This window comes from Tamandua tetradactyla, chromosome 11 (genome assembly GCF_023851605.1).
Source record: "Tamandua tetradactyla isolate mTamTet1 chromosome 11, mTamTet1.pri, whole genome shotgun sequence".
In the NCBI taxonomy this organism is placed as follows: domain Eukaryota; kingdom Metazoa; phylum Chordata; class Mammalia; order Pilosa; family Myrmecophagidae; genus Tamandua; species Tamandua tetradactyla.
Window position 1 is genome coordinate 75,917,840 of NC_135337.1, and position 103,973 is coordinate 76,021,812.

General features: G+C 42.5%; 1 protein-coding gene and 1 non-coding gene across 5 annotated transcripts; both read right to left on the reverse strand.

Annotated features, from left to right (window-relative positions):
- Window positions 1-1,007: 1,007 nt before the first annotated feature.
- On the reverse strand, window positions 1,008-69,071 carry LOC143650329 (long-chain-fatty-acid--CoA ligase ACSBG2-like). Of its 4 annotated transcripts, none has more exons than XM_077120974.1 (16): window positions 68,939-69,071; window positions 56,346-56,478; window positions 40,821-40,921; window positions 31,327-31,556; window positions 28,581-28,669; window positions 25,795-25,915; window positions 24,053-24,136; window positions 14,500-14,649; window positions 11,994-12,170; window positions 8,928-9,109; window positions 8,587-8,820; window positions 5,043-5,260; window positions 4,590-4,729; window positions 4,153-4,399; window positions 3,052-3,160; window positions 1,008-1,403 (listed from the first exon to the last, which is right to left on the reverse strand). In XM_077120974.1, the coding sequence occupies exons 2-15, from the start codon at window positions 56,471-56,473 to the stop codon at window positions 3,087-3,089; spliced, it is 2,175 nt and encodes a 724-aa protein (XP_076977089.1). In that variant the 5' UTR covers window positions 56,474-56,478; window positions 68,939-69,071; the 3' UTR covers window positions 1,008-1,403; window positions 3,052-3,086. The 4 variants fall into 4 exon arrangements, with proteins under 4 accessions (XP_076977089.1, XP_076977092.1, XP_076977091.1 ...); XM_077120977.1 differs by lacking the exon at window positions 68,939-69,071 and adding an exon at window positions 67,182-67,255; XM_077120976.1 differs by lacking the exon at window positions 56,346-56,478.
- A 14,618-nt stretch (window positions 69,072-83,689) lies between these two features.
- LOC143651077 (U6 spliceosomal RNA) lies at window positions 83,690-83,793 on the reverse strand. The gene has a single exon (XR_013159820.1). It is a non-coding gene; the product is annotated as a U6 spliceosomal RNA (small nuclear RNA).
- Between the last annotated feature and the right edge of the window lie 20,180 nt (window positions 83,794-103,973).

Here is a 103,973-nt window from a genome sequence, read left to right on the forward strand (position 1 = left end):
ATGTATATGTATGTATATATTATATACATAAATATGTGTGTATGTAAATACTTGTATGTTTTAAAAAACTAAAAAAAACACCAAATAAATGCAGAGAGCCATCAAAAATGACTTCAGCCTTATCTGCATTGCATTGATTTTAAGACTTACTTTACTTTTTTTTTTTTCTGCATAGCCAGGCACCAAGAATTGACCTTGGATCTCAGGCATAGCAGGGGAGAATTCTGCCACTGAGCCACCATCGCACTGCCCAAGACTTACTTTATAAATTTATAATCAAAATATATCATTTATATTGTTATAATTTTTATATTATAATCTATAGTAAATCTTATAAATACATTTTTATGGAAAATGTTCAAATTTATAAAGTACATTTTGATTAAATTTCAATTTGCAAAATAAGTTATGATTGAAAATTTTAAATTTATAGAGCAAAATTGTAGAAAAATTTAAATTGATGAAATAAATTAAATGGAAAATTTTTAATTAAAAATGGAAAAACCTTAGATTTATAAAATACATTTTCTATTATAAAGTAATACAATTAATTTATAATTTAAATTTGTAATTTATATATTTAAGAGCCCCAAAGATTGAGGCAGGCCAGAACAAGAAAGCCAGACTCTGGAAGAAAGTATGGCCTTACCGATGCTTTGATTTGAACTTCTAGTCCCCACCTGTGAGCCAACAAATGCTTATTGTTGAAGCCAACTCATTGTGTGGTATTTGTCATAGCAGCTCAGGCAAACTAAGACAGGCTGCTTCAACAATAACTGCTAACCTGAACCAAGAGCTTTTGGGGGTCAGACACTGTATGTCTTGTATATCATCTCAATGATTCTTAAAGCCCCTTTATACAGCTTAAAAACCTCTGACACTCTTCAGAAAGTTGAAGTCACAAACAGAAAGTCAAAATTTGAACTCAGAACTGCTCTCCAAGTCTGAGCACGATCACACCTGACAAAGAGCAAAATGCTCTCGCTCAGCCAAAAATCAGGACACGGGACAGTGGAGTTCTTTATTATCAGAACTTATTGGAAGGGTTTCCAGGTTGCTTCCAGGCAGGTGGGTGGGAAGGCTTTCCTTTTAACTCACTCAGTTTTCTGGGGAGGAGAAAAAAATCCAGTTGGAACCCACAGAGGTTAGATCTTGCTTCCAAAATTGGCAGCTCATCCCAGATTTTCCAGTAAACTTCCCTGGAATCAATGACTTGATAGTTTATACAAATCGAAAGAGCTACGATGAGCCTGTGGTTTCAAAACTCAAGGCAGAAACTTCTAGGAACATTTTTCAACAGGCAGGTGATCAATAGACAGACTCACTGCCAACATGAATTCTCAAACAGGAGGAGCCTCTGGTAGAAGCAATTACGGGTCGTGATGGGATCTTCCTATTTGAGGCTGGAGAGAGAGAGAGAGGACAAACACATGTTGTCATGTGGGAATCCTCGCAATATGTGGATTCACCTTCCAAGACCCCACAGACAACTCAGGTTGAAAATATTCACTTAAAATGACCTGATTATTTATAACTGGGTCCTCACTCAAATGAACCCCTCCCCAGTGAACTTTAGAGCCGCGCTGGCCCACAGAAATAGCATTTTGGTCCTTCTAGGTAGTTTAAAATTTTCTAGGAGTCACATTAAAAAAAAGTGAAAAGGATTCATTGGAATTAATTTTAACCATATATTTTATTTAACTCAGTGGTCAAAAGATGATCATCTCAATGTGTAATCCAGGTAATAAATATTAATGAGATATTTCATAGGCTCTTTTTTGCACATAAGCCTTTTGAAACCCAGTGTGTGTTGCACATCTCAAGTCCGAAGAGCTACATGTCAAGGGCCCAAGAGCCACAGTGGATGGTGGCCAGCATATTGGACAATGGAGGTATGTGGGGTCCACCAGTGCTCCCCCACATCTGTTATCCCCCATGTCAATGTCAAGTGGCCTCCCACCCCACAGCAGAGGGAAATAGCAAGTCTTGCAAAAGAGGCAGAGTTTCTTGCGGTTGACTGAGGGGACGTGTTGAAGTATTGGGCTCATGCGCCAGTCACCAGCAAATGGAGGTATGGAAGGTTTAAACCAGTTAACAATGAGGGAAAGAAACGGAATGGGAGGGATTGGCTGCAGCATCAGAAGAGAAGATTGGGTGCAGCATCAGAAGAGAAGGATCAAGCTGTTGTTTGGAACAACTGAAGATGCTTTCCAATCCTGCCTGTGCCATGCGTCTACCTGGTGTCTTGGAAACCCCTGTGCACATGGCTTGGGAGAGGAGGAGAGAGGGAGGGGAAGGTGAATCCAAGACTTCAGCCCTTACCATCTCCTCCATGATGGTCTAGACTCATTCACTGCCCTTGGGTCCTGGCAAGTAGAACCACCCCCCCATGACCAAAGACCTTCTCCAAATAAGCTACAATGAAGCATTTGGGTGTTGACCAAAAGCTGTATTTCTGGATGGGTAGATTGCATCCCTACTGCTTTGAGACTGGTTGAAAAGGCAGGAAGGGCAGGTAACAAACAACACTGGGCAATCCATGAACAAGACTGCTCGCCACAGGAGGACCTTGGTGGTAGGAGGCAAGATGCTGCCCAGAACCCACTGCAGCTGAATGAGCATGTGTGTGTGAGTGTGAGTGTGCATACACATGCATATGTGTCTATACGTGTGCACGTGTGTCTATGTGTGTTTGTGTGTTGTGTATGTAGGTGTGTCCTTATGTCTGTACATGCATATATGTGCACATGTGTGCATGCCTGTGTGTATGTGTGCAAATGCAGGTGTGCATGCACATGTGTATTTGTGTCTGTTGTGTCTGTGTGGTGTGCATCAGTGCATCATTGTCTGTGTTCATATGTGTACATGTCTGTAATGCGTGTCCACACACAAGTTCACATCTGTGAGCACGTGCATATATATGTGAGTGTGCATATGTGCATGTGTGTGAGTATGTGCATATGCATGTGGCCTCCAAAGTCCCCCTCGCAGACCCGCCTGCCCCAGGAGGAGCCTCTGCAGAACTCCTTGTCCTCAGCATACGAATCTCACCGTCAGGACCGCCGAGAGCAGCTCCTTCACAGACGTCAGTTGTAGAACGCATCGATCTGTGTTTTGTATTTTTGGGTTACGAAATTTCTCTTAAGTTTCGTCGTTGGACCTATCAAGAAAGGGGAACCCAGTTCAGTTGCGGAGATGTGAAACAACTCCACACTCTCCGTGTGCCGCGGGCTTCCAGCACTGTGATCTCTGCCCCAATATGGACAGTATGTCCAACAGAGGAAGGACCTCAGCGCTTTCCCCACCCCCCATCTGACAAGCGAGGAAACAGGGTCTCAGAGGCGGCCAGCCATACTGGGATCACCCAGCAAGTGCAAGGCGGGCTCCAGCCTCGAACTTAGAAGCTGCATCATTCCACGAAGCAGGAATGTCCTCAGCTGCCACGAGGGCCGTGTTTTCATCTTATCAATGAAGAGCCTGAGGGTCAGAGTGACCTGTCAGTTCCCAAGGACAGGATTTGAACCCAGGATGCTCAAACTGGCTGGCTCCCCTCGCTGCCTTCAAATCCATGCAGCCAATTAACAAGAGCAAGCTGCAAAAGGGACAGCAATAGAATTCGAGGTGGGTGGAGGACTTCAAGGCCCCCTGGCTTGATAGAAAAAAAAAATAAACTAATACAGAGCATGATTTTAATTTATGATGGGCTAAGAGGAGAGAGGTCAGGGTACTACAATAGGGTGATGGTGAGCTATCTTAGCTGGATGGTCAGAGAAGTTGGCTCTGTGGGTCTGGCCTTTAGGGTGAGACACTGAGAAGAAGCCCATTCAGGGAAGGCTGTTTCAGGCAGAGGGAACAGCATGTGCAAAGGCCCTGAGGCTGTTCCGTGCCTGAAATGTTGGAGGAACCTCAAGATGCCCAATGTGGTTGGGGCAGAGGAGATAAAAAGGAGAAATGAGGAGGAGGGAGAGCAGTCAAAGCCGCTGTGAGGAATTTGGAGGGAAATTTATTCTGAGGGTGGGGAACATGTGCGCATGGTGGGGGGCGGGACCTGGGGACCTTCTCTGACCAGTCCCACAGACCCTCTGTCCCACAGAGAAGGGCCCAATGTTCGGGGGTCAAGTGCCCAGGTCACCAGCTCCCTGGGGCTCTCACCGAGCTCTCCACCAGCAATGGAAAAGTCCTTCTCCAAAATGACCCACTTCTGAATCTTCTGGGCATTGGAAATGGCTTCCTGGTTCACCGCATCGATGCCTTTCTGAATGGCTGCGAACACCAAGGGGTCCTGCGGCCGCACAATCTCTGTGACGGTGGTCGCCTGGCTGCCCAGCTTCTGGCAGAAGGCGGCGGCCTCCGGGGTCAGTTTGTCCAGGGGCTCTCCACTTGTCGGGTCCGTCAGGCACTGCCCAAGGAGGACTTCTGTCACCACACCCATGCCAACAGGCGTCCACCCATCTAACCCTCCAGGCCCCGATGCAAAGAGGGGACCTCGGACCCATGGGTGCACCCTCCCTGGATTGGGAAGTGGGGGAGCGAATGAGGCTTGGGGTCTCCAGGGAGAGCCCCCCGAGGTCCCTGCAGAACCCCGTTACCTTCAGCGTCAGCAGCATGCCCAGGAACTTCGCCCTGTCTCCCACCAACACAGCGTAACTAACGATGGGCAGCTTCTCTTTGACCGAGTCTTCGATGGGCACCGGGGGAACGTTCTCTCCACCACCAGTGATGAGAATTTCTGGAACAAAGCTCGGCTCAGCTGGGGGCTCAACCCATGAGGTATGGAACTAACCTATGCAACCCCAAGAAGCAAAGGCGGTGGAGGGGAGGCACCATCTCCTGCCAGTGTCTGTAAGCACACCACCCCACCCCACGCACATCTCCAGATCAAGGACTCAATTCTCACTTTGCCCCTTGCCCCAGCTTCTTCCAGTTCCCATCGGGTGGCTGAGCAGGATGAGGACAGAACTAACTTGGACGTGCAGACTGGGGTGTGCAGGCCCCACAGATTGCAGAATGTCCCCTCCGCCCTTGGAGCCCAGCCCTGGTACCTTTGATGCGGCCGCAGATGTAGAGAAAACCCTGGCTGTCCATACGGCCGAGGTCCCCCGAGTGCAGCCAGCCGTCTTCGTCGATGGCTTCCCTGGTTGCATCCTCTCTATCCAAGTAGCCCATGAAGACGTGTCTGCCCCAGAAGCAGATCTCCCCAGTGCCTTCCTTGTTCTGCTTGTACAGCATGTTCTTGCAGCCAGTTACTACCTTGCCACAGCTGCCGGGAGGAGAGGGGGCCAGGGAGGAGGAGGAGGCATGGAAGGGGTGAAACTGAGGCTCAGACACACAAAACACCCCCCACTCAGGTCTGCCTGGATCTGTAGCCTGGGCTCCTGACTCGCTGCTTGGTTGGATGGGGCTGGGTCTGCCTCAGGCCCCCTCCCCAGGGCCCAAGGAGGACCCTTGCAGGTGGAGCGGGGTCAGGTTCCCAAACGCTTTGTGAACGAGCAAACCCAGTAGGTTGTTTTTACCTCACGTACGTGGGAAAAGTGAAAAGCACTTCCGGCTTAAGAAAAGCGTGCTGGTTTGCGCTATTGTGTACCCCAGAGAAACCATGTCTTTTAATCTTCATTCAGTCTTGCTGCGTGGAATCTTTTCCATTGTGTCCATGGAGATAGGATCCACCCAATTTGGTAACTTTTGATTAGATGATTTTTGTGGAGATGTTGTCTCCACCCATTCAAGGTAGGGTTACTTACTGGAGCGCTTTAAGAGGGAACTATTTTGGAAAAAGCTTTAGAGCTGAAAGAGCCGACACAGACAGAGACCTTCGGAGGTGCAGAAGGAAAACATCCCGGGGGGAGACTTATGAAATGAGAAGAGAAAGCTAGCAGACGTCGCCATGCGACTTTCCAAATGAGAGAGAAACCCCAAACATCATCGGCTCTCTTGAACTAAAGTATCTTTACCTGGATGCCTTAATCTGGTCATTTTTATAGCCTTGACTTAATGTGGACATTTTCAAGGCCTTAGAACTGTAAACTTGAAACTTAATAAATTCCCCTTTAAAAAAACCATTCCAGAATGATTTCTAAATGTTGTGTTAGTTAATTTTTTTTTTAATAAAAAAAAAAAGCCCCCCCCCCCCCAAAAAAACCATTCCAGGTCTGACATATCGCCTTCCGGCAGCTTTCAAACTAGAACAAAAAGCAACAAAAACCCTCACCTTTTAGATGTAGACTTATACATAACCACCAGGACAGCAAACAGAATCTCTCTGGAGGTTAAAGTCACTTTCCTAAGGCAGATTCACGCTATCTAAAATCCTAGTTCTTATTATATGCCATCTTTCTAGAAATAACATTTGCAAAGGCAGTTGTGGGATGTAGGAAATTGTTTTCCCTTAGGCTGCTGAGATTCCTTTCTTTTTGATGTTTTAGAGGTCAGTGTAGGGATTCCTTTAGTTAGCAAGAGAAAAAAAAGAAGGCAAGCCGAAGATGCACAAAACTTACAAAGAAGCTCCTTACAACTTCCTCAGTGAAAGCCTTCCTAGGAATGTGGAAAAACCCAGGCATCACACCAAAAAAAATTGGTAAATTCAACCACATAAATATGAAAACTGTCTGCACAGCAAAAAACCACCTTAACTAAAATAAAAAATCAAATGACAAACCAGAGAGTGAAATGTTTGCAATTCATATGAAAGACAAAGGGCTGATTTTCATAATATGTAAAGAGTACCTACAAGCCAATAAGAAAGAGACTGATCAACTAACAGAAAAATGGGCAAAGGATATGGAAAGGTAATTTAGAGAAAAGGATATGGAAAGGTAATTTAGAGAAAAGGAAAGACAAGTGGCTTTTAAATGTATGAAAAGACTTTTTTCAACTTGACTCATAATAAAAGGAATGTAAATTAGAATTGCATTGTGAAACCACTTTTCAGAGATCAGTCTGGCAAAACATACCTGCTATATACAAAGGAGAGCTGAGCCTGGCAGAAGCCAGAACAGGCTTGGGTCAATGATTGAAACAGAGCATTAGAGTGACAAAAGGTGCTTTAGTACTGTTTGTGTAACAACTGATGGAGGGACACATATCCACCAATAAGGAGACCAGTTATATAAACTACAGAACATCTCTATTCAGTGGAATATTACGCAGCTGTTAAAAATGAGCAACTGGGCGGGCCACGGTGGCTCAGCGGGTAAGAATGCTTGCCTGCCATGCCCGAGAACCCGGGTTCGATTCCTGGTGCCTGCCCATGTTAAAAAAAAAAAGAGCAAGTGTTTGAGCACTGGTATGGAACAATCTCCCTCACTATATGAATTTGTTTGATTCCAGAGCTTGGGATGGCACCAGAGAAGAGTGAGTAGAAGTTTGGATTTAGAGTCCAGAGAGCAAGCTTGCCACATTACCGATTTCATTCCTGCTATCCAGGTAACAAGTAATAGGAATCGAGAGAGAGTTTTACATCTATTTTTACATGGAAAATGCTTCCATTTGGAATAAAAGGATAGTTTTATCCCAATAAATAATAAATCCCAATAAATAATAAATCCCAATAAATAATATCCCAATAAATAATAAATAAATAACATCAATGGATAGTTTTTGTCAGGATAACTGGAAAGAACATGATGATGGCTTTTTTGTTAATGGCCGTTTTGAATGAGGGGTTTGGAGTGGGAAGGAGTGAGCTTCTCACTACATCATTTTCATACTTTTTGATTTTTTGTGACACATGCCTGCATTACTCATTGAAAAAAAATATGTATATAAAGACAGAGGCTGGAATGTGCACCCTTCCTCCAGGCATGGCACAATGTCACTTATTTTTTAGGGAAAGACATTTTTGTTTTAGAATAACTCCAGTGGGCATTTGGGTTCTGCAGATAAAAGGCTCAGGTGAGATTCTGGAGTGGGGAGGACAGCTGATGAGGTGCCAAGCTGCCCTGCAAGATAAAGCAAAAGACAAGAGGCAGTCTTGCCAGATTAAGAAGCTCAAACTTTTTTTGCTTCCTTAGTTAGGACCCTCTTCCTGTCCCCCACACACAAACTCTCTCCACCTTGCCCCAGAACCTTGCACAATCACCTTCACTTTTATCATTAGAGTAGTAGTGATAATCAAGAACCGACAGCAATCAAACAAAAGGGGACAGCATGTGCAAAGGCCCTGTGGCTGGAACAGGCCTGGAATGTGAGGGGAACCTCAAGATATCTAGTGTGGTTTCAGTATGATTGGGTTCAGCCTCGCAGTCTGGGGAGAGCTGAGCCTGGGGGAAGCCAGAAAGGGATTGGCTCAATGATTGAAACGGAGCATTGGAGGGGAAAAAAGTCTCAAGGTCACAGGAAGTGGGATGGGCCGGCTGGAGGGAGACCCGCCAGTGACAGGGTGAAACTGTGGGATATTCCGAGGGCCAGTCCCCTTGTCCCGGGGCTTTCTGACAAAGCAGGGTTTCCCACACTCATGAAGACAGGGAGTGTGGAGACCAGAGAAAAGGAGTCATTCTGGAGACCCCAAGTCAGGGTTCACATCCCAGCTACCCCCCATCTCCACACCCTCAATCCTGGGGGACCATGGGACGGCTGGGAGGCCCGTACCTTAGAATCTTGTAGTTCTCGTTGTTGCATACTGTGTGGGGTCCAGAACTCTCGCTCATCCCATACATCTCACCTACAGGAATGTCCAAGCTTAGAAAGAACTCAGAGGTGTCCTGGGAGAGTGGCGCGGCCCCGCTGATAAAAATGTGGCAGCGGTCAAAGCCCAGGGCACTGCGGACTTTGCTGAACACCAAGGCCTTGGCCATCCGGTAGCTCATGGGGTTCTCATGTGACCTGTGGATAAGGAGGCAGAGGAGAGCTCCACCACCACTGAGCCAACAGGTCCAGTTAGAGAAGGCCCTGCTGCTCTCCAGTCCTGCCCAGTGGGACTGCCCACCTACCCCAGCATCTTCTTCGTGTTGACCTTTAAGCCAATTATCTTCGCCCATGACACCACTCTCTTCCTCAAGTTTGAAGACTTGCTACCAGATTCCTTTATCTTCTCCTGCATCTTCTCCCAGATTCGGGGCACCCCCAGGAAGGCGGTAGGTTTTACCTCCCGTAGAGTATTCACCAAGCTTCCCTGCATGGGACAGAGCTGGGTCAGTCATGCCAAAAGGGCCAACTCTTCCCATCCCTCTTTGCTGGGGAGCTCTAAAAAGGTGGTTCTCCTGACTCAAGGAGCCAATTCACTGGCTGACCCCATGGCCAGTCAGATTTTTACCCCCCTCTCCATCCAAGGACTCACTGGGGATCATAAAGCAGGAGAACATTTTTGGAGGGCAGCTTGACAGTACTATCCACATTTTAAAGCGACCCAGCAACTTGACTTCTATTGGTGAAAGAATTTAGCCAAGGGAAAGACTTAGATAGACTGAGACACTCACACAGAATGTTCTGGCAGCATCTTTTTGCAATAGCCTGGGAAAAGTCTACGTGCCCAACTATAGGGGATTGGTTAAAGAAACTGTGGTCCGAGCATACAGTGGAACATTAAAAAACAAAAACAAAAACAAATTGAACTTCATCAAAGTTAAAACATTTTTGCTCTTCAAAAGGCACAGTTGAGAAAATGAAAAGAGAAGCAACAGATCTGGGAGAAACTATTTGCAAATTAAACATCTGATAAAGGATCTGCAACCTCTCCTCCAGAGAACTGCTGCTCCCAGATGTGCAAGGGAAGTTAAGCCTGCCCCATTGGTGCAGGAACCTGCAGCCAATGACAAACTGGTTTGAGGGTACAAAAGCCCAGCTATCTTCTTCTTTTTTTTTAATACCAATAAAACACCAAATAAATGCAAACATTCCTATTTTGATCATTCCGTTCTACATATATAATCAATAATTCACAATATCATCACATAGTTGCATGTTCATTATCATGATCATTTCTTAGAACCATTTGCATCAATTCAGAAAAAGAAATAAAAAGAAAACAGAAAAAAAATTCACACATACCATACCCCTTACCCTTCCCTTTCATTGATCACTAGCCTTTCAAACTAAATTTATTTTAACATTTGTTTCCCCGATTATTTATTTTTATTTCATATGTTCTACTCGTCTGTTGACAAGGTAGACAAAAGGAGCATCAGACACAAGGTTTTCACAATCACACAGTCACATTGTGACAGCTGTATCATTATTCAATCATCCTCAAGGAACATGGCTACTGGGAACACTGCTCTACATTTTCAGGCAGTTCCCTCCAGCCTCTCCATTACATCTTGAATAACAAGATGAAATCTACTTGATGCATAAGAATAACTCCAGGATAACCTCTCAACTCTGTTCAGAATCTCTCAGCCATTGACACTTTGTCTCATTTCACTCTTCCCCCTTTTGATCGAGAAGGTTTTCTCAATCCCTTGATGCTGAGTCTCAGCTCATTCTAGGATTTCTGTCCCATGTTGCCAGGAAGGTCCACACCCCTGGGAGTCATGTCCCATGAAGACAGGGGGAGGGTGGTGAGTTTGCTTGTTGTGTTGGCTGGAGAGAGAGGCCACATCTGAGCAACAAAAGAGGTTCTCTTAGGGGTGACTCTTAGGCCTAATTTTAAGTAGAAAGGCCAGCTATCTTGACCCAAAGTGGGACAACTCTGTGGTGTCATTCATACACTCAAGAGCTTCCTGTAGGGTCAGTCTGAAGGTACACTCCAGCTGAACTTACATCCTTTCATGGCTTCTTCACCTGCCCTGTCCTGCTTCCCTCTCTCCCATACAGCTTCCACCAATAATAATTTTTAAAAATCCAATAAATCGCCAAAAAAAAAAAAAAAAACATGACATATTCTACTTCTACGGAATCCAACATAACACAACAATTAATTCAGTTTAACCAGGAAAAGGATGCAATGGCTATTTGAACATTTGGAAAATACTTAAATTATGTGACAGATCAGATGAAGGAACTGGCATGCAAAACCGAACTAAACTGGAAAAGAAAGGCAACTATTAACTCTGGGAGAAACAAAAAGTTATACCAGAAGGGAAATGTAATCTTATAGTAAACAACTGTTAATTAATTACAGTTAATTAATTAAGAATTAACTAATTCTAGGTTAATTAAGAATTGTTTACATTGAGAAGATGGGAAGGGGTAGTGAATGGAAGTGGGCCTATAAAGTGCCTAATACTTATCTACCACAATAGAAAGATAATATCTAATATTTAGAAATGGATAAAACTAGAAAGATGGTATCTCATATTTAAAACACTGGAGGTAAAAGTCAGAAGAAATCTCTTAGAAATCTGAAAGAGGTGGCCTATGAGGGATAAGCCATGGCTGTTTTCTGAAACAGGTCAAAGTTCCTTATCACAAACCCTTAGGCCCAGGAATATTTTGGAATTTATAATACTCTGGACTTCAGGAAGGTAAAATTATGCATATCCCATACACCTTACCAACATGTTAATAGTTCTGCAGTGAAACGTATGCATATTCCCAATAAGTGGAATAAAATTAAGACTACAAATAGCTTCGCATTAGTTCAGGTCAGATTTTACTGCCAAAATCTTGGTTTTTTTAGAGTATTTTGGATTTGGAAATACTGATATAAATACACACATATATAGGATGGGCCATGGTGGCTCAGCAGGCAGAGTTCTCGCCTGCCATGCCAGAGACCCGGTTTGATTCTCGATGCCTGCCCACGCAGGAAACAAAGAATACACACATTTATGCTTTACTTTTAGTGCCATTCACATCTAAGGCTTGGGTTGTTCAGTGTAACTACTTACGCAACCATATAGGGATGCCCTCATCTGGATAACAATAAAAGCTTTATAAAAAAAAGAAAGCAGTCAACTGTTTCAAATGCTGCTCAATGGGAGGCTAAGAGGACAGAGAAGGAACTCCTAGATCTAAAGCTTAAAGGAAATCTTTCATATGAAGGAAACACCATCCACTTGCCCTGGGGCTGTGCTGGAAGATGTGTGGGGACCCTAGGCCCTCTCTCTCTTACTTACCTTGAAAGCATCTGGTTGAGCAAAGAAGATGAGAGCCCCAACCTTAATGGAGACCCAGATGTCCATTATTTGAGCTGCGATGTGGCTGAGGGGCAGGTAGCTGACCACGACCTCCTGCCTTTCTGGGGGGGAAGTCAGGTTGCAGTCCCTCGACAGTGCACCAGCCAACCACGTGATCTAGAACACAAGTAGAGCTTAGGATCCACGTGCCTCATTCTTGCAGGAGGTCCCACTTTAAACACGTGGACTCAGCTAACACCCACAAAGCACCTCCTGTGCGCCAGGTACTGCTCTCAAGTTGTAGAAGTCCTAAACTCATTCAAGTCTCATTCTTAACACTCGGGGCTTATAAAATGATTCTCCCCATTTTACAGATGGGTAAACTGAGGCCCAGAACGGTTTACTGACTTGCCCATGGTCGGGCAGAGCTGAAAATGCAGTTTGCAGACCTCCCTGGGTTAAGCAAACAGATCTTAGATTCAAAAGATCAGAGTAGGAACTAAAAAATCTGAAAGATTCAGAAAGCACGGTTTCCAAGGCCAAATCTTAGCTTCAATACCACTAGGTGAGTAACCCTGGACAATCTGCTTAAAAACCTTTACATCCTCTAGTTCCTCTTCTGTTAAACTGGGAACAGAAGCTTCTCAACTCCAATATACAACTATGGAGATAATATAAATATATGTTGTAAAGCAAACAAAAAAGGCCATCCAAAATCTTATCATATAAACAACCCAACAATTAGCATATTAATATTTTTCTTTCTCACGCACATACCTTGCTACATATCTTTAGTGTATCTATAATTTTGCCATCTAAGTCTCTGGCAATTGGTCATCTTGTCACTGCAGCCATGTTTGTCTCCTGGCTGCTCCTCCAACACATCAGGGACAGTCCTGCCCCAGGACCCTTGCACGGGCTGTGCCCTCTGCTTGGAAGGCTGTCCCAGCGCCCCCATTCCACTCCACCCCACATCTTTCCCCATGGCTGGCTCCTTCTCAGACATGAGATGTCAGCTCAGATGTCACCTCCTCAGATTCACCACGAGCTGAAATGGTTTGATTTGTTCATTTCCTGTTCAATTCCCTGAAAGTCAGGTCTGCCTGCATTTTCTACAGTTTGGTATAAAATGGAAGCATGCTCCATGCATTGCCCATATTCTTTTATAACACTAACCTTTTTTATTATTATTATTGACACATCTTCACACACACACATTCCATACATGGTGTATAATCAGTGGGTCACAATATCATCACATAGTTGTATATTCATCATCTGAAAAAATTGTGTTTTCATTACCGTGGTCATTTTTTAGAACATTTGCATCACTCCAGAAAAAGAAATAAAAAGAAAAAAACTCATATGGCCCATACCCCTCACCAGTCCCTCTCATTGACCACTAGTATTTCCATCTACCCAATTTATTTTACCCCTTATCTCCCTATTATTTATTCATATATATATATTTTGTTTTTTTGCATGGGCAGGCATCGGGAATCGAACCCGGGTCTCAGATATGGCAGGCGAGAACTCTACCTGCTGAGCCACCGTGGCCCGCCCTATTCATATATTTTTATCCATATATATATTTTTTTACTCATCTGTCCATACCCTGGATAAAAGGAAACTCAGATACAAGGTTTTCATAATCACACGGTCACACTGTAAAAGTTATACTTTTATACAATCATCTTCAAGAATCAAGGTTACTGGAGCACAGCTCAAGATACAACACTAATCTTAGCCCTTTTGAATTCCACCTAAATATAAGTATTAGTTTCTCCCAAACAGGCAGCCTGCCTTAGGCACTCAAAAGTCAACTTCTTATGGACTGTTAAGCGTGTGAAGATTTCTCAATAAAAGTATATTTAAAAGAAAAAGTTGGGGGCGGGGACATGCGAGGGTAATTCAGTGGTAGAATTCTTGCCTGCCATGTGGGAGACCCAGGTTCGAGTCCCCGCCCATGCACTTCCCAAAAAGCAAACAAACAAAGGAAACCAACAAAAATAAACAAACAAACAAAAAATCCAACAAATGGTGTGCAATAATGGATACTCTCCTGGAAAAATAATGAAATGTGACCCCGCCATACAGCATACAAAAAAAGAAGTCAACTTCTGCTTTCTCCTCAAAACACTAAATAGAAGCAATGCCCTTTTGCTTATTTATTTTAGCATCAGACCTGGTTCTAAGCATTCGACAAACATTAATTGATTTGGTCTTCAAAACAACCAATAAAGTGGGGGACGATAATGTCACTCCCATTGTATAGATGTGAAAACTGAGGCTCAGGGATCTCCTTTCCAAGATCCCAGGGCTGTGCCAACGTCTTTGATGTCACCCCCTGTGCTATGAAGTGCCCCCACCCCCAGAGATGTACTAGCCCCAGAAACGTCGCTCTGACTGGAGGTCAAGAGTAAACAGGCCCGAAGGTCACCGCTCCCGAGTGATGAGACTCAGGACACCGCAAATCTCCCCCTCGTCAGGCAGAGAGACCACTTACGTTGTCGTGGCTAAGCATGACCCCTTTGGGGTGGCCTGTGGTGCCCGAGGTGTAGACGAGAAGTGCGCACTGATTGGCCTTCTGGCTGGCCATAATCTCGTCCAGCTGACTGTCAGGAATGCTGTCACCAAGTTCCATGAAATTATCCCACTATGGAAGGAAAAGACAAGCAGAGGACGCATGGACGTGACTCCCTACCCTCCAGGAATTCCCCTTCCGCATGAGAGCTTGTCCTAAAACACGAACCCCCGCAAGCGGAAGGGCTTATGATGTGCCAGCCCCAAGGCCTCTTACAAAAACCTGGAGATGTAGGATGTCAGGGACATTTGCTTCTGGCGCCACCACTGCCCAAGCCATGGAAACGCCCTAAACCTCAGTTTCCCCATTTGTAAAATGGGGATAATATTAGGACCCACCTTCTTTGATTGCTATAAGCAGTAACTGAATTAGTATATATAAAGCCTTTAGAAAAGTGGCATTATTCATTAGCTTCCTTCCCAGACTCCACTCCCCACTCCCAAAATTCTTAGTTATCAGTTTGAATGGGGCTGACTCCACCCCTAGAACAGAAGCCAACCCTGATTGGTTGCAGTCAGAGTATTCTATCTCCTTGGGCCACAGTGATTGGTTTGGGTCTGGGCATGTGACCTCAAGGTGGTCCAATCCCAGTGTACATCAGGACTTAGGTTGGGAATGCTGGGACACGCTTATCTGGACATGAAAGAGGCAAGATGTAGCCCCAGGAGCTGCAGGACCATCTCAGGGAGAGATTGCAAGGCTGGAGTGGGGCCAAGAAATCGAGAGGGCAAAATGGGGCCTGGGAACATTATTTGAGCCCCTGGATCCAGCCGTGCCTGAAACCCACAGCCTGGACTGTAGTTACACAAACTAATAAATTATTATTATTGTTTTTTGCATAAGCCATTTTGGGTCGGGCTTTTGTCACCTGCAACCAAAGGCATCTTTATTGATAACAGATACATTTTCCTCCTTTAGCTGCTGAGGAAGCTGCAGGGCACATGTGGTAAGTTATTTGTCCAAGTAAATAGAGGAACTGGCATTCAAACCCGAGACAGTCTGACTCCAGAATCTCTACTTTTAATTCCTGTAAAATTTGGCTAGTCGGAATAAACTGTAGGATTCTATGAACTGAGCATCATACGGGACCTGAGAAACTCTATTAACCAATCTCCAGCAGGGCTGGTTGACAATGTGTGATGGTAGGTTCTGGTGTCAACTGGGCCGAGTGGTGGTGCCCAGTTGTCTGGTCAGGCAGGTACTGGCCTGACCATTGCTGCAAGGATATTTCGTGGCTAGTTGATAAACCGGAAGGCTGGTGTATTAAATCACCAGTCATTGATTGCAGCTGCGGCTGATTACATCTGCAATCACCTAAGTGCTTCCCCCCAGCGAGATAATTCAAGCAGCTGAAGACTTTTAAAGAAGATGAGAGGCTCTTTGCTTCTGCAGCCAGCAAGCCTCTCCTGTGGAGTTCGTCCAGACCCTTTACCGGAGCTGCCAGCTTCACAGCCTGCCCTACGGATTTTGGACTCTTCCATTCCCATGGTTGTGTGAGACACCTTTATACATCTCATACTTAACGGATCTCTCCTGTTGGTCTTGTTTCTCTAGGGAACCCTGACTAATACAGAGTGCTACACTGCCTTAAGGTTCTCTGAAAATGCTGAATATTTCCTGCAACCTGCCCAGGTGGTACTGATTCCACCCAGAATGGTTCTCTGCCTGTGTCTCTGTCCTTTCTCTGACAGGTGCCCCAAGCCCTCCCCCAAATGGCACAAGAACCCACCCACCCCCGGCCACAGATTAGGGGCTCAGGATAAATACTCAGGCCCAAGCTGGTCCAGTTTGGCCCTCCCTCCTGGAAATCCAACATCTGGTCCTCTGGGCATCGGGCTCGAAGATTCTGCACCTCACAACCTGCCCGGTTCACTGTCTCATTTTGTCGGTTTCCTTTGCAAATTGAGTTTCTTGGGCTCTTTGTTTCGCTCTCGGTTGCAACTCACACATTTCCTAAATTGAACCTTAAAGCTGTAAGTTCTCCTCTGCTATGCATAGAAGTCGATGCTCATCCAGGCCACTGAACAATTCCTTATGTTCTCAGCCAGGAGTGATTTTGCCCCCACTCACCCCCCCCCTCCCCCCCGCTCCCCAGGGACACTCAGCAATTGGCAATGTCTGGGGGTGGTTTTGGTTGTTACAGTTGCAATTGGGGGGGCTGCTCCTGCATCCAATGGGTGGAGGCAGGATGCTGCACCACACTCAATGCACAGGATGCCTCCCTCTGAAAACAGAATGATCTACCTCCAAACGTCAATGGTATCAGGGCGGGAAACCCTGCTGTAAATACTATTTCGAGCTAAGGCATCTTTTTAGTCATCCAGACGTCAGACTTTGTGGCAACATCCTGTGGCAGTCATTTTCTTTCTTTGTTTTTTTGTTTTGTTTTTTTTTGTATAATCTGTTTTCAGTCAAACTTTAGCGATCATTGCTTTCGCTTTGCAAGTTTTCACAACTCATACGTTTAATCCATCAGCCTGGAATTTTTGCAGCGATTTCCACCAGCTTCTGGTTCTGTGATTTTATTACCCACTCATATCTCCTTTTTGGAAATGTTGTCACCTGGCACATCTCCCTTTGTCATGAGCTATCAAAGATTATTCATCAGGATTCTGTGATAACATCCGCATGCTCTTTTCTTTTCTTTTCTTTTTTTTTTTTTCATCCTGGAGTTGTGTATTTTTCACCATGATCATTTTTTGGAACATTTGCATCACTCCAGAAAAAGAAATAAAAAGAAAAAAGGAACTCATACATCCATACCCCTTACCCCTCCCACTCATTGACCACTAGTTTTTTACCCTCTATCTCCCTTTATTATTTATTTTTTAGCCTTATTTCTTTATTCATCTGTCTGTACTCTGGATAAAAGGAGTATCAGGCACAAGGTTTTCACAATCACACAGTCACATTGTGAAAGCTATATAGTTATACCGTCATCTTCAAGAATCAAGGTTACTGAAACACAGCTCAACAGTTTGATGTGCTTCCCTCTAGCCACACCAATATGACATAAAACTAAAAAGGGATATCTATATAATGCATAAGAATAACCTCCAGGATAACCTCTCAACTGTTGAAGTTTCTCAGCCACTGAAAATCTACTTTGTTTCATTTTTCTTCCCCCTTTTGGTCAAGAAGGTGTTCTCAGTTCCATGATGCCAGGTCCTGGCTCATCCCTGAGAGTCCTGTCCCACGTTGCCAGGGAGATTTACACCCCTGGGAGTCATGTCCCACGTAGGGGGGGGGGGGGAGTGAGTTCACCTGCCACGTTTGCTTAGAGAGAGAGAGGCTGTGGCAGTCACTTTTAACGTTTGAAGCATCTATAATTCTGATTGGTCATCTTGCCTAATTTGTCATTGTCTTGGAATGAACATTTAAAGGGACGCTTCTGTTTTCTGAAAGGTGTAGAAACCAGAGAATGTAGAACCAGAAAAGATACTTGGCATCTTCTCTTTCTGCCATTTGCACTGTGGCCAAAACAAATTAACTCCATCCAGGACTTCTGATTGGAACAATGGGTTTGAGAGTCTAATCTTATGCTGGTCCTTCGCAAGCTGCCTTCAAAAAAAAAAATCTGAAGTTATTTTGCATATCAATAGTTTATCCTGGTAACAAATTGATATGAAGAGTTATCAAAAATTGTCGGGAGCTTTCCAAGGAAAATGTTTCTTTCTGGAAGTGTACCCCAGTGTATGTAGCACCATATGCATAACTGTCTTTATCATTTTCAAACCCAAGTGTGGTAACATCACGTTTTCAAAGAATAGAGTCTCTCTGTAATTCATGAGTTAGATAGTTTGAGTTTGTAAAGGTTTCAGATGTCATTTCACTTCCTGCAAGCTACCAAGTCTGACGTTATAGAACTAACAGCTCAGAAATCACCTGAAACGGTCGCCTACTTTATAAGGAATCCACTGATCATGGTCAAAGATTATAAAGCTAACAAGAAATTAACCACAAACAGATTCTCAGAAAGGATCCAGAATGCCTGTTGGCTCAATAAGGCACATGTATCTCACAGAATCCTAGCATCTAAAATGACCCTGGTTTTACTTTCTGTTTCACATTGGATTGTACCGTGATGGTTCTTTGGTAGTTCCCAAACCTATTTAGTGATTCGGTGCCTTGGAAACAAAATCAATCCCTGCTATTGCACTGATCACTGATTGCCAGTGCTGTTTAGGTTTCTGTTCTCCTGGGAGGTTTCAGCTTGGGCGACTTTTCTTCCAGTTCTCTTGTGCTTATAATAGACCAAGGTGTTGATCTATTTTGTTTGAAATTCAGTATGAGCAGAGGGAGCTTAACGTGGGCTCGATATCTACAAAACCATCAACATCTGAGTGTGGGGCAGTTCATTCCAAGCAGAGTTATCACTCCCTGCTGTGTTCATTTGCACAGTCACTGGGTGTGAGATGAGCTTTTCAGAACAGTTGCAGATTCCTTCGGGGTGAGGGGTGGGGTTGGGAGGGTCACTTAGTCCTTAGAGCATGAGATTTCTCAGCACTTCAAGAATATACCATGTAACGCTTCATATGATACGCGGTGGTGATTTATTGTGTCTCAGCTTTGCTGCAGGCAGGCAAAAAGGCTACATGCTTGTTTTAGTTGAAATCCCCAGTGTGTGCAGCACCTGCATCAATCAGTATTAGAATGTTCCAATCCTACAAGCCATTTTCCTCTCTAACTGCAGGAGCAGTTTCCCAAACCACCTGCCATCATTCATTCATTTTTTTTCTTTTTTCAGTTTTCTGAGTGATTCTATTTTTGTGCCTCTTCTCAGCCCTGCAGCAAAGGAAAACTTAACGGGCAATTGTTTTGGCTTGCTAAAGCTGAGGAAATGCAATCTACCAGTAGTGGGTTGGCTTTTGCAATGAGGACTTAAGTTATATGTTTACAATTCTGAGGCTGTGAAAATGTCCAAATAGGTATCTGTTGGCCCTTCTCTCCTGGGTTCTGTTGCTTTCAGCTTCTGGCTACTCTGCCTATAGCTTTGTTTCTGAGCTTTTGTGGGTTTTTTCCTCTCTGTGCTTCTCCAGGGCTTTTTTTTTTTTTTTTTTTTTTTTTTCCTGTGTCTGCTTTCTTTTATCCTCTTGTAAAGGTTTCTAGTAAGAGGATTAAGACCCACCCTAAATTAAGTGGTGGTCTTAACAGCTTCACTTAAGATCCTACTTACAAGGGGTCCATACCCCATACGCGTGGATTAAATTTAAGAACATCATCTCTTTTTGGATACATGCAGCTTCAAACCATCACACCTATCTTTATATATTTATTTTTCTCCAGGGCAACAGTCTCTATTAGAGTGCACGTCTGCTTTGGCTGCAGGGTAGAGCACATTAGATGTGCCACTGCAGGCACGTTTATTTATTCAGAATACACCTCCAATTTCCAAGCTCACCTTTAGCCAAAAGAAGCCGCTGTAGAGGCATCACCTTTTAGGAGTTGTGGCATGATGTTATAAGCAAACTGAAGCATTGCCTCCAAGTCATAAAGACTAGGCAGGAACCTCCCTAGGGAGGACAATTTCCTTAGCCTTGTCTAAAAATAAGCAAATTAAACCCAAGTATAGAAATCTTCTTTGTTCTGATCTGGCAAGCTCATCCAAGCATCTCATTTATTGAGTGGCCACGCTTGGGCTGATTCCTTTGCTGCTGGTCTTTGCTTCTTCTGATTTTCAAGGAACACATAGAACATTAAAAGGCAAGTTGATATTCTTTGACCATTTCGCTTTTTAAAAACTTTCCTTTCATATTCATTAACTTTTAGCTCTGGGGGAATTATCCTCGCTGTATTTTCTCTTTAATATTAACAGAAAATGAACATTCTAACATTGACAAGAAGGAGGAGACACTAATTTTCCGAAGTTTAGAATAGCAAAGTTGATGTCAAATTTCAAAGGAAGAGCTAATTTTAATCATCTTAATCACCAAATTAAAAAAAAAGTACAATCCCTTTTTTTCCAAGGAATGCTGATGACTTTGAGCTAGAGGATTCTGTTATCAGATACTGAAATAATTAGGTTTTAGATATAAAAATAATGAAACTGAAGGGGGAGAAGTACTGATTTGAAATTATCTCTTAAAAATACTTGGATAAGAATGGCCATTATCAACAAAACAGAAAATGACAAGTGCTGGAGAGGATGTGGAGAAAGAGGCACACTTATCCACTGTTGGTGGGAATGTCAAATTGTGCAACCACTGTGGAAGGCAGTTTGGCGGTTCCTCAAAAAGCTGAATATAGAATTGCCATACGACCCAGCAATACCATTGCTAGGTATCTACTCAAAGGACTTAAGGGCAAAGACACAAACGGACATTTGCACACCAATGTTTATAGCAGCATTATTTACAATTGCAAAGAGATGGAAACAGGCAAAATGTCCATCAACAGACGAGTGGCTAAACAAACTGTGGTATATACATACGATGGAATATTATGCAGCTTTAAGACAAGATAAACTTATGAACCATGTAATAACATGGATGGACCTAGAGAACATTATGCTGAGTGAGTCTAGCCAAAAACTAAAGGACAAATACTGTATGGTCCCACTGATGTGAACCGACATTCGAGAATAAACTTGGAATATGTCATTGGTAACAGAGTCCAGCAGGAGTTAGAAACAGGGTAAGATAATGGGTAATTTGGGCTGAAGGGATACAGACTGTGCAACAGGACTAGATACAGAAACTCAAAAATGGACAGCACAATAATACCTAATTGTAAAGTAATCATGTTAAAACACTGAATGAAGCTGCATCTGAGCTATAGGGTTTTTCGTCTGTCTGTTTGTTTGTCTTTTTTTCTTTTTCCTTTTCTTTTTTTTACTATTATTATTTTTTTTATTTTTTTCTCTATATTAACATTCTATATCTTTTTCTGTTGTTTTGCCAGTTCTTTTCCTAAATCGATGCAAATGTACTAAGAAATGATGATCATGCATCTATGTGATGATGTTAAGAATTACTGATTGCATATGTAGAATGGAATGATTTCTAAATGTTGTGTTAATTTCTTTTTTTCTTTAATTAATAAAAAAGAAAGTAAAGTAAAAAAACAAAATACTTGGATGAAAAATTAAGAACACTTGCAATCCAAAGTTTCATGCATGAAATTCAGGGATGTCATGACCTGGATTACTTCTTTCATTGAAGGTCAACTGGGCAGTTGGAAAGAATCCACACCCTATAACAGAACAACAAATCACCCCCCCCCCCCCAAAAATGTGTCCTTGTGAAGAGGTCTGCAACTTTTGCATTTGATTTTTCCCATCCTGGCTCGTTCTCAGCTATTTGAGATTTGGACTCTTGAAGCCTTTCTCACCATTTATCTAATTCTTGGTCGGTGGCAAGTGCTGGGATTGCTTCTTCACATACAAACCGATCTTGGTCATAAATTGCTTTAATAATGAGAGAGCAGCTAGGACGCGTTGCCACGTCTTCTTCATTCTCCAAAGCTCCCTTGGGGAAGGGGAAGTTATCCTCACCTGGACAGGGGTAGAAATCTGTCCCCGAGTTCCCAATCTGCACCTTTTCGTGAGCTGCTGCCCTTGTCACTGGGGTCAGAAAAAGAGCTGTCCTCCTGCTGTCCAGCATCAGCTCCCCTGGACCTAACGTGGTGGCACTGGCCCAGGCTTCTGCCCCAATTTCCCTGAGATAACCCCACACTGTGCTGGTTTGAAAGGATGGATGGACCCTAGAAAAGCCATGCTTTAATCCTAATCCCATTTTGTAAAGGCAGCCGTTTCTTCTAATCCCTATTCAGTACTGTATGTTGGAGATTTTCTATTAGCTCATCTCCATGGAGATGGGACTCCATCAAGTGTGGGTATTAAACTTGATTAGGTGGAGACGTGTCTCCACCCATTCCAGGTAGGTCTTGATTAGTTTACTGGAATCCTTTAAAAGAGGAAGCATTTTGGAGAAACCTTCAGCACGACATAGCCACGAAAAGCAGAACGTCCACCAGCCAGTGACCTTTGGAGATGAAGAAGGAAAACGCCTCCCGGGGAGCTTCATGAAACAAGAGGCCTGGAGAGGAAGCCAGCAGATGCTGCCATGTTCACCATGTGCCTTACCAGATGAGAGAGCGAAACCCTGAACTTCATCAGCCTTCTTGAATCGAGGTATCTTTCCCTAGATGCCTTAGATTGGACATTTCTATAGATTCATTTTAATTGGGACATTTTCATGGCCTTAGAACTTTAAACTTGTACCTTATTAAATTCCCCTTTTTAAAAGCCGTTCCATTTCTGGAATAGTGCTTTCCACCAGCTAGCAAACCAGAACACCCACATATCCCCCCAGCACCATGGCCAAAACCCCTCCTTCCGTCTAAGCAGGTCTCTGCTACTTACCACCAAGATTTCCTGATTCTAGAAGACACTGGGCTAGAATGTATTTTCCAAAAATGACTGTAACAACACTTAATGGTCTCACCCGCTCTTAAAGAGCTTTGTTCCTCCCCCATTATATAAAGGTGGCACCTGTATTCCCTCCCCATGTTCCCGAGCAGAGCTTGTGACTGCTTTGATGGCACACGTGATGTTATGTGATTTCCCAGGCTAGGTCATAATAAAAGGTGAGACAACTTACAGAGGCTGGCGCTCTCTCTTTCTCTTTCTTTGACACTTTCTACGGCAACCTGAGTCATTATATAAGAAGTCCAGCTGTCCTATAGCTGCCATGCTAGAGATTAACTCATGGTGAGACCACAGAGAGAGAAAGAGAGAGAGAGATGCCAGGGGACTTCCAAGGCTGGGGCTGGGATGAGGGTGAGGGAAGTGAGGCAAGGGTGCAAAGTTTAAGGAGTCTCCAAAAATCCCTTAGAAACCAAGATAAATCATATTTTAAAAGTCGCAATTAAAGCAAAAACAAAACAAAACTCCACAATGAACAAAATATCAAAATTGTTAAAGGGACAGGATCAGCAAGGCCACGGGGTGTTAGTGCAGACTGCAGCAAAAGAAAAACATGGGAGGCCCTATATACATTTTCCAACATATTTTTAATGGCTAGTGATTTTAATAAAAATATTATTGATGGCTTTGAATCTATTGGAATCGGCAAGTAAAAGTATAATGATGCAGGTTTGGATAAAAATAAAATGTTTAAAGTTAAAATAATATGCATTTTAACACACCTACTTTTTAATTTTTCAGTACTTTTACTGAAAATGCTGAAAAAAATCTTAATGTTTGAACAACAGCTGCCATTTTAGGTGGGGTGATTTAACCAGAAGAGACCCTTCCCCTAAATATTGTCTGGGGATCAACCCGTTTACGCAAGGAAAAAAATTTCCAAAGGCCCACTTACTTCTATTGAAAGGCCCCACCCACTCCCTTTAACATGCCCGGCCCTACCTCCTTTGCAGGGCCTTGCCCCTCCTCCAAAGCCCCACCCACTCCCCCCACAAGCCCCACCCACTCTCTCTGAAAGGCCCCGCCCCTTCCCTCTGCTCACTCACTCACCGAGTACAGGTTGGTACCGCTCTCCTTCACTGGACCCTTGTACTGGATGATGGATTTTAAGGTCCCCATCCTGGCTTTTGGTATCTGAAAGAAAGTTCTGTGTGGGCCTCATGGCAATGCAGCCTTGGGGAAGACCGAGCCCAAATGGGAGCCTTGAGTTCCTGAGATAAGTTCTTCCTAGTGGGAGTTCCAGTCTCTTCCCCATCCCCTGCCCACACTATAATACATTGCTGTCTGTCCTCCACTGACGGAAAATCAGCCTGACTGTTCTCAGCTACTGGGTTCTTTGTAGTGGTATCAGGTGCATCCAAAAGTTGAAGGCAGAGCTTCCTTCCAGGTGGAATTTACAAGGAAATCCTATCTTCCCAGATGTGTTTCTGCCAAGCAGAATCATATTTGAATCTCACCCTGGACCAGCAACATTGCACTGGCAGCCACATTTTAGCTGCAGGATTCAGTGGACCTTTGAGTTGGGACTCAGGCAGCAAAAATCCTCCCTACAAGTAGCTGGAGCCTGGAAAGATTCAGAGCCCTCCACTTATGCAAGCAGGCCTGTAGGATTCCTATACTCAGTCCACGCAGGAGAGGGAAAGTGTCTCTAGGATATTTCTAGACAATACAATGAAAGAGTCACTTCTACCACCCATGAGGCTCGCCTTAATGGAGCCTATGGCTTAGACTGGAGAGAAAGAGGACAGAAGGGCTTGCAGCAGATGGACGAGAACTTTCCAGAGAGAGGGAATAGACACTCAAAGAAGGCTAGGGCAGGCAATCTGGGACATTGGGAGGGGGACTGAAAAACATAGGGGATGAGGTGAGTAAGGATGATGAGGGACAACTGGTCAGCCCAGCTTGGAAGAAAATAGTGAGGAATTTGGAGTTTATTGTAAGGGAGACAAACCCTTGGAGGGTTGGAAGGTTGTAAGCAGGGATGCGGGAGTTGATTGAAGTCCCAAATCAAATCTCTTCAAGTAGGGCTGGCTGCGGTGAGGATGGGGGAAGAGAGAAGGGGAGTGTGCATGCTTGAGAAACAAGCCAATTCACGAAACCACACTCATTCAAACACAAGTGAGTCATCAAAAAAACTTCTACAATATCCGTACAAAGATGTAACAACAACAAAAACAGCAAGATAACAGAAAATTTTCGCTGTACATGGAGAAAACTCGCCTGAAAAATGTACCGCAAAGGAAAATACTGTAACTTGACATTCCAACATAAAACTAATAATGTAACAAAGCAAATGCGGTTTTGAAGGAAGAGCACAAAGCAAACATACAAGCTACTCAAGGAAGTGTGAACTGATGTCAGGAAGAGGTGAAACAGGAAGTTGTAGAACTTGGAAAAGAACTAGAAGAAAAAAGACAAATTCATTTCAGAATTGAAGACACTTGAAAAAATGAAGAAAAGTACAAGCGTACAAGCCTAGATTTAATTAAGCTTCTAAATGAAAAATGATCAACAGTGGTGTATCTATAAAATAGTATACAGATACATATTTTAAAATAGAGGCTGAATAGAAAATTAAATGGATATGAATTGGAAATTAAACTCCACCATCCTACCCTACTCCCCCCAAAGCAGCTTGGCCAAGAGATTATGGAAGGTTTTACTGAGCCTGTGCTTTGGACAAGCACCACACCCCCTGCCTTTTGGGATTAGGATTTACTTAAGAACAATCAGACCCTTGAACCTGAGGTTTCCTGTGTGCCTTTAATGGGCAGTGTTGGGTAGGGGTTTACCGAAAGGATTTTCTGTAGCTGTTGGTCATTTTCAACCAGTAAGATGTTCACCTCCGCATGAGTGATGATATATTGACAAGCCTCGGCAGAGTTTGTGGCATAAATGCCAACACAAAGACCCCTGGGGAAAGAAAGAAAACATAATACAAACACACACACACTTTAAGGTGAGAATGGCCTGGGAAGCAGGAGGGAGTCAGGTGTGTAGGCAAGCCCTGAGTTCAGAGCCTCAGTGCCAGCTTCCCTCTTTCCACCACTTTTAGCAATGATGAAAACAACCAAAATGATAAAATCAATGAAAGTGGCAGCTCCTATGATGTCATTAATGACACCAGGTCATGAGACTCTAACAGCACCTTGAAAGGTTTTATCCATTTTTAAAATGATATTTTTGGGTCTGCTTATTTTGTTTGTTTTTGGTCTTTTTGTTACCAGTTATAGATGTTCTTTATATATTCTATTTACTAATCCTTGGTCAGATTCCAGTTTTATGAACATTTTCTCCAAGCATGTGAATTGCCTGTTCATTCTCTTGTTGGTCTTCCCATAAGCAGAAATTTTTAATGTTAATGAAGTCCAATTTATCAACTTTTTTCTTTTGTGGTATTTGCTTTCTGTGTCCTATAAAAAAAAATCTTTGGCTATGAAGATGTTCTTCTATGTTCTTCTTTTCCTAGTAGCTTTATAGTTTAACTTTTATGGTTAGGTCTGTAATTTATCTTGATTTAACTTTTGTGTATGGTGTGAGGTAGGGATCAAAGGTCTTTTTTCCCCTCCACATGCCTTTTTTGAAATCAGTGACCATGTATTTCTATTCCTGGGCTCTCTATTCCATTGGCCTACTTGTTGTGCTTTTGAGTATGGTGGCAAATTAGGCATGCTATAATTCAGTGAAATAATTACCCCTATTATTGTTTATTTAGCACTGTGCAAAGGACTTAATAAACATCTCACTGAATCTTTGTAACAGCCCTGTGAGGCTTGGGTGTATGTTGCTATCATACTCAATTTTATAGGTGAGGAAAAGCAAAAGACAAGAGATTTGAACTCAGGTCTGACCTGATGCCAGAGCCAAATGACAGTCCTGGGGGGTGAAACTAACCTCCTTCTTTAAAAAAAAAAATTATTCTGAAATAATTTAAAACTTAACAGAACAATTGCAAAAATAATACAAAACCCATATAAAGAACTCCAACACACACACACTCCTCACCCCCAGCCAGACACCCAGATTCAAATAACTTTTAGTATTTTGCCTCATTTGCTGTATTGCTCTACCTTTCCATGTATCTGTTTATCCATCCATCCATCTGTCCATTTATCCATCTATTGTCTAAACACTTGTGTACAGGTTGAATTCATCTTGCTCCTTGAACACTTAATATTACCATATACATTTCCTAAGAATAAGGCCATTCACTTATGTCACCGTCTTAAATGCAGTTATCAAGTTCAAGAAATTTAACATTGATAAAAGCTTATAGTCTACACTCAATTTTTTCATATGTCCCAATAAGGTCCTTTTGGGTATTTTATCCCCCATTATTGGGTCCAGTGCAGGATCATGTATTGCATTTAATTGTTATTGTCTCCTTAGTCACTCTTTTTAAAAAGTGGAAATAGAGATACAACTTACACTTTCCCATCTCAGTCACTCCCAAGCACACCATTCACAGTCACAACGTTACACTACACCCACCACTATCCATTGTCCATTATCAGAATTTTCCCATTACCCCAAACGGAAGCCCTATACCCATTATGCATTAACTCCCCATTTCCCTGATTCACTTACCTGCCTTAATAACCTGCACTCTACTTTCTATCTCTACAGTTTTGCATACTCTATCTGTTTCATATAAGTGCACTCATACAATATCCATTCCTTTGAGTGTGATTCATTTCCCTCAACATGATGTCTTCAAGGTTTATTCATGCAGAAATAAATCCTTCATTATGGTTTATTCCAGTTTACCATAAGGTAGGGACAATATATACAGAACAATTAGGAAGTTGAAAATGATAAAATATTAGCATGTCCTTAGTCTCAGTGCTCAGATATAACCAGCGTTAATATTTCTAGTTGTTCCCCCTCAACTCCTCATGATTGTTTTTTTTTGCTGTTATTATTATTTTGAGTCAGACAACCCGAGATAGGGTCTTAGGCTCTTCCACTCAACTGCCGAGTGATTCTGGGAAGCCAGTTACCCTTTTCAGGCCTCCCACTATTAACACCGTCATTATTATCTGGGATAATAATAGTATGTGCTGTTTAGACCTACTGTAAGGATTCAATGAAATGATATGGGTAAGGAACTAGTAAGTAATATTTGGTATTTGTCATCACTATCTTTAATAAGCCCAGCTGTAAACTTACAGCTATAAATATTTTGACACCTGCTATTTACACACCAGCCCCTACCCAATTCCCAGTGACAGCCAGAAGGATTTCTCCCCTTTGATCTGTTTCTTATGGGATCACACTTACACACAAACAGGGATCCCAATGCTTGGCACATAATCAGAAATCTCTAGACATTATCTTGGTCATTGTTTTTCTGAAAAAATTCTACAGCTGAAGCAAAAAGAAGTCTAAAGCTCTAGTCTAAGGGATGTTGCTACAAATGACCCATGATCAGAATGATTTGTTCAGTGTCTATCTTGCCTGCTGACCTGGGGTTTCATCCGAAATTCCTGTCTCCATCTCAGTCCGAACCAGCTCAGGGCTGCCAGGCCCAGAGTACCGGCTTGTCAACATTCACAATGAACCATGCCAGTGGTCTTACCCTGCAAAGATGGCACCAAGTGCAGCAATCAACCACTCAGCTGAGTTAAACCCCAGGATGCCAACTCCTCGGAAACGCTCCAAGCCCAGCTGGGAAGGAAAAAATAAACAGAAAACAAAGACGTGGCATGATTTTTCTTCTGGCTGTGGTCGGATCATTGAGTTGTGTCAAAGCAAATGCAAAAAAACTGCACATAATTACATGGAAGGAAGCTGGTGTTGAGCCTAAAATCTTGGGTGTGATGATTTTATGAATATGGGAGGCTAGTCTCTCTCCATCTATGGAGCACCCCAGTTATTTAACTTTGCTTTTCATTAAAAGCCATTCAAAGCGTGATATTATGCTGTGGCAATAGATTGCACCCTTGAAGGTGCAGCTTTGTCTGAAAATGGTTGATGAAGAATCAAGAAGTTTGGACACGAAAATGACACTCATTTGGGGGAGTGAACACACCCAGGGGAAGCCCCTATTTTTTCTGGCTCTTTTAGCCTTCCGAGGTTGGAAATGACCTGCTGTTCTGTGGGGAAAACATAAGCATTTGGAAGGCATCTGCCTGCTGGTGCTTCATGCTGAGATGCCAAGTGTTTTTCTTTTTCTCTTTTTAGAGCAGTTGTAAGTTTGCAGAAAAATCATGAATAAAAGACAGAATACCCATCTATCTCCCCTATTATTAACACTTTGCATTAGTGTAGCACCTCTGTTATCACTGATGAGAGAATATTACCATAATTGTGCTATTAACTATAGCCCATGGTTTATGTTAGAGTTCACTGTTTGTGGTGTACAACCCAGTGGTTGGTCTTCTTTTATTTTTATTCTAGTAACACATATACAGTCTAAATAGTGTTTCTCCTTACTGACAAAAAGGGTGTCTTCATTGTAGACAGGGAATGTCTTTATCAATGTGTAAATAAGCAACTTATTTCTGATTGGATTCCTGAGATTTGGGAGAAGGGACTAAGGACACGGGTAAAGGGGATATCTGTCAGGAGAGACAAACCCACCACAGCGTGGGTATCAGGGCAGAGCAGCCAAGAAGAAAACCAGCCCAAGCGGATGGCCATAACTGTGACCTTGCATTGCCTGTCAATGAAGACCAGAGGAGGGAAGAGACGAATTCAGGTCTAAGTCAAAACGTGATCAGATTTCCCATAAATTAACCACTTTTTACAATAGGAGTTGCCTATTGTATTAGTCACCCATCATTGCATTACATGTAACACAAACTTAAGTGACTTAAAATAATGCACATTTATTAACTTAGTTTCTGTGGGTCAGGAGTTGGGACAGTTTAACTGGACTCTCTGCTCAGGGACTTACACGTTTGCAGTCATGATGTTGGCTGGCTGTGGTTTCACTGGGGGCTTGGAATCCTCTTCCATGCTCATGGGGTGGTTGGTAGAATTTAGTTCTTTATGGTTGTATGACTGAGGCCCCATGGTCTTGCTTGCTGTCAGCTGGGGATTGCACTCAACTCCCAGCAGCCACCCACCATTCCTGTCCACATGGCCCTCTCCACAAGACTGCAGTTGGCTTCTTCCAGACCAGCCAGAGAATCTTTTAGTGGTTTGCCTGATTAGGTCAGGCCCACCCAGAACGCAAAGTCAACTGATTAAAAACTTTAGCAACATCTACAAAGGATCATACAGGATGAGCACACCCTGAGGTTGTGAATTATGAGACCCATCTTAGAATTCTGCCTATCACACCTATCAAACTGGCCAAGATTAATTGGCAAGGATAGAGGTAAACAGGTCTTTTTTTTATACATTAAGTGCTTAGATGGTGACAACACCTTTGTAGGAATTCATTCTACAAAGGAGGTACACTGGAGCATCATTTGTGGCAACAAAGGCTGCAAACAACTTACATCAATTTTGTTACATCCATATTTGCAGCCATTGAAAATAATGTGGATTTTTTTAAAAAAATGCCACTCTTGAAAAATCTACCAAAATGGGCCCCATTGAGTCTCACTTCCGTATATTTGTGCTCTTGTATAATCTTCACCCTTGTTGCATCAGGGTTGGTCTCTGTGACCAACAGGACATGCCAGACATGGCAGAGATTAAGTTCTAGAAGATACCATGTTTCCCATCTTGGTCACACTTTCTCTTTTGGATCACTTATTCTGGAAGAAACCAACCCCCATGTTGCAAGGACACCCAAGCCGCCCCATGAAAAGCCCATACGGTGAGGAGCTGAGGCCTCCTGCCAAAAGCCAATCACCTGAATGAGCTTTTGGGAGCACATCTTTCTGTCTCTGCCAAGCCTTTAGAGATGCAACTCTGGTGGACAGCTTTACCTGCAACCTTATGAGAGCCCCTGAGCCAGAAACACCCTGCTAAGCCCTGGATTCCTGACCCACAGAAACTGTGAGATAAACTTAAAGGTTTTGGGGGCAATTTGTTAAGCAGCAATAGCTGAATAACACATAGAGATATTCTGTTAAGGGAACAGAGCAAGCTGCAGATAACAGGTATGGTATGCTACTATGTCTTTAAAAATTGCATATATAAAAATATATGATCTATACCCATAATTTATTCCCAAAGGACACACACACAAAACTGACAATAGAGGCTTCTTTTATGGAGGAGAACTGGGTGGCTGAGGGTCAAGGATTGGAGAGAAAAATACAAGGTTATCTTTTGTATCCTTTGTTGCCTTGTGGATTTTTGCCATATGTACATAGGTAGGTTTTATCTATTCTGAATAAATGATGAATGAATGAACGATCATTTACCTTGATCATGGCTTTTGCAGCCTTCCGACAAGCCTCATAGTACTGGTTGAAATTCAGAAAATCCCATTCTTCATTGTTCTTTGATGCAAGGGCTGGATACATCCCGAATCGGCTGACTGACTCCCGAAAAAATTCAGGAATGGTCATCGGGGTCTCATGGCCGGGCCCATGCTTCGATAACCTCAGAAGAACTTCTCCATCACGATGTGTTGTCCACAGCTGGGAAGCAGCTGCCAACAGTCACCACGGTTATTTAATGCCTTTTTTAAAGTGCAATTTTATTGAGATATACTCACACAGAATACAATCCATCCAAAGTACACAATCCAAGGCTCACAGTATCGTCACACAGTTCACCACCACATTCAGTTATTTTAATCATCACATAGCTGTACATTCATCACCATGCTCATTTTTAGAACACTTTCATCACTCCAAAATAGAAATTAAAAGAAAAATCCCATATATCCTAATCCCTTACCCCCACCCCCATCTCACCGACCACCGGTATTGCAATCTACCCAATTATTTTTACCCCTCCCCCTCCCCCCCATTATTTAGTTATTTTTGTCCTTTTTTTTACTCATCTGTCCATACCCTGGATAAAGGGAGCATCAGCCACAAGGTTTTCACAATCACATGAATACCTTTTTTTTAAATAGTAGTTTTTAACATTTTAAAATTAAGATGTACATTATAGAAAACTGACAAACACAAGAAGCCAAGGACACAAAGATCATCATCCATGATCTCAAACAATTTACAGCGTGACATGTCCTTCTAGGTCCTCTGTGCATATATATATAGCTAAACATACATTTTTATGTGTTGAGATCATAAATCATGGGTAAGGCTTTCCCACACATTATGGAAATTATGGACCAGGCTTTCCTACACATTCAGAGTCAATATTTTTATTACCAAGTATATGATACAACAAACTTAATTAGGAGAACCAAAAAGTAAACATGATTGGAGACAAAAAATGTCATACATGACAAAAAAATGATAACAGACTTCTAGGTAAAGAGGTTGGCAGAATTACATTAAAATACTGCATTCGTTTCATGTTCCATTTTCAAACATGACATAAAGCCATGGAGCATGATAAGTATAATGCTTCTTGGAGAATTTATTACCAGATATATACCACTAAAATCAAGAAAGTATGTGTCATGGGGTTGAATCGTGTCTCTCAAAACAGATGTCGAACAGCAGTGGACCGAGATGGTAGCATAAGATGCTCCCAGGAGCCAATCCCCATAGACTCTTTGAACAACTAGCAAAAACTGGCAGATATTTCTTCCTCAGTATTCCAGGAAATAGTTAAATGGTTGCATAACTAGACTAGGGCTGAATCAAGAAAATGCAACTTTGAAAATGGTAAGAGAAGCCCGTGGTACCCTTGTAGCCCCTCCACCACCCCCTACCTGGCACATGTGGAGTCTACTAGCCCTCCCATTTTAGGTGCATTGCTCTGTTTAGGCAGGAGACGGGGTAAGCCCTGTGCATATACTGGGATGCCTGTATCTTGACACCAATCAATTGGGTGGAAGCATGAAAGACTGAACTAGTAAACTCATCTCGACTTGTGCTCCCACAACTTGCCCTGCAGGTGCAAGCAGCTGGCAGTCTAAAACAGCCTGGGGCAAAGGATTCCCTGCTTTAAGCAATACAATAGAGCAGCTGGTTCAAAGAAGAAGTCACAAGGGAAATTAAGAAATATCTCGAGGTGAATGAACATGAAAATACAACAGACCAAAATGTATGGGATGTAGCAAAAGCAGTGCTGAGAGGGAAATTTATAGCTTTAAATGCTTACACGAAAAAAAAGAAGAAAGATCTCAAATCAGATACCTAATCACATAACTAGAGATCCTAGAAAAATAAAGCAAATTAAACCCAAAGGAAGCAGAAAGAAGGCAACTAGCAAAGATTATGTGGAGACAGACAAAATAGAGAATAAAAAAATAGAATCAATGAAATTAAAAGTTGGCTCTTTAAAAAAATAAAATTGACAAACTTTTGGCTATTACCAAAGAAAAAAAAGAGAGTGGATGCAAATAATTAAATCAGAAATAAAATGGGAGGGACATTACTTACAGTAGTAATGTTTATAAAGGTATACACTAAACAATTGTACACTAAAAAATTAGATAAACTAGATGAGATGGACAAATTCCTAAAGAAACACTAACTGCCTACACCAACTTGGGAACAAATAAAAAGCCTCAACAGACCGGTAACAAATGAAGATCCTGAATCAGTCAAAAAAAAACAACTCCCAACAAAGAAAAGCTCAGGACTGGATGGCTTCACAGGGGAATTTTACCAAACATTCCCAAAAAAATTAACATGAAACTTGCTCAAACTCTTCCAAAAAATTGAAGAAGAGGGAAAACTCCTCAACTTCATACTCAATAGTGAAAGACTAAAAGCTTTCCCTCTAAGATCAGGAACAAGACAAGGATATCCACTGTCACCACTGCTATTCAACATTCTACTGGAAGTTCTTGCCAGAGCAATTAGGCAAGAAAAAGAAATAAAAGGTATCCAAATTGGAAAGGGGGGAGTGAAACTTTCCCTATTTGCTGATATGAACCTATATATAGAAAATCCTGAAAAATTCACAACAAAAAACAAAGTCAAAAGACTTGAACAGACATTGCTCTAAGGGAGATAGTATACATGGCCAAAAAGCACATGAAAAGACACTCAACATATTACTAGCCATTAAGGAAATGCAAATCAAAACAAGGAGATACCGTTTCACACCCACTAGAATGGCTACTATTAATCCTGTTGGAGAGGATGTGGAGAAACAGCAACACTCAATGTTGGTGGGAGTGCAAAATGGTGCAACCACTGCAGAAATAAGTTTCAAGGCTCCTTAGAAAGTTAAGTATAGAATTACCATATGCCTTAGCAATCCCACTTCTAGGTATACCCCTAAGTTTTGAAAGCAGAGGTGCAGAAAGATATTTGCACACTGGTGCATTATGCACAATTATCAAATGGTAGATTAACCCAAGTGTCCACCAATGGATGAATGGATAAACAAAATTTATTCTCTCCATACAACGGAATATTATTCAGACATAAAAAGGAGACAGTGACAACATGGGTGAGCCTTAAAGACATCATGGTGAGTGAAATAAGCCAGACACCAAAGGACACATATTGTATGATCTCACTGATATGAGATAATTAGAATAAGCAAATTCATAGAGTCAGAAACTAGAACACAGGCTACCAGTGGCTGGGGTACAGGCAGGGAATGGGGAGTCAATAATCAGTAAAGAGTTTCTATTAGGGGATGATGGGCAAGTTTTGATAGTGGGGTGGGTCATGGTGGCTCAGCAGGTAGAGTTCTCGCCTGCCATGCCAAGGACCTGGGTTCGATTCCCGGTGCCTACCCATGCAAAAAAAATGAGGGAGAGATAAGACATTCCCATATGAGTTTTGATAGTGGATTGTGGAGATGGTAGTGCAACTTTGTGAACATAATTAGCAGCCCTAAATTATAAGTGTTTAAAGGGAAATTTTAGGTTGTGCACGTTACCAGCACAAAACTCGTATAAAAAAAACATACGCCAGTACAACACAAACAGTGAATTTTAATGTAAGTCATGGACTATCGTTAATAGCATAATCATAATAATATTCTTCCATCAATGGTAACAAAGTTACCACCCTAATGCAAAGCATATAATGGGGGAAGGAGGTTACGTGGGACCCTGTATTTTCTGCATGATTTCTCTGTAAACCTACAACTTCTTTAATAAAAGAAATTATTAAAAATAGATATATGGAACCCCAACTCCTGGTACCTGTGCATGTGACTTTATTGGGAAATCGGGTCTTTGCAGAGGTAATTAGTTAAATAGTTAAAATGAGGTCACACTGGATTCAGGCAGATTTAATCTACTGACAAGTGTCCTTAGAAAACACAGACAGACAGAAGGGAGAAGGCTGTGTGACGATGGGAAAGGCAGAGACTGGGTGATACATGCTGCAAATCAAGGAGGGCAAGGATGGGGGGCAAACACAGAGGCTGGAAGAGGCAAGGAGCTGTTTTCCCCTGTGATATTCAGAGGGAACGAAGCCCTGCCAACACCTTGATTTCAGACTTGGAACCTCTAAAAGGACAAGGCAATACATTTTGTTATTTTAAGCCACCCACTTCCTGTTACTTTGTTACAGTAGCTATGGGGGTGGTGGAGACTAAGTATGTTTCTATATAACAATGTATTATTTTAAAATTTAATTTTAACAGTGTATTCTTATAGACAAAGGAGATATCTGTATGCATCTTGATTATCATCAAGATGTAAATATGAACACACCTGTATACCTGCCTCCTCTTGCACTTCAGCCCTTCAACCAGGAACCTAATGAATAAACGTGGATCAGCACTGCTCAGGGGTGGTTCACAGCTCCACGCCCAAGCTACTGTTCTACTAATTATAACAAAAAGATATCTACAGACTAGTCAATTCACAAGCTTTACCCTTTCTCACACACTGTCAACCTCAAGATATCTAAAATGCTTAAATGTTTCAAAATGAAGGTTGAACTTGGTCCTTAACACAGGTACTTCACAAAAAAAAGCATGGGCTGCTCAATCAAATACCATGGGGTCATCTTAAACAATGGGAATTTATTTGCTTGTGGGTTTGAGGCTAAATCAAGACATCATCAAGGCGATGCTATATCCCCCAAATCCGTGGCCACCTGGAGTTGGCTGCCGGCGATCCTGGGCTCCTCTGACACATGGCAAACCACATGGGGGTATCTCCTGGCCTCTCCCTTCTCTTCTGGGTTCCATCAATGACAAGACTCTTGCTCCCTGTGGCTTTTTCTCTCTGTGTCTGGATTTTATTCTCTTATAAAGGATGCCAGTAATAGGATGAAGTCCTGTCCTCGTTGGGCTGAACCCCACCTTAACTGATCCAACCTCATCAAAAGGCCCTACTTACAATGGGGTCCCACCCACAAGAAAGGATTAAGTTTAAGAACATGTTTTCCTGGGGTCCCTGCAGATCCAAACAACCTTAAAGCATATATATAGATTTATGATTATTATATAAAACTGTCTACTAGTTAATCCCTTCTTGGGGGATTAATAGGAATTAAGTTTATTCCTTGGGTAAACTTATGTGGGCAATGCTAGTCCATTCAAGCTTCCTCTGTTTATTTATTTTTCATTACCCCCTTATCAATGTATTATGAAATTTTTCAAGCATACAAGAGAGTTGAAAGGATGGTATAATGAAAACCCACTAACTTCCCTAGATTCCAAAACCACTAGCATTTTCTATATTTGCTTTATCACAAATCTGTCCATCCAATCCTCTATTCATCCATCACCCCCCTTTTATTTATTTCTTTGATGTATTTCAAAATAAGCTGCACACATCCATCCATTTAGCCTTTTTGGTGGTTAATTTTATGTATCAACATAGCCAGATTATGACGTCCAGTTGTTTGGTCAGCAACACTGGCCTAGATGTCACTCTGGAGGTTATTTCATAGATGGGACTGGCATCTACAATCAGTTGACCATAAGGAGATTTTCCTGAGCTATGTGAGGGGAAGGGGCTCATCCAAACAACTGAAGACTACGGTCGTTTTCAAGAATCAAAAGGAATTCTGCCTTCAGTCTACATCCCTCTCCTTTCTGAGCTCCTTAAACTAAAGATTCCAACACTTCATTCCTTCTGGAATTTCCCACCTCCAACCTGCCATATGCAATTTGGCTTGTCAGCCCCCACAGTTGCATGAGCCAATTCCTCATAACAAATCTGATAATATACATCTTGTTGGTTCTGTTTCTTGGGAGAACCCTGAGAAAAAGATTTGACAGTTGTCCTTATAAGCAGAGGAACTTGAGACACAATAAGGCAGAGACAGATAGAGAGAGAGACAGCCATGTGATGGAGGCAGAAATGGAGTCATGCCACAAACCAAAGAGAGTGCCAAGGACTGCTGGGCACCCACCAGAAGCCAGAAGAGAGGCAGGGAACAGGTTCTCCCCTTTGAGCCTGGTCCTGATGACCCCCTGATTTCAGATTTCTAGCCACCAGCACCATGAGACAACAAATCCCTGTTGTTGATGCCAACCAACCTGTGGTATTTTGTAACAGCAACCCTGACAAACTATGACACCCCCTAAACCCTTCAGCATATGAATCATTAATTGGAATTCCATATTATTTGTAGGGTTTTTTTTTTTTTAGGCAAAATTTCCATGCAGTGGACTGCACATGCTTCAGCCAATGAAATGTGATTGATGCGTGCTTCATGCAGGTGGAAATTCTAAGAAGAAGCATGTGGTTTCTAATCCCTCATTGCCCAGCCAGGGTAATGGAGGAAGTCCATGCCAGACACATAATGTAAGCAATAAGCAAAATCCTACCATGCTAACCCTCTGAGGTTTGGGGGCTGTATGTTATGCAGCATAACCCAGCCCAGTCTAATACTACCAGCAACAATGGACTAGCCACGGCAGTGACTCCGAAACCAGATTTCTGACCCTTTCTCTATCACCTCCCTTGAGGATGTGAGCGGGTTGATGCCGAGAAGGGAATTGTGGATGTGTCATGTTTTCCTCATCACCCCTGGACTGGGTTGAATCGTGTCCCCCCAAAATTCAGATTATGACATTAGAAAATAAGGTCTTTTCAGGTGTAATACAGTGTAATGAGGTCACACTGGTTCAGGGTGGACCCCAATCCAGTGACCGGGATTCTGAGTAGAAGGCTTTGTGGAAACACACAGGGGACACAAGGAAGGAAGAAGGCCGTGTGAAGATGGAGACAGAAACCAAAGGGTCAAGCAATGTCACGAATGGCCAGGAGCCACCAGAAGCTGGAAAAGGTAAGGAAGGATTCTTCCCTAGAGCCTTCAGAGGAAGCACGGCCATGTGGGTGCCTCAAGTTTGGACCTCCGTCCTCCAGAACTTAGAGAATAAATTCCTATTGTCTTATGCCACTATGTTTACAGCATTTTATTCCAGCAGCCCTACAAAGCTAGCATGCCTCTCAAACCTGGGCCACGTGTGAGAAGATTCAAGAGATCCTCCTGGAGCTGGATATATGATCCTTGGGTTGTCTTAATTTTCTGGGGCGGCTATAACCAAGTACCACAAACTATAGTTTAAAACAACAGAAACGCATTGTTTCTTGGAGACCAGAAGTCCGAAATCAAGATGTCAGCATCCTTGGCATTTCTTGGCTTGCCCGATCTCTGCCTCCGTGGTCATGTAACGTCCTCCCCTGTGCCCACCTGTACCCAAATTTCCTCCTCTCATAAGGACACCAGCCATACGGGACTAAGTCATGCATTGGACCTATTTTAACTTAACTAATTCCACATGCAAGGACCTATTTCCAAGTAAGGTCCAACTTACAGGTGCTGGGTCTTAAGACTGCACCATGCCGTTGGGGGGGACATACAATTCAACCCAGAAAAAGTGCATTAGACTGAAATTCATCCTCTGGTGAGGTGGTAGCTGCAAATGTCCATTTTGGGAGGAAACTGCACAGCTATCAACCATGGGATGCTCTTCGGCTGCATAAGGAACTCATGGATGGGTTCCAAATGGCTTTCAGCCAGAGGCAAGCAGACCTCTGGGATGATAAACTCAAAAGCAAATGCTGAGAGTTCCAAGAGAAGAGGCAAGACCTGCCTCAAGGGAAGGTTAGTTCATGGGCTCCATCAGTTCCCCCACAAGGAGAATCAGCATCAATTTATAACACATGGAGGAGCAGAATATCTGGGAAATGGGAGCAGCCCGTTAACCCTCCACCCTCCTTCCTGGGTCTTCAGCCAGAAGCAAGGGGAAAGGAAGAAGCTTTCAAAAGGAGAAGAATGTGGAGGGTTTCAGTTGGACCCTCTTTGGGACATTTTTAAAAATATTTTTATTGTGTGACCCACAGTGGCTCAGCAGGCAGAGTTCTCGCCTGTCATGCCAGAGGCCCAGCTTCATTTCCCAGTGCCTGCCCATGCAAAAAAAAAAAAAAATATATATATATATATATATATATATATATATATATATATTTTATTGTAAATCTTAACAAACAAATATACAAACATTCTATACGTGGTATACAATCAATGGCTCACAATGTCATCACAGTTGTGTATTCATCACCACGATCATTTTTTTTGAACATTTGCATCTCTCCAGCAAAAGAAATAAGAAAGAAAAAGGAAAAAACTCATATATCCCATACCCCTTACCCTTTCCTCTCATTGATTATTAGTATTTCAATCTACTCAATTTATTTTAACCTTTGTTCCCCCATTATTTGTTTATTTATCCGTACTTTTTACTCATTTGTCCATACCATAGATAAAAAGAGCATCAGACACAAGGTCTTCACAATCGCATAGTCACATTGCAAAAGCTGTATCATTATACAATGATCTTCAAGAATCAAGGCTACTGGAACACAGCTCCACATTTTCAGGTACCTCCAGCCTCTCTAATATAGTGGGGACATTTTAATGACCAAAACAAGATTTTGAAAATCATCACTTTTTCCTTCTTGACATCCTTCCATCCACATTATGGATCGAATCACATCCCCCTAAAACCAAGGCAAGGACAAGGTCCAAATGCCAGGCCTGGGGACAGGAACTCATTTGTAAATAGCATCTTTGCAGACCCTGTTAAGATGAAGCCAAACAGGGTGGGCCACGATGGCTCAGCAGGCAGAGTTCTTGCCTGCCATGCCAGAGATCTGGGTTCATTTCCCAGTGCCTGCCCATGTAAAAAAAAATAAATAAAAGTTTATAAAAAAAAAAAAAGATGAAGCCAAGCAGAGCCAGGGTGGGTCTTCACCCATGTGACCGCAGCTCTTATAAGCAGAGGAAATTCGGAAGGAGTGGGAGACAGAGAGGGTTGGCCAAGTGATGGAGGCAGAGATTGTGCTCTAGCTTGCTGGCCAGCTGCCACCAGAACGCTCCAGAGTTCAGAGAAAGCCTGGCCCTGCCTGGTACTGCAGGCTAACCAGCCTGCAGTACGTCATTACAACGACCCTGGGAAACCACGACAAACCGGCCGTGCAAGGGACTGGAGACATCCTATGAACCCAGGAGGCCTGTGGAGTTTAGTTCCTGTAGCAACATGGTCACGACATAATTACATCATCGTTGCTGTTGTAACCGCATGTGGCTCCCAAGCCTTGCCCTGTATGGGGCTCACCAACCTAACGGAGAGGGGATATTATCCTCAGCCCCATATTACAGAGGAGGCCAGATGGCTTTGAAGGATTAAGCATCTCATCCTAAAGCATCACACAGCCCTAAATGGAAGGGGTCCAACTCTAGAGCCCACACAATCTCCTATGCACCTGAGCAGGGGTAGAAACCCAAAGGTTCAGCCATCCTCAGGCAGAGAATGGCTGTGTCATCAATCTCTGAGTCCAGGCTGTGTCAGGTCAATGCTTGTCCCTGTGTCTCACCCACCCTCCAGAATAGCTTACCTTTTGTTTTATTCATGTCTCCTTCGAGGTCTTCCATTTCCTCTCCTTGAGTGGTTGGAGTTTTAGCCCTTCCAGGTCCACAGAGACCATTCTTCATGGCACTGAAAGGCAAAGGGCGGGCAGCTTAGCAGGGCTGGTAGGGAGGCTGCGTGTCCAAGGCCAGCTACTATAGATCTGCTGTTTCTGCCTAGAATCCTGGGATTGATTAGCCATGCCTGTCCTGGGCCGAGGAGGAGAGGAAAGAGTTCTGTATGGCAGATCTTAAGGCAAATGTAAAATCCAGAGGGTTTTCAACCTAAGAGTTTCTAGAAGAGTCTTGTATATGACCAGAATATAATGCCCAGGTCTAGATGTAACCCTGTGGGAGAAAAAGATTTTGAAGTCTCGTGGGGGTTACTTATTTATCTTCTGTGCTCTAATCTGCTTGCCTTAAAGATAGTATAAAGTGAAAACCCACAATGGGCATAAAAGAAAAAGTGGTAAATCTTCCTACATAATTTTTTTTTTTAATTTTCTACATGGCAAAGAATAGCATACATAGGCAACAGGACTGATTGTAAAAATTCAGAAATGGATAGCACAATACTACCTAACTGATACAATAATGTTAGAATGCTGAGTGTGAGAATGATAGAGGGAGGAGGCTTGGGGGAACAAATGAAATCAGAAGCAAAGATAGATGATAAAGACTGAGATGGTATAATCTAGTAATGCCTAGAGTGTATGATAGTGACTACATGGACAAATTTAAAAATGTTTTTGCATGAGGAAGAACAAAGGAATGTTAATACTGCAGGGTGTTGAAAATAGATGGTAATCCATATTTTAAAACTTTAACTTATGTGTGAGACTAAAGCAAAAAATGTTTATTTGGTACAAAATTTATATTTTGACTAGTGCATTTCCTAATATAACTTATGTGGACAGTTTAATTGAACACCATAAGTACATGCAACCATGAGTAGAGCATGAGATTTTGTAGGTTTGTCCAGAGTGACGCCCCAATAAATCCCAGAGTGATTTGAACAGTCAATAAAACAATATTTGCAAAGTCCCCTTGGGGGAATGGTGAGAAAGGGGGAAAATTCAACTTCCCCATATGGAGAATTCCTGATATTCACATAAGCAGTAGGGACAACCAAAGCAATAGTCCAAGCCACAATCTTGGGGTTTGTTCATATGAAGGTTATCCCCACAAAGGATAGGCAAAGCCTACTTAAAATTAGACCTCAGAGTCACCCCCAGAGAACCTCTTCTGTTGCTCAGATGTGGCCTCTCTCTCTCAGCCAACACAACAAGCAAACTCACTGCCCTTCCTCTCTCTATGTGGGACATGACTCCCAGCGGTGTTGACCTTCCTGGCAACATGGAACAGAAATCCTAGAATGAGCTGGGACTCAGCATCAAGGGATTGAGAAAACCTTCTTGACCAAAAGGGGGAAGAGAGAAATGAGACAAAATAAAGTGTCAATAGCTGAGAGATTCCAAACAGAGTCGAGAGGTTATCCTGGAGGTTATTCTTATGCATTAAATAGGTTTCACCTTGTTAGTCAAGATGTAATGGAGAGGCTGGAGGGAACTACCTGAAAAGAAAATGAAAATAGAGCTGTGTTCCAGTAGCCATGTTTCTTGAAGATGACTGTATAATGATATCATTTTCGCAATGTGATTGTGTGATTGTGAAAACCTTGTGTTTGATGCTCCTTTTATCTACCTTATAGACAGATGCGTAAAACATATGGATTAAAAATAAGTAAATAAAAGGGGGAACAAATGTTAAAATAAATTTAGCAGATTGAAAAAAAAGAATAGCATAAATAGAATCAAAAGATAAACAACAAACAAATAAAAAATTTAGGCACTGCAGCTGACAGATAAAGGCCTGATTTCCTTAATATGTAAAAAGCTCTGATGAATCAATAAGAAAAAGTCCAGAAACCCAACAAGAAAAATGGACAAAGGATATGAATAAGCAGTTTTCTGAAAACAAGGTAAAAATGACTTTTTAAAGCAGGAAAACATGCACAATCTCAGTTAGGAGAGAAATATAATAGAGAATATTCTGTTGCAATTTTCACTAATCAGATTGACTAAGAGCAAAAAGATTAATAATACTTTAGTGATGATTTAGGGAAATGAACACTCTCATACATGGCAGTAAAAACCAATAGAGGGCAGGCAATGGTGGCTCAGTGGCGAGTTCTCACCTGCCATGTCAGAGACCTGGGTTTGATTCCCAGAAACTGCCCATGCCCCCACCCCCCAAAAAGATCAAGGCAACTCCTTTGGAGAGCAAGTGTCAGTAATCAAACTTAAAATCATGTATCTTTGAACCCATTTGTGAGGGTCAGTGGTGGGTCTCGGCTACCCCAAATCCTTATACCCTCATAATCCAAACTCTTTACAATCTGAGAACTTTAGTGCGTGATCAGGAACAATGGTCATTCTTAATCTTCATTTGATTCCCAATTTGTTAATCCTATGAATCTATTAAACAATATTTTTCTAAACGTTCACATAAAATAATGAATAGTTATGTAAATGTTTAGATAACTCTTTTACTGAGCTTGTGAATTTAATGAAGCAAGATTCCCCATTGCCACACGTTTATTTAATCAAACCCCCCTAACCATTTTATTTTATTTTATTTTATTTTATTATTATTTTTTTTATATGGGCAGGCATCGGGAATTGAACCCAGGTCCTCAGGCTTGGCAGGCAAGCATTCTTACCTGCTGAGCCACCGTGGCCTGCACCCCCCCACCAACCATTTAATGATAACCATATATCTAATATATTAGTTTGTTCCCATGGACAAATGTCTCCAGAACTTGCCAACGGTTCTCTGGGGGCAAAAACTGTTGATTTACGTGACTCCTGGGAATAAGCCTGGCCCTGGCATCATGAGGCTTTCCTGACCCAAAGGGGGAAAAGAAGTGTGATAAAATAAGGTATCAGTGGCCAAGAGAGATCAAAGAGTCAAGAGGCTATTCTGGAGGCTACTCTTATGCAAGCTTCAGTTAGACAGTGCTAATTGCCATGATTTGCTAAACACCAACCAACATCACTGCTGTTGAGTCTTAAGAACACCTAGGGCTCAAACTGAGACTCTATAAAGGTTTCATGCACTAGATTTGCCTTCCTGGAACCTCTTATTCCCAGAGGGTTCCTAGGTCAGATAAATCCTGAATCTCAGAGGAACCAGCCTTTCTAGGATTATCAGTTAATTCCATCCCCCTGTCCTTTAGTGTGGACACCCCTTCTCAACATGAAAATTGGGATGGATAGTGCCCCAAATCCCTATAGATTGGGAGAAGGAGGAGGTGTAACAGAGAAAATGGGATTTAACAAACGAGTATGGCTGCTGAATTGCTATATTAATATTCCTTCTAGCCTCCAGTGTTTTGGAGCAGCTAGAAGGAACAATCTGAGATAGTGGAGTGTTAACCCATAACAACCGTGAAATCTGTAACTACTTGTTGACGTGTGCTTTGAAAATCATTGCTTTTTTCTTTCTCACTTTGTAGATATAATTTACAGTAAAAAGTATTTTAAAAATTGGCCTACATTGATTGAGAGTGGCTTTTTCAGTGGTTTCTGGATATTATTTTGCTCATGATAAACTGTAAGCTTGATGCCAGAACCCAACAGTCATTCCCAATTCTAGATTTTCAGTTGTATTCTATGAACTTTACACGGTTCTATCCATGAATGTGAATGGACACAGCAGGCAAAAACTCACAATAAATCCACAGGCAAATAAAATCCCGTGACATCCTTCGGGCTCTAGACTAGCAAAAACTGTTTTTGTATTTCAAGGAAAACAGGTATATCATAAAATGGATACCAACGAGTCTCCTTGGAGCACCCACACACAAAAGTTGATCAACTGGCAACAAAGCAAGCCGCCAAACACAGCCCAGCCTTTAAAATCCTTCCTTACACGGAAGTCACAAACCTGCCTGTAAAAATGCAGCCCAGCAAACAAGGAACTGTATCTGGCTAAGAATGTTGGGGTTACCCTTGACTCACCCTTGTCCACCCGCTCCCCCCACCCTCCCTCTCCCTTCCCCTTTCCTTCCTTCCCTCTTCCTACCACTCCTTCTCTCCTTCTTCCTTACTTCCTTTCCCACCCTCCCTTCTCTCTTTTCTGTCTTCTCTGTGCCTCTTCTTTTTCTCTTCTCTCCTCTCCCTCTCTTCTTTCTTGTGCTCCCTCCCCTTCCTCTCTCTTCCTCTCCCTCTCTTTCCCTTTCCCTCTCCTTCTCTCTCCCTCCCCTCACTCTTCCCCCACAGCTTATCCATCAGCAGTTTCCATCAGCTCAGCCTTCAAAATTGGTCCCTCCCACTGCTATCCTGGACGAGTGCAGCTGCCTTGGCCCAGGGCTCCCTCCCACAAGGCTGAGAGCTCCTCTCAAGTGTGGGTCCCATCAGCCTAATGCAATGTGTGGGCACTGCCGGGATCCTAATTCCAACATTCACGAAGCAACCAGGGACAGCTGAGCTCTGACTGGACGTCAGATGATGCAAAGAAATGACGGCTCAGGGTTTCACCTGAGGTCACGGTTTTGTCGTTGTGTCATGAAAGTATTCACACACAAAATAACACGCTGCTAGGAATTTGCTGTAAAATCATCCGGCTCTGATAAGCTGAGCAATGGGTACATGGAGGTTCGCAATATGTATTTTGTGTGTGTTTGAAAATGTCCATGATGAAAAGTTGAAAAAATGAAAATTAAAGGAAATGCCAGTCAGGTCTTATTTCTCCTCTGCCTACCACCCTCCATGGCTCCCACTTCCCTTGCCACCTCCTGGCAGCCACACAGGCCACCTAGCTGATTCTCCAAAATACCAGGCACCATCCTGCCCCAGGACCTTTGCATAGTCTGTGCCTCTGCCTCAGCCACTCTTTCTTTCACATTGACACATTGCTGCTAACACTTCCTGTAAATGTCATCTCAGGGACATTGTACCCATTCAAGAACCACACCACAACCCTCAATGCCCCTAGTTTCCTGCTTTATAGTTTTCCTCCTGTCATTCCCTACAATCCAATACATTCTATTTTTGCTTGCTTGATTACTGTCTCTTTCTTTACTAGAATGTAAGCTACAGGAGGATAGAAACTGGGTGTCTTTTCTTCCAAGGTTGACTCTTCCTGGCACTTGGAATAGGGACTGACATTACTTATGTTGAAATACCAGTGCTAGGCTGAGCCAAAACTAAGGCAAAAGGCAAACTGTGTCCTAAATACCCTTAGCAAATATCCTCCCATATTTTGGACTGAAGTGGAAAAAGTTCACAGAAGCTTCACTCAATACTATCCACAATCGCCAAATGGTAGAAACCACCCACATATCCATTGACAGATGAGCAGATCAACAAACAAAGGAATATTGTGCAGCCATGAAAAAGAATGGAGTTCTGATACATGCCATGGAAAACACGATGCTCAGTGAGAGAAGCCAGACACAAAAGCACATATATTTGTCTGATTTTACTTCTATGAAATATCTAGAATAAACAAATTCACAGTGACAGATGGTAGAGGAGAGGTTGCCAGGGGCTGGTGGGGCGAAAGAATGGGGAGTTATCGCTTAATGGGTGCAGTTCCTGTTTTGGGTGAAGGAAAAAGTTTTGCAAGTGGAAGGCGGCGATGGTGGCACAACGCTGCAGGAGAAATGAATGCCACTGAATTGTACACTTAAAAAAATGGTTAAAATGGCAAGTTTTATGTTGTGTACATGTCATCGCAAACTAAAAAATGTCACCAAAAAACCTCAGTCATCAAACATGTCGATGCATAAAGCGCAATCTGTTCACAAGCTGATGTCTTCCTCATAAACCCACACTGGGACGGACCCAACAGATGTGAGGGTCCGGAAACCGGGGGTTGAAGCCTACCGGAAATAATTGTTCCCTTTGCACAATCACACAAGATTATAAACCACCAGACAGCTGCCTATTCTGATTTAAAATACTGCTACTTTGTTCCTCCTGGATTTTTTGGCACTCCTTTTGCAGTCATTCTGATTTTTGCAGCTTGCATTCATTTTGGTTTTTAAAATATTGCATTAAAATATTATTTATCTTTGGCCCTGGCACCATGAGACTGACAATGCCTTCCTGATCAGAAGGGGGAAAAGAAGGGTAATCAAATAAGGCATCAGTGGCCAAGAGAGATCAAATGGAATCAAGAGGCTATTCTGGAGGCTGCTCTTATGCAAGCTTCAGTTAGACAGTGCCAATTGCCATGGTTTGCTAGACCCCAACCAACATCACTCCTGTTGACTCTTAAGAACACCTAGGGCTCGAACTGAGACTCTATAAAGGTTTCATGCACTAGATTTGCCTTCCTGGAACCTCTTATTCCCAGAGGGTTCCTAGGTCAGATAAATCCTGAATCTCAGAGGAACCAGCCTCTCCAGGATTATCAGTTAATTACATCCCCCTGACCTTTAGTGTGGACACCCCTTCTCAACATGGAAAAATCAAAATGCACGTTGCCCAAAGATCCCTATAGATTGGGAGAAGGATTTAAGGAGAAAGAGGAGGTATAACAGAGAAAATGGGGTTTAACAAATGAGTATGACTGCTGAATTACTACATTAGTATTCCTTCTAGCGTCCGGCGTTTTGGAGCAGCTAGAAGGAAAATTCTGAGATACTGGAATAGCAGCCCATGACACATTCTGGGATCTTCTGTAACTACTTGTTGAAGTGTGCTTTGAAAATTATTGCTTTCTTCTTTCTTTGCTTTGTATATATATTATACTTTACAATAAAAAGTTGCAAAAAAGAAGAGACTCAGTTACTCACAGGTCCCAGGGACAGAGGGGTGTGGCCACCGGTGGGGCAGGGGTGTGATGGGATACACGGGGGTGGGGGTGGAGGTTAACAGATTTTCCACGGGAGCCAAGGATTGGTTCATTCAAAGCAAACTTGCACGAGAAAGGAGAGGGACTGGGGGTGGGGGCCCTTGGGTGGTGGGGGTGTGGCTGGCGCATATCAGGTGGGACCAGCTGTGGGTTTGGGGTGAGATATGTGGCAGCCTCAGGGAGTGGAAAGCTGCTCATTAACCAGTGGGGTTGCCAGTCGGGGCGAGTAAGCGGCTTGGCACAAGCAAAATGGATGAAATATGGTAAAAGGTGAGGACTCCCCTCACTTGGGGCTCATAACGCAATTACCCACGTGGAGGTTGCTTAAACAAAGAAGTTTATTGTTGCACAGTTTGGGGAGGTCAGACGCCTCAGATAAAGGGGCAAGGTCACCCATATTCCCAGACCCTACAGCATCCGGCAGTGCTGACTTGCCAGACTCCTTGGGGCTCCTTGGCTTGCATCCATCACATGATGATTTACCTCACTCCTTGACTTCTGATTTCTGGATTCTACTTCTGTGTCTAATTTCCTTTGTTTGTAAGGACTTTGGCCATATCAGGTGCAGGCACACCTTATCTCATAACATCTCCAAAGGTCCTATTTACAAAGGTTCATGCCCCCAGGGCTGGGGGATTAAGACTTGAGCATGCCTTTTGTGGGGACATGATTCAATCCCCAACACCCCCTGAGAATGGGAAAATGCAAGCAGAGGTGAGAGGTCAGCCACAGACCTTAAAACCCAAGCTCTCCTGCACCCTTGAGGGAGTCTGCTCTGGTCTCTCTCAAGCTTCAACGCCACCAACAAACTTCTTTGCACACCAGCATGGCAGGAGGGGAGGACTCTGTGCTGGGTCTCAGCCCCCCTCTTCCCCTTGGAGAGTTCTCCAGGCTGGGGTTGTTTTCTGAGCACCTACTGTGTGCCAGGAACCACTGTAGGTGCTGGAGAACAAGATGGACAAGGCCCACCCCCTGCGAGACAAACAGACATGGAACGTGCAAAGATAAATTCCAACAGTAATGACGGCAATGGAGAGGACAAGACCGGTTGCCGTGAGAGAAAAAATGGTGGGGTAATCAGGGCTGACTTCCTGGAGGAGGTGACATTTGAATTGGGCCCTGAAGGATGGGAATATCTATTGGGAGGAGTGTTCCAGGCAGAGGAAGCTGTAGGTTCAGAGGTGAGGGGTTGGGAACCAGTGAAGTGGGTTCAGAGGGCAGAAGTGCACCATGTGGCTGGAGCCAAAGGGGCCTGGAATACAAGGTTAGCTCCAGCAACTTGGATCTCCCCTCCATGCCCCGCATACTCCAAACCCCTTCCCCTCGGCAGGGCCTTTGCTTGCCCTGTCCCCTCTGCCTGAAACTCTGTTCTCTCCAGTCCCCGTCTATCAATTTACCCCCAACTTCAGCTCCTGTCATGGCCTCCCCCACCCCGCTCCCAATCCACCCTCTACTTTGCACAGCTCTCATTTTGGAATCTTTTTTTTTTTTTTTGCATGGGCAGGCTCTGGGAATCGAACCCGGGTCTCCAGCATGGCAGGCGAGAATTCTGCCACTGCGCCTCTATTGTGTTGCTCTCATTTCGGAATTTGGATGTTTTTCTGCATGACTACCTTGTCGATCATTCTAATCCCCAATGCACAGCGCAGGGCAAACACAGAAGGGGCTCAGCCCATATTGGTTAAATGAATATGTGGCTCGATAGCTTGATCGGCTAGAACTGTAGTTCTCAACCAGGGGCCATTCTGTCCTTCCAGGGGACACTTCACAGGGACTGGAGATGTTTTGGGTTGTCATAACTCAGAGGTTGTTCCTGGCATCTAGTGGGCGGAGGCCAGGGATGCTGCTGACATCCTGCAAAGCCCAGCATGGCCCCCTGCCCCACCAAGGAATCATCAGCCCATATCACTAGTGCCAATATTGAGGCAGCCTGGACAAGATGTTGCAGTTAGAATCTACAAACATAATTAGAGTCTTTCTTCTGTACAGAGTACCTCTTCAAAGAGACACAGTTTACTGTGTGCTCTTTGGGTTGGGAGGATTCAGGTGAACCGACAACACTTAAATTTTGGTGCACTGGTTTGAAAGGATTATGGACCCTAGAAAAGCCAACACCTAATCCTAATCCAATTTTGTGGAAGTAGCCAGTTCTCTTCAACCCTATTCAGCATGTGTGTTGGGAATTTGATTAATGTGCATCATGGAGATGGGATGCATCTAATTGTGGGTGGGTATTAAGTGGATTAGAGGGAGATGTGACTCCCCACCCATTCCACGCGGGTCTTGATTACTTTACTGGAATCCTTTAAAAGAGGAAGCATTTTGGAGAGAGTCCCTTTTAGAGACATGAGAACCAGGAGAGCCCATGCAGCCAGAGACCTTTGGAGATGAAAGAATACACCCCCAGGGGAGCTTCATGAAACAAGAAGCCTGGAGAGAAAGCCAACAGATGTTGCCATGTTTTCCATGTGCCTTGCCAGTTGAGAGAGAAACTCTGAATCAAGGTTTCTTTCCCTGGATGCCTTAGATTGGACATTTCTATAGCCTTGCTTAAGTTGGGACATTTCCGCAGCCTTAGAACTGTGGACTTGCAACTTAATAAATTCCCCCTTTGAAAAGCCATTCTGATTCTTGTATAGCATTCGGTAGCTAGCAAACTAGAACACCTGGCTAAGACAAAGCAGGGCCATAAGAGCAAAGAATATATAGTGTACCAGGAATTATTCTAAAAGTCTGCACGTACTCATTCATCTAATTTTCACAAAGACCCAGAGGTAGGAACTACCGTTATTCACATTTTAGAAATGAGGATGCTCCGACACAGCTAGGTGAGCTTGCCTTGGGGGTCTAATTCTGTTTCGTTGATACCAAAGTCAGCTCATCATTCCTCAGTAAGTGGAGGCAACATGGGTCTTTAGCCAGGCCAATGTCAAATACAGACATGCAGGAAAAAAAGAATCTTGATCAGATTAACAACGTCTGTTTATCAAGAGTTAGAACATCCTGGCGGGCCGCGGTGGCTCAGCGGGCAAAGTGCTTGCCTGCTATGCCGGAGGACCTCGGTTCGATTCCCGGCCCCAGCCCATGTAAAAAACAAACAAACAAACAAAATACAATAAAAAACAAGAAAATGTTTAAAGATGTTTCCCTTTCTTCCTCCCTTCCTTCCTTCCATCCTTCCTTCCTTCTCTCTGTCTTTCCTTCCCTTCCTCCCTCTTTAAAAAAAAAAAAAAAAAAAAAAAAAAAAGAGTTAGAACATCCAGAGAAGTTGCTGACGAGGGTAAGGTATTGCCCAGGTGTTTGGGTTTGCCAGAGCTGACAAAGCGCAGTATCCCTGAAATGGGTTAGCTTTTAACAGTGGGGATTTATTAGCTTGGAAATTTACAGTTCTTGGGCCATGAAATCATCCAATCAAGTCATCAGCAGGATGATACCTGGATTCTGAAGGCAGGCTGCTGGCGTCTGGGATACCTCTGTTACACGGGAGGCACGTGGCCAGTGTCTGCTGGTCCTTCACTCCCCGGTTTCATGGCTTTCAGTTTCTGGCTTCGGCAGCTTTCCTCTCTCAGCTTCTGTGGGTGTGTCCTCGTCTCTCAACTCCTCCGGGCCTTTTTCCGTGAGCTTCTCTCCACTTCATCTCTTAGCTTCTGTACCTGCTTTGTCCTCTTATAAAGGGCTCCAGCAAAAGAATTAAGATCCACCTTGAATGGGATGGATCGCATCTCAGTTGAAATAACCTAATCAAAAGGTTCCGCCTACAATAGGTCTACATTCGCAGGAACGGAGGCAAAGAGGGTGGCCTTTTCTAGGGTACATAACAGCCTCAAACTAACACACCATGTTTATATCTCAAGAAAGCACTGATATCCAGAATATAACAAGATAACCTGATAGAAGAATGGGCGGAAGGCATGAACATGAAGTTCACGGAAGAGCAAGCACAAATGGCCTGGAAACACACAAGAAGACGTTCGGGCACTCTGGTCATCAGAGAAGCGCACATGGGGGAAAACTATCATGCAATGTCACTTCACCTCCACTAGAGATGCAAAAGTTTGTCCAAATGTGGGTGGGACCTCTCATTTACTGCTGAAGCAAAGAAATGGCACATCCACTTTGGAAGAGTGTGGCATTAATTGTTCAGAGTAAACAAATGCAAACCCCTGATCTGGTGTTTCCACTTCCAGGTATATACCCAAGAGAAATTCTTTGTCCCAGGAGCCAGGAGAAGGGATGTTCAAGAAAGCAATGTTTCCCAAAAGACCAGATTGGAAACAGCCCAAACGTCCATCAACAAGAGAAAGCCTAAATCAATTTCAGAACACTATACAGTGTTGAAAATGAAGGAAAAAACACAAAACCTTGGATGCATCCCCCAGCCATCATAAGAAAGAAGCAGGTCATAATGGGATTTCATTTATATAATGTTCATAAACAGGCAACACTAAATAATAATTTATTTAGGAGGTAAAACCATAAGGAAAAACAATAAGATGGATCAATAAGAAATCCAGGAAAGTGGTTTTCTTCTTTTAGGAGTGGGAGAAACATGGGATAAAGGCGGGATATATAGAGGACTTCTTATATACTAATAATATCTTATTTCATAAAGCGGGTAATTGATCCACAAGCATTTACTGTTATTCTTTAAACTGTACAGATAAGTTTTATTTTATATGTATGGTGTGTTTCACAATTGAAAAAATCAAGGTCAAGTAGGGTTTATGGTAAGAATGCACAAAAAAATTGTTCATTCAAAGTCTATCAGTGTGGATTGTGCATCTATTGGAAGAAGAGGGAAAAATCATATAATCTCCCCAAGATAGAATGCAATGAAATACCTGTTTCAGGTGAAAAGCCCTTAACAATAAGAAATGGAATATATTTCCTTCACTTAATAAAGGATATCTACCAGAAAGCTATATCAAATGTTTTACTTAATAATAGCAAAGTCACTGGAAGTATTTCCATTAAGTCAAGAAAAAGACAAGGATGTTGTTTTGCTTTCATTGTTAAAATTCAGAGTTGATCTGGAGGTTCCTAGTCAATGCAGTAAGTTAAGAAAAAGAAATGAGAGGAATAGAGAGTGGAAACAGAGAAGATTGTCATTTTGCAAATAATATGACTGAACACCTAGACTATCCAATCAGCTGAAAAGCTATTAGAAATAAAAAATGGTTCAGTAAAGGGACTAGATAAAACATTTAAAACTCAAAAAGCAGCTAGAAAAAAAAGGAAAAGAAAAATTGTGGAACTGTAACTCATACCAACCTTTAAAATCTGTTGTATAACTGCTTGTTAAAATGTACTTGGAAATTTATTGCTTTTTTGTATATATGTTATTTTTCAATTAAAAAAAAGTTTAAAAAATCAATAGCTTCCCTAGTAATACTTAACTAGAAAGCACAATAGAAAAAGAGACTGAGGGTCTAGCTGGAGGCCAAAATGTTCATTGATGGTGAGTCCAACTTCTAGTGAAACCTGCCACTGACTTACAGTCAAAATCCAAATTCCAAATGAGCCCTGCTTGTCCTTCTCCCATCCCACAGGTACCTGCCATTCTTCATGAGGTGTGGTTCTGGTTCCCATGGTGAGGCCTTGGGAGCTGAGACATTTGGGCACTCAAGCTGTTTTCTTCTTCCACGAAGATAATTAACGAGTAGCCCCACTTAGAAGCCTTAGCATGTGCCACCCCTTCCCAGCCCATCCAGGTCCAGCCAGGATGATGGTGGTGGCGGGAGGCAGGAAGGTGGGCAGCTTCCTTCCCCAAACAAGCCTTCTATCCCCTTCAACCTTCCAGAACCTTCCATCTCAACCACCCCTTGTGACATCACTGCCTGTCCCTGCCTCCTCGCCCCACCCCCATCCCTGGAGGAAACTGCTTCCGGAACAGGAGGCTTGTGGTTCCCTTTTCATTCCTGCACGCATGCACTTTGCGTGAGCTCATGAAATTTTTACAACACCGTAACTATTTTGTCAGGCATTGTGCTAGATGCTGGGGACACAAAGATGAGCCAAACCAGGCGAGCTCCATTCAGGGACAGACAGCAGGGAAACCCAGAATCACGCACACAAACAAATGCAAACTGACAACTCTGAAGAAAAACCAGATATGTGTTTGAAAAGATTTAATCAGGAATCTGACTAGGCAAGAAGGTCGGCAGAGGGTCCCGTCCAGAAATCAAGTGGCTCAGTGAATGTTTGTGCTGCCCCCACCACGTTCTAAGAAACTGCCTTGTTTTGTGCATTTGCAGTCCACCTCACTCTGATTTTTCTTGCAACTTTCCTGTTTCTCCCTCCTCCCTTTTCTGTTTCTGTGTTGCTCACAGCTATACCCCCAGTGCCTAAAACAGTGCCTGGTATACAGCAGATGCTCAATAAATGAATATGCATTCAATAAATGATTCCACTCTGCAGAGAGAAAAGGACAGGGAGTGTTCTGTTGTCTCCAGAGCCTTCTGAATGTCTCATGTTCACAGAGGGCAGGTGCCCACCCCACAAGCCCTGAGGCAACTGTTGCTGGGGGAGTAAGTGCCCCCCTTATATCCATTCTGCCCTTCTTACCTGGGCTTCTCACCTACAGTCTACATTTCCCACCATCTCTTGGAGTGAGGGAAGGCCAGGTAACCAAACCCTGGCCAAAATGATGTGGGCTAGTTCCGGGTCATGCCTTCAAAGGGAAGGGGTTTGGCACTCCCTGTCCCTAAGTGGACTGCTGGAATCTGAAACAGCCAACAGAGAAAAGGAACCTGGGATCTCTTGACTGCCGAACCATTTTGGTTATACTAGACAGTTACATGCACATTCACGTGCACATTTGAATACTCATATTCCCCCTCACTCAGACAAACACACACACACACATGCACTCACACACACACATCTACTTCCTCATTCACATCCATTCACACACTCAAAACCCCTTCATACAGATGCAAAATTGCACATACACATATGAACCCTTACCCTCTAATGCAAACGCTCATATAATCATATGCCCCCTAATTCAGGCACACATCCATATACACACATACTCACACCCATAGGCTCATCACACTCATGTGCACACTCACACCCCTTCACACATTCAAACACACCTTTGTAAATACAAAATTGCATAACACAGTCACATGCTCTCACATACACATATGCACTCGCGTTCATACACACCTAACACACAATTACACACACAGTTACACATACACACTCTCACACATTCTTGCACACACATTCACATCCTTGTGCAGACATAAATATTCACACACAGTTGCCTACACCTCATAATGTGCACACACATACTCATATACACACTCACACATGCACAACTGCACACACCCTCACACACACTCATACGCACCCTCATGTGCAAACACAATTACATTCACACACATACACTCATACATTCATACATTCACATGCCCATGTGCAGACAGACAATTATACACACAGTCTCTTAGCACAGAAATGCAAATGCATTCAGGAAAAACTTGTCCATAGGTATTCCAAATGAGGTGTGGCGGATGCTGAGGGGGTGCCTGACCAGCTCTCCCTTGGGGGTAGAGAACTTGCTCCACCAGCTTCTGGGTGTGCAGTGGGAAGCCGACCTCAGCTGCTGGCCCCTGGTCCAGGGGCACACTCCTTCTAAGGGCAGCCTGGACCTGTGGCCCAGGGCAGGATCTCCCAACCGCAGAGCCTTCCACAGGTCAGCCTAGGTCTCCGCAGAGACCACGCCACAGCTGCAACCCTCTCCCCACCCACCCCATTTCCAGCTCTCCTGCCGGCGAAAGCCTGAAGCGGCCTTTGACCAGCTTGGCTCCATCTCATTCACCCCCATGGGATCATAATGTGAAATCAGCCTTCCCATACCCCCACCCTATTATTATTCGCCTTGGACCATTCCTTCCCCTGGATCCATCCTTTCCTTCCAGAAGTTCTTTCTATACAAGTCACAGGTTTTCTGAGTGGCTGGGGAACCACCTCCTCCAGGCAGCGGACTAGGGTTGAATACAGATGATCACTCACATTTTGTTGAGGATTGACATATATTCCCCATAAAGACAGGTTCAAGTCCTAGTGGCCTTGTGGGCGTGAACCCATGTGCAAACAGGGCCTTGGAAGAGGTCATTAGTCCAGGGGCAGACTCATTCATGAATAAGATCTTCAAAGATCCAATTTAGATGAGGCCAAATGGAATCCGGGTGGAACTTCATATCTGGGTGACTGGAGGTCTTATAATGGAGAGGAAATTCAGATGCATTCAGTTGGGAGAAGCCAGAGAGAGAGAGGTACACAGCAGATGATTGCCAGTTGTCACTACAAACTTTGAAGATAGTATGACCTGCCAAGACTTTGTTGTTGGATTTCCAGCCTCCAAATCCCCCAAAATTCCCATTGACTAAACCATCCAGTCTTGTGGCATTTGTTACAGCAGCTCTGGCAAACTAAGATGCACTCTCATTGAGAAATGACCCACCATGGAATGAGGCAGCAGCTACATAAAAGGAAGCAATGATTGAGCAAAATCCATCTGCCCCAACCCAGCAGACCCCAAAACGCTGGTCCTCCCACCAAAGCTAAGAGGACCTGAAGTCTTAGGCAAACTTGTCAAGGGGCCCTGGGGTCCACGGTGGAATGGAGGATAGGTGGCTTACCTGGCAGCATGGGTCACCTGGATATCCTTTAAGGCCGCCTCACTGGGCAGGGGGACATTGGACCCCGAGCATTCCATGCTGGCTCTGGATTCGGCTGCTGTGTCACCCAAGCCAACCTCGCCAGACATCCTGCCTAAGAACAAGAAAAGTGGAAGTTCTCAGTTAACCTCCACTTTACCCGATTAGCCAACTCAATGAGTGTGGTGCACACACACACCAGTCCCCACTGCACCCTCCTAGCAGAAGAATGGGGTTGCGGGGAGCTCTCCAAAAACTCCCAGTGAGTTTCGTGCTTGCCAAAGGCGAGCTGCTTATTCCCAGACCTGCTTGTGCCAATTACACCTGTCACCCGAATAACATAATTTAGTGAACTATTGCACCCACCAATGGGCCAGGAGGGCCAAAAGATAACTGTTTCTCATGGAACTGCACCACCCAAACAGTAAGCCCTGAGTTAAACCGTGGGCTACAGTTAACAGGACAATTATAAAAATCCACCTTCACCCATTGAGACAAGCCAACCATGTCACTGCAAGGGGTTAATAACATGGGGGTGGAAAGGAATCCTGTATCTGATGCATGATTGTTATATAAACCCACACCTCTAATAAAAAATTAAAATTAAAGAGATGCTTGTTTCTAAGACAGAGTACAGTTTATCAGAACTGTTGATAAATTAGGCATGGATTGGACAACCATGCAGGCTTGGGGAAAAGCTGGTGACCTGCCCTGCTTAATATGGTCATTGCTAGCGGAAGTGAGCGCTTAGATTTTAATTTACAATAATTAAAGTTAAATACAATGTAAACTTCATTTCCTCAGTTGCGCTAACCACATTGTAAGGACTCCATAGTCTCACGTGGCTAGCGGTCATTGCGTTGGACACCACTGATATAGAACATTTCCAGCATCGCAGAAAATTCTGCCTGGCAGCTCCAGGAGACTTAGAATGTTCTGTAAGTATTGCTCAGTTCTTACGACACTCTTCTATGATGAAAAGCCATTTTTTATAGTCAAGAACATTACAAAATAGAATAGTACTTTGACTCTTAAAAAGTGGAAAGCCTGGTTGACAGAGTCAACAAATTGGTCCCATGGAGAATTTCCACACACTTCTTTTGTTCTACCATCCTGTTTCTTGAAAAGAATTCATTTTTCTCCAGATCCATAATTCTCAGTGGCAATCTGTACCCCCAGCCACCTGAGTTGCACAGCTCTGACAATACTGACTTCTTTGTGACCATTTCCAAGCTATTGCTGAAAATCTAAGAATTTTTTTTTTTTAGGGGGAGGCATCCCGTTCATCCCAGCAATAGTCCATGACCTCCATGGGTGAGCCCAACAAGAACTTTGAGGATGAGCCCAAAATGAACTTCGGAACCTTTGTTCAAAGTTTGGGGCTAGAGAGGTCTAAAGAAGCAGCTCCCTCTGCTTCAAGTCAGTCTATGCAAGAAACATAAAAAACTCTTCAATCAGCCAACCCATCTCCAAAGAGAAGGATTTTGTTTTGCATCAAAAGATGAGCAAAAGTTGATAAGGTGACATTAAAATGAAAAGAAATTTCGTGAAACCCTGCTTTAAATGATATTTTTCAATGAGCAATCAAGTCCGCACATCCAAAGGTCCCTCTTGGCACCAAGCCCCTCCAACCACACCCCAAAGTTCACTGCGTCCTGACATTTCTGTTCCTGCTCCACCCTCACCCCCACCTCTGTACCAGTCCATTCAATTCTTGCAGGAATAAAGCAGAAGCACAGAGAAGAAGCTGGGATTGAATAGAAGGATTGGAGATCTGAGGTTCAACAACCAATGCCCACTCTCCTCAAGCACTGCTTGCTGGTGGGAATGTAGGATGGTGCAGCTGCTTTGAAAATCAGGGTGATAGCCCCCCCAGTGTTAAAGGTAGAGCTACCCTATGACACAGCAATTCCATTCCTAGACATATACCCAAGATACGTGAAAACACACGTCCACCCCCAAATTTGTACACTTATGTTCCTAGTAGCTTTATTCATAATAGGCAAAAAGTGGAAACAAACCAAGTGCCCATCTACTGATGAATGGATAAATAAAATGTGGTCCATCCATCCATACAATGGAATATTACTCATCCACAAAAAGGAATGGAGTTTTGATACACACTACAATATGGATGAACCTTGAAAACATTTCGCTCAGTGACAAAAGGATCATTTAGTATATGATTCCATTTATATGAAATGTTCAGAAAAGAGAGATCCATTAAGAGAGAAAGCAGATTAGTGGTTGCTTAGGGCTTGGGGAAGGGAAAGATGGGGAGTGAGTGGGTACAGGATTTCTTTTGGAGGTGATGAAAAAGTTCTAAAGTTGGCTTTGATGGTGGTTGTTCAAGTGTGTAAATCAACCAAAAGCCATCAAATCGTGCCCTTTGGAAGGGTGAATTGTGCAGTATGTCAACTGTATCTCAATGCAGCTGTTATTTTAAAAAGTGTCTGGCACACAGCAAAGCAATCGATAAATATTAGCAATGAACATCACCAGAGAGTTGGAAGGGCTTCCCGTACTCCAGCTGGGCACGTAAGAGAAACATTTGTTGCATCAAAGAATCAGATTACAGCAACCCCATCTAAAAACAAGGCATGACTCAGGAGAAGGACACTCAAAAAACAAATTGCTTAAACCCAGTATCAAAACATGAGTTGGTGGGATATAAATGTGTCCACTCTTCTTAGCATAGTCCTCTCTGAATTTCAGGTGCTGTTAGATGCAAGAAATAAGTGAGGAAAATAGGTGTGGCCCCAGCCTATAGCCAGTGGTGAGACGGATGTAAAAGCCAGAGATTATTATTCAAGGGAAAAGGAAAATCTAATTCTCTTTCTGATTAAAAGGACTATTCTATAGATCCATAAAGTCAGGGGAGGAGTTAAGCCCTGGGAGGAGAAGTGTGGGGAGAAGGAGATCTAAAATAATCTGATGGCACCACTATTCAGAATAGCAAAATGTGGAAAACAACCCAAATATCCACCTGCTGATGCATCGATAAATAAAGTGTGTTCTAACCATACAATGGAATATTACTCAGCCAGAAAAAGGAATGAAACGTTGATCCATGCTAACCACATGGATGGATTTTGAAGACATGATGCTCAATGAAAGAAGCCAGGTCACATACTATATGATTCCATGTTGTATGAAATGTCCAAGAAAATCTATAGAGACAGAAAGCAAGTTGGAGGTTACCAGGAATGGAGAGAGGGGAATGGAGAATGACAGCTAATGGGTATAGAGTTTCTTTGGGGCATGATGAAAATGTCTTAGAACTAGTTAGAGGTGATGGTTGTGTGACATTGTGGGTAGACTAAATGCTGCCGACTTGCACGCTTTGAAAATAGTTAATGGCTAATATTATGTGATATGAATTTTACCTTGTGGTAACTTGGAGCTGTACGGACCCCAGAAAAAAACATGTTCTTAAATCTAAGCTACTGCTGAGGCTGTGAGCCTATTGTGGGACCTTCTGATGAGGTGATTTAAGCTAAGGTGTGACCCAATTCAATGAACGGTGGGTCTGAATCCTCTTAGTGGAGTCCTTTATAAGAGAATATAATTCAGTCAAAAAGAGAGGAAGCCACAGAAGCAAGAAGTGAAATCAATGAAACCTGGAAGAGAGGGGAGAGACCAGCAGACACTACCATGTGCCTTGTCATGTGGCATCTGGTCTTTGGGGAAGAAAGCATCGCCCTTGTGACTCCTTGGTTTGGACATTCCCTGACCTCGAAACCGTGAGCAAATGTACCACCCTATGATGATACTGTGAGCCATCGGCTGTATACTTTGGATGGTTTGTATGGTGTGAATATATATCAACAAAACTGCATCGAAAGAAAAAAAGGTGGCCAAATAAATTCCCATTGTTAAACCCAGTTTATGTCATGGTACTTGCTTTGTGCAGCCTAGGAAACTAACGCATACCTCAATAGAAACATTCAAAAAAGTAAATAGATTATCCTGATGTGGGGCATGGGCTCCTTTAATGCAACAAAGGACAAAGAGGAAGTGCCACTTGGAGCAGGTCACACAGCAAGTCTAGAGACAGAAGTTTTGTCCTATTGGGACTTCTCTCTGCACCAACTCATCAGAGAATAACCCTGACCCTCGGAGTGTCTTCGAGTGGTAGTCCATAGAGCTGTACAGTGCTTAAAAATACATGCTGGCAGCTGGGCCACAGCAGGACTGTCCCTCCATAAGATGGGGGAAACAGAGAAGTTAGGTAACTTGCCCAGAGTTGCACAGCTGGTCAGAAGCAGAGTGGTTGAGATACCAAATTCTAGGGCCACATCACCTGTCTGAGCTCTGATCTGTCTTGGTTGACATCCTGGTTCTATTTTGTGGCTCGCCTTTGGTCCATAGCCTCTGGATAATTAACTAAGATACGGCCCTGCCCTTACCCAAGGCACCTGCCCCCTTTGCCTCCCCCCATCCCTGCCCTCTCTTTATTTTAAATGCTGACATTTTTTTCATTGTGGATTTTTTTTTGCATTCACTTTGATTTTTTTTTAATTTTGCATTAAAAAATTATTTGTTCTTAAGCCTACTTAAAATTAGGCCTAAGAGGAATAAGAGCCACCCTTAAGAGAGCCTCTTTTGTTGCTCAGATGTGGCCTCTCTCTCCAGCCAACACAACAAGCAAACTCACCACCCTCCCCCTGTCTTCATGGGACATGACTCCCAGGGGTGTGGACCTTCCTGGCAACGTGGGACAGAAATCCTAGAATGAGCTGGGACTCAGCATCAAGGGATTGAGGAAAACCCTAGAATGAGCTGAGACTCAACATCAAGGAATTGATAAAAGCTTCTCGACCAAAAGGGGGAAGAGAGAAATGAGACAAAATAAACTGTCAATGGCTGAGAGATTCCAAATAGAGTTGAGAGGTTATCCTGGAGGTTATTCTTACGCATTAAATAGATATCACCTTGTTAGTTAAGATGTAATGGAGAGGCTGGAGGGAACTGCCTGAAAATGTAGAGCTGTGTTCCAGTAGCCATGTTTATTGAAGATGATTATCTAATGATATAGCTTTCACAATGTGAGTGTGTGATTATGAAAACCTTGTGTCTGACACTCTTTTTATCTATGGTACGGACAGATGAGTAAAACATACGGGTTAAAAATAAATAATGAGGGGAACAAACATTAAAATTGAAATATATATACAGTTAGATTCAGGTGTCAACTTGGCCAGGTGAAGGCACCTAGTTCTGTTGCTGTGGACATGAGCCAATGGTATGTGAACTTCATCTGTTGCTGATTACATCTGCAGTCGGCTAGGAGGCGTGCCTGCTGCAATGAATGACATTTGATTTAATCGGCTGGTGCTTAAATGAGAGACTCAACATAGCACAGCCCAAGCAGCTCAGCATCCTCATCTCAGCACTCGCAGCTCAGTCCAGGCCTTTAGAGACACAGAAAGGAATCACCCCAGGGAAAGCTGTTGGAATCCAGAGGCCAGCAGGCATCACCTTGTGCCTTCCCATGTAAGAAAGAACCTCAGATGAAAGTTAGCTGCCTTTCCTCTGAAGAACTAACAAAATAAACCCCCTTTTATTAAAAGCCAATCCGTCTCTGAGGTGTTGCATTCTGGCAGCTAGCAAACTAGAACATCTATATTGGGTAGATGGAAATACTAGTGGTCAATGGGGGTTAAGCGGTATGGTATGTATGAGTTTTTTCTTTTTTCTTTTTATTTCTTTTTCTGGAGTGATGTGAATGTTCTAAAAAAGTGATAAAAATACAACTATGTGATGATATTGTGAGCCACTGATTGTACACCATGTTTGGAATGTCTGTATATTAAGAATGCATGTGCTTATATATGGCTTTTAGCAATAAATACTTTTTCAAAGATTATTTGTCTTGATGACTAAGATTTTTTGGCTGTCCCTTAAATTTTGTAACCCAAGGTGAGCACGTCTCTTGCCTCTATCCTTTTGTTGCTGTTGTTGTTGTTATTATTATTTTTGCATGGGCAGTCACCAGGAATCGAACCCAGGTCTCCAGCATGGCAGGTGAGCATTCTGCCACTGAGCCACCATCACACTGCCCTTGCCTCTATCCTTTTTATTCACCCAGTCCATGACGATTAAGAGTTGGAGACCCAAGCAGACTCTTAATGTCTCTTGATATGGTGCCACATCATTGACAGCACCGCCATCCCCAGCCCTTTCTCCGTTTCCCTCTTAATCAGAGACTGGTAAAGCAAAATACCCTCTCAGACTCCTCTGCAGTGACAGGTGGCTGTGTGACCCCTTCTGGCCAATGCAACGCAATGGGAATTCAGCTGGAAGTATCTGGAAAATAATATGCTTTAAAAAGACAAGCAAGAGACCCTGGCACCATGGGATCAACAATGCTATCCTAACCAAAAAGGGGGAAAGAAGTGTAACAAATAAGGTATCAGTGGCTGAGGGAGTTCAAGTAGAGTGGAGAGGCTACTCTGGAGGTCACTCCTACACAAGCCTCAGTTAGACATTGCTACCTATCATAACTTACCAAACCCCAACCAAAAAAGAGCACCTAGGGTGTTATATAAGATTCTACAAAGATTCCATGCACTAAGGGAACTTTCTAGAAACCTACAGTCTCCAGATGAGTCCCTGGACCAGATAAATCCTGAAATGCAGACAGCCCAGCCTCTCCAGAACATCAGCTAGTTCCATCCCCCATCCCATATTATCAACAGTCTCTTCCAATATGAAAAAGTTAGAATGGCCATAGTCCAAACACCCTTAAAGAGTGGGAGAAAGATCAAAGGTGATGGTGGAGTTATACAGAGAAGGTAGGGTTTAACAAAGGAGTATGAGTGCTGAGTCATTACATTGATATTTCTTTTAGTCTCCAGTATCTTAGAGCAGCTAGAAGTAAAAACCTAAAATTGTGGAATTGTAACCCACGCCAAACTCTGAAATCTGTTCTACAGCTAATTGTTATGTGTTTTGAAATGTATTGCTTATTTGTATATATGTTATTTTTCACATAAAAAAAGAAACCAACTGACAGAAAGAACAAAAAAGACAAGGAAGAGAAGAGAGACTGCTGATGCTGACCCTTCCCTTCTTTTCCTGCCTGGGATGAGGATATGACGCCTGGAGCCACGGCAGCCATTTGACAATCATGAGGCAATAAGCAAAGGGCACAAGAAGCTTAGGACATTGAGAACCTGGCTCTTGATGACAATGTTATGTGGCTGAACCAATGCCAGCAACTATCTACCTACAGATTTCCTATCTGGTGTGAAAAATAAGCCCATATTTCAAAATGTATTGTCACGAATATGCAACTAAGTGATGATATTGTGAATTACTGATTATGCATGTTGTTTTATTTCGTTTCTTTATTTTTTAATTAATAAATAAATTTTTAAAAATTTTAAAAATTAAAAAAAAAGTATTGTCAATCAGGCTTTCTTTTACTTGCAGCCAAATGCTACCTGCTACAATCTTCAAATGGCATTTCCGTGCTGACTTTAGCAGTAACAGTTTTCACCAGGTGTATGTTATCTGTTCAAATGACAGACCCCAAATTTCTGAAGATAGAAGCGTTAAACCCACTCGTGACACTCATACATCATTGGTCGGGGGAATATCAGTACAGCCTCTTTGAAGGACAACTTGACCACAGCTGTCAAAATTTCTAAACATATATCCTTTTTTTTCTCCCCTTTATCACATAAATTTGGTAGTCTGTGGGGCTTAATTCATTACTTTTTTTATACTTAGACTAATTTTTTTAAGTGTTATGAAAGTAGTACATGGGTATGGGGTTTTTTGTTTGTTTAATTCTAAAGAAGAAAGGATGGAATGAATGATAAGAAAACTCTCTCTCCCCTCTCACTCATTCCAGCGACTTAAGCCACAATCACTATCTTTTCCGTCCTTCTTTTGTTATTCGTTATCAGGTATCCGTAAACACACTTTGTTAAAAACAGCAACAATGAAACTGGAAAATACTCTCCACATCTTTCTGCAACTTACCTTTAAGTTGGGAGATATATTTGGGAGATCTTTCAATATTAGCATTTATAGATTGCACTATTCATTGTTGGCGCACATTTGCCTATTTCTAAAAGTTTCTCTGTCTGCTAAATTCCTAGAAGCGGTATGGCTGGGTCAACGAATATTTTATAATTGTAGGAACTGACAACATGCCCTCCCAAAACGCTGTGCCAACGGGAGAGCTGAGTACTCATCACTCACTGCCCATCACACTGGGGATTTAAACCTTTCATTTATTTAGCTTTAAAAATATTAAGTTGCTGTCAACCCACCAATTCCATTCCTAGTCATTTCTCTGAAGACATCCTCAAGTGAACCGGTAAAGATTTACGGACAAGGAAAGGCGTTGCATGATTGTGAGCAGTGCAAATTTCAGACTATAGGAAATTTTCTTCCTGGGGTAATGAAAAAGTGAGAGCTCAGCTCAGTGCAAAAACAATGCAGAAAATTTATGTTTACAGACACAGACGGCCAAGACCTGTTGTTAATGCAAAAGAAACAAGTTGTCATAACCTGTCACAAAGTTACATTTATATAAAAAAATGAAAACACACACACAAAAAACCCTGCATGATAATGTACAACTCCATTTATGTGAAATCCAAGTGTAGGCCAAATTAAACCAGGATGAGGAATCAGAAAGTGAGGTGCCTGCAGAGTAGAGAAAGGCGAACCTACTGGAAAGGGGCAAGAGAGAGTTTGGGGGGAGGAGGGAGGGTATGGAAATCGTCTGCATTGTGCTTTGGGCTGTGACCAAAACAACCGTCAAAACTCCAGGAACTCTGAGCAGCTGTGGCAGCAGGAGGGGCGACAGCGCCCAGCACCCCAGCACCCCAGCACCCCAGCTTTGCAACAGTGTCTCAGCTTGCCCGGCTCAGTGCCTCAGCTTGCCCGGCTCCACTGCCAGATGCCCAAAAGGAGGTAGAGGAGACTGAGGTACACCTGCTCCTAGGAAAATGGAAACTAAATCAAGAAGGCTGCAAGAAAAGATACATGCAACCTGTAGGGAAAAAGATACAATGTGTTCATTCTATCCATTTAAAAAAAATTTTATAAATAAATAGGTGAACAAATGTTTAAATAAATTTAGTCAACTGAAATGCTAGTTATCAATGAAAGCGAGTGATAAGGAGTATAGAAAAAATAGGGGAAACAAAGGCTAAAATATATTGGATAGATGGAAATACTAGCAGTCAATAAGAGGGAGGGGTAAAGGGTATGGTATGTGTGAGGATTTTTTCTTTTTATTTCTTTTTCTGAATTGATGCAAATGTTCTAAGAAATGGCCATCGTGATGAATATACAACTCTGTGATGATGTTGTGAGTTATTGATTATATACCAAGAATAAAACGATCATATGGTAAGAATGTTCAGTTTTGTATGTTGTTGTTTAAAAAAACATAATAAAATTTTTTTAAAAATCCCCACGATTTACTTCACAGAAAAAAAAATTTTTTTTAAGTTTGTAAACTGTTAATAGTGTTACTGTGGCATGTGGGACAAGAATGACTTCTTATAACATATAGACATATACACACACATACACACAAATGCATGCACACCTGTGTTATTTAAATATTTAACAGGTTTTACAAATATTTAATGACTACAAATGATGGACATTTTTCAAGGGTTTACAATGTGCCAAGCCATGCATGTCTTTTTAACACCACCAAGGTAGGCAGATGGGCCTTATCATCTGCCCCATTTACAGATGAGAAAACTGAGACCAAACAGGGCTAGGAAATGTGCCAAAGTGCTCAGTTACTAAAGGCAATGGAGCTGAGTTTCCATCCTCAGCAGACTCCACTGCACCAAATCAGACTTTTCCAGCACTTGGCAAACAAACCCTGTTACCACTTTTTTTCGACATTCGCAGGCACCTCCTGCTTCACTGGCAGAGCCCAGGGGTTTCTCCACCCACACGCCCTTCTACACACACACACACACACACACACACACACACACACACACACACACTTCCTTCACAGGTGTCCGCTCCATGGACAGAGCCGGGAACCATGAGCTACCTTGCTAACGCTGCCACCAGCATCTCTTGTCCCACAGCCTGCTCAAATATTTGCCAGGTTGATTTTCCATTCAAATAGCCAAACCCAGGTGGAACAGCCTTAGGAAATTCCCCCCCAAGAAGGCGTTACTTGGTTGTGAAACTACCCACTGCGTGTCTGGTTTTAAATTTCAACCAGATCACCCCATGGAGCCACCTGCTTCTACTTCCTGAAAGTCTACAATACAAACACCAAGAAAAAAAAAAATCCACCAAGAAACCAGGGCTTCCAATCCCAAGGGAGGCCGCCGAGGTTGCCACGGGTAGATTCTGAATATCGCCTGCTAACATTTATTGAGCATTTACTGTGTGCCAGATGCCATGAATATATCAAGCCCTCTAAACACACTGCTAATACATACTCTGGGTTTCCTGCCGTAAGACCTGACCACCAAGCTTAAGAAGTATGGTTACAGTTCTGGAAGTCAGAAGTGGGAAACGGGCCTCACTGGGCTAAAATCGAAGTGTCAGAAGCCTGCACTCGTCCTGGAAGCTCCAGGGAAGAATCTTGTTTCTAGAAGTTTTTCCAGTTTCTAGAAGCTGCCCGCATTCCTGGGCTGGTGGCCCCCTCCTCTTGCGGCCTCTTTCAATCTCTCTCTCTCTCTGACTCCAATCCTCCTGTCCCCCTCCAGTCTCCCCCACTAGGTCTTATAGGGACCCAGTGATGACATTGCCCCCCACCCCCAATAATCCACGAGAGTCTCCCCATCTATAGGGTCCTTCACTTAATCCTACCTGCAAAGTCCCTTTTGGCACACCAGGTTCCATGTTTGCAGGTTCCAGGGACTAGAATGTGTGGGTTTTTTCTTGCTTTTTTTTTTTTTTATGTGTATGGGGGCGGGGAGGGGTTATCCTGTCATCCAAATAGCATAAAGCAAACTGCCATCATTAGCAAACACCATAGAGAGTGAAAGCAAATATGATGGAAACCAAACAAGGAAATTGAAATTGAACTTTAGTTAGTGGCGGGCTCCATATGTGGGGAGAGCTGCCTTGCTCAAAAAGGAATGTTAAATGGCCTGTGGAAGGGGTGGGGGTGGGGGCGTCAAGGAAACATCAGTCCCCAGCTTTTCCACCCCTCCACCCCACCTCATTGTTAGGTCTGAAAAGAGATCACTCTCTAAGAGATACAGCTACCAGTGGAAGATGACTCATGCTTTGGGAACCCCAAGACTGCCTCCCCAGACCTGGTGGGGTCCCAGTACTCTTCCAAGCTCCTCTCCCTCCACTTCAACCCCCACTATGACCGCCCCCAGACCCTGGAGAGGTGCCTGGTGGGATCCCAGGTGCTCATGCCTACCAGGGAGGGAGGGAGGGGTCTGGTCAGGTGACCAAGCTTTAGACACTCAGCACACTTCCTCCCCCCCAGCCCCTCCCAGCTTTAAGCCACCTCGGCTTTGGCACCTGCTCTGAGTCCAGGTTCAGCAGCCAGTGATGCGAGAACTTCCGAGCCTCCGTTGGCAAAGAGATCAGCCTGTCCCTGACCTTGGATTTCACACGGTTTAGAGAAGCGATGTGTTTGTTTGTTTTCCATACTAAATTCTCCAAATCTGTTGTATAACACACTTTTTTCTTTTTCACACTTGTGGACTCACTACATTTCAAGAGCTCTGTGGCCAGGGGCTACAGAGAAGAATGGCGCAGCCTTAAAATATTCCCGGTGACACCCCCACGCACCTCTGGCCTTGCCTTCTGGGCCCTAAGGTCCCCCTAGGTCTGCCCTGCTACCCCCCTCGTCCCCCGCCCCACCTCGGTGTTGCTGCACGATAAACGTAGCCGAACATGCAGAGTAATTTATTCTTCCACCACTAGCCTGGGCGGCAGATCTTTAGCTCCATTTCACAGTTCCAGAAACTAAGGTCCAGAGAGCGAATGGAGGAAGCCAGGGTTGGCATTCCCGTCCCAAATGGGTGGCCCGCGCCTGGGCGCCCGGCCACGTGGAGGTTCCGGGGCCTGGAAGGGAGGCCACGCGGCTACGGCCCCAAGGGGCGCTGCGCAGGACTCCACGTGGCTCCGGCCAGGCTCAGCCTCTGATCGCGCTGGCTGAATCCTCCCTGAGGGTCCCCGGGGTTCCCGACGGCCCCAGGCCACCTTCCACCACCCAACAACCCACCCAATCCCTTAACCTGGACTGGGAGCTGCGGTCGGAGCTAGGCGACCCGAGCTATTGGCCCAGCCCTCCCCAGCGGCCAGCTCCGTGCGCTCCGAGGCGCACAGGTCCGCGCGCAAGGAACTCCCGCTGGCTCCCAGGGGCGCTTCCCAGCGGTGCCAGGAGGTCCCCAAGGATGGATCATGAGCACCACAGCTCAAAGTTTGGGTAAGACAGAAGCGGGGAGGGAGTCTGTGTCCACGCCCCGAGCGGGAAGGTGGTTGGGGCGGGGGGGTCCTTTATCCACCCCAACTCCCCATAAATACTAAGCGCTCCCCGTCTGCCCCCCAAATGCAGCTGGAGCTGCCGTGGGACGCGGCCGTCACCTGAAGCCCCTCCTTACCAAATGCCCGGCGCCGCGACTCTCGGCCAGCCTCTGGCGACTGCGACAGCAGCCACGCGCCGGCCAGCGCATTTAGGGCGTCGCCCGGCCCACGCCCACCAGCCGCTCACTCAGACTCAGGCACACTGCATTTCCCTCTTGCTCTCTCCACCCCTATCCCCGGCACCCCCTGAGGGCACACGGCCAATCGCAGCGCGGAGCCCGGACGCGCCACCAGCCCCTAACCCCGCCCTCCCCGAAAGGGGCCACCCGCGGTCATTGACCCCGTGGCCCAGCCTGGGGTGGAGGGGGGAGGTGGGCCGCTGTTAGGTTCGGGACCTCTGATCGTTTTCCCCCCACCTCCTCCCCCGGGGACCCGCTGCGTTCGGGTTTCCCCCGACTTTACAGGTTTGTTCATTCACGAGTTGAATTACAGTTATAAGTTGGTACTTCTCCAACGCGACGGGGCCTGCCTGCTACTGTGGTGCCAAGTTCCACGAAGCCAAACCCTCTAAAGCTGATTCGCGCCGTCCACCGTGTCTCGCCTTTGAACGCCTGGCAGTGTCCACGAGGGTTTTAAATGTTACCCTCAGCAATCCATCGTGAGGGTTTTAAGATAAATCCTATGGGAAGGCTTGACAGGAAAAAGCGTGGTGGAATTATGCAGAGAGGGTGCGGTTTAGCAAACCAGCTGGAAGGAAAAACCTAGAGCTGGGGAACTGCAACACACACCAGACTCTGAAATCTGTCCTACGACTAATTGTTACAACGTACTTTGACATTTATTACTTATTTGTGTATTCGTTGTTTTTCACAAAAGAAGAAAATAATCGATTGTGATGATAAAAATATATGTATACTTATTTATTCATTCTAGCCTCCAATGTTCTGGGGCAGCTAGAAGGAAAAATCTGAGATGGTGGAATGGTAGCCCATGACAAACTCTGGGATATGTCCTGTAACTACTTGTTGAAGAGTGCTTTGAAAACTAATGCTTTTTTCTTTCTTTGCGTTGTATATGTATTATGTAATTTTTAAAAATGCTACAGAAAAAAAAAAAGCAACAGCCCCTGGGGCACCCTCCTTTACCCCCAGAATGATTGCGCCACCCCACCCCCACCCCAGCAAGCCCTTTTATTTTTACACGCTGCTTCTAACAATAAGAAATATTTGCACACAGTCAGAATTTCCAACAGTGTAAAATAGTCTGCAAAGATGAAGGATTTAATGGCCCTCTCACCACCCCTTGACTCACCTGGTTCCTTTACCTTATGCAGACGCAGTTGAAAAGAGAAAAATAAAATGAATGCATATGTCAATGCATATGTTTATATTATGTTTGTTATATGTGATATATTATTTATGCATATATATTATACATATTCACACATATATATGCATATATATACATACATTTGTAATATATGTAAATAATATATGCAGTATTCTACTTATTATTGATTAGTTAATATTTGGAGCTATTATTCTATATCAAGACATTAAAGAGTTTTCTCTTTCTTTTTTTAAAGCACAGCATGGTATTCCTTTGCTTGGAAATTCTACAACCTGACCATCCCTTATTACTGAGCAATGAGCTTGTTTCCTATCTCTTGCTCTTTCAAATGAAGCTTCAATAAATGACGTTGCAGCTACGTAACCAAGAAAGCAGGATTTAAGGGATGATTTTGGTTACTGAATCAGTATATAGATAATCCTTTTTGCTTTCTGGTATACTGGAGGGGAATTCCTGAAATCTCTAGCTTGTAACCCAGCTGCCTTGATGTCAGATAAGGTCTGATGATGGTTGTACAGCCCTTATCTTCCGTCCCTGGGATTGTAAAAACCTTGTGACGGAGTTTCATCTGAACCGAGTTATCCAGCTTTTCAACTTTAGAGTCTTGTAATCACTAAAGACAGTTCTTAATGTTTATTAATGAAGGGCCTTGGGTCAACCCAGAGCTAACCTACCCCCAAGTCCAAAATAATATTGATATCCGAGACTGGATCTAACCAAAATGGGCCCATATGACATCCGAAGTAGCTTAGACTTTTAACTTAAATTCCCTAGACCCCATTCCACCATTTTCTTAAGCTCATTCTGTGATGAAGCATATGCTCAATCTATGCAGGCTCAGTCATTAGCTAGATCATTTCTAATTGCATCATCTGGGGGGCCTGTGCGTGTTACCCTGAAACCCAGCCCATCTTTTTCGCTAATGAAACGATCAGAATTACTGCAGTTGGGAGACAGATTTTGGGCCACTAGCCCATCTGCTGTCCTGTGAGGCACTGAGCGATCAACTCTTTCTCTCTTTGAAACTTCGGTGTCTCAGGAATTGGCTACTGAGTGCAGTGGGCAGAAGAATCCACGGCCTTTGCCTGGTAACACCCACGTTGTTTTTCTAGTGCTGTGAATAAATCTCCAGAACAGATTTCTACAAGGGGCAGCGCTGGGTCAAAGGGTATCTTGATTTTTAAATTTTGCTGGGGAGACTGGCAGGATAATACTGTTCCATCCCACCCCCCAAAAAAAGTTAAAAATAAAAAGGTGTCTGCATCCCAACCCCTGGTATCCATAAATACCTTCCCTGACCTGACAAAAGGGACTTGGCAGGTGGGACTAAGTTAAGATCTTCAGATGGAGAGGTAATTCTGGATTTTTCGGGTTGGCCCAGAAAAATGGCTCTTATAAGAGAGAAGCAGAAAAGTGCCACCCAAAGCATGCAGGAGGCTTCTAGAAGGCAAGGAAACAGATTCTCCCCCTGAAGTCTCCAGAAAGTATGCTGCCCTGACAACCTATAGACTTCTGACCTCAGAATTGCAACATAATGCATGTGTGAGTACATTTTTAATTTTATGGTGTTAGCAAACCTATGTACCATGAATGTTCCCATTTTAAATATACAATATAGTGGCATTCATTAATTCATTAATTATATTTACAATGTGTTGCTGCCATCACCACCATCCATTACCAAAATTTTTCATCCCCTCCCCAAACAGAAATTTTAAACCCATTAAGCAATAACTCCTCCTCCCCTCCTCCCCACAGCTTCTGGTAACTTCTAATCTACTTTCTGTCTCTATGAATTTGCTTAGTCTAGATGTTTCAGATAAGTGGAATCATGCAACTTTTGCCCTTTTGTGTCTGGCTTATTTCACTCAGCCTAATGTTTTCAAAGTTCATCTGAGTTGTAGCGTGAATCAGAACTTCATCCCTTTTTATGGCTGAATAATATTCCATTGTCTGGATAGATCATATTTTGTTTATCCATTCATCAGTTGATGGACACTGGGGTCACTTCCACCTTTTGTATAATAATATAAAGAATGCAAATTATACCTAATGCTGCTATGGATATTGGTGTGCAAAAAATTGGTGCGTGCTTGTTTTCAATTCTTTTGGGTATATACCTAAGAGTGGAATTGCCAGGTCGTGTGGTAATTCTATGATTAACATTTTGAGGAACTTTCAAACTACTTGTGTTGTTTTAAACCATTAAATTTGTGTTAATTTGTTACCGCTCCAATAGAAAGCCTATACAGCTGGACTGTGTCAAATTACTCTCCAAGGATATTGTATACATGTAAACACCTGGCAAGGGTGTAAGAGTTTCCCTTTCCTTCTGCCTAGACAAGGTATGTTTGTACATGTTTTTTTCTTTATCAAACTTTTGCATCTTTGCTAATCTGATAGATGAAAGACATTATGTCTTGGTAGGATATCCACTTTTTAATCTTTCTGCACTTTTCTGAGAGTTGACTCCACTCTCTTTAAATTAGACACTTCTCCCTCCACTGCTTATTTCTTGTTCCATTAAAGTTACCCAGCCTTCCTTCTGGATCTGGAATTATTTCATTCACTTATCCCCTTCCATCCTCTCTCCTCCCTCCCAGGAAAGTTCTGCTGCTGTTTTTTAATTTAATTTAATTTTTATTTTTTAGAGCCTCTGTTGAAGCTTTCTCGAATATGATCCGATACAGCAAGGATCAGGCAACTTTTTTTCTGTACAGATCCCAGAGAGTAAATATTTAGTCTTTGCAGGCCAGGCTGTCGCTGTTGAGGCAACTTAACATTGCTATGAAAAGAGCCATAGACAATGCATCAATGAGTGGACGTGATTGTATTCCAGTAAAGCTGTATTTACAAAACCAGATGGTGGGCCAGATTTGGCCCCTGAGCCATAATTTGCTGACTCCCTGGATCATACCTTTCTTTACCCCTATATAAATTCAGGTGAATAACATGTAAGTGTGGATTATTAGGTTGGGCTCCTGGTCAACTTCTTTAAAATATAAACCAACAGCTGCAATAGGCCCTTTGTGTCCCTGTCTGTCCCATTCCTGTTTGGGATGCTGATGTGAGGGCTGAACTCTCACAGCCATTTTGGACCTTGAGATGCATTTCAGGATGGAAGGCATTCTTTATGCATCTGACTAATTCTTCAGTGATTGCTCAAAGCCCTGAAACATTTTCATTTATTTAGATTTTTTTAGTCTATGACTTTCTTTCTTTCTTTCCTTCCTTCTCTCTCTCTCTCTTTTTTGGCATAGGCAGGCTACAGGAATTGAACTCTGGTGTCCGGCATGGCAGGTGAGAACTCTGCCACTGAGCCACCATTGCCCACCCTTTAGTCTCTGATTTTCTTGCACAACTTTTTTGTTTTCCTTCCAGAGTTTCTAATTGACTTTTTGTTCTGATGGATAAGTGAATCTTATAATCCCTTCACCATATCCATAATGTCTTCCAGTTTCTTACTTGATCTTTTGTTAACTTAAAAAGTTTTTATTAGAATAATGATTACTAAAGGTAGGTAGTTTTTCATACCTAAAAATATAACAAATATAGTTTGGGGGTAGATTTAAATAATTTACGTAGCTGTGAGTATATCTCACATAGAGATTGTGTTATATATGAGAAGTCTGTCAAACTCTCTTTGCTAATTTGAGTGAAGCATTCCTGCCAAAGCTTTTCTGATAGCAAACCATGAGTCAGAAGCAGCTGAGAATCTGAAGTATTCCGTTTTAAGGAGGCAAGTTTGCGTGTGTCTCAAGTTCTATGTACAAATATATTTGGATGGTATTATACTAAAGCTTTTTGCCCAGATTTTTCACCACACCTTTCTTTCCTCATCTTAACATTTTTATTATGGTGACATATATGGAACACAAAATAGCACATTTTTGCCACTTTCACGTGTACAATTCGGTGATATAAATTATATTCAAATGTTGTGCTACCATCAGTACCATCCAGTACCAAAACCTTTTCATCAACCCAAACATTGAACAATAACTGCCCATCCCTCCTGCCCCAGCCCCTGGTAATTTGCCATCTGCTTTCTGTCTCTGTGAATTCGGTTAGCCTAGGTTTTTCGTACAACTGAAATGAAGTCATACAATGGTTGTCCTTTCATGTCTGGCTTTTCTTCAGTCAATGTGTTAGCTTCAAGGCCCATTCTTGTTGCATCATATAGCAGATCTTCATTCTTCCTTCTAGCTGAGAAATGACATCACTGTACGCCAGGGTCTCTCAGACTTGGCACCATCAACATTTAGGGGCCAGATGATTTCCTGGGGTGGGGGCCATCCAGGGTACAGGTAGGGTTTTTGAGCAGCCTCCCTACTGTCCACCTACCTGATGCCAGCAGCACCCCTCCAAGTTGTGATGACAAAAAATGTCTCAAGACTGCAAAATGTCCTCTTCAATTCTAAATCAGCTAGCATAAGTACTGGGATTTGGGCTCCAGCTTGTTTGAGTTTGAGCCCCAGTTTTAACAATTATTAACTGTGTGGTTTGGGGCAACTCCTTGAAGCACTCTGTGCCTCAGTTTCCATGGTGGAAAAAATGGGAATGACAATAGGATCCACTTTATAGAGTTCTTTTGAGGTTTCTAATTAAGTCTTGCCTTTGTCTATGAGGTATTTTGTCAAGGAGTTTGCAATGGTTAACTCTGGATGTCCACTTGACTAGGTTGTGGTGTCCAGTTGTTCGGTCAGGCAGGCTCTGGCATGATTGTTGCTGTGAGGGTTCTTCGTAAATGAATTTACATCATTAGTCAGTTTATTGCATCTACAGTCAACAAAGGAGATTGCCCTCAGCAATAAGGGGCATCTCCTCATCAAATCAGTTGAATGTCTTAAAGCCAGAACTGAGAGTCAGAAAGAAGAATTTCTATCTCTTTCAGTCAGCCAGCTTCTCTGGGGAATTCAACTTCACCTTCATCCGAGTTTCCAATTTGTAATCTGGCCTACAGAATTCATACTTGTCAAATCCCTATGGCCACATGAGCCAATTCCTAGAATAAATTTTTATATTCTTTCTCTCTGGAGAACCCTAATACAGATTTACTGTAAATTTGTATGCCATGAAATCTATAATGTAATTAATTACTTAAGGTATTATTTTTAAATGGTGTCTGTGTGTATGTTGATCAGGCTCAGCTTTCCATGTGGATCAGAAAATAGTGCAGTGGTTAAAAGCTCTGGTAATTAGAAAGACCCACTGTGAAGACCTGATTCTACCATCTCCTCTCTGTGTGAAGTTGGGCTAGTTTTTTAGACTGACAGGGTCTCAGTTTCCTCACTGATAAAATGGAGACAGTCGAAGGACCTACCTGTATCATGAAAATGAAAAGCCAGCAAGAGATAAATGTTTAGTTAGAGAATAGCCTGCACAAATAGTAGACCTCAACAATCACCAGAAACGAGTTTGAATTGGTCATCAAAAACCTCCCAACAAATAAAAGCTCAGGACTAGATAGCTTCACATGTGAATTCTAACAAGCATTCCAAGAATTAATACCAATCCAATCCTACTCAAACTCTTTCAAAAAATTGAAGAGGAGGGAACACCATCTAACTCATTCTATGAACCTGACATCACCCTAATACCAAAGCCAGACAAAGATACTACAAGAAAATAAAATAACAGACCAATTTTTCCAATGAATGTATATGAAAAATCCTTTACAAAATACATGCAAATCGAATCCAACAGCACACTGAGAGAATTATACATCATGGCCAAAGTGGGATTTATTCCAGGTATGCAAGGGAGGTTAAAAAATACAAGAAAATTGAGAGACTTCCTGGAAGATGGCGGCTTAGTAAGACGCGCGGATCTTAGTTTCTTCTCCAGGACACCTACTAGGGGAGTAGAAACGATACAGAAAGCGCCCAAAGCCACAACAGAGATAAAAAAGACAGCGTACCCCATCCTGGAACGGCTGGCTGGCTGAGAGAAGCAGCTCGGGTGAGATCGCCGAGGCGCGCGGGCCTTACCGGGCGGGGTGGCAAGCGGCCGGAGTTATTCCCTTCCCCCTTCCCCGGCCGGCTGGGAGAATTGGAGAGGCGGTCCCCTGAAACCAAGGCGGCTGGTGCCCACACCACGCGCAGCCCCTGGACCAACTGAGAGAATTGGATCGGAAACCCCCAGGCCACGGAGAACGGTGACGGGTGGGGGAGGCCCCTTCCAAACCCGTGACTCCCGGGGAACGTGCACTCTCTCAGGCGGGCCGCTGCCGCTGGCGCCCTCCCGCCACGCTTGTTGCCCAGGGCTGACTAGGAAATTCGGACGGGCTCTTTCCCTGGCTGCGGCGACCAGCAACCCTCCCTGCGTTCGGACCCCGGGCCGGCTCAAGCCGCTTCGGCTAGCGAACCCCCAGGACGGCGAGAGTTTTCCAAAGTTTAAGGTCCCACAGCACCTTTTACTGGTGGGACCCGCAGACAAACGTGTGCCACGAGCGCCACCTACTGGGCAGGATAAGAAAAACAGAACCCAGAGATTTCACAGAAAAATCTTCCAAACTTTTGGATCCAATACCCAGGGAAATCTGTCTAAATGCACAGACGCCAACAGAAGATAACGGATCACGCTCAAATAATTGAAAATATGGCCCAGTCAAAGGAACAAACCAATAGTTCAAATGAGATACAGGAGCTGAGACAACTAATGCTAAATATACGAACAGAAATGGAAAACCTCTTCAAAAACGAATCGATAAATTGAGGGAGGACATGAAGAAGACATGGGCTGAACATAAAGAAGAAATAGAAAAACTGAAAAAGCAAATCACAGAACTTATGGAAGTGAAGGACAAAGTAGAAAAGATAGAAAAAACAATGGATACCTACAATGATAGATTCAAAGAGACTGAAGATAGAATTAGTGATTTGGAGGATGGAACATCTGAATTCCAAAAAGAAACAGAAACTATCGGGAAAAGAATGGAAAAATTTGAACAGGGGATCAGGGAACTCAAGGACAATATGAACCACACAAATATACGTGTTGTGGGTGTCCCAGAAGGAGAAGAGAAGGGAAAAGGAGGAGAAAAACTAATGGAAGAAATTTTCACTGAAAATTTCCCAACTCTTATGAAGGACCTAAAATTACAGATCCAAGAAGTGCAGCGCACCCCAAAGAGATTAGACCCAAATAGGCGTTCTCCAAGACACTTACTAGTTAGAATGTCAGAGGTCAAAGAGAAAGAGAGGATCTTGAAAGCAGCAAGAGAAAAACAATCCATCACATACAAGGGAAACCCAATAAGACTATGTGTAGATTTCTCAGCAGAAACCATGGAGGCTAGAAGACAGTGGGATGATATATTTAAATTACTAAAAGAGAAAAACTGCCAACCAAGACTCCTATATCCAGCAAAATTGTCCTTCAAAAATGAGGGAGAAATTAAAACATTCTCAGACAAAAAGTCACTGAGAGAATTTGTGACCAAGAGACCAGCTCTGCAAGAAATACTAAAGGGAGCACTAGAGTCAGAACCAAAAAGACAGAAGAGAGAGGTATGGAGAAGAGAGTAGAAAGAAGGAAAGTCAGATATGATATATATATAATACAAAAGGCAAAATGGCAGAGGAAAATATTATCCAAACAGTAATAACACCAAATGTTAATGGACTGAATTCCCCAATCAAAAGACATAGATTGGCAGAATGGATTAAAAAACAGGATCCTTCTATATGCTGTCTACAGGAAACACATCTTAGACCCAAAGATAAACATAGGTTGAAAGTGAAAGGTTGGGAAAAGATATTTCATGCAAATAACAACCAGAAAATAGCAGGAGTGGCTATACTAATATCCAACAAGTTAGACTTCAAATGTAAAACAGTTAAAAGAGACAAAGAAGGACACTATATACTAATAAAAGGAACAATTAAACAAGAAGACATAACAATCATAAATATTTATGCACCGAACCAGAATGCCCCAAAATACGTGAGGAATACACTGCAAACACTGAAAAGGGAAATAGACACAAATACCATAATAGTTGGAGACTTCAATTCCCCACTCTCATCAATGGACAGAACATCTAGACAGAGGATCAATAAAGAAATAGAGAATCTGAATATTACTATAAATGAGCTAGACTTAACAGACATTTATAGGACATTACATCCCACAACAGCAGGATACACCTTTTTCTCAAGTGCTCATGGATCATTCTCAAAGATAGACCATATGCTGGGTCACAAAGCAAGTCTTAACAAATTTAAAAAGATTGAAATCATACACAGCACTTTCTCGGATCATAAAGGAATGAAGTTGGAAATCAATAATAGGCAGAATGCCAGAAAATTCACAAATACCTGGAGGCTCAACAACACACTCTTAAACAACGAGTGGGTCAAAGAAGAAATTGCAAGAGAAATTAGTAAATACCTCGAGGCAAATGAAAATGAAAACACAACATATCAAAACTTATGGGATGCAGCAAAGGCAGTGCTAAGAGGGAAATTGATTGCCCTAAATGCCTATATCAGAAAAGAAGAAAAGGCAAAAATGCAGGAATTAACTGTTCAATTGGAAGAACTGGAGAAAGAACAGCAAACTAATCCCAAAGCAAGCAAAAGGAAAGAAATAACAAAGATCAGAGCAGAAATAAATGAAATTGAAAATATGAAAACAGTAGAGAAAATCAATAAGACCAGAAGTTGGTTCTATGAGAAAATCAATAAGATTGATGGGCCCCTATCAAGATTGACAAAAAGAAGAAGAGAGAGGATGCAAATAAATAAGATCAGAAATGGAAGAGGAGACATGACTACTGACCTCACAGAAATAAAGGAGGTAATAACAGGATACTATGAACAACTTTACGCTAATAAATACAACAATTTAGAGGAAATGGACGGGTTCCTGGAAAGACATGAACAACCAACTTTGACTCAAGAAGACATAGATGACCTCAACAAACCAATCACAAGTAAAGAAATTGAATTAGTCATTCAAAAGCTTCCTAAAAAGAAAAGTCCAGGACCAGATGGCTTCACATGTGAATTCTACCAAACGTTCCAGAAAGAATTAGTACCAATTCTCTTCAAACTCTTCAAAAAAATCGAAGTGGAGGGAAAACTACCTAATTCATTCTATGAAGCCAACATCACCCTCATACCAAAACCAGGCAAAGACATTACAAAAAAAGAAAACTACAGACCAATCTCTCTAATGAATACAGATGCAAAAATCCTCAACCAAATTCTAGCAAATCGTATCCAACAACACATTAAAAGAATTATACATCATGACCAAGTAGGATTCATCCCAGGTATGCAAGGATGGTTCAACATAAGAAAATCAATTAATGTAATACACCATATCAACAAATCAAAGCAGAAAAATCACATGATCATCTCAATTGATGCAGAGAAGGCATTCGACAAGATTCAACATCCTTTCCTGTTGAAAACACTTCAAAAGATAGGAATACAAGGGAACTTCCTTACAATGATAGAGGGAATATATGAAAAACCCACAGCTAATATCATTCTCAATGGGAAAAAATTGAAAACTTTCCCCCTAAGATCAGGAACAAGACAAGGATGTCCACTATCACCACTATTATTCAACATTGTGTTGGAGGTTCTAGCCAGAGCAATTAGACAAGAAAAAGAAATACAAGGCATCAAAATTGGAAAGGAAGAAGTAAAACTATCACTGTTTGCAGACGATATGATACTATACGTCGAAAACCCGGAAAAATCCACAACAAAAGTACTAGAGCTAATAAATGAGTACAGCAAAGTAGCAGGTTACAAGATCAACATTCAAAAATCTGTAGCATTTCTATACACTAGTAATGAACAAGCTGAGGGGGAAATCAAGAAACAAATCCCATTTACAATTGCAACTAAAAGAATAAAATACCTAGGAATAAATTTAACTAAAGAGACAAAAAACGTATACAAAGAAAACTACAAAAAACTGCTAAAAGAAATCACAGAAGACCTAAATAGATGGAAGGGCATACCGTGTTCATGGATTGGAAGACTAAATATAGTTAAGATGTCAATCCTACCTAAATTGATTTACAGATTCAATGCAATACCAATCAAAATCCCAACAACTTATTTTTCAGAAATAGAAAAACCAATAAGCAAATTTATCTGGAAGGGCAGGGTGCCCTGAATTGCTAAAAACATCTTGAGGAAAAAAAACGAAGCTGGAGGTCTCGCGCTGCCTGACTTTAAGGCATATTATGAAGCCACAGTGGTCAAAACAGCATGGTATTGGCATAAAGATAGATATATCGACCAATGGAATCGAATAGAGTGCTCAGATATAGACCCTCTCATCTATGGACATTTGATCTTTGATAAGGCAGTCAAGCCAGCTCACCTGGGACAGAGCAGTCTCTTCAATAAATGGTGCCTAGAGAACTGGATATCCATATGCAAAAGAATGAAAGAAGACCCATCTCTCACACCCTATACAAAAGTTAACTCAAAATGGATCAAAGATCTAAACATTAGGTCTAAGACCATAAAACAGTTAGAGGAAAATGTTGGGAGATATCTTATGGATCTTACAACTGGAGGCGGTTTTATGGACCTTAAACCTAAAGCAAGAGCACTGAAGAAGGAAATAAATAAATGGGAACTCCTCAAAATTAAACACTTTTGTGCATCAAAGAACTTCATCAAGAAAGTAGAAAGACAGCCTTCACAATGGGAGACAATATTTGGAAATGATATATCAGATAAAGGTCTAGTATCCAGAATTTATAAAGAGATTGTTCATCTCAACAACAAAAAGACAGCCAACCCAATTACAAAATGGGAAAAAGACTTGAACAGACACCTCTCAGAAGAGGAAATACGGATGGCCAAGAGGCACATGAAGAGATGCTCAATGTCCCTGGCCATTAGAGAAATGCAAATCAAAACCACAATGAGATATCATCTCACACCCACCAGAATGGCCATTATCAACAAAACAGAAAATGACAAGTGCTGGAGAGGATGCGGAGAAAGAGGCACACTTATCCACTGTTGGTGGGAATGTCAAAGGGTGCAACCACTGTGGAAGGCAGTTTGGCGGTTCCTCAAAAAGCTGAATATAGAATTGCCATACGACCCAGCAATACCATTGCTAGGTATCTACTCAAAGGACTTAAGGGCAAAGACACGAACGGACATTTGCACACCAATGTTTATAGCAGCATTATTTACAATTGCAAAGAGTTGGAAACAGCCAAAATCTCCATCAACAGAAGAGTGGCTAAACAAACTGTGGTATATACATACGATGGAATATTATGCAGCTTTAAGACAAGATAAACTTATGAACCATGTAATAACATGGATGGACCTAGAGAATATTATGCTGAGTGAATCCAGCCAAAAACTAAAGGACAAATACTGTATGGTCCCACTGATGTGAACGGACATTCGAGAATAAACTTGAAATATGTCATTGGTAACAGAGTTCAGCAGGAGTTAGAAACAGGGTAAGACAATGGGTAATTGAAGCTGAAGGGATACAGACTGTGCAACAGGACTAGATACAAAAACTCAAAAATGGACAGCACAATAATACCTAATTGTAAAGTAATCATGTTAAAACACTGAATGAAGCTGCATCTGAGCTATAGGTTTTTGTTTTGTTTTGTTTTGTTTTGATTTGATTTTACTATTATTACTTTTATTTTTTTCTCTATATTAACATTCTATATCTTTTTCGGTTATGTTGCTAGTTCTTCTAAACCAATGCAAATGTACTAAGAAATGATGATCATGCATCTATGTGATGATGTTAAGAATTAATGATTGCATATGTAGAATGGTATGATCTCTAAATGTTGGGTTAATTTCTTTTTTTCCGTTAATAAAAAAAAAAAAAAGAGAGAAGGGATAATTGGAGCTGAAGGGATACAGACTGTACAACGGGACTGGATATAAAAACTCAGAAATGGACAGCACAATACTACCCAATTGTAATGCAATTATGTTAAAACACTGAATGAAGCTGCATGTGAGGTATAGGTTTTTTGTTTTTGTTTTTTTTGTTTTTTTTTCTTTCTATTATTGTTTTAATTCTTATTCTGTTGTCTTTTTATTTCTTTTTCTAAATTGATGCAAATGTACTAAGAAATGATGAATATGCAACTATGTGATGTTATTAAGAATTACTGATTGTACATGTAGATTGGAATGATTTCTAATTGTTTTGTTAATTCCTGTTTTAATTAATAAAAAAAATACAAGAAAATCAATTAATATAACACAACACATATGCTGGTTTGAAAGGATGCATGTCCCCTAGAAAAGCCATGTTTTAATCTAAATCCCATTTCATAAAGGCAGAATAATCCCTATTCAATACTGTATGTTTGGAACTGTAATCAGATCATCTTCCTGGATGATGTGATTTAGTCAAGAGTGGTTGTTAACCTGGATTAGGTGACGTCATCCCCTTCCAACGTGAAATAGTTAGAATGGCCATAGCCCAAAGACCCCTAAAGAGTGGGATAGAAAGATCAAAGGTAATGGTGGAGTTACGCCGCGAAGATAGAGTTTAACAAATGAATGTGATTGCTGAATCATTTTGTTGATATTTCTTTTAGCCTGCAGTACCTTACAGCAGCCAGAAGTAAAATCCTAAAATTGTGGAATTGTAACCCATACCAAATTGAAATCTGTTCTACAACTAATCGTTGCACTGTGCTTTGAAATTTATTGCTTTTTTGTATATGTATATCTTTTTTCACTAAAAAAGAAAAAAATGTGATGATAAAAAAATATGTATTCCTTCTAGCCTCCTACATTCTGGAGCAGCTAGAAGGAAACATCGGAGACGATGATATGGTAAACCTATGACAAACTCTGGGATCTGTACTGTAATTACTTGTTGAAGAGTGCTTTGAAAACTATTGCTTTTTTTCTTTCTTTGCTTTGTATATATGTTACATTATTCAATTTAAAAAGTTTAAAAACAAAAACAAAAAAACAACCACCCATGTGTCCAACTTCTGAGAGAGATACACTGTCGCAATGGCCCATCTCTTCCAGATCGGGAGGAATCAATCTAGGCAGAGCTGTAGCTCGAACTGTTTTGCACGGTCTTCTGGATCCCATTTTTGAGTTCAGCCTCTCCAACATGATATTGTATTTATTGGCATAATGAAGAGCCATGCCTTCCACTTTGCCACCTGCTACTATGACATTTGCACCAGTATCAGCAAGAGCTTTCACTTGTGCATCCATGAAATTTTCTTCTCCTTTGCTAAAATTTATCAATTCTTCAGCAGATTTTATCAGTACCGTTCCCTTAGTTTCTGTTATCATGCCATCAAAAGGACAACAGTACACTGTTATTTTTGCATCTTTGACAGATGTTACATCACCTTCAGTTTCTTTCTTAAAATCCATGTCATGTAATACTGAAAAGGAATAGATACCAGAGCCCTAAGGAGTCAAATACCAAAATTATCAAACAGTTATCTCATGAAAATAACTGAAGGGCTAAAACACGTGGGACACTTCACGAATTTGTATGTCATCCTTACACAGGGGACATTGGAATCTCTGTATCATTCCAATTTTAGTATATGTGCAGCCGAAACAAGCACGACGCTTGATAAGGTTGTCAAGCTAACCCACCTGGGACAGAGCAACTTCTTCGATAATGATGCTTGGAGACCTGGATATCTGCATGCAAAAGAATGAAAGAGGATCCATATCTGATACCCCATACAAAAATTAACTCAAAATGGATCAAAGACCTGAACAGTCAAGCTAAGACCATAAAACTTTTAGAAGAAAATGCAGGGAAATATCTTATAAAGCTTGTGATAGGAGGTGATTTTCCTAGATCTCACGCCCAAGAATGAGCATTGAAAAAAGAAATAGATAAATGGGAACTCCTCAAAATTAAACCCTTTTGTGCATCAAAGAACTTTGTCAGGAAAGTAAAAAGGCAGCCTATACAATGGGAGACAATATTTGGAAACCACATATCAGATAAAGGTTTAATATCCAGAATATATAAAGAGATTCTACAACTCAACCACAAAAAGACAAACAACCCAATCTTAAAATGGGCAAAAGACATGAACACTTTTCAGAAGAGGAAATACAAATGGCTAAAAGGCACAAGAAAAGATGCTCAGCTTCACACACTATTAGGGAAATGCAAATTAAAACTACCTTGAGATATCATCTGACATCCACTTGAATGGCCATTATTAAAAAAAAAAAATACAGATAACTACAAGCGCTGGAGAGGATGTGGAGAAAGAGGCACATTTGTCTACGGTTGGTGGGAATGTCAAATGGTGCAACTGCTCTGGAAGGCAGTTTGGCAGTTCCTCAGGAAGCTAATTATAGAATTGACATATGATCCAGCAATTCTATTACTAGGTATATATTCACAGGAACTGAAAGCAAGGACACAAACAGACATTTTCACACCCATGATTCTATCTGCAGTATTTACGATTGCCAAGAGATGGCAACAGCCCAAATGTCCATCAATAGAAAAGTGGCTCAACAAACTTTGATTATACATGCGATGGAATATTATGCAAGACAGAATAAAATCATGAAGTATGTAACAACGTGGATGAACTCTTGAGGACATTATGCTGAGTGAAATTAGCTAGAAACAAAAGCACAAATACTGTGTGGTCTCACTAATATGAACTAACATTAATGAGTGAACTTTTGAGAGTTAAAGTTAAGAACACAGGTTATCGGGAAACATAAAGAAGGTAGAGATTGGGCATTTGGTGCTAAAGGAATACAGAAGGTGCAGCAGGACTAATAAAAATTCAGCAACGGATAGCACAGTGCTATCTGAGGCTAGCACAATAATGTAAATACACCAAATGAAGCTGAAAGCGCGTATGGTTGAGGAAGAATGGCTGGGGGCATGTATGAAACCAGAAGAAAAGATAGAAGATAAAGACTGACACAGTATAATTTAGGAATGCCTAGAGTGGACAATGATGGTGATTAAATGTACACATATAAAAACTTTTTTGCATGAGGAAGAACAAATGAACGTCAACATTGCAGGGTGTTGTAAATGGATGATATACAGGATAAAAATACAACCAGTGCAATCTAGGGTCTATAATCAACAGTAACATTGTAATATGCTACCACTGAATGTAACAAAGGCATTGCGCAAAAACAATGTCAACAGGCGGGGGCGGGGGGCACGAGGGAGGGGTATGGATTCTTTGTAGAAGAAAAGGAAATATCTTCATATAGATTATGGTGACGAAGACATGTCTACTTACTTTGGTTGGATTTTATGATGAGCGAATAAAACTTTCAAAATGAACAGAGGGCGGGCCATGGTGGCTCAGTGGCACAGTTCTCACCTGCCATACTAGAGACCTGGGTTCGATTCCTGGTGCTGGCCCATGCAAAAATTTTTAAAAATTAAAAAGAGAGAAACAAGTGCTAGAGAAAATATGAAGAAAGAGATGGACCCGTTCACTGTCGGTAGGGAAGCTGAGAGGTGCAGTCCTTTGGAGGGCAGGGTGGTGGCCCCACAGGAGGCTAGGGGTGGGGTTGCCATATGGTCCTGCAACCCCCTTGCTAGGTATACAACCTGGACACGTGAGAGTGGGGACACAAATGGATACTTGCACACTGGGGTTTATGGCTGCAGCGTCCGTCTGTGATTTGCAATGGATGGAGGTGGCCTAAGGGTACAATGACTAAAGAAAAGAAGGGGGAACTGTGGTGTAAATACACAACAAACCACTGAGTTGCTGCAAGAATGAATGAAGTTGTGAGGCCTGTGCCTAGGAAAATGAACCGTAAGGACAGTATGTTGAATGAAAGGGTAGAAGCAAAAGACTAATATCATGCCTCACTCCTATGGACTAACTATAATATACAAACTCAGAGAACTGAAGTCGAGAGCATGGGGTATCAGGTTGGGGCCTATTGTGGAGCCTACTGTAAGCTCTTACAGCAGTCACATATATTCAGGAGTTGTAACTGTTATTTCTAAATTCTGAGATCCTGAACTATTTATGTACAACTTGGTCATGCCCTGAAACTTCGGGTATTTATGTGGCAGCTGAGTCTCAGAGGTAGAGCTCTGAAGCCATGAAAGTCAGATTACCCCATACAGCAATCGTTAAAAAAGTTGAAAAGGTGACCGGACTTTGTCTACAGATATGAATGAAGCTGATCTGGATAGGAATAAGGTAAATCAGAACACAGGGTAAATAATGATAGGTCCATATTTTAAAATTTCAACTTCTGAATGAGACCAAAGGGAGAGATTTTTTTTGGTGCAAAATTTATATTTTGGGTAGTGTGCTATCTAATTTAACTCATATGGTCAGTTTATTTGAACTCCATAATTACATGGAATCTTAACTAGGGCATGAGATCTTGTTGGTTTATACAGGTTAGTGTGATGCCCTCAAACACTCCAGAATAATTTGATCAGAGAATAAAAGAGTATTTGCAAATTACCTTAGGGGGGCTGGGGATAAAGAAGGAAATATTCAACTTCCCCACCTGGGGAATTCTTAATATTCTCGAAAGCAGTGGGGACAACCAATTCAATAGGCTGAGCCCTTGATCTTGGAGGTCACCCCTATGAAACTTATTCCTGCAAAGGAGAAGCTAAGCCTATTTATAATTATGCCCGAAGATTATCCCCAGAGAACCTCTTTTCTTGCTCAGATGTGGCCTCTCTCTCTAAGCCAACTCAACAGGTGAACTCACTGCCCTCCCCCTATGTGGGGCATGACTTTCTGGGGTGTATATCTCCCTGGCAACGTGGGGTGTATATCTCCCTGGCAACGTGGGACGAGACTCCCAGAATGAGCCAAGACCTGGTATCATAGGATTGAGAAAACCTTCTTGACCAAGAAGGGGAAGAGAGAAATGTGACAAAATAATGTTTCGGTGGCTGAGAGATTTCAAACAGAATTGAGAGGTTTTCTTGGAGTTTATTCTTATGCATTATATAGATATCCCTTTTTAGTTTATGGTGTAGTGGAGAGACTAGAGGGAAGTACCTGAAAATGTTGAGCTTCATCCTAGTGGTCAGCGAGAGAGAGAGCTAAGGGGTATGGTATGTATGAGTTTTTTTTTTCTTTTATTTCTGTTTCTGGAATGATGCAAATGTTCTAAAAATGATCATGGTGATAAATATATAACTATGTGATAATGTTGTGAGCTACTCATTGTATACTTTGGATGGACTGTATGTATGTGAAGATTTCTCAATAAAAATTAAAAAAAAAGAGTTAACAGGAGTGGTGTTGATTGGGGTTTAGTAAACCGTGGCAATTAGTACTGTCTAACTGAAGCTTACATAAGAGCAGCTTCCAGAATAGCGTCTTGACTCTTTGGTCTCTCTTTGGCGCTGATACCTTATTTATTACACTTCCTTTCCCCCTTCTGGTCAGGATGGCCTTGATCCCACGGTGCCAGGGCCAGACTTATCCCTGGAAGTCATGCCCCATGTTGTCAGGGAGGTTGCACCCCTGAATGCCATGTACCACGTAGGGGAAAAGGTAATGATTTTCTTTGCAGAGTTGAGCTTAGGGAGAGAGAGGCCACACCTGAGCAACAAAAGAGGGTCTCTGGAACCAACTTTTAGACCTGGTTATAGGTAGTTGTATTAGTCAGGATTCTCTAGAGAATCAGAACCAACTGGAGATATCTATAAATATGAGATTTATAAAAGTGTCTCCTGCAACCTTGGGGACTTCAGAGTCCTAAATCTGTAGGGCAGGCTGCAAGCTGGAAGCTCCAATGAAAGGTACTCGATGTACTCCCCAGGAGACACTGGCTGGCTGAAGCAGAAAGAAGGATTCTTCCTTCTGAATGCTCCTTAAAAGCCTTTGGGTGATTAGATCAAGTGTCACTCATTGCAGAAGACAATCCCCTAGCCAACTACAGATGTGATCGGCCATGGGTGCAACCAACATGCTCATGATTTAAGTCTGTGAAATGTCCTCACAGCAATAGACAGGCCAGTGCTGCCTTGACCAGACAGCCAGGCACCACCACCTGGCCAAGCTGACACATGAACCTGGCCATCACGTAGTCCTAGCTTCTCCACTACAGAAATCAGTTTCATAAAGGCAAGCCTCAAAACCAAGGGCTGGCCAATAATCTTGGAACTCCCCAGTGGTTGAGAAGATACTTGGGGGTTCCCAGGTGGGAAAGTTTAATGGTTCCTTTTTCGTTTTCCTTTGGGCCCTCAAGGGACTCTACCAATAATTTTTAAAAATATATATTTTTATTGAGATATCGCCACACACATACAATCCATCCAAACTTTTTTTAAAATTTTTTATTAATAAAAAAAATTACAAGACAGAAACACAAACATTCTTAATATATGCTCATTCCGTTCTACAAATATAATCAGTAATTCACAATATCATCACATAGTTGCATATTCGTCATCATGATCATTTCTTAGAACATTTGCATCAATTTAGAAAAAGAAATAAAAAGACAACAGAAAAATAAAACAAAAACAGAAAAAAAATTTTTTTACATACCATACCCCTTACCTCTTCCTTTCATTGATCACTAGCATTTCAAACTAAATTTATTTTAACATTTGTTCCCCCTATTATTTATTTTTATTCCATATGTTCTACTCATCTGTTGACAAGGTAGATAAAAAGAGCATTAGACGCAAGGTTTTCACAATCACACAGTCACACTTTGAAAGCTATATCATTACACAATCATCATCAAGAAACATGGCTACTGGAACACAGCTCTACATTTTCAGGCAGTTCCCTACAGCCTCTGCATTACATCTTGAATAACAAGGTGATATCTACTTAATGCATAAGAATAACCTCCAGGAAAACCTCCCGACTCTGTTTGGAATCTCTCAGCCGTTGACACTTTGTCTCATTTCACTCTTCCCTCTTTTGGTCAAGAAGGTTTTCTCAATCCCTTGATGCTGGGTCTCAGCTCATTCTGGGATTTCTGTCCCACGTTGCCAGGAAGATCCATACCCCTTGGAATCATGTCCCACATAGACAGGGGGAGGGTGGTGAGTTTGCTTGTTGTGTTGGCTGGAGAGAGAGGCCACATCTGAGCAACAAAAGAAGTTCTCTTGGGGGTGACCCTTAGGCCTAATTTTTTTTATTTTTTATTTTTATTTTTTTTCTCTATATTATCATTTTATTTCTTTTTCTGTTGTCTTGCTATTTCTTTTTCCATCCAAACTTTTAAAGTTTATTTCATTGTGAAATATAACATATATACAAAAAAAATCAATAAATTTCCAACTACATTTCAACAAGTTACAGAACAGATTGTAAAGTTTGGTATGGGTGACAGTGCCACGATTTTTCGTTTTTCCTTCTAACTGCTCCAAGATGCTAGAGACCGAAAGGAATATCAATATAATGATTCAGCAGGCATTCTCATTTGTTAAATCCTATCTTCTCTGTTATACTCCTCCTTCACTTTAAAAACTATATGTATATAAAAGCAATAAATTTCAAAGCACGTCACAACAATTAGTTGTAGAACAGATTTCAGAGTTTGGTATGGGTTACAATTCCACAATTTTAGGTTTTTACTTCTAGCTGCTCTAAGATATTGGAGACTAAAAGAAATATGATGATTCAGCAATCATACTCGTTTGTTAAACCCTGTCCTCTCTGTGTAACTCCACCATCACTTTGATCTTTCTCCCACTCTTTAGGGCTATTTGGCCTATGCCCATTCTAATTTTTTCATGTTAGAAGGGTCGCAAGGTAACATATTTTACAGGTTCTGGGGATTAAGACACGGATATGTTTGGGGACCATTAGTCTATGATGCTGGACCAAAATCACCCCCTGGAGTCTTCTCAAGAAGTAGAAATGCAGCCCTGTACTTGTGGAGGACATAAGCATAGAAGTTTGTAGGCCTCTGCAGTCCCTTCCTGCCAAACATTTGCTTCCTCAAGCAGCTACCCCTCCCCTGCTCTCAGCCCATGAGGTCAGACCAGGGCTGACTCTGGACCCAGTCCAGATGTGGTCACATGGCCAGGCTGGCCAATCAGAGCCCCAAATGCCCTTGGCCATGGTGATTGGTTCAGAGGTGGATTTATCATGCAGGTCTGACCAGTTGGCCAATTCTAACCTCTCTGGCGGCTGTAATTGATTCAGGGATGAGCAGTGTCCCAAGGCAGTCCCAGTGAGACACAATTCTGAGATGGTTATTTAAAAAGAGGAAGAGAATCTCTTTCCACTGGAGCTGCTGAAAGGGTGGGAGCTCCAGCAGCCACCTTGCCACCATGAGGAGAAAACCTGTTTGAGAATGAATGCAACGCATGGAAAGCAGAGCTGAAACACGGGGAAAGGGAGATCAAGTTCTGGTGACATCCTTTGAGCCTCTGGATCCAGCTGTTCTTGAAACTTGACCTACCTGGATTTTGATTTTTCCATTACATCAAGGATCAGCAAATTTTTTCTGTAAAAGACAAATACTAAATACTATCGGCTTTACAGGACAGTCTCTGTGACAACTATTCAACTCTGCCACTGTAGTACAATGGTAATCAAAGATAATATTTAATGAATGACCCCACCTATATCCCAGCAAAATTTTATGCATGCTGAATCTGGATTTCATATAATTTTCACATCATGAAATACACTTCTTCTCTTGGTTTATTCAACCATTTAAAAATGTAAAAAAAAAACCAAACATTTTAGGTTGCAGGCTATACACATACACACACACACAAGAGTGGCTGGATTTCGTCCATGGGATAGTTGGCCAACTCCTGGACTAAAGAGTGGAGAGAATAAAAAAGAGAAGGCAGTTAGGAGGCAGTTAAGACAATTCATGTGTGCAGTCAATAGTCCCTAGATACCTAAGTGTCTGAAGTCAGCGTGTTCACACCGGCACGACTTGCTTTCTCTCTGTCCTCTGGGACTCTATCAGGTTCCACCTTCGATTAAAAACCAGGTCCCTGGAGCACACAGAATAATAAAACAAATGAACCTCAACTATGTACAACAACTCGGAGAAATTGCACCAGCGTAACATTAAATGAAAGAAGCCAGCCAAAAGGTACACATGTTGTTGTCATTCAATGTACATGAAGTTTAGGAACAGGCAAAGTAAAATGTCAGGTGAGGTCAGGAGAGGAGCTACTTTCAGGGAAAAAGGAGGCAGTTGATTGGAAAGGGGAATAAGGGCTACTTCTGGGCTGGGCATTAGATGCATGGCTGTGTCCAATTCATGATCATTCATTGATTGGCATGTTTATGTTTTGGCACCTTTTGTGTTAAACTTCAATTTTTTTAAAAAAGTGTTTTCAAACAGCGGTTCTCAACTGGGGATGATTTTGCCTCCCAGGGGATATTGGCAGTGTCTGGAGACTTTTTTAGCTGTCATAACTGGGAAAGTGTTACCCAGACATGGAGACCAAGGAGGCTGCTCAACTCCCTGAAGCATACTCATTGGCCCCCACCACAAAAAACTCATTTAAAGAAAAAAATCTAAGCCATGCCCACTCGTGGCTGAGTGCCAACTAAAAACATGTGTGATTTCTGGTTTGATACGAGCCATGTGCACAAAAGATCTCTGGTTCTGGTTCCTGTGAGCTGCCAGTTGGAGACAGCAGAATCATTGGGTTAGAACGCATCACCTAGGGATTTGAATTCTAGAGAGCCAAGGCCTGGAGGGCAGGGATTCAGTAATCCGAGCCAAACCAATAATCCAAGCCAAATCAAGACCTTGGAGAAAGGGTGCTGCTACCAGGCATGGAACTGCTGGTCAACGCACTCTTTGTCCTCCTCTGTCCCCACTCAGAGATGCCTCAGCTGTCTCAAAAGGCAAACACAGAGTAGCAGAAGACAAGCCAATGTGGGAATGCTTTGGATTCCTGCTTCTGCGCAGCACTTTTTTTTTTTTTTTTTTGGAAACCTGTTCTATTTATTTCTTTATTTAATTTTTTTTACATTTTTAAATTTTAAAAAATGAATCTTTTTTTTCAGCAGGCAAACATTCACAATGTTCACAAATCCAGCAAATAACTTGTTCACCCAGGTTCATCACAGCATTATTCACAATAGCCAAAAGGTGGAAGCAATCCCAAGCCCATCAGAAGATGAATGAAGAAACAAAATGTGGTCTTTGCACACAAGGAAATAGTACTCATTCCATAAAACGGGATGATGCCCTGACCCATGCTACAATATGGATGAACTTTGAAGACGTTGTGTTGAGTGAAAGAAGCCAGACACAAAAGGACAAATATTGTATGATTCCACCTATATAAAATATCTAGATTAAGCAAAGTCATAGAGATAGAAGGCAGATCACAGGTTACCTGGGGTTTGGGGAGGGGGTAGGGTGGGGAATTATTGCTTAATGGGTGCAGAGTTTCTGCATGGGGTGATAAAAAGTTTTGGTAATGGATAGTGACAATGGTAGCACAACATCGAAAATGTAGTTAACGCGCGGAATTGGACACTCGTAAATGGTTAAAGTGGCAATTTTATGGTATAAAATAACACATGTTTTTTAAAGATATCCAACAAATATAAGAAGGTATATTGTCGAAAGAAAAAGTCAGCTTCTACCCCTCTCTGCCATCCACCCAGTTCCTGCCCATCCCCGCAGTGGGTAAGACTTTTATTGGTTTCTTATATCTCTTGCCAATGTTTATTGAAATATAAGCATGGATGACTACAGACTCTTATTTTTACTGCACACAGGGTAGAATTTTATATACACTTTTTTGCATTCTGCTTCCCTCCCCAAAATTATCTTGAAGGTCTTCCCATATCAGAACATAAAGATTTTTGTCATTCTGTACACAGCTGCATAGGATGGTGTGCTGATTTGAAGCTATTATGTACCCCCCAAAAGCCGTGTCTTTTAGTCTTCATCAATTATTGCTCAGTGGAACCTTTCTGATTGTTTCCATGGAGATGTGACCCACTCAATTATAGGTGGTAAACTTTTGATTAGATGGTTTCCATGGAGATATTTCTCCACCCCTTCAATTGTGGGTGGGGTTGCTTACTTGAACCCTTTAAGAGGGAACCATTTTGGAAAAAGCTAGAGAGTCACCAGAACTGACTGAGCCATCAAAACAGACAGAGCTGAGGGGAAGCCGTTGAAGAGAAAGCTAGCAGATGCCTAGGTATCTTTTACTGGATGCCTTAGTTTGGACATTTTTATAGGCTTGCTTTAATTTGGACATTTTCATGGCTTTAGAATGTGTAAACTTGCAACTTAATAAATTCACATTTTAAAAAAGCTATCAGCTGAAAGTATCAGAGCCCAGGAGCAAGGGACCAGCAGATGCCAGCCACGTGACTATTCAACTGACAGAAGTACTCCTGATCCATCATCCTTTCTTGAGTGAAGCTGTTCTAGGACTTCCGGAGAAGATGGCGGCTTAGTAAGACGCGCGGGTCTTAGTTCCTCCTCCAGAACAGCTACTAGGGAAGTAGAAACGATACAGAACAGCTCCCGGAGCCATGACAGAGACCAAGAAGACAGCGTACCCCATTCTGGAACGACTGATTGGCTGGGACAACCCGCTGCGGTGAGATCACCAAGGGACGCGCGCTTCCCCGGGCCGGGGCGGCAGGCAGCCGGAGTCCCTCCCTCCCTCCTTCCCGGGCCGGCTAGGAGAATTGGACAGGCGATCCCCTCAAACCGTGGCGGCTGGCGTCCCCCCCCCCACGCGCAGCCCCCCGGACCAGCTGGGAGAACTGGATCGGAGATCCCCCAAGCCGCGGAGACCGGCAACCGGGGTCCCTTCCAAACACGTGGCTTCCCAGTCCGGCTGGGAACGGTGGACAGGCACTCCCTCAAGCCGTGGCGGCTGGCGCCCCCCCACCACACTTGGCGCCCAGGGCCGGCTGGGAAATTTGGACAGGCGCTCCCCCAAGCCGCGGCTGCTGGCGCCCCACCGCCACACTTGGCTCCCCGGGCCGGCTGGGAAATTTGGACAGGTGCTCCCCCAAGCCGCAGATGCCGGTGACCCTCCCCACGCGCGGATTCCCGGGCTGACTGGGAGATTCGGATTGGCACTCTCCCAAGCCGCTTCGGCTGGCGACCCTCCCCCACAGCGAGAGTTTTCTAAAGTTAAAGGAGCCACAGCATCTTTTACTGGTGGGACCCGCAGACAGACGAGCGCCACCTACTGGGCAGGATAAGAAAAACAGAGCCCAGAGATTTCACAGGAAAATCTTTCAACCTGCTGGGTCCCACACCTAGGGAAATCTGATTAAATGCCCAACTCCAGGAGAAGATAACGGATCACGCTCGGAAAATTGAAGATATGGCCAGTCAAAGGAACAAACCAATAGTTCAAATGAGATACAGGAGCTGAGACAACTAATGCTGAATATACTAACAGAAATAGAAAACCTCTTCAAAAACCAAATCAATAAATTGAGGGAGGACATGAAGAAGACATGGGCTGAACAAAAAGAAGAAATAGAAAAACTGAAAAAACAAATCACAGAACTTATGGGAGTGAAGGAGAAAGTAGAAAAGATGGAAAAAACAATGGATACCTACAATGGTAGATTTAAAGAGACAGAAGCTAGAATTAGTGAATTTGAGGATGGAACATCTGAATTCCAAAAACAAACAGAAACTATAGGGAAAAGAATGGAAAAATTTGAACAGGGGATCAGGGAACTGAATGACAATATGAAGCGCACAAATATACGTGTTGTGGGTGTCCCAGAAGGAGAAGAGAAGGGAAAAGGAGGAGAAAAACTAATGGAAGAAATTATCACTGAAAATTTCCCAACTCTTATGAAAGACCTAAAATTACAGATCCAAGAAGTGCAGCGCCCCCCAAAGAAAATAGATCCAAATAGGCATTCTCCAAGACACTTACTAGTTAGAATGTCAGAGGTCAAACAGAAAGAGAGGATCTTGAAAGCAGCAAGAGAAAAACAATCCATCACATACAAGGGAAACCCAATAAGACTATGTGTAGATTTCTCAGCAGAAACCATGGAAGCTAGAAGACAGTGGGATGATATATTTAAATTACTAATAGAGAAAAACTGCCAACCAAGACTTCTATATCCAGCAAAATTGTCCTTCAAAAATGAGGGAGAAATTAAAACATTTTCAGACAAAAAGTCACTGAGAGAATTTGTGACCAAGAGACCAGCTCTGCAAGAAATACTAAAGGGAGCACTAGAGTCAGATACGAAAAGACAGAAGAGAGAGGTATGGAGAAGAGTGTAGAAAGAAGGAAAGTCAGATATGATATATATAATACAAAAGGCAAAATGGTAGAGGAAAATATTATCCAAACAATAATAACACTAAATGTTAATGGACTGAATTCCCCAATCAAAAGACATAGACTGGCAGAATGGATTAAAAAACAGGATCCTTCTATATGCTGTCTACAGGAAACACATCTTAGACCCAAAGATAAACATAGGTTGAAAGTGAAAGGTTGGGAAAAGATATTTCATGCAAATAACAACCAGAAAAGAGCAGGAGTGACTATACTAATATCCAACAAATTAGACTTCAAATGTAAAACAGTTAAAAGAGACAAAGAAGGACACTATATACTAATAAAAGGAACAATTAAACAAGAAGACATAACAATCATAAATATTTATGCACCGAACCAGAATGCCCCAAAACATGTGAGGAATACACTGCAAACACTGAAAAGGGAAATAGACACATATACCATAATAGTTGGAGACTTCAATTCACCACTCTCATCAATGGACAGAACATCTAGACAGAGGATCAATAAATAAATAGAGAATTTGAATATTACTATAAATGAGCTAGACTTAACAGACATTTATAGGACATTACATCCCACAACAGCAGGATACACCTTTTTCTCAAGTGCTCATGGATCATTCTCAAAGATAGACCATATGCTGGGTCACAAAGCAAGTCTTAACAAATTTAAAAAGATTGAAATCATACACAACACTTTCTCGGATCATAAAGGAATGAAGTTGGAAATCAATAATAAGCGGAGTGCCAGAAAATTCACAAATACGTGGAGGCTCAACAACACACTCTTAAACAACGAGTGGGTCAAGGAAGAAATTGCAAGAGAAATTAGTAAATATCTCGAGGTGAATGAAAATGAAAACACAGCATATCAAAACTTATGGGACGCAGCAAAGGCAGTGCTAAGAGGGAAATTGATTGCCCTAAATGCCTATATCAGAAAAGAAGAAAAGGCAAAAATGCAGGAATTAACTGTCCACTTGGAAGAACTGGAGAAAGAACAGCAAACTAACCCCAAAGCAAGCAAAAGGAAAGAAATAACAAAGATTAGAGCAGAAATAAATGAAATTGAAAGCATGAAAACAATAGAGAAAATCAATAAGACCAGAAGTTGGTTCTATGAGAAAATCAATAAGATTGATGGGCCCTTAGCAAGATTGACAAAAAGAAGAAGAGAGAGGATGCAAATAAATAAGATCAGAAATGGAAGAAGAGACATAACCACTGACCTCACAGAAATAAAGGAGGTAATAACAGGATACTATGAACAACTTTACGCTAATAAATACAACAATTTAGATGAAATGGACGGGTTCCTGGAAAGACATGAACAACCAACTTTGACTCAAGAAGAAATAGATGACCTCCACAAACCAATCACAAGTAAAGAAATTGAATCAGTCATTCAAAAGCTTCCCAAAAAGAAAAGTCCAGGACTAGACGGCTTCACATGTGAATTCTACCAAACGTTCCAGAAAGAATTAGTACCAACTGTCCTCAAACTCTTCAAAAAAATCGAAGTGGAGGGAAAGCTACCTAATTCATTCTATGAAGCCAACATCACCCTCATACCAAAACCAGGCAAAGATATTACAAAAAAAGAAAACTACCAACCAATCTCTCTAATGAATATAGATGCAAAAATCCTGAACAAAATTCTAGCAAAATGAATCCAACAACACATTAAAAAAATTATACATCATGACCAAGTAGGATTCATCCCAGGTATGCAAGGATGGTTCAACATAAGAAAATCAATTAATGTAATACACCATATCAACAAATCAAAGCAGAAAAATCACATGATCATCTCAATTGATGCAGAGAAGGCATTTGACAAGATTCAACATCCTTTCCTGTTGAAAACACCTCAAAAGATAGGAATACAAGGGAACTTCCTTAAAATGATAGAGGGAATATATGAAAAACCCACAGCTAATATCATCCTCAATGGGGAAAAATTGAAAACTTTCCCCCTAAGATCAGGAACAAGACAAGGATGTCCAATATCACCACTGTTATTCAACATCGTGTTGGAGGTTCTAGCCAGAGTAATTAGACAAGAAAAAGAAATACAAGGCATCAAAATTGGAAAGGAAGAAGTAAAACTATCACTGTTTGCAGACGATATGATACTATACGTCGAAAACCCAGAAAAATCCACAACAAAACTACTAGAGCTAATAAATGAGTATAGCAAAGTAGTAGGTTACAAGATCAACATTCAAAAATCTGTAGCATTTCTATACACTAACAATGAACAAGCTGAGGGGGAAATCAAGAAACGAATCCCATTTACAATTGCAACTAAAAGAATAAAATACTTAGGAATAAATTTAACTAAAGAGACAAAAAAACGTATACAAAGAAAACTACAAAAAACTGTTAAAAGAAATCACAGAAGACCTAAACAGATGGAAGGGCATACCGTGTTCATGGATTGGAAGACTAAATATAGTTAAGATGTCAATCCTACCTAAATTGATTTACAGATTCAATGCAATACCAATCAAAATCCCAACAACTTATTTTTCAGAAATAGAAAAACCAATAAGCAAATTCATCTGGAAGGGCAGGGTGCCCTGAATTGCTAAAAGTATCTTGAGGAAAAAAACCGAAGCTGGAGGTCTCATGCTGCTGGACTTTAAGGCATATTATGAAGCCACAGTGGTCAAAACAGCATGGTATTGGCATAAAGATAGATATATCAACCAATGGAATCGAATAGAGTGCTCAGATATAGACCCTCTCATCTATGGACATTTGATCTTTGATAAGGCAGTCAAGCCAACTCACCTGGGACAGAACAGTCTCTTCAATAAATGGTGCCTAGAGAACTGAATATCCATATGCAAAAGAATGAAAGAGGACCCATATCTCACCCCCTATACAAAAGTTAACTCAAAATGGATCAAAGATCTAAACATTAGGTCTAAGACCATAAAACAGTTAGAGGAAAATGTTGGGAGATATCTTATGAAACTTACAATTGGAGGCGGTTTTATGGACCTTAAACCTAAAGCAAGAGCACTGAAGAAAGAAAAAAATAAATGGGAGCTCTTCAAAATTAAACACTTTTGTGCATCAAAGAACTTCATCAAGAAAGTAGAAAGACAACCTACACAATGGGAGACAATATTTGGAAACGACATTCAGATAAAGGTCTAGTGTCCAAAATTTATAAAGAGATTGTTCAACTCAACAACAAAAAGACAGCCAACCCAATTACAAAATGGGAAAAAGACTTGAACAGACACCTCTCAGAAGAGGAAATACAAATGGCCAAAAAGCACATGAAGAGATGCTTAATGTCCCTGGCCGTTAGAGAAATGCAAATCAAAACCACAATGAGATATCATCTCACACCCACCAGAATGGCCATTATCAGCAAAACAGAAAATGACACGTGCTGGAGAGGATGCGGAGAAAGAGGCACACTTATCCACTGTTGGTGGGAATGTCAAATGGTGCAACCACTGTGGAAGGCAGTTTGGCAGTTCCTCAAAAAACTGAATATAGAATTGCTATACGACCTAGCAATACCATTGCTAGGTATCTACTCAGAGGACTTAAGGGCAAAGACACAAACGGACATTTGCACACCAATGTTTATAGCAGCGTTATTTACAATTGCAAAGAGATGGAAACAGGCAAAATGTCCATCAACAGACGAGTGGCTAAACAAACTGTGGTATATACATATGATGGAATATTATGCAGCTTTAAGACAAGATAAACTTATGAAGCATGTAATAACATGGATGGACCTACAGAACATTATGCTGAGTGAGTCTAGCCAAAAACTAGAGGACAAATACTGTATGGTCCCACTGATGTGAACCGACATTCGAGAATAAACTTGGAATATGTCATTGGTAACAGAGACCAGCAGGAGTTAGAAACAGGGTAAGATAATGGGTAATTGGAGCTGAAGGGATACAGACTGTGCAACAGGACTAGATACAAAAACTCAAAAATGGACAGCACAATAATGCCTAATTGTAATGTAATTATGTTAAAACACTGAATGAAGCTGCATCTGAGCTATAGGTTTTTTTTGTTTGTTTGTTTGTTTGTGTCTTTTTTCTTTTTTCCTTTTCTTTTTTTATTATTATTATTATTTTTATTTTTTTCTCGATATTAATATTCTATATCTTTTTCTGTTGTTTTGCTAGTTCTTTTCCTAAATCGATGCAAATGTACTAAGAAATGATGATCATACATCTATGTGATGATGTTAAGAATTACTGATTGCACATGTAGAATGGAATGATTTCTAAATGTTGTGTTAATTTCTTTTTTTCTTTAATTAATGAAAAAAATAAAAAAGCTATCCATTTGTGGTATATTGCATTCCGGCGGCTTGCAAACTAGAACAGATGGTTTCTTCCCTGTATGCTGCTGCTTAGGATGGACTACAAGAAAGATTGTGCAAGTTTCAGAGGGTGGAAGTTAGCAGCAGCTCCACCTTCTTCTCGACCCTCCCCCAGGTTCTCTGGCTTCTGATCCAGGTATGTATGTTTAATTCTGTGATGAAAGGGCTCCAGCTTCCCCTTGGCAAGACTCCCACACCATCAAGTCCACTGCAATGGAAACTGACCATGGGTTTTGATCAGTCCTTGTGAGCACCAGTGGGTCCTGTTCTCCCCTATTTTACATCCACCTTTTCTTCTAGTTTGTCTGCACTGAGGACTTCAAGCTCCAGCAGCAGGAGATATAGATATCCCAGCCCTTTTGGAGACGACACAACCATAACCAATGACCACAACCATAACCAATAACCACAACTACATCAAATCCCCATAATAGATCCATATATCTCTATATGATAGAGAGAGGGGGATGGATGTAAAGAGCTTTTGAATTCTTTTTCACAGCTGTGTAATATTTCATTTTGTGAAACCATCATAATGATATTGTTTCTTGGTACATAAAAAATTACTAGAAAATGCTGTGGCTTAAGACAGTAATAATTTGTCATGGTTTTCAGAGGCTGCTGGAACACACAACCAGGAACTGAAGGGCTTAATGCAATATAAATTTATTGTCTTGGACAGTTCTGGGAGGTAGCGGTCTGAAATAGAGATGTTGCAGGGCCACATGTATCCATGGTTTCTGGCACTGGTCCGCAGTCCTTGGCATTTCTTGGCTTCTGGAATGACTCAATCTCTGTCTCCATTGCTGCATGGCCATCTTCTCCATCAATATCTGCCTTTTTCTCTTTTTCCCCTTCTTACGAGGACACTGATCATATCCAATGGGGAACCCCCCACCCCCACCCCCAATCCAATTTGACTTCACCTTAACTAATAACATCTACAAAGACCCTATTTGCAAATAAGTTCACACTCATAGAACCAGGGTTTAAGACTTAAACATATCTTGGAGGGACACAATTCAACCCATAACTTTATTCATTAATTTGCAGTGGTTTTGTGAGTCAGGAATTCAGACAGGGCATAGCTGGAATGGCTTGTGTCAGCTCCATAATGTCTGGGGTCTCAGATGGAAGACCAAAAGGCTGGATGCTGAAGTCAGCTGAGGGCTCATTCGTGCACATGGCTAGTGGTTGATACTGGCTGTCATCTGGGGTGGGAAGGCCTAGTTGGGCCTGATGGCCAGAACACTACAAGTGGCCTCTGCACATGACTTGGGCTTCCTCAAACATGGCAGTGCTCTTCCATGGATCTGGCTGGGCTTCCTCAAACATGGCAGTGCTCCTCCATGGATCTGGCTGGGTTTCCTCAAACACGGCGGTGGTCCTCCACAACCCTGCTTGGGCTTCCTCAAACATGGTAGTGTTCCTCCATGGATCTGGCTGGGCCTCCTCAAACATGGCAGTGCTCCTCCATGGATCTGGCTGGGTTTCCTCAAACATGGCGGTGGTCCTCCACAACACTGCTTGGGCTTTCTCAAACATGGTAGTGCTCCTCCATGGATCTGGCTGGGTTTCCTCAAACATGGCGGTGGTCCTCCACAACCCTGCTTGGGCTTCCTCAAACATGGTAGTGCTCCTCCATGGATCTGGCTGGATTTCCTCAAACATGGCGGTGGTCCTCCACAACCCTGCTTGGGCTTCCTCAAACATGGTGGTGGACCTCCTGGCTCTGGCTGGGCTTCCTCCCAGCATGGTGCTGGTCCTCCTGCTCTGGCGGTGTCCTGCCAGCATAGTGGCGGGTCCCAAACAAAACTGTCCCCAAATGAGGAATAGCCTAGCAGAAGCCATGTTGCCTTTTTTTAAAATGTTTTTTATTATTAAATATAACATATATGCAAAGAAAAAAAAAGCAATGATTTTCCAAGGCTTATAAATACAGAATATAGGGCACTTAGAGATACATAGAAGCTAGGGATGGGTGAATGGTTAGCTAATAAGGTTGAACTCCAATGTAAGGGAATAGGTAGAAGTGAAGGTGGTTCTCTAGTGGGTTTGTAAGTAATGTTACCATATCGAAGGTGAACATGATTGAAAGGGATTGCATAGACCTATGTGTCCCACTGATTAACACTAGAAATATAGATAAGCTTTTGCAAGAATTCCTTCAAAGGTATGATGTGTGTACAAAGAGTGTTTAAGTCCAGGGTACAGGGGGAAAACTGCAATTGCATGCTATGAGCTATGTTTAACAGGAAACCATCAGCACTACCACAGCAACAGCAGAAGTAAATAATGGGGGGGGAGGGACAAGAGTTAACAGGAGGTTTAGATTTCCTGTTTGGTGAGGGTGTGCATATTGGTTTCCTTTCTCTTGGGAACAATGAAATTATCTAAAATTGAGAGTTTTGATGGACTGTGGACTTTGGGCCCTCTACGTGATGGCTAACGAATGCAGGTGGCTGAAGGACACACTGACTGAGAAGTAGATTGGTAACAGATGGTGTATATACATGATCGAATATTGTGCTACTACATAAAGGAATGAAGTCGTGAGGCATGCAATGATGTGAATGAACCTGTGGGACATTTGGTGAGGCAAAATAAGCCAGAAATGAAAGCATGGTCACCTTTAGAAAATGCTTATAAGAAAACTGGGGCCTAGATTGTAAGCTCTTATAGCAAACACATTTAGTCTGGAGTGGTAATTGTTGTTTCTGGATTTTGAGAGGATGTTTTATATATCTATAACCTGGTATTTAGAGATAAGAACAAAGCTGATTCGGTCAGGATTAAAGTAATTCAGAACACAGGGGAAGGAAGACATTGTCTATATTTTAGAACTGCACCTGCTCTTTGAGACAAAAGGAAGAGTCTGAAAACTAAATTTTCTGTAGCACATAATCTAACTCAACCTGTCTGGATAACTCATTTGAATAATTGAAACACAAGCTTCCCAGAATATGAGGTCCTTTAATCCTGTACAGCTTAATGTAATGTCTGGATACATCCTAGAATACATTAAGCAGATAATCAAAAAGTGTTGGCTTTTTAATTTTTTCTGCTAGATATATTATGAATATAATCAAAAAGTCTCTTGAGGGATGGGAGAAAAAATATGGAGTTATTAAACTTTACATCAGGGAATCCCCTGATACTGTGTCAAACATTGGGATACCCAAATCAATAGGTCATGCCCTTGATCTTGAGGCTTACTCTTGTGAAACTTATGTGGGTAGCAGTAAAGCTTAGCCTACCTATAGGCATGCCTAAGAGTTACTTCTGGAGGACCTCTGTTGTTGCTCAGATGCGGCCTCACTCTCTCTAAGCCCAACTCTGCAAGTGAAATCATTGCCCTCCCCTCTATGGGGACATGACATCCAGGGGTGAAAGTCTCCCTGGTGGCATGGGAGAGGACTCCCAGAGATGAGCCCAGGGATCAACAATTCAGGCCTGACTAAAAGGGGAAAAGAAGTGTAACTAATAAAGTATCAGTGGCTGCTTTCTCCGCCGGCCCACCGCGCGGCGCCCACGCCCCACAGCAGCCGACCCGCCCGCCCTCCTTCTCCCCTCTCTTACTCCGCCGGCCCACCGCGCGGTGCCCACGCCCCACAGCAGCCGACCCGCCCGCCCTCCTTCTCCCCTCCTGCTCCGGCGGTTCTCCAACCACCACGGTGCCCTCTTCCCCCGCCTTCACCGGCTCCTCCGCCACCAGCCTCGACAGCCTTGCTGCCCTCACCTTTCCTCCTCCAGAACAGCTACTGGGGGAATGGAGACAATACAGAGCAGCTCCCGGAGCCACGACGGAGATCAAAGGGACAGCGTACCCCATCCTGGAACGGCTCACTGTCTGGGAGAACCAGCTCCGGTGAGAACACCAAGGGACGCGGGCTTTCCTGGGAGGGACGGCAAGCGGCCGGAGTCCCTCCCTTCCTCCTTCCCAGGCCAGCTGGCAGAATTGGGCAGGCGGTCCCCTCAGGCCGCGGCGGCTGGCATCCCCACCACGCGAGGCCCCCCGGACCAACTGAAAGAGTTGGGTCAGAAATCCCCAGACTGCGGAGAACGGTGACCAGGAGGTCCCCTCCAAACACGTGACTCCCCGGTCCGCCTGGGAACAGTGCACTCTCCCGGGCTGCGACAGCTGGCGCCCTTCTGCCACGCTTGGCGCCC

What these genes read in the sequence shown, in the direction of transcription:
- LOC143650329 (XM_077120974.1), bottom strand. Translation starts at nt 56,473, where the DNA reads ATGTCTGGCGAGGTTGGCTTGGGTGACACAGCAGCCGAATCCAGAGCC. An exon ending in GCGGTACCAACCTGTACTCG is followed by an intron (nt 14,650 to 24,052) that starts GTGAGTGAGTGA and finishes TTCCTTCCATAG; the next exon opens with TGGGATAATTTCATGGAACT. An exon ending in GAGAACTACAAGATTCTAAG is followed by an intron (nt 5,261 to 8,586) that starts GTACGGGCCTCC and finishes TCCTCCCGGCAG; the next exon opens with CTGTGGCAAGGTAGTAACTG.